The sequence below is a fragment of the Telmatherina bonti genome (genome assembly GCF_933228915.1).
Source record: "Telmatherina bonti genome assembly, chromosome: 12".
NCBI lineage: Eukaryota > Metazoa > Chordata > Actinopteri > Atheriniformes > Telmatherinidae > Telmatherina > Telmatherina bonti.
Window position 1 is genome coordinate 2,356,926 of NC_136610.1, and position 144,179 is coordinate 2,501,104.

The 144,179-nt window shown below is 47.0% G+C and overlaps 2 protein-coding genes across 3 annotated transcripts in view; both read right to left on the bottom strand.

Moving 5' to 3' along the window:
• Positions 1-8,645: 8,645 nt before the first annotated feature.
• Positions 8,646-74,861, bottom strand: uvssa (UV-stimulated scaffold protein A). The gene is made up of 16 exons (XM_079249698.1): positions 74,702-74,861; positions 74,359-74,538; positions 74,025-74,178; positions 70,320-70,496; positions 70,076-70,196; positions 69,584-69,816; positions 69,037-69,238; positions 67,866-67,975; positions 67,618-67,746; positions 46,931-47,042; positions 32,677-32,887; positions 32,470-32,601; positions 29,535-29,718; positions 29,353-29,464; positions 10,163-10,337; positions 8,646-10,080 (listed from the first exon to the last, which is right to left on the bottom strand). Exons 2-16 carry the CDS (start codon positions 74,493-74,495, stop codon positions 9,987-9,989), a joined length of 2,283 nt encoding a protein of 760 aa, XP_079105824.1. The 5' UTR covers positions 74,496-74,538; positions 74,702-74,861; the 3' UTR covers positions 8,646-9,986.
• A 41,029-nt stretch (positions 74,862-115,890) lies between these two features.
• Positions 115,891-144,179, bottom strand: part of sil1 (SIL1 nucleotide exchange factor) — a 29,161-nt gene continuing 872 nt past the window's right edge. The window contains exons 2-12 of one of the 2 annotated variants that reach the window (XM_079249765.1): positions 136,655-136,778; positions 132,828-132,933; positions 126,256-126,343; positions 126,040-126,126; positions 119,746-119,841; positions 119,043-119,164; positions 117,498-117,594; positions 116,975-117,139; positions 116,738-116,902; positions 116,223-116,528; positions 115,891-116,183 (exon numbers count right to left, since the gene is read on the bottom strand). In XM_079249765.1, coding sequence (XP_079105891.1) covers positions 116,163-116,183; positions 116,223-116,528; positions 116,738-116,902; positions 116,975-117,139; positions 117,498-117,594; positions 119,043-119,164; positions 119,746-119,841; positions 126,040-126,126; positions 126,256-126,343; positions 132,828-132,933; positions 136,655-136,778 — 1,377 coding nt within the window. In that variant the 3' untranslated portion in view covers positions 115,891-116,162. Of the gene's footprint in view, positions 116,529-116,737; positions 116,903-116,974; positions 117,140-117,497; positions 117,595-119,042; positions 119,165-119,745; positions 119,842-126,039; positions 126,127-126,255; positions 126,344-132,827; positions 132,934-136,654; positions 136,779-144,179 lie in introns of both variants that reach the window. The other variant, XM_079249764.1, reaches the window with a different exon arrangement.

A 144,179-nucleotide genomic window follows, 5' to 3' on the forward strand; every position in this document is an offset into this window, starting at 1 on the left:
TGACTATATTACTAGGGATACCATGGAGGCAGAAGACATGTTTACCAGGAGCCGAGCTGTCTCAGCAGCTGTGGGGAACCCACGGAGTGCTACAAAGTGTGCAGCCTTCAAAAACCGGTCTGCAATAGAATAGTTTTACCATTGGAGGGGGGTAGCCTGGAGACGAAATCCAAGGCGATGTGGGACCAAGGCCAACCTGGAACGGGGAGTGGCTGAAACTGGCCCAGGAGGTTGGTTGCTCGACTTGCTCGGGCACAGACGGGGCAACGGCTACAAAGTCCTGGGTATCTTTGGCCAGGCTAGGCCACCAGAAGCGACAGCAGAGGAAGGAAGCTGTTCGTCGGATCCCTGGGTGGCAGGTAAGACGGGAAGCATGGACCAATTGAAGGACCTGAGACCGCAAAGCCTGGGGAACAAAGTTTACTTGCTGGTCCACCCCCTGGCCCAGGATTTTGTACCGGAGCTGTCTTCCTCCAGAAGGCGCCAAGAGAGGGCGGCCACCACACTGGAAGGTGGGACAATGGTTGTAGGTACCCTGGAGGTCTCAGCTGCCTCAAATTCCCAGGAAAGGGCGTCTGGTTTACCATTCCTGGAGCCAGGGCGATAGATCCTTCAGGGTATCCTGGTGAGGATAAGTGTCAAGATCACATGAGTTGAAAACAGGGGTGCCTCAAGGGTCGGTGCTTGGCCCTCTTCTCTTCTCACTATACACCTCCTCACTTGGTGCAGTCATAAGTTCTCTTGGCTTCTCCTATCACTGTTATGCTGATGACACTCAGTTTTTCCTCTCCTTTCCTCCGGATGACACAACCGTCTCAATGAGAATATCAGCTTGCCTTGCTGATATCTCTGCATGGAGGAAGGCTCGCCACCTTCTGCTCAATCTGTCTCATTGTCTGCTCAGCCAGTCCTTCCTAACATCCGCAATTAAGTGTGAAGCTTGACTCTGTCACACTTGTTCCTACGTCTGCTGTCTGGAATCTTGGGGTCATGGTGGATGACCAGTTGACCTTTAAGGTCCATGTTGCCCGTACCTGCCGATATGCTCTCTACAACATCAAGAGAATCAGACCGTACTGACATGTGGATGTAAGTGACCCAAAATGAATAACAAAATCTGTTCCTGTTTCATAGGCTAATGCTACGAAGGCTTTGTTTGAGCTAATGCTACCAAGGTTTAGCCTTAGTCACAGATAATTAATTTAAGCCATTCACACGTTAACCCTTGGTCAGGTTATCTCAATAATAGTGATATCAGCTGTATCTATGTTAGATGGAGAACGTTTTTAACAACTTTGCAAACCTGTCTTTAGACAATGAAGAGAAAGTCTTTCAAAGATATTTCATCATACTTTGCTAAGAGCCAAAGTTTCAGGAGATCAAATCAATCAAATCAAATCAAAGAAACTTTATTAATCCCCGAGGGGAAATTCAAAGTTCAAGCCAGCTCGTCCAAGGTTAGACATACAGACACGTAACATAAATGACATAAGAAGAATACAGAACCAAGCTGAAACTATGGCCACACAGCCAGTTTATCACAGGTGCCGCCTTGTAACAGATAAGAACAGAGATACATTAGGATCATGGGAGCTCGAGGGAAAAAAGGTCATGTAACTCCGGGCTGCTCCACAAGATGACATAGTCCGAAGAGACAGAGAAAAAACCCTCATACACTTAAGCACAAACTCAAACAAGACACACATAGTCCAGGGAGGTGGTGAGTCATGTGGGAGGGGAACGGGGGTGGTTGAGGAGGGGGGACAGAGCGTCTATGAACGTGTCTTCTTCTGTTCTCAGGGGGGGTTGCACCGGCCCAAGGCCGCTGGGAAGCCGAATCCAGATATGATTGTTGTTTGGGTTTCAGGTGATGAAAACAATTTGCCCTCAATCTTGAGTCCATAGCAGGTCTCAGTCTGGCAGCTCCAAACAGCCGAATGGGGGGGTCAATTTCCATAGATTCTAGCAGACATCTTATCCATGTTTTTATCGATTCTGCGGACCAGCTCCGGGACCTCAGCAAAATGACCAGTGTGGGCCAGACTGGCATCCTGCTTACGGTCAAGTCCAGTCAGCGCAAGAGTCTGTGCACTGCTAGCCCGGCACATACCGTTACAGAGTTCTGGCAGTCTGCCAGTTGTTGCCAGAATCTCACGGGTCTTCAGGTAGATCAGGACTCCACCAGCGCCAATCAGCAGAATCCCAATCACCAATAATCCAAAGATGTAAACATCCTCCACGTCCTCAGAGGACAGAACCGCCAGACACATCGATCTCAATCTGGCCCATGAGTCCTGTATGTATTCAGCCGGAAGCGTCCGCTCAGGACATGCGGGCTCCTCTCTGCCCGATCTTCGGGTTGAGAAAATTTTATCAATTGCGTTGAGAGACCAGCTGATCAGATCCATGATGTCAGTTCGAGTGAAAAGATGTAAAAGAGGCTCCGAGTCAGACAGGACAGTCACAGGCCAGAGTGGGAGGGAGGGGAGGAAAACAGGAGCAAAAGAGAAAGCGTCCATCTTCGCTGAGAGCAGGAGTGGAACAGGGATAGAGACCGGCACCCAGAGAGAGAGTCTGCTGAAGGGAACTTAAATCAAGCCAATTCCCTAACTTGTAGGGACATCTGTTGTACAGATTTATTTATCCAGATCAATATCAATATCACAGAGTTAATCAATTCTAGACCCTTTTTTTGGAGTGTAATATCAACAGTTCTTGTGTTTCGTCCATAACTGTTAATTGTTTATTTCTCCAGCTTTATCCATAGTTTAATGTTGAGTATGATGCCATGTTGACAAGAACTTCTCATATTAAATATAATTCTTACCTGTATCCACTCAACAGGAGAGGTTCTGACTGCTGAGAAATCGTTTATACCCTGATGTTGTAATGTGGGGCTGTAGTAACACTCAGAACATAAATGATCAATCAAAGTTGTTGATTTATTGACACTTATCTTTTACAGTAGCGGGCTCAGAGTCTGAGGATTCAGACCACTTTAGGAGTTGAACTTCCAATGAACCTGCCCATGGTCTACCAGGTGAGGACGAAGTGTTAATGGTGAAATTATCCCCTCAAATAAAGTATCCAATGCCTGATTTAACTCATTTTCATTCTTTTGTATCCCTCCTACAGGAACGGGATCAGAACAACTGGATCCTGACCAGCTGTGTTTACCTACAGGTTTTGCCGCTTGCGGTGCCGTCTAGCCGGATTACAATCTCCGGGGTTCCCTCCTTTATTCCTAAGGAGACACTAGAGCGGGAGCTACAGCGTTTCGGAAAAATAGCAAGTGTGTTCTGCTTGGTTGGTCTGGGCTAGCACGTCTGGGCTAAGAGCGAAAAACTGAAATATGTTTAGTCAGGATAACCTCTTACCTTTTCTGCTTCATCTCACAGAGAGCTTTGCAACAGGAACGATCTGAGGGGATACGGGGCACTTGGATAAGTGCTATTTCACATACATACATGTATGTGTGTGTTGTTATGGCATCGTAGAGTTTAATTTGTATTATCTTGTGTTCCAGGTTTTGAGCCTAGGGTGGTGGATGGGTGTCCCTGGTGGTGGTTGTGTCCTTTTCATGATTTTTTTATTTTTTATTTGGTTTGTGGGTTCAACTTCACATGTGGTGTTTTCCAGACCTTCCTCTTCCCTTCTATCTGCGACTCCCCTCCCCCCAATACCAGTAGGTCTCAGCCCCAGGTGACTTTTTGCCCTGTCCAAGCATTTCTTTTTAGGGTTTTTAACTGTGTACATTTAAATAAAACTATTGTTCAGTTTGGAACTCTTCTCTGCCTCATCTGTATGTACCTTGGTGTCTAGGGTTGGTTGTAACTACCCTAATACATTCCTGGGTAAATTACCCAGGGTGGCGTTGTCTGGTGTCTCTCTAAGAAAAATCCCTTCTTGCTGGCCACCATGCCACAAATACACAAGGACAACTGCATATGTGTCTAACAAGGATTATTTTCCACTGAAGTTAACGTCAGCTTGACAGGAGAGCTCGTCTAAACCGCCTCCTTGTCATATTGGTCATTTACGCACAAAGTAAAATAAATCTAATTCAAATTACTGGCACCATTTTCTGTCATTTAAATACATATTTTCTTTTTTTTTGTAGAAGAATGGGATCAGTAATTGGATAAACTTGGCATATGTAGTTGCTAGGCAACAGAGGACTGAAGCACTACGGGTAATTCTCGTACACTAGATAGGCCAGTTACATTTTACTGGCAGTAAACTCAGCTGTATGCAGATGACGTAGAACACTTCATTGCCTATGCGGTTTGCTCACTTGGAGGTGTGCAGACCCTGAATTGAAACACACCCTCAGAGTAAGCAGATGACCTGTCTCAGCCTCTCTAATGGCTCCTTGACTACTGACCCGATGATGAGGCAGCACAGTGTGTCCTTCAACAGCACCCTCTACAACCAGGAGGACTGTAAGAGACTGTATGGATGAACTACTGGAGGGGCTTCCTCGCTGAGCTCAAAACAAATCTTGAGGACTACTGCTGTTGGCCAGGTGTCTTCCGGCCGGGCTACAGGGTTGGATGGATTACCTGTAGACATTTATAAATACTTTTGGAGTTTCCTGGGAACAGACTTGTGGGAGGTGCTGAAGTAATATTCAAGGAATGGACTTCTTCCTTCTTCCTGCTACCTGCGACTTGACTTTGATTAAAAACTGGAGACCTGTTGCTTTGCTGTGCACAGACTATAAACTTTTATCCAAAGTTCTTGCTGACAGGCTGAAACACATTTTGGGACAAATCATATGAAATACTGGACAGATCAATTATGAATAATCTTTTCTCTTTTTCTGATAAGTGACTTGTTTGATGTTTGTAAATTGTTTGGCTTGGATGTAGGTCTTGTTTCTCTGGATCCGGAGAAGGCCTTTGATCGAGTCGATTGTGGTTTTCTTTTTTCTACTTTAAGAGCATTTGGTTTTGGGGATGGTTTTGTCTCCTTAGTGACCTTGATGTACCACTATTACATCAGTTACGCTCTCAGTTATCAGGTCACTTGTTACCGGGTTTATCTCATCGCCCTTTGCTGGTTCTCTCCGCCTATGCAGATGACATCACCGTGATGGTCAGGAACCAGAGGGATGTGGATTATTGTAAGAGCAGTCTGGAAAAAGAATTGGGAGGGCATCATGGAGAGAGTGTCTGCTAGGTTGTCCTACTGGAAGTGGTTGCTGCCTCAGCTGTCCTACAGGGGGAGGGTCCTAGTGGCTAATAATCTGGTCGCCTCGACCCTCTGGCACAGACAGATTGTGCTGGCCTCACCGGAAGGTTTGCTGGAGGACACCCAGAGAACTTGTGGACTTCTTTTGGTCGGGGCATCATTGGTTGCGAGCAGCGGTTCTGTACGTCCCGGTCCAGGAGGGGGGACAAGGCCCGATCGACATCATGTCTCGTGTGACAGCTTTCAGACTACAGACAGCCCAGAGACTGCTCTATAGTTTTGGATCACCATGGATGGACACAGCCTTTTTATTGCTCAAGAAAGCAGGAAGCCTCAGCTACGACAATCATTTGTTCCTGCTCCAACCACAGACTCTGGATCTGACGAGTTTGACACCTTTCTACCGGTCGGTGTTGCAGGCCTGCCGGGTCTTCTCCTGCTAGCGGGAACTTGTCTGTTCTTCTGGGTTCTGGTTGTTTGAGGAGCCCCTGTTTTGAAACAAGCTGTTTTCTTCTCGGATTCTCACATCTGTTATTCTACAGTCCCGGATGAAGGAGGCAGGCTGTGTCAAACTGGGCCACCTCCTGAAATCCTCGGTTTCCACTCTAGCTGGTCAGCTGCGGATACACTCGGACAGACTTCTTAACAGACTAGTAAAAGAGGTCTGTACTTCTTTACCAGAACCACTGAGAGCGTTTGCTGAGAACCGTACTCTGTCTGACTAGTGTGATGATGAAGATGAGTATGTCTTCCCCTCTCTAGCTTCTCCTGCGATAGAGCAGTGGCAGGAGAACCAGGAACTTCTATTTCAGACACTAGAGCTGGGGAAGTTTGAGGGAAAAAGGACCTTCTATCTCACCAGCATGAAGGTTTCAGAACTATGCTCTCTGTCAGGGGGTCGAGGTGCACTGAGTTTTTTTGGCCCTGGGACGTCCCTTGGGGCATGCTGGTGGTCCCTGTAAAAGCACCCCATTGATAAACGGTCTGGAGACCTTCAGTGGAGGGTTGTGCACGGTACCATGGCCACTGACAGGTACTTGGCACACCTCAATCCAAACACAAGGCCTGGATGTCCTTTTTGTTTCCAGTCAGAAACGGTTCACCATCTTTTTGTTCAGTGTTCATGGCTGACAGGTTTGTTTGAACTTGTGAGGGGTTTGGTTCAGAGGTTTTGGGAACAGTTTCCTTTCAGTTATTATTTTTGGTCTTCGGTGCTCAGTGTGCAGAAAATCTGTTCACTCACTGTTAAACCTGATCTTTGGTGAAGCTAAGTTGGCCATTTGAAAGACCAGAAGGAACAGGATTCTCCAGGTTACTGGCAGCTCGGCTCAGGGTGGAATTTGATTTTTTTAAACTCACAGAGAATTGTGAGTTTCTCATGTCTATCTTATGCTCTGCCACGTAAATGTTTGTAAAAGACTTCTCTATTTCTTATTTTTCATGCCTGCTACCACACAGTAAGTACAGTATTTATGATGGCTGGTTTGTCATGATGCCGGTGTTTTCTTCCGACCACGTAGTTGTTATCATTTAGTGACCATCATGCTGTCTGATGCTGCCACCATTTCCTCAGGGAGGAGATGTATTCGTATAAAACAAAGTGACATCTTACTGCCCCTTCATTTCCAGCAGCATCAGATTTTATCTCTGAAACAGAATGCAAAATTTTTTATTTCTGACATTTTCACGTAATGTGTGTAAAACGGGAGTTGTGCAGGACGTAACACTGGGCAGAAATGATCCCCCCGGAGGCTGAAGCTGGGGAACTATCTGTGTTCGACAGGCTGTAGAGTGTGTCGTCATTATTTACCTTATTGCTCCTGTAAAGTCTGGTGGTGGAGGGTCCTGCATGTTACTGCTAAAGTGTGGACCCCCACCTGCTTTCGTCTGGGTGGTTGCTATGGCAACGGTCTCTGTAAATATGGGGGTCTGACTACTGACGTGTATCGATCTGAAATATATGTTTCATCACATTGGCATGAAGCCAGATAAATATTACTTTTATTTATGTATTTTTATCTACATGAGGTTTGTGGAGGGCAAAACGTTGTCTGTGTAGTGCAGTGTGTGAAATAAAACTAGTGTTTATAATATTCTATGTTGTATATTTTGGTGTGTGAAAACATGTTTTTTTTTTTTTTTTTTTTTTTTTTTTAAATAAAAAACATTGGCATGAAAGTTCATTATAAAGTTTGATTTCATCTCTTGGTATTTTAATATTTTGGTGACTCATAAGTCTGTGAGTTGTAACCGAAAGAAGGAGATCTCGTATACAGGCGGCTGAAATGAGTTTCCTCCGCAGCGTGGCCGGGCTCTCCCTTAGAGATAGGGTGAGGAGCTCGGTCATCCTGGAGGAGATCAGAGTAGAGCCGCTGCTCCTCCGCATCGAGAGGAACCAGTTGAGGTGGCTCGGGCATCTGGTCAGGATGCCTCCTGGACCTCCCTGGTGAGGTGTTCCAGGCACGTCCCTCTGGGAGGAGACCCCAGGGAAGACCCAGGACACGCTGGAGGGATTATATCTCTCAGCTGGCCTGGGAACGCCTCGGGATCCCCCCCGCAGAGTTGGCAAATGTGGCTGGGGAGAGGGAAGTCTGGGCTTCCCTGCTTAGGCTGCTGCCCCCACGACCCGACCCCAGATAAGCAGCAGAAGATGAAGATGAAGATATTTCTCTGTACAGTAACACACCCGCACGGTGGCTAAACCAACCAGAGATCTGTCATGTGGACATCACCACATTTTCCAGACTCCTGGCTAAAACATCTAAATAGATGAATTATTTAAGATAAACACTGACGGTAGAGAAACCTAAAGCAAACACACTGCTTTGTTTAGTTCCATGTCATTAAAATGTGTGTGTGCTTATCTGGCTGCCAGTAAGTTCGGTTTGGTGTGTGTACGGAAATATGATGCAGCGGTCAACATTACTTCATTTTTTACATTCTAACTTCTGATTTGTTAGAAAATGCATTCATAGTTTAAAAAACGGTCCAACACGGAATAAAACTGAGACGTATTAACATGAACGACCTGCCTCGTTGTCAACATGCTATCTGACTTTACAGCAAGGCAAGCAGACATTAAAAATGAGGACTTTACCATTCAGAGACAGTTTGTTGTAAACATGCTCCTTCCACCATCTCGGTATCTTCTCTCTCAGGCTCAGAGTCCGGTTCAGACATAAATGGTTGAATTCAGAAAGCTGCTGCTGTCGGGTTAGCTGCTATCACTAGCTGTTGTTTTTAGCATCGGACGTACTGGACTCGCCCCCTGTTCCTGCACTGGACTTTCAGTGACCAATCAGCATGCATCTCATTAACATTATTTAACATTATATCGCATGAAATCTCATGAGACAAGTTTTATTAGGAATAAAGGGTCAGAAGAAGCTCATTTTAAACATTTTTTTGTTTAATACGTTTTTAAACAATTATTTAGAAACAGTTAGAGGACAGTGGAGACATGAAAAAACAAGGTTATGACTCCTTTAAGCTGTATGGGGAAGGGGGCTTGATGTGCGGGACCTCCAAACCATCGACACTATCCTGAAAACCAACTGGATACAAAACTGTCAAAACTAAAACGAAATCTGGTTTTCACACCAAACGTGATCTTTGGAAAAGCACGTGGGATTGAGTTCCTGTTGAAGTGGGAGTTTGATGCAAACAAACTTCCTGTTTATCTCTCAGCATTTCACACACAACTTCTCTTCCAGTAACATCTGATCTGGAATAATAAATACAACAATAAAAGCTTTTTTTTTTGACAGCTGGGTCAGAAACAAGATTTAATTTGTTTCCCAGTTGACCGATGAAATGCTTCTATCATTTCCTGCAGAATTCCGGTTCATGAATATTTTATAATCTTTGATAATATTACAATTTCTTCTTCCAAATTACTACAAAGAAGCAACAATACTATTCTCTGTGCAAATATTCGGGGGGGTTCTGCAGAATTCCTCTGAATGGAGCTATTATTAAAGATGAAAAGATAATAAATTGATTCCTCACACCTACCCCCCCTAACTAATTGTGTGTGGCAAAATATTTGACGGCTGTCACATCACACCGCCTGTTGATTTGAGGTGTAAATCAAAATCAAACTAAGAGACGGGACTTAATGCACATCTAGGATGCATGGGTGCACCCACTAACAAAAATAAATAAATAAATACACCGACCGATCATGGAGGACAGGGAGACGACCGCAGCAAAGAAGAAAAGAAAGTATTGTTACAACAAAGACTGGGAAAGCAGATATTCCTGGGTTAAACCTGTTCCAGGAGACTGGGAGAGGGTTTGTCAAAGTAATCTTTCATGTCACACGGTGGGGAATATGACGTGAAATGGCACAAAAATCTGAGTCACACAAAAAACGCGCTACTCAGAGGGAGGCTTTATAATCACAGATTTGTTATGTTTGGTTCATCATTTTATTACCAAAGAGCAGAAAAGAAAGTTGTTTTTAAAACTTTGTCATGACAGATCCACATTTGGTGAGAGAAGATCTGGTCACCCTACTGGTAGGCCGTCTCAATGTCGGCATATTTGGAAATGAGATGTATTTTAATGACAACAAGGAGAGATGGTAGTACATAGATCATAAAAATAAAAAATTAACAAGCTGAGCTAATTTTGCAGACTGATCTAACTTAACTCTGCTAACCGAGTTAAATCTGCTAAGTGAGCTAAACAAGCTAAGTGAGGTAACTGTTTTAAAAACTCAGAAGTCAGGGGAGGTGCAGACCGCTGAAGCTTTGCTGCAGTTCAAGGTGTTGACATTGGCTGGTTGAAGATCAGTTCAGGGCATAGTTGAACTGGTTGGAGAACTTGTCGTGTTTTCTCTTGTCAGCTTTACTCAGGACCTGAGCCACTCTGCGCATAGCGCTCCTGGAAGGACGAGGAAGGACAGACATGAGCTTCAATGGACACTTTCCAGCTGCAGAAATCAGAACAAAGAGGTGGTACGAACTTGTTGAAGACTTTCTTCTGCAGCCTAGAGCGAGATGTGTTGCTGCTTTGTTTTAGATCACTTAGGTTGGGGTATTTCTTCTTCTTCCCTTTCCGTTTTTTACCGACCCGATCAGAACCCAGATCCTGTCCTGTCGCTGCCTCGATGTCTCGCATCAGCTCTGCATCCTGCCAGTCTGCAGCAGACAGAGAACAACTTCCTGTTTATGGGATTCACCTCAGTTCAATGTTAAATATATTTTATGTGCAACAGCAATAAAATAAAGACAGCATGAAAAATGAAGATTTTACCTCCACTGGGTCAGAACTAAGCTTTAATCAGCTTTTATCACTCCCAAACATTTTTCATATTCACATATTTTTTCACATTTCTCCTCTGCCAAGGTGGTATGGGTTCAGTCTGTCTGTCTGTCTCTGATATAAAACCAAGTCCCTTCCTGCATGTGGCGTAGCGTTGCATTGTGGGTAAATCCATAGCGATGGCGTTAAGGGTCCTCTGCCTCGTCTGGTGTTCATACTGCGTCCATTGTTGCAGTGGATTTCTGCAGGATACTTGCATAAGACACAATAAAAACCCAAAACAGCCATAGTTTGGTCTCCATGTTTAACTGGCAGGTGGAGGAAACAGAGTTTTCTTCTTCACGCCGGTCTGGTCCTCTCTTCTGCTAAATACTAGTGCAGCGCCACCTCTGGTGGGAATGGGGAGATATTATTCTACTGGTTTGGCTGGTTTGACCAAAGTGCAGCGTGAACACGGTCCGCATGGATACACCCCCCTACAGCCGGACCCAGTCCCCAACCGGACCGAGTCCCCAACCGGACCGAGTCCCCAACCGGACCCAGTCTCCGACCGGACCGAGTCCCCAACCGGACCGAGCCTAGCAGTCTATCCTGATGTGAATGCACCCCTAATGATAGATTGACAAATTAAAGCTTGAATCTACAGTGTTTGGATTTTCTTTCTCGGAAGCTTCAAAGTGGCCTTCCAGTACCGTTGCTTTGCATTACGCATTAGAGACTCCTTATCAGTTTCTCTTTTTACTTTCTGCTTTGCTGTGCTGGAAATACATTGCTTGATCTGATGTCTGCCTGAAAAAAGGAGTTAGAAACTGGAAAACTAATGATGTCAAGTGTTTTGACATGACAAGAAATCTTTTGGTATTTTGCCAATAAAAAGTAAGTAAAAATATATTTAAAAAAACAAAACAAAACAAACAAACAACAAAAACCAAAATGAAATTATTGGAGTAACTATTACAACTAATCTGACAACTGATGTTCTGCAGAAAACTGAGGAAGCCACAAAAGGAAGAACAAAGGTGACTTGATTAATTGCTGGCCATGAAGAGATCTGCGTAGCAGGCCCATCCAGCACGGCTGTCTTGAAGGCCACATTTTGGTTTGAATGCAGCAATCCTCAGTACACCTGAAGAACGAGTGCTGGACCAACTTGGCAACGAGGAAACTGGCAACTACAAGGAGGTCTTTAAAGCCTAAAAGGTATGGAATAAGAATCCTGCCGTAATCTGAGACCCAAAAAACGTTATGAAACCTTCAAAGTCCATGTTTGAAAAATGAAAACCTGAAATGAAGTTTTAAAACCTTTAAGTATTTTGGAAGTCCCAAAAAAAGATGATCTTTGAAGCACTATGCCCGCCGTCACTTTTTCCACGTCTTCCTGCTACATTCTACCTGCTGTCCTCACTGCTGCACCTCCACCTCAGCTGCATCCCAAACGTCTTCCTGCTACTGTCTACCTGCTGTCCTCACTGCTGCACCTCCACCTCAGCTGCATCCCAAACGTCTTCCTGCTACATTCTACCTGCTGTCCTCACTGCTGCACCTCCACCTCAGCTGCATCCCAAACGTCTTCCTGCTACTGTCTACCTGCTGTCCTCACTGCAGCACCTCCACCTCAGCTGCATCCCAAACGTCTTCCTGCTACTGTCTACCTGCTGTCCTCACTGCTGCACCTCCACCTCAGCTGCATCCCAAACGTCTTCCTGCTACTATCTACCTGCTGTCCTCACTGCAGCACCTCCACCTCAGCTGCATCCCAAACGTCTTCCTGCTACTGTCTACCTGCTGTCCTCACTGCAGCACCTCCACCTCAGCTGCATCCCAAACGTCTTCCTGCTACTATCTACCTGCTGTCCTCACTGCAGCACCTCCACCTCAGCTAAATCCCAAACGTCTTCCTGCTACTATCTACCTGCTGTCCTCACTGCAGCACCTCCACCTCAGCTGCATCCCAAACGTCTTCCTGCTACTGTCTACCTGCTGTCCTCACTGCAGCACCTCCACCTCAGCTGCATCCCAAACGTCTTCCTGCTACTGTCTACCTGCTGTCCTCACTGCAGCACCTCCACCTCAGCTGCATCCCAAACGTCTTCCTGCTACTGTCTACCTGCTGTCCTCACTGCAGCACCTCCACCTCAGCTGCATCCCAAACGTCTTCCTGCTACTATCTACCTGCTCTCCTCACTGCAGCACCTCCACCTCAGCTGCATCCCAAACGTCTTCCTGCTACTATCTACCTGCTCTCCTCACTGCAGCACCTCCACCTCAGCTGCATCCCAAACGTCTTCCTGCTACTATCTACCTGCTGTCCTCACTGCTGCACCTCCACCTCAGCTGCATCCCAAACGTCTTCCTGCTACTATCTACCTGCTGTCCTCACTGCTGCACCTCCACCTCAGCTGCATCCCAAACGTCTTCCTGCTACTATCTACCTGCTGTCCTCACTGCAGCACCTCCACCTCAGCTGCATCCCAAACGTCTTCCTGCTACTATCTACCTGCTGTCCTCACTGCTGCACCTCCACCTCAGCTGCATCCCAAACGTCTTCCTGCTACTATCTACCTGCTGTCCTCACTGCTGCACCTCCACCTCAGCTGCATCCCAAACGTCTTCCTGCTACTATCTACCTGCTGTCCTCACTGCAGCACCTCCACCTCAGCTGCATCCCAAACGTCTTCCTGCTACTATCTACCTGCTGTCCTCACTGCTGCACCTCCACCTCAGCTGCATCCCAAACGTCTTCCTGCTACTATCTACCTGCTGTCCTCACTGCTGCACCTCCACCTCAGCTGCATCCCAAACGTCTTCCTGCTACTATCTACCTGCTGTCCTCACTGCTGCACCTCCACCTCAGCTGCATCCCAAACGTCTTCCTGCTACTGTCTACCTGCTGTCCTCACTGCTGCACCTCCACCTCAGCTGCATCCCAAACGTCTTCCTGCTACTGTCTACCTGCTGTCCTCACTGCAGCACCTCCACCTCAGCTGCATCCCAAACGTCTTCCTGCTACTGTCTACCTGCTGTCCTCACTGCAGCACCTCCACCTCAGCTGCATCCCAAACGTCTTCCTGCTACTATCTACCTGCTGTCCTCACTGCAGCACCTCCACCTCAGCTGCATCCCAAACGTCTTCCTGCTACTATCTACCTGCTGTCCTCACTGCAGCACCTCCACCTCAGCTGCATCCCAAACGTCTTCCTGCTACTGTCTACCTGCTGTCCTCACTGCTGCACCTCCACCTCAGCTGCATCCCAAACGTCTTCCTGCTACTATCTACCTGCTGTCCTCACTGCAGCACCTCCACCTCAGCTGCATCCCAAACGTCTTCCTGCTACTATCTACCTGCTGTCCTCACTGCTGCACCTCCACCTCAGCTGCATCCCAAACGTCTTCCTGCTACTATCTACCTGCTGTCCTCACTGCAGCACCTCCACCTCAGCTGCATCCCAAACGTCTTCCTGCTACTGTCTACCTGCTGTCCTCACTGCTGCACCTCCACCTCAGCTGCATCCCAAACGTCTTCCTGCTACTATCTACCTGCTGTCCTCACTGCAGCACCTCCACCTCAGCTGCATCCCAAACGTCTTCCTGCTACTATCTACCTGCTGTCCTCACTGCAGCACCTCCACCTCAGCTGCATCCCAAACGTCTTCCTGCTACTGTCTACCTGCTGTCCTCACTGCTGCACCTCCACCTCAGCTGCATCCCAAACGTCTTCCTGCTACTATCTACCTGCTGTCCTCACTGCAGCACCTCCACCTCAGCTGCATCCCAAACGTCTTCCTGCTACTGTCTACCTGCTGTCCTCACTGCTGCACCTCCACCTCAGCTGCATCCCAAACGTCTTCCTGCTACTATCTACCTGCTGTCCTCACTGCTGCACCTCCACCTCAGCTGCATCCCAAACGTCTTCCTGCTACTGTCTACCTGCTGTCCTCACTGCAGCACCTCCACCTCAGCTGCATCCCAAACGTCTTCCTGCTACTATCTACCTGCTGTCCTCACTGCTGCACCTCCACCTCAGCTGCATCCCAAACGTCTTCCTGCTACTGTCTACCTGCTGTCCTCACTGCTGCACCTCCACCTCAGCTGCATCCCAAACGTCTTCCTGCTACTATCTACCTGCTGTCCTCACTGCAGCACCTCCACCTCAGCTGCATCCCAAACGTCTTCCTGCTACTATCTACCTGCTGTCCTCACTGCAGCACCTCCACCTCAGCTGCATCCCAAACGTCTTCCTGCTACTGTCTACCTGCTGTCCTCACTGCAGCACCTCCACCTCAGCTGCATCCCAAACGTCTTCCTGCTACTGTCTACCTGCTGTCCTCACTGCAGCACCTCCACCTCAGCTGCATCCCAAACGTCTTCCTGCTACTATCTACCTGCTGTCCTCACTGCAGCACCTCCACCTCAGCTGCATCCCAAACGTCTTCCTGCTACTATCTACCTGCTGTCCTCACTGCAGCACCTCCACCTCAGCTGCATCCCAAACGTCTTCCTGCTACTGTCTACCTGCTGTCCTCACTGCAGCACCTCCACCTCAGCTGCATCCCAAACGTCTTCCTGCTACTGTCTACCTGCTGTCCTCACTGCTGCACCTCCACCTCAGCTGCATCCCAAACGTCTTCCTGCTACTATCTACCTGCTGTCCTCACTGCAGCACCTCCACCTCAGCTGCATCCCAAACGTCTTCCTGCTACTGTCTACCTGCTGTCCTCACTGCTGCACCTCCACCTCAGCTGCATCCCAAACGTCTTCCTGCTACTGTCTACCTGCTGTCTTCACTGCAGCACCTCCACCTCAGCTGCATCCCAAACGTCTTCCTGCTACTGTCTACCTGCTGTCCTCACTGCAGCACCTCCACCTCAGCTGCATCCCAAACGTCTTCCTGCTACTGTCTACCTGCTGTCTTCACTGCAGCACCTCCACCTCAGCTGCATCCCAAACGTCTTCCTGCTACTGTCTACCTGCTGTCCTCACTGCTGCACCTCCACCTCAGCTGCATCCCAAACGTCTTCCCGCTACTATCTACCTGCTGTCCTCACTGCAGCACCTCCACCTCAGCTGCATCCCAAACGTCTTCCTGCTACTATCTACCTGCTGTCCTCACTGCAGCACCTCCACCTCAGCTGCATCCCAAACGTCTTCCTGCTACTGTCTACCTGCTGTCCTCACTGCTGCACCTCCACCTCAGCTGCATCCCAAACGTCTTCCTGCTACTATCTACCTGCTGTCCTCACTGCTGCACCTCCACCTCAGCTGCATCCCAAACGTCTTCCTGCTACTATCTACCTGCTGTCCTCACTGCTGCACCTCCACCTCAGCTGCATCCCAAACGTCTTCCTGCTACTATCTACCTGCTGTCCTCACTGCTGCACCTCCACCTCAGCTGCATCCCAAACGTCTTCCTGCTACTGTCTACCTGCTGTCCTCACTGCAGCACCTCCACCTCAGCTGCATCCCAAACGTCTTCCTGCTACTGTCTACCTGCTGTCCTCACTGCAGCACCTCCACCTCAGCTGCATCCCAAACGTCTTCCTGCTACTGTCTACCTGCTGTCCTCACTGCTGCACCTCCACCTCAGCTGCATCCCAAACGTCTTCCTGCTACTGTCTACCTGCTGTCCTCACTGCTGCACCTCCACCTCAGCTGCATCCCAAACGTCTTCCTGCTACTATCTACCTGCTGTCCTCACTGCTGCACCTCCACCTCAGCTGCATCCCAAACGTCTTCCTGCTACTATCTACCTGCTCTCCTCACTGCAGCACCTCCACCTCAGCTGCATCCCAAACGTCTTCCTGCTACTATCTACCTGCTGTCCTCACTGCTGCACCTCCACCTCAGCTGCATCCCAAACGTCTTCCTGCTACTATCTACCTGCTGTCCTCACTGCTGCACCTCCACCTCAGCTGCATCCCAAACGTCTTCCTGCTACTATCTACCTGCTGTCCTAACTGCTGCACCTCCACCTCAGCTGCATCCCAAACGTCTTCCTGCTACTATCTACCTGCTGTCCTCACTGCTGCACCTCCACCTCAGCTGCATCCCAAACGTCTTCCTGCTACTGTCTACCTGCTGTCCTCACTGCAGCACCTCCACCTCAGCTGCATCCCAAACGTCTTCCTGCTACTGTCTACCTGCTGTCCTCACTGCTGCACCTCCACCTCAGCTGCATCCCAAACGTCTTCCTGCTACTATCTACCTGCTCTCCTCACTGCAGCACCTCCACCTCAGCTGCATCCCAAACGTCTTCCTGCTACTATCTACCTGCTCTCCTCACTGCTGCACCTCCACCTCAGCTGCATCCCAAACGTCTTCCTGCTACTATCTACCTGCTGTCCTCACTGCAGCACCTCCACCTCAGCTGCATCCCAAACGTCTTCCTGCTACTATCTACCTGCTGTCCTCACTGCAGCACCTCCACCTCAGCTGCATCCCAAACGTCTTCCTGCTACTATCTACCTGCTGTCCTCACTGCTGCACCTCCACCTCAGCTGCATCCCAAACGTCTTCCTGCTACTGTCTACCTGCTATCCTCACTGCTGCACCTCCACCTCAGCTGCATCCCAAACGTCTTCCTGCTACTATCTACCTGCTGTCCTCACTGCAGCACCTCCACCTCAGCTGCATCCCAAACGTCTTCCTGCTACTGTCTACCTGCTGTCCTCACTGCAGCACCTCCACCTCAGCTGCATCCCAAACGTCTTCCTGCTACTATCTACCTGCTGTCCTCACTGCAGCACCTCCACCTCAGCTGCATCCCAAACGTCTTCCTGCTACTGTCTACCTGCTGTCCTCACTGCTGCACCTCCACCTCAGCTGCATCCCAAACGTCTTCCTGCTACTGTCTACCTGCTGTCCTCACTGCAGCACCTCCACCTCAGCTGCATCCCAAACGTCTTCCTGCTACTGTCTACCTGCTGTCCTCACTGCAGCACCTCCACCTCAGCTGCATCCCAAACGTCTTCCTGCTACTATCTACCTGCTGTCCTCACTGCAGCACCTCCACCTCAGCTGCATCCCAAACGTCTTCCTGCTACTATCTACCTGCTGTCCTCACTGCAGCACCTCCACCTCAGCTGCATCCCAAACGTCTTCCTGCTACTGTCTACCTGCTGTCCTCACTGCAGCACCTCCACCTCAGCTGCATCCCAAACGTCTTCCTGCTACTATCTACCTGCTGTCCTCACTGCTGCACCTCCACCTCAGCTGCATCCCAAACGTCTTCCTGCTACTATCTACCTGCTGTCCTCACTGCAGCACCTCCACCTCAGCCGCATCCCAAACGTCTTCCTGCTACTATCTACCTGCTGTCCTCACTGCAGCACCTCCACCTCAGCTGCATCCCAAACGTCTTCCTGCTACTATCTACCTGCTGTCCTCACTGCAGCACCTCCACCTCAGCTGCATCCCAAACGTCTTCCTGCTACTGTCTACCTGCTGTCCTCACTGCTGCACCTCCACCTCAGCTGCATCCCAAACGTCTTCCTGCTACTATCTACCTGCTGTCCTCACTGCAGCACCTCCACCTCAGCTGCATCCCAAACGTCTTCCTGCTACTATCTACCTGCTGTCCTCACTGCAGCACCTCCACCTCAGCTGCATCCCAAACGTCTTCCTGCTACTATCTACCTGCTGTCCTCACTGCAGCACCTCCACCTCAGCTGCATCCCAAACGTCTTCCTGCTACTGTCTACCTGCTGTCCTCACTGCTGCACCTCCACCTCAGCTGCATCCCAAACGTCTTCCTGCTACTATCTACCTGCTCTCCTCACTGCAGCACCTCCACCTCAGCTGCATCCCAAACGTCTTCCTGCTACTATCTACCTGCTGTCCTCACTGCAGCACCTCCACCTCAGCTGCATCCCAAACGTCTTCCTGCTACTATCTACCTGCTGTCCTCACTGCTGCACCTCCACCTCAGCTGCATCCCAAACATCTTCCTGCTACTGTCTACCTGCTGTCCTCACTGCAGCACCTCCACCTCAGCTGCATCCCAAACGTCTTCCTGCTACTATCTACCTGCTGTCCTCACTGCTGCACCTCCACCTCAGCTGCATCCCAAACATCTTCCTGCTACTGTCTACCTGCTGTCCTCACTGCTGCACCTCCACCTCAGCTGCATCCCAAACGTCTTCCTGCTACTATCTACCTGCTGTCCTCACTGCTGCACCTCCACCTCAGCTGCATCCCAAACATCTTCCTGCTACTGTCTACCTGCTGTCCTCACTGCTGCACCTCCACCTCAGCTGCATCCCAAACATCTTCCTGCTACTGTCTACCTGCTGTCCTCACTGCTGCACCTCCACCTCAGCTGCATCCCAAACGTCTTCCTGCTACTATCTACCTGCTGTCCTCACTGCTGCACCTCCACCTCAGCTGCATCCCAAACGTCTTCCTGCTACTATCTACCTGCTGTCCTCACTGCTGCACCTCCACCTCAGCTGCATCCCAAACATCTTCCTGCTACTATCTACCTGCTGTCCTCACTGCTGCACCTCCACCTCAGCTGCATCCCAAACATCTTCCTGCTACTGTCTACCTGCTGTCCTCACTGCTGCACCTCCACCTCAGCTGCATCCCAAACATCTTCCTGCTACTGTCTACCTGCTGTCTTCACTGCTGCACCTCCACCTCAGCTGCATCCCAAACGTCTTCCTGCTACTGTCTACCTGCTGTCCTCACTGCTGCACCTCCACCTCAGCTGCATCCCAAACGTCTTCCTGCTACTGTCTACCTGCTGTCCTCACTGCAGCACCTCCACCTCAGCTGCATCCCAAACGTCTTCCTGCTACTATCTACCTGCTGTCCTCACTGCTGCACCTCCACCTCAGCTGCATCCCAAACGTCTTCCTGCTACTGTCTACCTGCTGTCCTCACTGCTGCACCTCCACCTCAGCTGCATCCCAAACGTCTTCCTGCTACTGTCTACCTGCTGTCCTCACTGCAGCACCTCCACCTCAGCTGCATCCCAAACGTCTTCCTGCTACTATCTACCTGCTGTCCTCACTGCTGCACCTCCACCTCAGCTGCATCCCAAACGTCTTCCTGCTACTATCTACCTGCTGTCCTCACTGCTGCACCTCCACCTCAGCTGCATCCCAAACGTCTTCCTGCTACTGTCTACCTGCTGTCCTCACTGCTGCACCTCCACCTCAGCTGCATCCCAAACATCTTCCTGCTACTATCTACCTGCTGTCCTCACTGCAGCACCTCCACCTCAGCTGCATCCCAAACATCTTCCTGCTACTATCTACCTGCTGTCCTCACTGCTGCACCTCCACCTCAGCTGCATCCCAAACGTCTTCCTGCTACTATCTACCTGCTCTCCTCACTGCTGCACCTCCACCTCAGCTGCATCCCAAACGTCTTCCTGCTACTATCTACCTGCTCTCCTCACTGCAGCACCTCCACCTCAGCTGCATCCCAAACGTCTTCCTGCTACTGTCTACCTGCTGTCCTCACTGCAGCACCTCCACCTCAGCTGCATCCCAAACGTCTTCCTGCTACTATCTACCTGCTGTCCTCACTGCAGCACCTCCACCTCAGCTGCATCCCAAACATCTTCCTGCTACTATCTACCTGCTGTCCTCACTGCAGCACCTCCACCTCAGCTGCATCCCAAACGTCTTCCTGCTACTATCTACCTGCTGTCCTCACTGCTGCACCTCCACCTCAGCTGCATCCCAAACGTCTTCCTGCTACTATCTACCTGCTGTCCTCACTGCAGCACCTCCACCTCAGCTGCATCCCAAACGTCTTCCTGCTACTATCTACCTGCTGTCCTCACTGCAGCACCTCCACCTCAGCTGCATCCCAAACGTCTTCCTGCTACTATCTACCTGCTGTCCTCACTGCTGCACCTCCACCTCAGCTGCATCCCAAACGTCTTCCTGCTACTATCTACCTGCTGTCCTCACTGCTGCACCTCCACCTCAGCTGCATCCCAAACGTCTTCCTGCTACTGTCTACCTGCTGTCCTCACTGCTGCACCTCCACCTCAGCTGCATCCCAAACGTCTTCCTGCTACTGTCTACCTGCTATCCTCACTGCAGCACCTCCACCTCAGCTGCATCCCAAACGTCTTCCTGCTACTGTCTACCTGCTGTCCTCACTGCAGCACCTCCACCTCAGCTGCATCCCAAACGTCTTCCTGCTACTGTCTACCTGCTGTCCTCACTGCAGCACCTCCACCTCAGCTGCATCCCAAACGTCTTCCTGCTACTATCTACCTGCTGTCCTCACTGCAGCACCTCCACCTCAGCTGCATCCCAAACGTCTTCCTGCTACTATCTACCTGCTGTCCTCACTGCTGCACCTCCACCTCAGCTGCATCCCAAACGTCTTCCTGCTACTGTCTACCTGCTGTCCTCACTGCTGCACCTCCACCTCAGCTGCATCCCAAACGTCTTCCTGCTACTGTCTACCTGCTGTCCTCACTGCTGCACCTCCACCTCAGCTGCATCCCAAACATCTTCCTGCTACTATCTACCTGCTGTCCTCACTGCAGCACCTCCACCTCAGCTGCATCCCAAACATCTTCCTGCTACTATCTACCTGCTGTCCTCACTGCAGCACCTCCACCTCAGCTGCATCCCAAACATCTTCCTGCTACTATCTACCTGCTGTCCTCACTGCTGCACCTCCACCTCAGCTGCATCCCAAACGTCTTCCTGCTACTGTCTACCTGCTGTCCTCACTGCAGCACCTCCACCTCAGCTGCATCCCAAACGTCTTCCTGCTACTATCTACCTGCTCTCCTCACTGCAGCACCTCCACCTCAGCTGCATCCCAAACATCTTCCTGCTACTATCTACCTGCTGTCCTCACTGCAGCACCTCCACCTCAGCTGCATCCCAAACGTCTTCCTGCTACTGTCTACCTGCTGTCCTCACTGCTGCACCTCCACCTCAGCTGCATCCCAAACGTCTTCCTGCTACTGTCTACCTGCTGTCCTCACTGCAGCACCTCCACCTCAGCTGCATCCCAAACGTCTTCCTGCTACTGTCTACCTGCTGTCCTCACTGCAGCACCTTCACCTCAGCTGCATCCCAAACGTCTTCCTGCTACTGTCTACCTGCTGTCCTCACTGCTGCACCTCCACCTCAGCTGCATCCCAAACGTCTTCCTGCTACTATCTACCTGCTGTCCTCACTGCAGCACCTCCACCTCAGCTGCATCCCAAACATCTTCCTGCTACTATCTACCTGCTGTCCTCACTGCTGCACCTCCACCTCAGCTGCATCCCAAACGTCTTCCTGCTACTATCTACCTGCTCTCCTCACTGCAGCACCTCCACCTCAGCTGCATCCCAAACGTCTTCCTGCTACTATCTACCTGCTGTCCTCACTGCAGCACCTCCACCTCAGCTGCATCCCAAACGTCTTCCTGCTACTGTCTACCTGCTGTCTTCACTGCTGCACCTCCACCTCAGCTGCATCCCAAACGTCTTCCTGCTACTATCTACCTGCTGTCCTCACTGCAGCACCTCCACCTCAGCTGCATCCCAAACGTCTTCCTGCTACTATCTACCTGCTGTCCTCACTGCTGCACCTCCACCTCAGCTGCATCCCAAACGTCTTCCTGCTACTGTCTACCTGCTGTCCTCACTGCAGCACCTCCACCTCAGCTGCATCCCAAACATCTTCCTGCTACTATCTACCTGCTGTCCTCACTGCTGCACCTCCACCTCAGCTGCATCCCAAACGTCTTCCTGCTACTATCTACCTGCTGTCCTCACTGCTGCACCTCCACCTCAGCTGCATCCCAAACGTCTTCCTGCTACTATCTACCTGCTGTCCTCACTGCTGCACCTCCACCTCAGCTGCATCCCAAACGTCTTCCTGCTACTGTCTACCTGCTGTCCTCACTGCAGCACCTCCACCTCAGCTGCATCCCAAACGTCTTCCTGCTACTATCTACCTGCTGTCCTCACTGCTGCACCTCCACCTCAGCTGCATCCCAAACGTCTTCTTGGCTTTATTCCAGCCATAGAGGATCATTATTTTCCTGCTTTTCTCATCACCTGTTGATCTCTGGCTGCTCCTGATTGGACGTTACCGTCAGTTTAAGGTCTCTGATTGGTGGAAAGTCTGACAGGAAGTGTCTTCATCATCATGTCCAGGTGAAAATAGAGGTCTCTTAGCAACATGGTAGTGATGGTGATGAAGATGTGATAAATAATGGTGGATTTACCATCTAGAGTCTCTGAATAAACACTACATGTTGTGTCTGGATTGTAAACCTCCTGGACGGATAGAAACGCTGGAAAACCTCCGTAGACCAGCTGGAGGGTCACATGACCAGCTGGAGGGTCACATGACCACCACATTAAGCCCTTCTTGGAAAATTGCTGATGATGTAAGTGTTAGTGCCTGGGGACATCTAGCAGAGTTTTCAAGGTTAATAACTAACCAGCCCCAGAAATTCTCAACAGCAACAAATGTACCAAGTTTAGGCAGAGTGAGCTGGCTGAGAAGCTGTGGAAGGAGTAAATCTGCCGCCGCCACCACACAGAGTTGTAGAAAAGTCATTTCAGAAGCATAATGAAGTAATGAGAGACGATAACATAAAGAAGTTCAGGTTTATGGAGGATAGATTGTACACAGTGTGTCCTGCCAGCTAGCGTGGATCCAGGTCTGGTGTTAATGGATGTCAGTGGGATGTCAAAATATGGCAGCTAAAATAAAAAAGCATCAGAGAAATGACGATGTCAATAAAGGGAAACACGCTGGTGATGATGGACTGAGAGGGAATTAGTGATAAACCTGCAGTAATTGCACTGTGATTGTGATGGAATTGAAGTCAGGCTCTCTGCTCTGTCAAAACACTGACCCCAGCTATTCATCTGACCCTGGATCTGACTGGACCTCCAAGTGTCCCTCGTTACAGCCAGAGTAGCAGGAACTGGAAAGCAGCTGCTGTATTAAGACTCATTACGGCTAAAAGCGCAGCAGCTGCATTTACATTCTCCATGTCAGTGTTTTCCTAGAGTGTGTGGATGAAACAGCACCATGAGGAGGATGGAGATGAAAGAGAAGAGTAAGGACGGTCGGCAGCAGGGCTCTCGTCTCTGTCAACACCTTTTAGTCCATCCAGCTGGGTCTCAGTGTCTGAGGGGCCAGGGGCCACACACCCATCCTCTGAGCTATCAAGGGTCTTTGGTTGGTTCATCTCTCAGCTGCGCTTCACTAAGCTCAGAGTCCACACCATGAAGCATCAATTTCCCCTCACGCTGTTAGCTAAACACACTCTTCTTTGGCTGCTGCTGGGTGTGTGTGAATGTTTAATACAGGTTACAGACAGAAAAACACTAGCAGCAACCTGCTTCACCATCCTTCTGCCGTAGTCCTTCCTTTATCAACCATCAGTAGGAGCCATCCTAAACGCCGTCGTAACATCCATGTTTATCATGTTCACAGCAAAACAGAGCTTTTTATGGCATGTGGAGATAAATCCTCATGTTCCTTAATATTCCCAGTCTCTTACATCCAGGAGCACCCTCATCGACCACATATGGTACCAACACACCTGGATGCTGCCTGTCTTCTTCCTCAGAATGATGGAGACCAAACAAATAGGAATTACTGCTGGAGTCGGGTTTGGTGAACATCTATCTAAAAGAGGGATTTGAAGCACAAGCAGGAGATAAATAGTGAGACTCATCTGAAATAGCACAGGGGAAGTGAAAACAAAGTAAAACCTCCAGGAGAGTGGCAAATGACTGGGGGTTGAAGAGAGATCTCCATGAGAAAAAACAAAAAGAAAGGATTAGATGTTGTTGTGTTGTGTCATAAAACTGTTTATAAATCAGTTTATAAACACTAAACACTAAACACGTTGATGAAACACTGAATTTCCAGGACTCATAGTTTTTTGCAGCCTCCGGACAAGATAAACCTCAAATCAACAATAGACTCAGAGCACAGGCATCTCTGGATCAGCCGAGATCCCGTCAACCAGACCCGGCGGTTTTTAGCTAGCTGCTAATGTTTACAAGACGCTCAAAATGGCTCCACACACCTCTCCGTCCCCCATTGGTTGTGTCGGTTGTTTGCGCCTGGCCAAAAAAATAGCTGAACTGGAGTCACGGATATCAAATCTGCATCCGAGATCCGAGAAGGTGAGATCATGATGGACACCATTGTCATCCGCAGAAACGGATTACCAGGTTCCTGATGTCCCCGCTCCCAGCTGTGGATGCCGGCATCCCCCAACGAGGCTCATATTAACGGCCAACCGCCGTTGGGACCCTTCCACAGTTCACCGATCCAGAGACCTGGCAGCATCTCGGAGCTAAACCAAAGATCCCCGTCTGTTGGTCGTAGTCAGATGCATTCCAGGTTCCAGAGCAGGCCACATTGAATCTTACTTAAACATAAATACAAGAAGATTATTATTCATGTTGGGGTAAATGACACCCGGTTACACCAATCAGAGATCACCAAAGTAAACGTTGCCTCAGTGTGTGACTTTGCTAAAACCATGTCAGACTCCGTAGTTTTCTCCGGACCCCTGCCAGACCTGACCAGTGATGACATGTTTAGCCGTTTGTCATCCTTTAACTGCTGGCTGTCCAGGTGGTGCCCAGAACAAAATGTGGGCTTTATAGATAACTGGAAAAGCTTCTGGGGAAAACCTGGTCTTATTAGGAGAGACGGGATTCATCCCACAGTGGATGGAGCAGAATGATGGTATCTGCAAGTTTCTAGTTTCATATTTAACGAGGAACTTCGTCCGAGGCAGGGCGGGTTGTGCACGCGGCAGGGCGGGTCGTGCACGCGGCAGGGCGGGTCGTGCACGCGGCAGGGCGGGTCGTGCACGCGGCAGGGCGGGTCGTGCACGCGGCTGGGCGGGTCGTGCACGCGGCAGGGCGGGTCGTGCACGCGGCAGGGCGGGTCGTGCACGCGGCAGGGCGGGTCGTGCACGCGGCTGGGCGGGTCGTGCACGCGGCTGGGCGGGTCGTGCACGCGGCAGGGCGGGTCGTGCACCCGGCAGGGCGGGTCGTGCACGCGGCTGGGCGGGTCGTGCACCCGGCTGGGCGGGTCGTGCACGCGGCTGGGCGGGTCGTGCACGCGGCAGGGCGGGTCGTGCACGCGGCAGGGCGGGTCGTGCACGCGGCAGGGCGGGTCGTGCACGCGGCAGGGCGGGTCGTGCACGCGGCAGGGCGGGTCGTGCACGCGGCAGGGCGGGTCGTGCACGCGGCTGGGCGGGTCGTGCACGCGGCAGGGCGGGTCGTGCACGCGGCAGGGCGGGTCGTGCACGCGGCAGGGCGGGTCGTGCACGCGGCTGGGCGGGTCGTGCACCCGGCTGGGCGGGTCGTGCACGCGGCAGGGCGGGTCGTGCACGCGGCAGGGCGGGTCGTGCACGCGGCAGGGCGGGTCATGCACCCGGCTGGGCGGGTCGTGCACGCGGCTGGGCGGGTCGTGCACCCGGCTGGGCGGGTCGTGCACGCGGCTGGGTCCGAGTGTTTTATTGCCACATGTAAAAATGTTGGTACTTTCTCACCACCTTGATCAGCTGTTTTATCAAAACAATCCGTTTTGCCGGCAACAGCAAACACACGGAAGCAGCAACTCCGCTTCTCTGTGTTAACCACGCCCACCTCACATGTCCGACCAATCACACGATACTTCTCGCAGCCCCGCAAGAAAAAAAGTTCTGCCAGCCCGGTGTGTCAAGAACTGTCTTCAAACACGTCCGCGAGAAGGAAATGACGTCATTTTCTTCTCGGAGCCTCGAGAACAAGAAAAAAGTTCTGGCTTCTCGTGGAGGATGTGACAGGCTTAAGAAACGTCTTTAGAAGCTGATTGTCATTTGGACCGTTTCTTGCCTGTACAGCTCTCCGAGTTAACCAACATAATCGCTTCATCTAAACCTTCAACCTGTGTTTTAGACCCCATCCCAACCAGATTATTCAAGGAAATATGTTTCCTAATCAATACATCTGTACTGGACCTGATCAATACATCTCTATTAATAGGATATGTACCTCAATATTTTAAGACAGTAATTAAACCGTTGCTTAAAAAACCAACTCTGGATCCAGGAGTTTTAGCTAATTATAGACCAATATCTAATCTCCCCTTCTGGTCTAAAATTCTTGAGAAAACAGTTTCAACCCAACTATGTTCCTATCTGAGCAGAAACAATCTGAAGAGTTTCAGTCAGGATTTAGAGCTCATCATAGCACAGAAACAGCGCTGGTGAAAGTCTAATGATCTTCTCATGGCCTCAGATAAAGGACTTCTGTCTGGACTCATTCTTTTAGATCTCAGTGCTGCATTCGACACTATTGATCACAATATTCTGCTACAGAGGCTGGAACATGTTATTGGGATTAAAGGGACCGCATTAGACTGGTTCCAGTCATATTTATCTGATATATTTCAGTTTGTAAATGTAAATGATGAGTCTTCCTCACACACCAGGGTAAGTCATGGAGTTCCTCAGGGTTCTGTACTTGGACCAATACTTTTCACATTATACATGCTTCCCTTAGGAAATATCACCAGGCAGCATGGTATAAATTTTCATTGCTATGCGGATGACACTCAGATCTACCTCTCCATGAAGCCAGATGAAACCAATCAGTTTCTTAGATTACAAAGACGTCTTACAAACATCAAGACCTGGATGACTCTGAATTTTCTCCTTTTAAACTCAGACAAGACAGAGGTCGTTATCTTCGGGCTGAAAAACTTAGAACAAAATTATCCAGTTATGTAATTAATCTGGATGGCATTAATCTGGCCTCCAGTACCACTGTGAGGAATCTTGGAGTCATTATTGACCAGGACTTGTCTTTTAGCTCACATGTAAAACAGGTTTCTAGAACCGCCTTCTTCCACCTGCGTAATATTGCAAAAATTAGGAGCATCTTGTCTCAGAAAGATGCAGAAAAATGAGTCCATGCCTTTATTACTTCCAGGCTGGATTACTGCAATTCCTTATTAATGGTTTGTCCCAAATATGCCCTGAAAAGTCTCCATCTGATCCAAAATACTGCAGCGAGGGTTCTGATGAGGACTAGCAGGAGAGATCATATTTCACCAGTTTTAGCCTCTCTACACTGGCTCCCTGTTAAATCCAGGATAAAGTTTAAAATTCTTCTCCTCACATACAAAGCTCTCCATGACCAAGCTCCATTGTACATAAAAGATCTTATAGTTCCATATATTCCAAATAGAGCACTTGGCTCTCAGACTGCAGGTTTACTGGTGGTTCCCAGAGTCTCACAGAGTACTATGGGAGGAAGGGCCTTTAGCTATCAGGCTCCTCTCTTATGGAACCAGCTCCCACCGTGGGTTCGGGAGGCAGACTCCCTCCACACCTTTAAGATGGAGCTGAAAACCTTCCTTTTCCATGATTCTTATAGTTAGGATATGAGCATCTCCTGAGTTGGAGTCTGCATGTACGGGACCCAACTGTCCAGGTTCTGCTCATTGCTCTTATAGTTATGGGTAGTCTAGCCATCCATTACTTATGTAGCAATGGGGATGTTACCCATAGATGTTACCCATGTTAAAAAAGCCTTCATGACAACTGTGGGGGGAGTGAATTTTTTTCTAATTCGCCCGTTTAAAAGTAAATTAATCTCGAAGTTCAGCATATTTAGGGGCGTGTCCTTTTGATTGACAGGGACCCGACCTCCCGCTTCAAGTAAGAAGAACGTAGAACAACCGACGTTTTTAGCCAGTTAACAACGTGACTTAGCTTTAGCCCGCTTCCCTCTGTTAGCTGGTTAGCTCCTGTTATCTCCAGGTTAGCTCCGGGCGAGACGACACGCATGCCCCTGCCAAGATGGTGATGGTAGGAACCGCCCACCGAGCTTCAATTCAGAAACCTGCGGGTGACGTCACGGAGGCTCCACCCATCTCTATATACAGTCTCTCCTTAACTCCTTCCACCATCCAACTCCAACAGACACAGAATGTTTCCAAGAGATCTGATTGGTCAGGAGAAGGTGCTTTTATACTGGCTGACCTCCTATCCAGAGCATAAACCTGCTCTGGAGCAGGCTAGCTATTCGGCATATGTTACCATGGGAACCATCACTGGTTTATCACAATCCAGCTCTGGCCTGTGATGTCCTGGTTTCAGGTGTTTGGAGTTTATACAGCAAACTAAACCGACCTGAACCTGACCAAAGACTGCAGGTGGGCTAAATGATCACCTGCAGCCTTCTCCATGGAACAGAATGTTGAGGTTTTCTCTTTTCTGTATTGATAAGTAATCAGACCGTCAGAAACATGTATCAGGGTTTAAGCTTTCACATTTATAAAGCGAGCCACATTAGCTGCAGAGCTGCTGTGTGTGTGTGTGTGTGTGTGTATGAGAGAGAGAGAGAGAGTGTGTGGTAAAATAGGTAGAGGATCTGAAGCCAATGGTCCATAAACACTGTCAGGCCTCTGTCCTCCTACTGGCAGATTGATGTGTGTGTGTGTGTGTGTGTGTGTGTGTGTGTGTGTGTGTGTGTGTGTGTGTGTGTGTGTGTGTGTGTGTGTGTGTGTGAGTGTGTGAGAGAGAGAGAGAGAGAGAGAGATTGACTCATGGATCAATAGTGTAGTTGGTAACAAAAGATGCTATTTCACAAGTCACTGGACTGCACACCCCCACAGAGGGCTGGTGGTTAACAAGACGCCATGGGAGATCCTGCAGATTGGAGACCCTCTCTGCTGAACACACACCGATACGGCGGCAAATACACACAGCTGCTCTGCTCGCCACATCCGCCGTAGCGACCCGTCCCACATGGGCGTGAACGTTTCTCCAGGTCGCTGACACCACATAGTTTTATCGGGGCGTTTTCGGGGCAACGGCGGGACAGCAGGGCGCTGTCGGAGTTTCAGTTTTTAAGGGAAACAAAGTTGGAGGTGACAGCGGTCTCACCTGGCTGCTGCTCCCTCCTCTTCATCACCTCCTGCTCCTCCCTCCGCCGGTCCTCCTTCCTGCATGGCCGGCCCTCCTCATCCCGCGGAACAATCTCCCCGTGGAAAGGACACTGAGGAGAAGCAGATGCTGTGGCGGGGCGTTTGGCAAGCAGAGATTCCAGCAGCAGGACGGGGCGTTACCTTGAGGCGGTCCTGGCGCTGACACAGCCTCCCGTTTCCAAGCGGCGCTCCGCAGTGATGGCTGATGGGAACAAAGCTGCCAGGGAAGGAGATGCATCTGCTCCTGCTCTCTGCAAGCAGCTCCTGGTTCTCCACCTCCTCCTCCGTCTGGATGGGAACCCAGAACTGATGCTGAGAGGCAGACCTGCAGGAGGAAAAGATTCACGTCTGTTATCATCAGTGATCACAGACAGCCGCCTGTCAGCTGTAGGACGCGCCTGTAGCACCGGCTGCATGCGTGTAGGCTGCTCCACACTGACTGGAAGTAGACACTGGAAACAGAACTCTTCTTCCCAGTTTAACAGCATCATCTGGATGAGCTGCAGATGTTTAATATTCCTCTTAAGAAGTCCTGTTAAATACCATTCCAGTAAGTCTACTGGGTTTACTGGAAAGTCCTGTTAAAAGACCATTCCAGTAAGTCTACTGGGTTTACTGGAAAGTCCTGTTAAAAGACCATTCCAGTAAGTCTACTGGGTTTACTGGAAAGTCCTGTTAAAAGACCATTCCAGTAAGTCTACTGGGTTTACTGGAAAGTCCTGTTAAAAGACCATTCCAGTAAGTCTACTGGGTTTACTGGAAAGTCCTGTTAAAAGACCATTCCAGTAAGTCTACTGGGTTTACTGGAAAGTCCTGTTAAAAGACCATTCCAGTAAGTCTACTGGGTTTACTGGAAAGTCCTGTTAAAAGACCAAACCGGTAATCCAGTCTACTGGAGATGAATGATGGATGAGTTTCTACTGGTCTTACTGGGAGACAAAACTTTTCATCGTGTTGATGTTTCTGAAAGAAAAAGCTCTTTCAACACTCTGAGGTTTCAGACTGGGTTGGTGGTTTTCAGAGCTTGAGTCTCAAGGTGTTTACCAACGCTGAACCTTTGCTACCAAACAGAATCATCTCAGTTTTTTCTTCATGTAATTATAGAAAATCCTCCCATCCAGGTTTACTTGCTCCAAACACAGTATGTCGATTGGACTGCAGTCATCTGGTGACAAAGACACATAAAGCTGCGTGTGGTCTGCATAACTGCGATAATTGATGTTAAAGTTCTGTATTATTTGACCAAAGGGAGCATATACAAGTTGAACAGAAGAGGTCCAAGGACTGACCCCTGAGGTACTTCACAAGTCATGGCCACTCGTTCAGAGTCAAAGTGATAAAATAACACCAGACCTGAACCAATTAAGGGCCAAACCCAGTTTTCCGGTCTGCGCAACAGAATTCTGTGATCCACAGTATCAAACACTGATCTGCAGTCTGTTAGAGACAGGTTTTTAGGGGGAGTTGGGTGTTGTTCGCCTCTCCTCCTTTGCTCTTATCTGAGCTCATGTTTGGGTTTACCGTCCCAACAGAATGACGCAGATGTGCACTGAGTAATCTGCCTCCAGTTAGATCTGGGTGCACCTCATCAGGTCTGAAACGTTCCTTACAGTTCCAAAAGTTATCAATGAGCTTCATCCCCTGGGCCATACATGCATGGATAGCCATGTGTTCACACCCAGAATTCTGCTGAAAACTCTGATTCCTTTCCCCGTTGCAGGAACAGGGTCTGAAATGAAAACATGGCGTCTCCAGAGTGACATATTCCCTCCAACAGCTGACAAAAGTCTTTCTGGATCTCAGAGCCAGTTTTCCTCCTCAGAATACCACAAGACCCCGTGTGGACGATGATCTTTTTTCTGATGGATGTATCAGAAAAAGTTGGATTTTCTGTCTTTGCTGTTCTCACATGCTGCAACATGGAGTCTCCAATCAGCGTTGGATCTCTTCTAGTGGAGTTGGTGATGGTGTCTCTCGTCCTCATGGTCATGGAGGTTTGCTCTTCTCATGGTTTGATTTGCCTTCGGCTGAGTTTTAGGACCACTTCTCACTTTCTTTGCATCGGATTCATCATCCATTTTATTTGGAGTCAACAGATCATATTTATTAAGCAGTGAGACTTCAGGGGGGAGAGAGACTGCTGAAACTTTAGGTTTTACCTTTCCTATAAACACAACCAGACCAGGTTCTGGCCACGGAAACCGTCAGACCGGGTTCTGGCCACGGAAACCGTCAGACCGGGTTCTGGCCACGGAAACCGTCAGACCGGATTCTAGGGTTGATGACTTCAGTCCGGTACCAACACTGTTCCAGTAGGACATGACATTCTGTCATGCTCTACCATGGCTCCCAGTCTACCTGCTTGGCCATTTTCTCAACCATCTCCACCTGCTGGTGCCACCTACCAATCGCCAATCAGAGTCCCTAAATAACTTCTCCTGTTTCACTCCATAGTTACCAGACTGTCTTTGCACCCATGCCTGACCGTCCAGATTGATCCTCTGTTGCCAGTTCTGCTTCTCCTGACAGCTGCCTTTCTGCTCAGCCCTGTCTAGGATCCGTCTGAAGCAGTCTCTGAATTACCAGTACTGACCGCCTTTTGTCTCAGCCCTCTTCTCAACCTGAATCACGTCTGGAAGGACGAGCATTCGCAGTGAGTCTGTGAGTGAATACATCTTGTTGTCCCCTCCTGGGCTTCTGTTCTGTCCTGTCATTCCTCAGTCAGTCCAGTTGGCCCAAAGGAGAACCTGCTTACCTGGCAAGCGGGAGACCAGTTTGATTCCAACCTGTTTCATCAACAGTTGCCGATCAAGCCACCTGAGCTTATATGGAGGAAATAAAGCTTGTTCTTTTATTCCTACCTCACTGTGCTACCCCCCTTTCACATTATTCTACTAGTCCGCTGAAGCCTAACAGCAAAATCTATCAAAAAATGTCTGTTTCTTTTATTCCAATCAGGATGAATTTGCATGTTTACAAGTCTGCAAAAGAAGCAAACTTTCTAGGCAAATGAACTAAGATTCAAACAAAAAGGCTGGTGTTTACGAGATCTAAAAACTCAGGTGTGTGTTGTTACTTGATGATCTTGCCAGCGTTGGGCTGCTCCTGGCCCCAGTAGTACAGGTCCAAACCGAATGGTACCACCGGAGCGTCAACACATTTCTGGTCTGAGGAGGACTGAGATGTAGGCGGGTCAGAGGAGCAGCTCCTGGAGGAGACACATGAAGGGATGAGGCGATGAGTGAGGACTGGCGGGACAGAAAGATAGAAATGGACTGCTCACCTGGACTCTGTGGGAAAAGGGATCTTCTGTCTGAGGAGGCGCAGAGTGGCAGCAGCTGAAGTCGGATCCTGCTCCTCCTCCAACAGCCTCTTCAGACGCCTGGAGGATGAAGAGGAGCTGGATGGAGAAGGAAGAGGAGCTGCATATCTTCTTGTAGGAGGCTGTTTCTTTGTGACGGATGCTGTGGAGGTGGAAGGTGAGGCATCCAGACCTGGAAACAGAACGGTGGTTCAACACATCCTCATGGAAAACCAGCTCCACAGATGATCTGCATGTAGTGAGAAGTCAGCTGACTGGCCTGTAATCTCTAGCGTATTCATGTTTTCTGTTTAAACATTTCCACTGCAGGAGGATAACTTATTCCATCTTTTCTGACTTGACTCCCAGGCCCGAGTTAGTGCTGTGCAGACCTTTGCGACCGTCACCAATTCTCCTCTGTTCTCCAATAAACCGGCACTTTGGATGTGGCCAGGTTTACCCCTTGGTGCCAGAGTTTAGATAGGCTAAGGTGGACAGCTATTTCACTGGTCTTGAGCGTATTGCTCAAGCTTTAAAGTTGCCTCCTGATATACGGCCCCTTCTCATGCAATGTAAAATTCATGGAAAAGCACAAGAAGTTGTTACTCCCCTTTCCCTGAGTGACAGCTTAAAGTATATTGTGACACCTGCTATCTTATGATAGATATATAGCCAGAAGTTCATGGCTTATAGAAGCCCTGTATCAGACCTACATGGAGTTTGCCACAAAGTATGTAACATTTCAGACTAGGAAATGGTCCTATTGGAGGAGTTTAAGGATTGTTTGCTAGTGTATAGTTCACTGAATGAACAAAAGGTAACTGTCTGCTGCAGCGCCATCAGCTGATGAATATGTTCTTACCCCAAGATCATTTATCACTTATGTAAAAAAAAAAACAAAAAAAAACATTCTGTTGTACCTGACACTCTGCAAGAACAGTGTTTTTACTGCCATAAAACTGGGCATGTCCTGGCCAACTCACCCAGACTGCCCAGCTGAGAAGGAGGAGGGCTGTTAATCGGGAGATCAGATCAGAGTCTGATGACTGCAGGACTTGATTGAACACTTTATCCTTGCTATGAATTGTTTGTGCTGGACGGACTGGTTTCCCTTGGTGGAAATGCCACCAACCAGGAGGAAGAGCACGTGACACTGCAGGTTGTTATACTGGCTGATGTCCGCTTCATCCTCAGCTGGTTACAGTATGATTCTCCAGGGGGTAGAATTGGGCTGCACACCCGACCAGTTCATTTTCTGCACCTGACAACATCGTTGCATGCCCGGCGCTACTGGTAAAGGTTGTTGTCATTTTCTTAAGTAACACTGAAGGTGGTAAAGTTAGACCCATCGGCCCAGATGTGTTCCAGGGCCAGGAAATCAGACCTACACTGTTTGTGTGTAGACAGGTGCTCAGAAAGAAAAGGCTATGATGGTGGTTTCTCCGACACCTTTATAGCGTCAGTCCTTGTTGACAGGATCAGAAGATTAAAGCCGAGAACACTGTTGCCGTAAACGTTCATCCAATGATTGCTGGGATAGACTCCAGTTTCCCCGACACCCTGAACTGGACAAGCAGTGAAGAAAGGACTGACTATGAAACGTAAGTGTGACCACAGATTTCCGTCAGATCAAGGTAGGGGACCGTGTTCTAGTACTACTGCCGGTTCCAGGTTTGTCACTAGCCACGTTTCTCCGGTTCTTACACCATCCAAGAATGTCTGCGTGACAAAGCTTGTGTTTTGTTTACTCCTGAGAGGAGCAGAAAAGCCTGTTTACCATGTTATTCTGTTACAGCCGTACGTCACGCACTCTTCTGCTTTAAATGTGTTGAATCCTCTTTTGCTCAATGTTACAGCTAGTTCCACTCTCGCTGTTGCTAGCGCTCCTGACGATGGGTTTTCCACTCGTATTACCGCTCAGGTGACTCTGCGCTTATTGAACTCTGTATCACAGAATCTGACCACAATGACTCACCCAACGGAGGTGCAGAGACGTGGCATTGTCTTGCTTGATGCCCAGTTTTATTTTATGACGTCCTGACAGACCACCATTATCGCACACGACATCGATGTCAGAGACGCAACATAGAAATCGAGAAGAGCCAAACCCTTTTTCACACCACTGTATATGTATATATTTTTTCTGACACCGCTGCTTTTATTTAAGGCTGAATAAGACATTCGTTTCCAGCGCTGGCAGGAATGATGACAGACCTGCAGTCCAGGATGAAGCATCTGTGTGTGGTCGGCTTACATGGACCAGGTCTCTGGGGACGGAGCAGGACTTCAGCACACACCCAGACCAGCAGAGATCAGAGGCAAGTGGTAAGCCAACATGCTGATCCCACACGTTATTAGGACTGACCTGAGTGTTTTGGGTCAGACTGACAGATCACTCCCACAGTGGACAAAGTTCATGGCTGAAAAGCACAGTCTACTTACTACACGTCTATATTCTACTGAACAAGAAGATGTGAAGGAATAATTTCCCATGGATTACCCAGCGCACAAATCTGAACTCTGCCGTCCTGTGATAAAACTGATCAATTGCAAATAGACATCTCTGTGATTTGGTATTTGTTTCCTGGACGCATTTTATTGCTGGTTTTGGTTCTGATGGGGGTTTTCCTTCCCGGTTCCGGTTCTGCAGGGAGTTTTGCGACCTGGTTTTGGTTTTGGAGGTTTTCCTGCCTGGTTCTGGCTCTGAAGGAGGTTATGTGACCCGAAGCAGCGCTTTCAGCAGCTACACAACGTCCTGACACCAAAGAAGCGTTTTGATGTCGACCAGTCAGGTTTCGGCCACAACACAGCACTGAGACTGCTCCAGTTAACGTCCTTATGGCATCTGCTCGGATAGCAGCGACATTTCCGTCCTTGTACAGCTGGATCTCAGAGCTGCGTCTGACACAGTCGGCCACGGCATCTCACTAGACCGGCTGAGGAACTGGGTCGGACTCTTCAGAACCCCAGCTAATGGGTTTAAATCCAGCTTAAAGCACGAGGAGTACTTGTGTCTATCTGTGGCAATAAATCTGATTGAACTGAAAAGACCTGTGGTGGTCCACAGACTACTGTAACGCTGTCCTTACAGGTCTCCAAACAAAGTCCAGGAGACAGCTGCAGTTAGTCCAGCATGCTGCCGCTCCAGTCCTCACTAATACCAGGAACCTGGATCATAGAACTGCAGTCCTCAGATCTGCCGAAGAAGTGACAGAATCCTGCTGATATCTTATAAAACCCTGAATGGTTTCTGACCAGAATACGTTCAGGGCCTTGTGGTTTGTTGTGAACCTTGCAGATCCCTCAGGCCGTCAGGACCAGGTCTACGTTCTGTTCCAGAGTCAGAACCAAACATGGAGGCAGCGCTGGGTTTTTCTGCTCCTGATGTGTGGAACAAACTCCCAGAAAGCAGGTCTGCTGAGACTCCCAGCTGTTCCACATCTGGGTTAAAAACTGCTCTATTTGCTGCTTTTTCTCCCACACTGCAACTTTCATCTCTGCATTTCATCTACTTTAGTGTTTCACCTTTAATTTATCTGGTTTCATGTTGAAAAGAGTTTTGATGCTTCCTGCAGGGCACTGTTACAGCTTTAATACTTTTATATATTTATATTTTAATATGTGGAGGTGAAGCACTGTGATTGGTCCGGTACATGAAGCGTGTTGTACAGATGAAGCTGCCTCGCTCTTCAAAGGAGAAGGCTTGTTGGGATGACGTGCACGGCATGGATCAATGTAGGAAGCGTGGACAGTGTGTGTGTGGGGTGTGAGAGTTGTTTGCAAGGCTGCAGAGGGAGACAGTGGGGAGAAGTATTGATTTTCCAGGGTTAAGCAGGGCCTGTAATTAAAATGTTAATTTGAGAAAGAGAGAGATAGTGTCCTGACAGCAAAGAGGGGGATAAGAGGAGAGATAACTGGACGGTCGGGGGGAGAAGAGAGGAAATGTGGGAAAATGATGAATGTGATTCCCTGCAGAGAAGAGAAGTGGGAGATCCAAAAGTCTAATAATCACAGAAATTAGAGGAGAAGAGAGCAGCTGATATGATGAGGAGCAGCAGCACTCCTCGTCTGTCCAGCTCTTCTCGCACCGCAGATTCATCACTTTCATCCGTCACATTCTGTTCCTAAGCCAGAGGTGAACCAACGTCACCATGGAGGGAGAGGAGAACCAACGTCGCCATGGAGAGGGAGAGGAGAACCAACGTCGCCATGGAGAGGGAGAGGAGAACCATCGTCGCCATGGAGAGGGAGAGGAGAACCATCGTCGCCATGGAGAGGGAGAGGAGAACCATCGTCGCCATGGAGAGGGAGAGGAGAACCATCGTCGCCATGGAGAGTGAGAGGAGAACCATCGTCGCCATGGAGAGTGAGAGGAGAACCATCGTCGCCATGGACGGAGAGGAGAACCATCGTCGCCATGGACGGAGAGGAGAACCATCGTCACCATGGAGAGTGAGAGGAGAACCATCGTCACCATGGACGGAGAGGAGAACCATCGTCGCCATGGAGAGTGAGAGGAGAACCATCGTCGCCATGGACGGAGAGGAGAACCATCGTCGCCATGGACGGAGAGGAGAACCATCGTCACCATGGAGAGTGAGAGGAGAACCATTGTCGCCATGGACGGAGAGGAGAACCATCGTCACCATGGAGAGTGAGAGGAGAACCATCGTCGCCATGGACGGAGAGGAGAACCATCGTCGCCATGGACAGAGAGGAGAACCATCGTCGCCATGGAGAGTGAGAGGAGAACCATCGTCGCCATGGACGGAGAGGAGAACCATCGTCGCCATGGAGAGTGAGAGGAGAACCATCGTCGCCATGGACGGAGAGGAGAACCATCGTCACCATGGAGAGTGAGAGGAGAACCATCGTCGCCATGGAGAGTGAGAGGAGAACCATCGTCACCATGGACGGAGAGGAGAACCATCGTCGCCATGGACGGAGAGGAGAACCATCGTCGCCATGGACGGAGAGGAGAACCATCGTTGCCATGGAGAGTGAGAGGAGAACCATCGTCGCCATGGATGGAGAGGAGAACCATCGTCGCCATGGACGGAGAGGAGAACCATCGTCACCATGGAGAGTGAGAGGAGAACCATCGTCACCATGGACGGAGAGGAGAACCATCGTCGCCATGGAGAGTGAGAGGAGAACCATCGTCGCCATGGACGGAAAGGAGAACCATCGTCGCCATGGACAGAGAGGAGAACCATCGTCGCCATGGACGGAGAGGAGAACCATCGTCACCATGGAGAGTGAGAGGAGAACCATCGTCACCATGGACGGAGAGGAGAACCATCGTCACCATGGAGAGTGAGAGGAGAACCATCGTCGCCATGGACGGAGAGGAGAACCATCGTCGCCATGGACAGAGGGGAGAACCATCGTCGCCATGGAGAGTGAGAGGAGAACCATCGTCGCCATGGAGAGTGAGAGGAGAACCATCGTCACCATGGAGAGTGAGAGGAGAACCATCGTCACCATGGACGGAGAGGAGAACCATCGTCGCCATGGACGGAGAGGAGAACCATCGTCGCCATGGAGAGTGAGAGGAGAACCATCGTCGCCATGGAGAGTGAGAGGAGAACCATCGTCACCATGGAGAGTGAGAGGAGAACCATCGTCGCCATGGAGAGTGAGAGGAGAACCATCGGCGCCATGGACGGAGAGGAGAACCATCGTCGCCATGGAGAGTGAGAGGAGAACCATCGTCGCCATGGAGAGTGAGAGGAGAACCATCGTCGCCATGGAGAGTGAGAGGAGAACCATCGTCGCCATGGAGAGTGAGAGGAGAACCATCGTCGCCATGGACGGAGAGGAGAACCATCGTCGCCATGGAGAGTGAGAGGAGAACCATCGTCGCCATGGAGAGTGAGAGGAGAACCATCGTCGCCATGGAGAGTGAGAGGAGAACCATCGTCGCCATGGACGGAGAGGAGAACCATCGTCGCCATGGAGAGTGAGAGGAGAACCATCGTCGCCATGGAGAGTGAGAGGAGAACCATCGTCACCATGGAGAGTGAGAGGAGAACTGTCGTCGCCATGGAGAGTGAGAGGAGAACCATAGTCGCCATGGACGGAGAGGAGAACCATAGTCGCCATGGACGGAGAGGAGAACCATCGTCACCATGGACGGAGAGGAGAACCATCGTCACCATGGACGGAGAGGAGAACCATCGTCGCCATGGACGGAGAGGAGAACCATCGTCGCCATGGACGGAGAGGAGAACCATCGTCGCCATGGACGGAGAGGAGAACCATCGTCGCCATGGACGGAGAGGAGAACCATCATCGCCATGGACGGAGAGGAGAACCATCGTCGCCATGGAGAGTGAGAGGAGAACCATCGTCGCCATGGTGAGATTAACAGACATGTCCTAACCCTAACCTGTTCATGAGAGGTGAAGCCAGGGTGGCAGAAAGAGTCCTGTGTGTGAGGCTGCAGTACGTCTACATACAGAGACTCCTTTATAAAATGCAGCCCTGTGAATGTGTGCGCGCGAGAAAAGATTTGCGTCTGTGTTCCAATGTGAACACCTAGAGACGGTACATGTGTCCTGTCTCTCTGAACCTACTGACACGTTGTATCCATAAATAACCACAATGACAAAAATAAATCAATCATTTAAGGTGTTTGTCCAATGATACATCTACTCCATGAAGGCATTTTTGTTTATTCATACACGCGTATTAACATATTTAATTCACCAGATAATTCATGCATTTATTCTTGATTTAGGTGCACTTCACATTATTGAGCTCCTCTTCTTTATATATTATTTATATATTATTATTATTATTTATATATTATATATATATTTTTTTTTTAAATTATTATTATTATTATTATTATTATTAATAATAATAATAATAATAATAATAATAATAATAATAATAATAATAATAATAATAATAATAATAATAATGTAAATGCCCATGGGGGCATTCACATTATTGAGATCCTGTTCTGCCATTTTTATTATTATTCCACCAAACTTTGCCGTGCTACTCCTCCTGCGCCGTTCAGGTAACTTCAATCATTCACATCTCAAACCCTGCAGCTCCTTTGGGAGATGTGTGCTATGACTTTTGTCATTTCAAATCGTGTAGTTTTTGAGATATATAACATTTTGTAAAAAATTAATTCAGCCTGGAAAGTCTTTCAAACCCACTGTGCATTGGACGTTGCAAAAATTCAGCTCTGCGATTGGTTTCAGGGGTTTAAGAGCTCTGCACCAGTTTGCAGTGTCCGGTTCACCAAGTTCCCGTTCCCATCGTCTTTCCTGCAAAATGTTTCCCACGCTACTCCTCCGACACGTTTGTCTCACTTCAACCATTCAAGTATCAAACTGTTCTGCCCGTTCTGGAGATATGTTCTACAACTTTTTGTCTTTGTAAGATTTTAAACTTTTTAAGTTATTCAAGTTTTTGTCTATGTATTGAAATCCGTTCCTGTGATTGGACGTGTAGCAACCTCCCAAGGCTGAACTAACCCCCGAATCAGATAAGAACTCATGACTTTCTACTTCAAAAGAAGTCCATCCACACATCTCCAAAACAAAGCTCAATGAAAGCCCTAAAATTCAGATCCATCTCAATACTGCAGACAGACCTCCATGTTAAACCAGGAACCCATGCTGGTTTTATCTTGTTCCTGGTTTAAAATGTCTACACAGACAGACTGTGGCACCCTTTTGAAGTTGGACCCTGGTAAGAGCCTGTTGTCCATCACCCCAGGAGGTCCCTTTGTATCCACAGCACACAAAGACCAGATTCCAGAGCAGGACCTTTAAGCTCTGAACTCTAAAACTGTATAAGATACTGGATGTATCCTCAGCACACCTGGATAAATGGACTCTTCTTCCTTTCTAAATTAATCCAAGACTTTGGTTTATTGTTCAGATTTGAAATCCACAGAAGTTAGCAAGTTAGTTCATTTCTGTGATTCCTTGGATGGAGCAATGGTGCCATCTAGCAGACACCCTCGAACAGGTTGAGATACGCATTTCAGGCTGATTAAATACACCGGGATAAACATTATATGCTGTTGTTATTAACGACTGACTCAAAGTAACAACTTGTTGTGTGGAAATGATTTCTTGACCCACCAGGTCCGTGGAAAGTAAAAAATCCTCGATAAAATGTATTTGAAATGTCTTGTACATGTTAACAAACCTTTTCCCCGTTTGACAGCAGCAAAACTGTTCTAAGGTTCATGTTTATAAGGATCATTCATACTTCTTCTCATCTATAAATGGATTTTATAGACATGTTTTGAGGTTGGAAAAATGTTAAGTTTAATTCCCCAAGAACTTAGTATTTTGACCAAACCTTCAGACTCCATGTTCCTGACCCCTGTGCTCTGATTGGATAATCTAAAGTCCGCCCCAGAGCGCCGGCAAATTTAACTGCGGGTCTTCCCCGAACTCTCTCGTTTTTTTGCTTTTCTCGTCTTACTTTTTCTCTCGTTTTGTTTTCTTCTTGTTTGTCTTGTTCTCTTTTTGGTTTTTTCTCTTTGTTTTTGTTTGGTGTGTGCTTTTGTCGTGTTTTTGTCTGTCTGGCGCCGCGTTCGTTTTTTTATTACAGTAAGCTCGCTCGACTGCTTAACACCAGAAAACCCTATTCAATTCTGGCTGAACAATTTTTGCTTCTGACATCAAGTCACACTCCGGCCTCCCCAAGACTGTGATCAATAACGTAAGGACGACCCGCACGTTACTTGTCCAACGATCCCAGGACTTTGCCGCTACCCGTGACCCGTGGATTCTTATCGGAGTGGGGTCCAGTTTCAGACGTCGAACCAGGCGGTTCCAGGCGAGCTCCTGACATCTGCGGAGGCCCCCTTTGGACAAGTATCAGGACGACCACTGAATCCTTGCCCACTGGACCCAAGGTTCAGGTTCTCGACCACCGACGCTGAATAAGGTAGACCCATTATTCCACTGTCTCAGATCACCAGCTGGTGTCTTAGTAAGCAGAATCTGCCCTTTTTAAATCCATTCCCCCGGTATCCGCCTGATAGTCTACCCTGACATAGTTAACTTCATTAGACTTGCCATCTTTCCAACCTTCCTTGTTGTGTAAGTTATGTAAGCTGCCTACATAACTTTACCTTTAATAATTTTATTTTACATTTTTGTTGTTGGCTCAGCTCAAGCTTCCATTCTCTCTCTCACTCTCTCTCTCTCTCTCTCTCCTTGGCTAATTCATTATTTGATGCTTGCTGATGCTATTTCTGGTTTACATTTTTAATTTAATTTGTGCCTGATTATCAAAAACCACACCGGTTAAAATCAAGTGTGTTATATTTCAAGAAGTCGTGGTAGCGTGATCAATCTTTGAGAAGTGATTTGTTCCATCTGACAAGAACTTACAGTAAGCGTATTTTGAGACTGATGGTTATCTGTTATTAGACAAATATCATTGTCATATTACGGTATTCCCTGCCTGACCGTATAACAAATTCTGGGTGGTGCCCCGAGATCGTCCGCTTGCCTAAGGACACAGCGATTTAATAATTAAAAACACCCACTGTCGCTCCGACATTAGATCCCAGGTTAATGTTAATGATAATACGCTACATATTCTGGTGCCCCGTGTGAGGCGTCTGAAAACAAATCCTTCCAAAGTGAGTCTTGTTTCTGCTGTTTTGTTGTTGAGTGCTGGGTTAAGCGGAGCATGAGCATACTTCTCTGTTTATGAGTTTATATGTGAAAAGCGTGTTTTTGAGCTGGGTCGGCAAGAAACTGTAAACCCCAGAGTTTGTCTGATCAGAGTGCATGCCAGTAGTGTTCAAACACTTAATTTGTGAAGGAAAATTTAAGTGTTCCAGCATAGATTTGATCCACTCTGAGTGAAGATTAATTAAATTGCGTGTTCCAGGTAATTTTATTTGGCTCAGAACCTCCACCTCACGCCGGAGTAGCTACCCGGATCGACTGAGGAAGTTGTTTTGTCCGCCGTGAACACAGCTGGAGGCGTATAAGATCCATGCAGCGAGTTCCTGCATGTAGATCATTTTTAAATCCCTTAGGAAAAGGGACTGTTGCTCAGAAGTGAAGCTGAGTTCAATGCTTTTGTGCTGCAGACTGATAGCTGCCGTGTCGCTGAATACCGTAAGAGGAAAGTTTTGCGAGGCAAGAGCTTGCTTTGATTGCCACGACAGAAGCTATGTGGATAAAACATTTTTGTGGCCACTGTGCCCTGCTGTGCTGTAAACTGTTGAAGAAGTGAATATAACTGAATTATCTAAGGTACTAACAGTAATTCTCCGTTACAGCAGGGGACACTCGGGGGGTGGAGCTAAAACGTCACAGCTGAAGTCAGCTTGCTCGCCTTCAGTCACGGGGAATCCCCCTCTTGAGTCATAGAAATCCGACGCCATTTAGTGGCGACTTACTTCAATTACACGTGAAACCGTGTTCAGGCAGCTCTGCCTCCATCGTGTGGGGGATTAGTGTACTTACACCTTGAACCGTGCTCAGGTACCACGCGCCACCTCTGGCCACTGGGTGTAATTACAAAAATAGTGATTTGACTTGGTGTGCAACCAGTAATGCAAAGTTGTTTAACAATAATTGACTAGTTTCACCCACTTTTGAATTAAAATAAAGCTTTTGTATTTTAATTAAGGTTACTCATTTAACTTTAATCAATTTTTTTTTATTATTTTTCTTTATTCATTTAACTTATCTAATTCTTAGGGTCATTCACTAAGTTAAGCAACAAATACTTAACAAATAGTGACTTTGAATTTGTTTACCCTCATTTGTTTCACTTGGATTTATTTAGGCTTTAACAAAATTAGCTTGACACTGCTCATAATTGTGTACCTGGCTCCAGTGGTGCTTGGTAAATAGATCCAACTTGCTGTTACTTTTGTTGTGCTTGGTACCATTTATTCCCACTAACATGACGTCTGCTCAGGCTGCACTCTCCCCTCAGGGAGATGCTTTTGAGGCTGAAGAGCAGATAATCCGGGACTTAACTTTTGAAATTTTACCAGGTTACGTGGATAACGTTTTAGGCACCGATCCAAATCACCTGCAATCTATCATGGATGATTTGTTAGCTCAGGTGGAGGCTAAGGCCCCCAAAGATAAGGCTCTAACTAAAATGTTAGGCAGCCTCTCCACAGTTCTGTTCGCCCAGTTAAGACAAGCACATCAAGTAGTCGAACAGACTGCTACAAAACTTAAGAGTCAATGGCAGAAACTCACACAGGTTACTGAAGAAAATAAATTTCTTCAACACCAACTTGAAGTAGCTGCGCAAAATAAAGCTCACAAGGTGGGTTCTCTGACAGAAGAGAACAATTAACTCAGGGCACAGAATGACACCCTGGAACAGGAGTTGCAGAACACTAAACGAACATTAGTGGCAACTGAGACACAGCTGGATGAAGTGAGTCAAGCCCAAGAGACTTCGATTCGAGTCTTGAAGTTAACGCCTATGAAAGGCATTTAGATGCAAAACAGCAACAGATTGCATCTTTGCAGGAGCAGCTTAACACTGCTAGGGATGAGGCCCGCTCTGCAGATAAGCAGAATAACCGCTTAGCAACCAAACTCATAGAGCTTCGTTGTAAGGTACATCAGGCCACCAAGGCATCCTCACAGGAGGAAAGAGGGCTTCTCATTGACTCAGGTGCTTCTGGTGGACCTCCTTTCACTTCACTCACTCCTTTCAAGTATGAAAAGACATCTCCAGGTCCCGCCATACTGGATCCACCTGCTCACCCACCTGTACCGCACTTCCAACAGGGTCCATCCAACAGAGACCTGGATAAGATCTCTCGGAACATCCTGCGGTTTGAACCCAAACCGGGTGGGTCACATGACACCAAGTCTTACTTGAATGACAATGAGTTTTATCTGAGAGGATACCCACATGCTTCTATTCATGATCGTATCTACTTGATCAAACTGACAGCTAGCCGCGAGGTTAGCAAGTTCATAGAGAGACAGACCGGACGTGTTTGCACCGACTATGCTGCTCTCTGCCACGTATTAGAAAAAGAGTTTTCTAATGACTTCCCCCACTCGGGTCTGTCAGTCGCCATCGCTGTAAAGCAGGGCAGACACAAAGTCCCACAGGAATACTACCATCGCCTTCTGAACGCCTTCTTCGGTTCAAAGAAGAGCCTCGTGTGGAAGAGGATGAGAACTTTAAATCCCTCTTTGTGCAGAATTTCCATCCTGCCACTAGCCATCATCTCGGAGTTCTGGCTAATCTGCACACCACAACCATCCTACAACTTCGGGAGTGGGCGGCGCTGGCGTTCCAAAGACAACAGCAACGGCCTATACTCACAGAACCTGTCACGGTTCTAACTGTTAACACTGACTCGGCACACATGGAGTTAGAAGGAGCCCAGTCTCACTTTGTTCATGGTGCTACCACTTATGGGTCTCAATCACCAAATGCTGGTGAGAGACGCCCAGCTCCATGGCCCAGACGAAATGGAATTCAGCTCAGCGATTGGTCCATTTTTTGCACCGGTACAAAGGTACACATACAAGGCACTGGTTCAAATGCAGCATTTAACATACAGCTCTGTTGTTGTTTGTTGGCTGTTGCTTGTGTGATGGCGTGCAGTTCTGCAGGCTGCTCAATGTGAACTTTTGGTCTCAGCTGCACACTTCTAGGAGCAAAGGAATTTATTTGCAAATGTCTCAAAATATGTCACTTTTGATATTTTTTCCAATTTCATTTCAATCATTCAGCATAGTTCAACAAATGGGCATTCACATTTATTATTTCAGTAATAGCTGGTTCTAGCCTTACTTTGGTATTTAAACATTTCTTTAGCATGTATTATTTGTTCAATTATTGACACTTTTATTCCATGATGACAGTTTTACTGAATTATGTCTTGTTTAATATATTTCAAAATGCAAGTGTTTTCATAGTCAAAGCTTGTTTTTTTTATGAGCACATAAGCTTCAAATTCAGATGTCAAATTAAGCAATGTATCAATGTAAAAACATATTTTAAAATAAATTATTTAATTAAATATGTTTCTGAGAATCTTTAAAGTGTTTCAACAATAAAAGCACATAAAAGCAGCCTGCATAAGTTATTTTGAAAATTAATAATTTCCTGTGCTTCTCATCATAAAACAAAGAGCATCGCAGCAAAAAGAGTTAAAAATGTCAAAAATCATCAACTTTCTGCATGTGTCGTCGGGACGGTGTCTACTTTCTGCATGTGTCGTCGGGACGGTGTCTACTTTCTGCATGTGTCGTCGGGACGGTGTGTTCATGAAGGAATGTTCTTAAGCAGGTCTGGATGGGTCATCGAGGAGGACAAACATCTCCGCTCAAAGAAAGCAGCAGAATGTGTGTGTGTGTGTGTGGTAAGAGCTAGGTGCATGGGCTAATAGGAGCTCATTAAAGAGGTTGCATTGTTAATTTGGTACGGCCCCTTAGATCATTACCTAGCCCACTAATCACCATGACACACACACACACACACACACACACACACACACACACACACACACACACACACACACACACACACACACACACACACACACACAAACTAGATAACATCTAATTACTGCAGCCTCTAATTGATTAGTGATGGAGGGAGGTGGAGAGGAGACAGACTGACTCAGGTTTGGATGGAGGAAGATGGCGATGGGCTCACCGGGTTCAGAGATCAACTGGCCCCTCCCACAACGACGAGGCTGAGCCAGCAGTCAGAGCAGTGTCAACACGTGTTGGGGTGTGATTAACTCGACACACACACCCATGTAGCTGAATGGGGATGACTGAGCAGGACTGTGTTCACTGCTGCCTGCCTGAAGACGTGGACATGTGGCGTCTCTGCCACGCCGTCTCCTGTCTGTCCACACGCTTCGGCTGCAAACAGAGGCTGCATCCCAACAGAAGGGTGTACAACACACAGGCACACATACACACCTGACCGGCTGCTAATACTAGCTCTAGATATACTAGAACAGTTATCCTGTTGGACCAAACCCAACCTTATGAAAAAGATCCCGCATAGATCACAGTTAATGTGGACTTCAGGGCGATGATGCGTCATGTTTCTGTCTATCATCTCCAGCAGGACACACCTCTCCACAACCACACAAGCATGCTTTAAGCTGCTGCCTGCTGGTATGATCATAAAACCCCCGAAGAAGAGCTTCCCCTGAACTCTACCACTGCTTTGATCCACACTGTATGCGTGTGTGTGTGTGTGTGTGTACACGCTAACTGACCGTACTCGGCACGTAGATGATCAGGAATGTGAGGCTCGTATCCTTCTTTCTCTGGAACCTCATCAAAATCATCTTCCTCCTCCTCCTCCTCTTCATTTGACGTTGCCTTCATCTGAAACAGAAGAGCAAAATTTGGCTTCTGTATGTGAAAACTTCCACTGAAGACCTCCTCCTGGACCTCCTCCTAGACTTCCTCCTGAACCTCCTCCTGGACCTCCTCCTGGACTTCCTCCTGAACCTCCTCCTGGACTTCCTCCTAGACTTCCTCCTAGACTTCCTACTAGACCTCCTCCTGGACCTCCTCCTGGACCTCCTACTAGACGTCCTCCTGGACCTCCTCCTGGACCTCCTCCTGGACGTCCTCCTGGACGTCCTCCTGGACGTCCTCCTGGACGTCCTCCTAGACTTCCTCCTAGACTTCCTCCTAGACTTCCTCCTGAACCTCCTTCTAGACCTCCTCCTGAACCTCCTACTAGAACTCCTCCTGGACGTCCTCCTGGACGTCCTCCTGGACGTCCTACTAGACCTCCTCCTGACCCTCCTACTAGACCTCCTCCTGACCCTCCTACTAGACCTCCTCCTGAACCTCCTACTAGACCTCCTCCTGAACCTCCTACTAGACCTCCTCCTGAACCTCCTACTAGACCTCCTCCTGGACTTCCTCCTGGACCTCCTGCTGGACCTCCTCCTGAACCTCCTACTAGACCTCCTCCTGAACCTCCTACTAGACCTCCTCCTGGACCTCCTCCTGGACTTCCTCCTGGACCTCCTCCTGAACCTCCTCCTAGACTTCCTCCTGGACTTCCTCCTGGACCTCCTCCTGGACCTCCTCCTGGACCCCACCCAAGGAATATTATCATTGATACCCAAACCTAAGAATGACTTAGCTATTGAAAACTCGTGCCTTATCTGTGTCCTAAAAACTGATTACGTAATGTTTCATCAGTATTTGCAAAAAGACTCAAATCTATTCTAGACCCACTAAATAAAGAATCGCAATCTGGATACATGCAGAAAAGGCAGATTTTATAGACTGGACTCCTCCTGCCTGATGAGTTTTTGATGATGTTTAGAAAATTCTTATTTGGCTTTCATTATGTTTTTATTCTGTCTGTAAAGCGTCTTGAGATGGCATTGCCGTGATTTGATGCTATATAAATAAAGTTGAATTGATTAGTGCAATGAAAACCTTAGATAATAATACCAACTGTTAAATCAAACTTTTAAAAAAATCCTCCTGCTAATGAAAGACTGTCCTTCTGCAATCATCTGTAACGCTCCAGTTAAAAACAATGTCACACCTTTGCACTATGAATACAACTCCACACAACCTTCCACCGACCCACAACATCCAGAGTTGAGGTCAGCAGCTCCCCACCTCCACTGTACACAGTGTTGATGGAGCACTGCTTCCCCCTCCTGAGCCGCCGGATGGTGGACCAGAATCTCCTCGAAGCCGTCCGGAAGTCTTTCTCCATGGCCTCGCCGAACTCCTCCCATGCCCGAGTTTTTGCCTCGGCGACAGCCGAAGCCGCATGCCACTTAGCCTGCCGGTACCCATCAGCTGCCTCCAATAACAAAACACCATTTGGGTTCAGAGGGGGGGGACCATGCCTCCCAATCACTCCCCTCCAGGTCTCACTGTCATTGCCCACGTGAGCATTGAAGTCCCCCAGCAGAACAATGGAGTCCCCAGAAGGAGCACCCTCCAGCACTCCCTCCAAGGACCCCAGAAAGGGTGGGTACTCTGAACTGCTGTTCGGTGCATAAGCACAGATAACAGTCAGGACCCGTCCCCCCACCCGGAGGCGGAGGGAAACTACCCTTTCATCCACCGGGGTAAACCCCAACTATAATTTCTGAAACTCCAATTAATATTTATGAATTAAAAGATGTAATGTAACAGTAACCAACGTGCAGGATCTGACAGGCTGTTAGGTACATTTCAGATGATTCAGGTGTGTTGAAGAACTACAGGGAATACCTATTCTTTCAAAACTGGTTTGATAATCATGTACTGTTAGTAGATCAGCTCTTCAATAATGATAATTATAATAATAATGATGATAATTGTGGAACTAATTTGCCCTTTTATTAGCAAAATTCAAGTATCACTTTCATAAATACATATTTTACAAAGTCTAATTACAATCCCATTCAAGTGAAAGCATCTCAAAGCTTAGAATGACATTCATAAATACGTAGGTCATATTCATAAATACATAAGTGACAAGACAGGTATGAAAAACATGGAAGAGAAAAGGCAATGATAAATAGGGAAAAAGACTGCACACGATCCTCAGTTGACGAACGAGTTCCGTTTCTACTTCTGTGACGTAACCTGAAATTTCACGTTAGTTAGATTTTTATTCTTAAACACTCCATATTGTCCCCTTGACCACTAAATAACTATCTAAGTATATATATTATACATCATATTAATAGAAATACAGTACAGGTGATTAAAACAGGCACTGAGGTGTTGTCTAAGCCTCTGTGTAATGCGTCGTAGGAACTTTGTAACTTTGAAGCTTGCTCTGATTTTGTTTTATTTACATTTATTGAATGAGCGTCATAAAGTCGAAATGATTTAAGTCGAGAACAGCGTAACCCGAGGACCGCCTGTATACACGGGGATAGCGTTTACCAGACGGAGACAGTTACTGAGGGAAAGGGACTTCAGAACTGAGGTGGGGGGGTTGCAGCTTTTTGCTGAACACATAAGCTCATTCAGTAAGCTAACAGTAAAGTTTATTTTGGGCTTATGTTAGAAACAGGGCAGATAGTCCAGCAGCTAGTTTATCCTTCCGTTTGAGTCGCATCATTTCCTGTTACTAGCTGTATGTAACGGCAGAGACATTAATTTGTTAAATAGCTTGCAGTGGAGAAGCCCCGCTGTAACAGTTGCAGTTACTCTTCATAGAAGTCGTTCCAGCAGGTATTGTAGTTGCCTGTTCTGGTGTGTGGCTGTGGTGGGCGTGCCTAATTTCCCTGGCGTCTGGGTCTTCACCTGCACCTCATCTGCTAATCAAGTGGAAGTATATAAGACCAGCTCAGCCTTCCAGTCATTGACAGTCACAAGGGGTTGGGGTGGATGTCCTCCCTCTATTCACACCATTTCACCATGACATTAGCTGTTAGCAGTAGCTTAGTACCAAATATATGGAGGACATGCTTGTAACTAATCAGCATCAATAACAAGACAGAGTTATGTATTGTGCTGTGCCTCATCACCTGACAGGACACTGACTTGTGCATTGTTGACCTTTTCACATTTATGACTCTACACGGCTTCGGTAGTGGTAATAACATGCTTAAAGAAAGTTTAATAGTGTATAAAAAGCCTTGCATGTGGCTAGAACAGCTTATTATTCATCATTGATAGAGGAGAAGAAGAACAACCCCAGGTTTCTCTTCAGCACTGGAACCAGACTGACTAAGAGCCATAGTGCTGTTGAGCCATCTATTCCTTTCAACCTCAGCTGTGACGACTTTGAGTTTCTTTGTAAACAAAATAGTTTCTGTCAGGAAGGAAATCAGTAATAACCTGAACACTACTAATGCTATTTCATCTGCAGCAGCCTTAAGCCTGTTCCATCCTCCATGAGAAGCAAGAACTGAGTTCTTGTTCTCGAGGCTGCAAGAACAAGGAACAACGTCTTGTTCGGCAGGTCCATACATACTCCACGAGAAGCAGGTCTGCAGCGGGGAGGGATCACTGCGGGGGGCGATATCTGCTTTCTGTGCAATGAACCCGGTTGTTACCTCCGCCGAGGAGGTTGTTTTCACCGGCGTCTTTTTGCTCAAGATAACTTAAAAGGTTACGGAGGGATTTTATAAATATTTCAAGAGTTGTTGCAAATGTAAAAATGAAGAACTGGTGGTGATCAGGATCACCGTTTGGATCCAGGAATGTTTTAAATGGATTCTTAAACATTGTGCTTGGCGGAGGTTTCCGCTCTCAGAGTTTCTAGTTTCATATATTCAACGAGCAGCTTCGTCCGCGGCAGGGCGGGTCGTGCACGCGGCGGGTCGGGTTGTGCACGCGGTGGGGCGGGTTGTACATGCGGCTGGGTCCGAGTGTTTTAACACCACATGTAAAAATGTTGGTACTTTCTCACCACCTCGATCAGCTGTTTTATCAAAAGAATCCGTTCAACCTGTGTTTTAGACCCCATCCCAACCAGATTATTCAAGGAAATATGTTTCCTAATCAATACATCTGTACTGGACCTGATCAATACGTCTCTATTAATAGGATATGTACCTCAATATTTTAAGACAGTAATTAAACCGTTGCTTAAAAAACCAACTCTGGATCCAGGAGTTTTAGCTAATTATAGACCAATATCTAATCTCCCCTTCTGGTCTAAAATTCTTGAGAAAACAGTTTCAACCCAACTATGTTCCTATCTGAGCAGAAACAATCTGAAGAGTTTCAGTCAGGATTTAGAGCTCATCATAGCACAGAGACAGCACTGGTGAAAGTCTAATGATCTTCTCATGGCCTCAGATAAAGGACTTCTGTCTGGACTCATTCTTTTAGATCTCAGTGCTGCATTCGACACTATTGATCACAATATTCTGGGGATGTCACCTGATGCACTGAGAAGTACCTCGCTCTATTTCTCCAATATATTAATGTATAAATATATGCCAATATTGCCGTCTCTAACTTATTTCTCCTTTTTTCCGCAGGTCTTCCTGAATAAGTGCAGTTGTACATGTTGATCTGTCTTTCCTGTCCTCTCCACCCCAACCAGTCGAGGCAGATGGCTGCCCTCCCTGAGCCGGGTTCTGCGGGAGTTTTTTCCTTCCCACTGTCGCCTCGTGCAGCTCAGGATGGGGGATTGGATCCAAGTCATGACTCGATGCTATCAGTTGGTTTCTGTTATAGGATATGTATGAATCGGCTCGAAATGATGTGGATGTAAAGTGTCCTGAAGTGGCACTATACAAATAAAGCTGAATTGAATTAAACAGTGATGCACCAAAGAGTGCTACTTGGTTGTTTGCATTCAATTAACGCACCGCTGAGTAAATCTCACATACTGGCTTTAAGGGTGCATTCTCATCAGGAGAGTCCGCTAGACTCGGCCCGGTTGGAGATTCGGCCCGGTTGGGGACTCGGTCCAGCTGTAGGGGGGTGTATCCATGCGGACCGTGTTCACGCTGCACTTTGGTGAAACCAGCCAAACCAGTAGAATAATATCTCCCCATTCCCACCAGAGGTGGCGCTGCACTAGTATTTAGCAGAAGAGAGGACAAGACCGGCGTGAAGAAGAAAACTCTGTTTCCTCCACCTGCCAGTTAAACATGGAGACCAAACTATGGCTGTTTTGGGTTTTTATTGTGTCTTATGCAAGTATCCTGCAGAAATCCACTGCAACAATGGACGCAGTATGAACACCAGACGAGGCAGAGGACCCTTAACGCCATCGCTATGGATTTACCCACAATGCAACGCTACGCCACATGCAGGAAGGGACTTGGTTGGGATTCCGCTTCCTGTATTTGGTCCACTTGAAACAGACCGAGACCTGCGTTTGTAGGTGGACTGAGTACGCTTCTTTGGTCTGAATCAGAATTCTTTTGGCCTGTTCACATTTCCTTAAACAAAGCCTTAAACAAAGCGCTAATGTGATGTGATGTAAAAAGGCTGATGTGAAAGTGTCCTAAGACTAATTTAACACAAAGTTTAATCTCGTCGTCTCTCCAAAACATTTTCTACTTTTTCTTCTACCTGTTGACCATTTGCCAAAAGAAAAGCCCCCCAGCTATTAGATGCTTTCATGCAGTCATAAACTGCAATGTCTCCTCCTGAGCAGTAGCTGTATTCTTCCCTGCTATGATTGCTCTGGTTGGGTTTTTTTGTGTTTATTTGCTTACCTTTCAAGTTTAATATGTAATATACATTATATATATTCTTTGGACATCTGCTCTACATTATATCAATATGGTTTTACAAAATCCATCTCCAAGTTTTATGAATTTTATATCTTTCTAAATTGATTAAACTGATGAGATTAAATTACAGGTTTAAAAAACCCATGAACAAATGCTTGTTTTAGGAAACAAAATTAACGTGTTTGCTTCACGAAAATGCTTTCTCCCAAAATGCACATTTGTTTCTTAAAATGGGTTTTCATGTTTGCAAATGTGTTAAATAAAATATAAATTTGTTCTCAATATGCAAATTTGTTTCTAAATGTAATTTTGTTTGCAAATGTATGTGTCATTTTTTTTCTAAATGTGTTTTGCACTTCTCAGCCACTGTAGTTTATTATGCTGTAGTTTTACTGGTGCGGACCACTGGAGCCTAATTTATTGAAGTAAAATGAGTTTGGTCTGGTCTTTATGTTGGAGGAAACACTGACTGTTGGTCTGACTCAGATTTTCTATTCGTTTCTGAAGGATGTGATTGAAGGAGACGGAGTGTAATGATGCTGTGTGAGTCTGTGTGTGATGAGCTTCTATCAGTGCTAAGCTAAATTTATGGTTTTCAATTTCCTGGCAAGGTTGTTAGCCATTGGCTGAGCTACAATCCAGAACACAACACATACACAGGGAGATCATTTCCATTTCACAAATCAGTGTGTGTGTGTTATCTGCTACACATCCACAGCTGGGACACTGAGTATAATAATCACAGTGATTAGCATTATGAGGAGCAGTAAAACCAAACGTTAAACTAGCCTCCTATTCCCAGAGGCCTCATTTCCATTCATTTACTTCATCTGTGTGTGTGTTGCTGCTGATAATGCCCATTAAAATGTGAGAAATGGTTAACAAATGATGACTCTGAATGATTACGGAAACACGCACGTTTACCTCTGAAGGACAGAGTCGCTTAACTATGCTAACACACAGCTTCTGTAGCAGTGTTAGACCAATTAAAGTTCTTCATTTGAACGATCCTCAGCATCCAGTTAACAAGCGACTAAACAATTAAACCTAATTATCTGTCATTAATGCGGCCGTCCCAAAGACACCAGGCTTTTCATGTTAAATGAACACACACCTGCTGGCATCAAACTATGTCATCTGTGTAGTTGAAGCTACGCACAGAGAAGAATGAATATAGGTGGTAACAGAGGTAGGTCAATGCTAGCAAGGAGCCACACAAGAGAGGACAGAGTAGCGACCAGAGCTGTCATTCCAAACATTCCAAACCCAATACCCACACTAACAGATCAATATTCAATACCATCGCCGATGCAATGAGATATAATCAACAGATATCAGAGGAGAGAGACACTAACGGACACACGGATGGATGATGGATGGACGAATAGGTGGATGGATGGACGGATGGATGATGCAAGGACGGATGGATTAATGGATGGATAGATGGAAGGCCAAATGGATGGATAGACGGATGGTTTGATGATGGATGGATGATGGACAGACGGATGGATGGATGGATAGATGGATGGACGGACGGAGGGACAGATGGATGCACCTTTGGAGAATCCTTACTCCTGAACTCAACGGAGCCGAATGGAGCCAACCTGAACCACACAGAATCACGCCCAACCAGTTTCATTCCAACTTGGTGAATGTGACGGCTTGGTCAAGAAAGACACTTTTTAGCAGTTCCATGTAAGGCTGTGCAGCAACCATCTACCCTCTCCGTCTAGTAAATCATCTACTGCATATAGAAATATAACATTTATTTGTGCTCCCATAAAAACCACAAGTTCCAGAGGTTTTAGGTTCAATGGAGTGATTGTAGAAGAGTAGCGGAGTTTGGAAAACGTCCCATTTATATTTCCTCACTGTTGTCGACATATTGCTATATCCCATCAGGACACATCCTGCTGATTTGTCAGCTGCCACCTCCTTCCATCTTTAATCTAGTTTCTCTGCCTGCAGGCTCACCTGGTATCTGCTGCTCACATTTCAAGCTATGTTTGGATTGTCTGAAAGCCGTGAGGCTTCCCAATCCCAGGCGAGGCCGTATTTATTCCTCTACAGGAAATGGACAGAATGCAGTTAAACACAAAACAAACTTTCTCCATTTCTCCATGCTGCTGTAATTATTCATCCTCTCAGATGGATTCACACACAGATATAGTCTCTATGGGTTTTGTGCTGTCTGTTTTAGTCCAGGTTGGTTTATTCTGTTCTGATCAATGACCTAAGACTAAGAAGTGATCACCCAACTGGAGGAAAATCCTGCCCTAACATCATCATTTTTACCCTTCTTTCTGCCTTTTTGTCTCTAATTCAACCTAATTTAATCGTGATAGCATCGAGTGCTGTCACCCAGCCTGGCAGAGCTGTAAGTCTCACCGCAGGATTAGCTTTCCTCTATAAACATTTTGCTGACGGCCAGTGCGGCTAAAATATGGCCTCCATTCCACCACATGGCTGCAAGAGGGGCTGCTTTGCATTTTAACAGAGCTTTGGTTTATTCCCCTGGACACACAGAGAGAAAATCACACAGGAGATAAAAACAGCTTCTTTAAGTGCAACTCAAGCCTGTGCAGACAAATTAGTTGTGATGGTTTCAGTAAAGTAGAGCCATGTGTCAGAGTAATAGGAAAAGGACAGAACATATATTGGTTATTTTAACATTAAAAACTGACCCAGATCGAAATAAAAATACTCCCAGAGCATAGCTAAATAAATAAAAAAGCTAAAGGAGGACTGTGTGTTACTGTAATGGCAATGTTAACTCAAAAGACGGCGTGTCCAGAGAAGAAATCTGTCAGATTCAGTAACTCAATAATAAAGCTGATCATCGATAGGAACCAGAAAATGGTTTAAAAAATATATATATCAGAAAATCTGTTATTTTTTTTAGTCTCAATCCACCAACTCTCTTATTAAAAGTTACTTTAATGAACTGCAAAACCATATAAGTAAAGAATGTATCCTTCATTCAAACTTGACACAGTTTTGGCATTCCTCAGGGTTCTGGACTTGAACCATTTTGGTTTTTATTCCAAGCTTCTGTAGGACAGCATCATCAGAAAAACTCATATTTCTCCAGTTATGATACCAAACTTTATTTATTAATGAAACCAGAAGAAACATTTTGTCTTACAGAAATTACCTCTTAAAATTCCAGTCTCTCTCCTGTGCCAGTCTATCACTTCAAAACAATCCACCATAATGAGCCTTCATCATATTTACATGATAAGCGACACACTCGGTTGCTGACAAAGGAGGGCAAAGGGGGGCGGCTGTGGGAGTGTTGGGGACAAACGCCACCAAAGGCAGACTAACGGGCTGGTAGACAGGAAGACACACCTTGGACATGTCCAGCATGGAAGTCACATTTTACACACACACACACACACACACACACACACAACTATTTGTGAACTGTTGCAGTTTACTAAGACCAGCTGGTTTGTCACAGCTCAGGTGAAAAATGGAAAAATGGAAACTGCGAAAAATGAGGATCTATGAGGGGGTGTCAAACGAGGGCCCCTATCCTGCAGGTGTGTTGGAGCACAGGAACAACAAGCAGCTTGGTCTGGTGAGGAGCTGACCTGAATGGTGACCACGACTCAGGTCATAGGTCAGCATCCTTCTGACACCTCCACAGGTGTCTCCTCAGCTCCTGCAGCATCTCTATCCTCGTTGCCTCCCTTACGTAAGACTCTTATCCTTTATAAAAATGATGTGAGGGCGCTGCTCCGGACAACTGCTCCCCTGACTTCATTTGTCTCTTGGCAAGTTTGATGGCACTGTATTTAAAAACCCATTCAATCTTATAAACCAAAAATTAAATGTAGTCGACTGTGATGGGCACTCAGTGCATCTGCTATTTATATGCTAATGTACACTCAGCCTGCCAAGGTCTGGCAAATTATTACTGCACGGCTATAAGTCAGGTGTACGGCATGGGGGGGGGGGCGCGCTCACACACCGAGGATGAGGTGAAGGAAATGGGGAAATGAGAGTAGAAGGAGGTGAAAAAACCTTTGGAGATGTCTCCATTGTCTCCCCAGACAAGCTAATATAGCTCTCCACCTGACTACACACACAGTGGCAACATGATTTCAGCGTACATTTAAAGCTGGAAGAGAAAATGTATGTTGGGAAAACTGAGTGTCTCTGATGTCTCTGCTACAGCTGGACATTTCCTCTCAGTGTGCACTGAGAAACACTTTAATGAGCACTTTACACACACACATCCAGTCCACACCATCTTTATCCGATTATAACACTAAAACCACACACACACACACACACACACACACACACACACACACACACACACACACACACACACACACACAGGTAAATATCGGTGTGTCCACAGAGATCTGGTGGTTGAGTCTTCCTACTGGGAAAGTTCCAGTGTTTGGTCTCGAACTCAGTATGTGTGCAGCTAAAAGCAGGAAAGTAGTGGCCAGTATGCCAGTTCATACCAAGACAAAAAGGAACAGTTTATGGCCTAAAGAACAATGGGAGTGTGTAGCAGCAGGAAACATTTTACACTGCTGCACCACAAACCTGCAGCAGAGCAGTTCTGCTGAATTTGTTCCCAACAAAGTCATCTCAGGGTCCTTTTACCACCAAGCCAATCCACTGTGATCCAATTTAAATCCACTTAGACCAGTTTATGGCAGCTGTGTTCAAACACTCCAACCATAAAATAATCATCAAGCTCAGGAAAGCAATGATTTAATCAGAATTCGCCTTTCATTCAGTCCTCCGTGCTGACCACATGCATGGCGGCGGCGGCGGAGAAGACAAACCTCGGGCAGAAACCAGCACAACCGCTTGGAGGTGGGAATGAAAACACTGAAAAAGTTGTGTCAACAGAGCCAATAAGTGCTCCAAAGTTTTATCTTTATTCCACAGGAAGTTCCCAAATGTAAAAAACCAGGACAAGAAGTAGCCCATCTGATTCCAGTGGCATTTAGAGAAACACCAAATGAAGGAGAGAAGGAAGGAAAGCAGACTTTCATTTGTCTCCTTGTCTATAGGTGAGGAGGTGATGCAGATGCTGAGCAGTGAAAATGAAAAGAGATGGTTCAGAAAGTGAAGATACTGCAGACGAAGTTAAATACGATGAGAAACTTTGCTTTTAAAAGGTTGGACCCGATCACCGGCGATGGCAACACGATCCCACTGCTGCACCACCTGAGCTGCTGGAGAAGCAAAATGTCTGAAGATCTCCAGATCCTCAGGGAAAACTGGGAAAGATGGACGAGTCTGGAGCCAGATTTCCCTGGCAGACGCTACCTACAGGTACTAGGGCAAGAAAAGGCCAGAAAACCTGCCTGATGAACAAAAGTGTGAAATGAATCCAGTCACTTCTGGTGGCCTTTTGTCTGAGGAAAGAGCGACATCAGAGTGGTACTTCCTAAACTAACAGCTTTAAACACCACACAACCTTTTCCCTCCGTGGTCGGAGGAAGCTGCTCATCTAGAGGTGAGATATTCTATCAGGTTCCTGCTCAGACTGAACCCATTTATCTAGAAAACACTCCGTTGTGATTTCTTCCAGGCTAGTTCTGGATCAATTTTTAACCCACTGGTGAGGAGACAGGAAGTCTGATTTGAACACATCTTCAGACTAATTAGGCCGAAGCTTCCAGCGGAGTCTGACCTATTCAAAGCTTCATTTGCCACAACATCCCACATCTCTATTACCACCTTGCACTTCTATTCATTATTACCTAGAAAAGATCCCATGGGACCCCCCCTCTAATGAGAAAAAGCTTTCCCTACCCCCTCCCTGTGCAGCCTCTCCCTATTACAACCCCGCCACCCCCTCTCAGGCCCCGCTGCAGCCCGTCTCTGGGGAGCAGTCAGCTCATATGATGTATAAGGTGACATCTTTATTCTGCTAACCTAGCCTGGCAGGTCTATTTGTCGGCCCGTAGCATTTCAAACCTTTCCCAGTGACAGAGCTTATTCCCAACTGTCTGACCCCCCCGCCCCCTCTCCCACTTCCCAGCCTGTCTCAATCTATGATTAAAGCAGTCGTTATTATACCTCCCACCCGCTGCCAAGCTGAGATTACAGCGTCTCATCTCAGTCTCTTATTCCAGGTTACTGAAGGACTCCTGCAGGCTCTGAGATGACATCCCAAACCTCCAGCGGTCACCACCGTGAGACCAGTTACGCAACGCTGGGACCACCAGCAAACAGCCCGGCCCAATCCACAGCCGTCCCAGACCGTACATCACTTCCTGGTTCCAAGCCATTCCTCTCTCCCGTTTCAGACCTCTGATGGAACCAGACGGCCATCAGCAGCAGGAGAGGTCCCACTCTGGGCCCCCCACCTCCCACTCTGGGCCCCCCACCTCCCACTCTGGGCCCCCCACCTCCCACTCTGGGCCCCCCACCTCCCACTCTGGGCCCCCCACCTCCCACTCTGGTCCCACTTCCCTCCATTTTTATTTCCCAACGCCACACGTCTTCTAAACATTCTTCTATCCAGCAGCAGAACAGTAGAGCAACACTAGAAAGCGTTAGTATCCGAGGCAGAATGGATGTGGGGAGGACCGACCACCAGAGGAAAGAAACAGAGGAATGGTCTTTGTTTATCTGCAGAAAGAAACAGTGCTGTGATAAGATGGGTTATCAGGAGGAAACAAGGCTTCGGCCTGTATGAATGGAGCCCAGAGTGGCTGATTTCACTCTTAAAAACAGAGGTGTTTGAATAAACCCAGAGGGCCTGTCCCCTCCTCAGCACAGCTCTATGCTTTCAGCCAGAAGTCCTCAGTACATGCATAAGGAAGCCCCATGCTTCACTTCTTTCATTTCCATTCAGCTTTCTAAAGACTGATGTTTGGGGATGGCATCCGAGAACAGAATCATCCACCACATCAGGAGGGAGATTTGTCTGACTGAAATTAAAGGATGAAAACATCAAATGTTGCTTTTCTTTCAGTTCAGTAAGGAGTCTGTATGTTCTTCAGACCATCAGAGGAAATCAACCCAAGGATCCAGCAGAGGGCACTCTGCTCCTGGTCATGTCTCAGAGGAAGCTCAACATGACAACGTTGCTTCAAAACAGGAGGAAATCAGCAACAAAGTCCACCAAAGTAAAAAAGTCACAGCACCAGTCGGTCTGAAAAGTGATCTTGGGAATATTTAGGATTTTTTTAAACGGTAAAATAAACTTAAACTTCACAGAGCTATATGTCTTCATCATTTTCATCCCCAGCAGTTTGCATCAACTCCAGAGAGAGGATTCCAAATGCTGACTACAAACTTTATCAGAAAAACAACGAAAGAATAACAACAAAAATATCAATGATAAAACTGTCCAGAGCACCTTCTAACACTGAGTTTTTCTCCAACACAAAGCAGAGGTTATTATATTTTGGATTCAGCTTTTTCTACTACAAAGATAAGCTAAGCTAAAGCTAAAGCTAACTAGCCAACCAGACAGACAAAATAATTAAATAATGAAATAATTATAAATGTTTTATATCAATTTAATAAATGACAAATGACTCAATTTGGCGGAGTTTTGTTGACTTAAAACACATTCAATTCATTGTTCATAAAATAAATTATGTGTTTAAGTCTTTTTAGTACCTACTAAGATGTTCAATGCATTATATATTTGATTCACTAATCATGAAATTACTTCCAAAATTATTAAAAACTTTATAAAAAGATGATAATTATTCTTTCAGGTTTATTTCCTATATCAATCACTAGATGATACCTTTTCATTCTTCCGTCCATCATGGAGAGGTGTTCAGAAACGTGGCCCATCGTAAACCTTCCAACATGCAGAGTTTAAACAGGAGAAGAGTCCTACCGCTCCATGCCGACACCTCCACGCGTCTCCTCAGTAAACAAACCTCTCTATAAGCCTCCATGGAGCCGTCCTCCCTACTGAGAGGCCCGCTGAGAGAGAAAGCAATCGTGTGACGTGTCAGCAGTCCGACGGAGAAGACCCGGTAATAGAAGGCCTTTTAAGGCTAAAAAGGAAAAGCTAATTATGATAAAGGGGCTGTAAGTTGTGTGGTTATCACAGTGCTGATGCTGCAGACTGGTCCCTGACAGTGATAACCAGGCAGAGCCAGAGGCCCGCCACTCTATCACTGTCACGCTACTGCTCTGCTCAGCCAAAGATGGATTCACACGCTACAACTTTTATACCTTTTCCCACAAACACATTAAACTGATTCCATCCTTTGTCTCTGTATTTACCAGCAGACTGCAGACATTTTTACAGCTCTTTTTTTTTTTTTTTTTTTTTTTTTACACAAGCAGAAAGCTCCTCATCGCAGTAGGATGACTTGACATGTACAACATTAACTCAATGATCACCCATTTGGATCCATTTTGGAAGAAGCTGTATAAGGATGCAGTAAGATTGGCCAATAACAGGGTACATCAGATGTAGTCCCATTGAGACATGGTAACATTGATGAGATCTGTTAAACCACTCTCAGTCTCTGGAGCATTAAAAAAAAAACACTTCACCACCATCTCACTACTACCAAACATCTCCAGAATGGGTTTATCAATCTCTCCATCCCCATCAAGACACCTCACTGCCCCTCACTGTACCAAACTGCACCTCACTGCCCCTCACTGCCCCTCACTGTACCAAACTGCACCTCACTGCCCCTCACTGCCCCTCACTGTACCAAACTGCACCTCACTGTACCTCACTGCACCTCACTGTACCAAACTGCACCTCACTGTACCAAACTGTACCAAACTGCACCTCACTGCCCCTCACTGTACCAAACTGCACCTCACTGTACCTCACTGCACCTCACTGTACCAAACTGCACCTCACTGTACCAAACTGTACCAAACTGCACCTCACTGCCCCTCACTGTACCAAACTGCACCTCACTGCCCCTCACTGCACCAAACTGCCCCTCACTGCCCCTCACTGCCCCTCACTGCCCCTCACTGCACCAAACTGCCCCTCACTGCCCCTCACTGTACCAAACTGCCCCTCACTGCCCCTCACTGTAACAAACTGCACCTCACTGCCCCTCACTGTAACAAACTGCACCTCACTGTAACAAACTGCACCTCACTGTACCAAACTGCACCTCACTGCCCTTCACTGTACCAAACTGCACCTCACTGCACCTCACTGCACCTCACTGTACCAAACTGCACCTCACTGCACCAAACTGCACCTCACTGCCCCTCACTGCACCTCACTGCACCTCACTGCACCAAACTGCACCTCACTGCACCTCACTGCACCTCACTGTACCTCACTGCACCTCACTGTACCTCACTGTACCTCACTGTACCAAACTGCACCTCACTGTACCAAACTGCACCTCACTGCACCAAACTGCACCTCACTGTACCAAACTGCACCTCACTGCACCAAACTGCACCTCACTGCCCCTCACTGCACCTCACTGCACCTCACTGTACCAAACTGCACCTCACTGCACCAAACTGCACCTCACTGCACCTCACTGTACCAAACTGCACCTCACTGTACCAAACTGCACCTCACTGTACCAAACTGCACCTCACTGCACCTCACTGTACCAAACTGCACCAAACTGCACCTCACTGCCCCTCACTACCCCACACTGCACCACACTGCACCTCACTGCCCCTCACTGCCCCTCACTGCCCCTCACTGCCCCTCACTGCACCTCACTGCACCTCACTGCACCAAACTGCACCTCACTGCCCCTCACTGCCCCTCACTATACCAAACTGCACCTCACTGCACCTCACTGTACCAAACTGCACCTCACTGTACCAAACTGCACCTCACTGTACCAAACTGCACCCCACTGCACCTCACTGTACCTCACTGCACCAAACTGCACCTCACTGTACCAAACTGCACCTCACTGTACCAAACTGCACCTCACTGCACCTCACTGTACCAAACTGCCCCTCACTGCACCTCACTGTACCAAACTGCACCTCACTGCAGTACTCCTGAATAGCCAGAACTGATGTTTATAAAGATACACAAATACATTACAAAATCCCCTGCCAGAGTCCTGCAAGGCTCCTCTTCAGTATCTTAGCTGTTCCTAGGACTGGATCTGAATGGAGATGTCTGATGTTTCTCCAGGTATCTGTTGGAGCCACTTTGTCTTTGGATCTGGGATCCTGCCTGGTCTGGTGGATCTGGGATCCTGCCTGGTATGGTAGACCTGGGATCCTGCCTGGTATGGTAGACCTGGGATCCTGCCTGGTCTGGTAGACCTGGACCTGCTCCTGTGCTGCCATGATTAGTGCCTCTGTGCTGTCCTTCAGTCCAGTCCTCTCCAGCCATTGATAAGACTTGTTTATATCGGCCACTTCGGTGATCTGCCGGTGGTACATCCCATGCAGGAGCTTTTCCTCCCATGATGGTTCTTCCATCTCGTGTTCCTCCAGACTCCATTGTCTGAGACATTCACTAAGTGCTTCATCCCTCGGTGCCCTCTTCCTGATGTATCATAGAGCTTGGATGTTTCATCTTGGATAGTGGCCTTGATGCTCACCAGTCCCCGGCCCCCTTCTTTATGCTTAGTGTGTAGTCGCTGGACACTGGACTTGGGGTGGAACCCTCCATGCATGGTGAGCAGCTTCTGTGTTCTGACATCCGTGTTCTGAGCTTCCTCCTTTGGCCAGCTTATTATCCCAGCAGGGTATCGGATCACTGGCAGGGCGTAGCTGTTAATTGCCCGGATCTTGTTCTTGCCATTGAGTGGACTTCTCAGTACTTGCCTCAGTCGCTGCAGGTATGTAGCTGTGGCAGCTTTCCTTGTGGCTTCTTCATGGTTACCATTCGCCTGTGGTATGCCCAGGTACTTGTAGCTTTCCTCTACATCTGTTATCCTGCCCTCTGGGAGTACAATGTCCTCCGTATGGATTACCTTCCCTCTCTTTGTTATCATCCGCCCACATTTCTCCAGTCCGAATGACATTCCGATGTCCCTGCTGTAGATCCTGGTGGTGTGGATAAGTGAGTGGATGTCCCGCTCACTCTTAGCGTACAGCTTGATGACATCCATGTACAGGAGGTGGCTGATGGTGGTTCCATTCCTGGGTCGGTGTCCATAGCCAGTCTTGTTGATTAGTTGGCTGAGGGGGTCCAGGCCTCTACAGAACAGCAGCAGGGACAGGGTATCTCCTTGGAATATGAAACATTTGATGTATTCATTCATTCATTCATTCATTTTCTAAACCGCTTAATCCAATTCAGGGTCGCGGGGAAGCTGGAGCCTATCCCAGCTGGCTTTGGGCGACAGGCAGGGTACACCCTGGACAGCTCGCCAGTCCATCGCAGGGCACATTTGATGTAGACTTGTGCTATTAACTTGAAGTTGGCCTCCAGGGTGGTCTGCCACAGCCTCATTGAGTTTGCAATGAAGGCTCTTATACTGCCGTTGATCTTGTACAGCTTCAGACATTCCAGCATCCATATGTGGCATCGAGTTGTAGGCTTTCCAGTAGTCCATCCAAACGGTGCACAGGTTTGTCTGTCTGGTTTTGCAGTCTTGGGCGACGGTTCTGTCATCCAGCAGCTGGTGTTTGGCTCCTCTGGTTCCTCTGCCAATGCCTTTCTGTGTCTCTGCCATGTGTTGATACATGTTCCCACTTATTTTAGCCACTATGATGCCCGACAAGAGCTTCCATGTCATGGAGAAGCAGGTTATTGGCCAATAGTTGGATCAGACTATTCCCTTTTAGGTATCAGGACTGTCCGTCCCTTGGTCAGCCATTCAGGGTGAGTACAATCCCCGCTAATTAATGGAGTGAAGTCAGCTTCTTTAACGAGTAGGCATGGATCATGTCCAGGCCAGGTGCTGACCAGATTTTCATACCTGAGAATCACCTTAGCTGGGTTAGTGGAGAACAGCTGGTTTATTTGCCCAGCCTCAATTTCTCTTGTATATCTCCTCAGTCACACAGCCAATCATTTGAGTCTTTGGTAGCTTCCAAACAAAGACTGGCTGTACCTCTTGGGAACCCCTTTCATTGTTGTACCCCTCTGGAGTTCTTACAGATGACTAACTTTCTATTGAGTTGCGTTGATTTTGGCTTCCATCGAGCCTCCTTCTTGCCCTTCACATTGATGTTTTGTTGGCCAGACATCTCCAGGATCTCTGTTGCTATAGTGTATATCAGGTCATTGGTTTCAGTGATGGTCGCAGCGTGGATTCAAACTTATTGCTGCATTCACAAAGGCTACAAGGCTTTCTGACGGTGCATCACTTATTCTTGCCAGTCTCATAATCTGACAACTGATGTTGTCCTGAAGGCGTTACGTCAGTTAAAAGTTAAAAAACAAGACACCAGAAGATGTTCCTGATCTCTACCAGTAAAATTCCTCTGCAGTCCACTGGGCTCCATTTATCAGGTGAGTTGTTTCTGGCCTTGCTGACAGGGTCGGTTGCTGATGTTAGCAAACCTTTTCTTCAGATGATAAACATTATATTCTGAGGCAATATTTCAGGCTGGGTATATATAGATAGAGTGTATATGCTTGGTTGTCTTATTTGCCTCTGTACTGGACTATGGAGGCCCTGTAGCCACATCTGATCTCATTCAGGCTGAAATGCTGTCTTTTCACAAAGATAAGTCCAAATTAGCCTTTTAAGACAAGTGAATTTCTGCAGAAGGATGAAAAAAAGTACAAAGGAAAGGTGACTGAAACAAAACCTGGACCGACTCACTGGATGGAAACACTACAAGTGAAAACATGAAAAACAGAGTCAAGAAAAAGTTCAATCTCTGCTTTCACAGGGTGTAACATCAGGTCTGGTACAAAGATTCTGCAGTATCATGATGACTTCCATCTTCAGAATTCTGTCTGGCTTCCAGAATGTCTATCCTTCAGGATAAAATTACATTTACTGGAACCTGCATTTCCCAGAGTCCTTTGAAAGCACTTTCTCTCCAAAATCACTATTTTCTTCCCAATTACATGAATGTGATTGGATGAAGACAAGTGTCAGTCATTCTCCATCACAGATCTTTCCCTTTTTACCATGGATGATAAGTGAGATGGCTGTAACCATGGTGACATAGTGGTAATTCTACTGCCTCACATGATGAAACTCAATCATGGAAATGTGCATGTTAAATCCAGAGTTAGGAGATTTACTCTGTAGTCTCGGTTAGCATTTTGCACAGATTCACCCTTTTTCAGTGTTTTTCTCCACTTTTTATCTACTTCTGCACAAAATTACATGCCAAAAGAAGCACTCCACCACAGAACAAGAGCTGCCAATGAGTTTAAAGACAGTAGGACAGAGCTCTATTTCCCAGAGACCTCACTGAAACCCACCGAGCTACCTTCTCATGAAAACCTCCTTGCCTTGTTTCATTTCAGTTCCATGAACTTTTGACCAGATAACATCAACATCTTGATTCAAGCCTTTCTGGAGGGTTTTGTCTCCTGCAGCAGCTTTTTAAAGTGGCTATTTATAATATACTGAAGGAATTCAGGTGGAGAGAAGATTCCTCAGTTATATACGTTCCATCCTCGGTTACTTTCACACAGCAGCATCTGCTGTGATGCATCCATCTCCACTTAAGTCTTGCCACTGGTAGCTTTAATTTCAAACCAAGATGCTTTGCATAGAGTTTGTAGTTCCAGAGAAGAAAATTGATTATTTTTCGGTCAGACATTTTTGAGCAGAAGAGGTCTGATTTTTCAGACCAAACAGGCAGTAAGATGCTGCTATCTGCTGGTCATACTCCATACTACACCCATCCAATCAATCCAAATGCAATCAAATATCAATAACCATCAAATATTCATTTACTCCTTGTTTTGGACAAACCTAGCAGGGACATTGATGCAGTTTGGATGGTTGGATGTGGAAGCTCTTTCACAGCAGATACTTCTGAGGACTTTAGCTGCATCCAAGTCAGACCCGACCAGCACCTCTGTGGTGTGATCAGGAGCAGCTCGGGGGGCCAGATGTCACGCGTTGTGCGGATCGTCCCGCATTTCTATTACTTTTCACACGTCCCACAAAACGGGGCGCTATCCCGCATCGTTACGACAAACAAAACAGGCTTTTACTAACTGTGTGTGGCAAAATATGTGACGGCTGTCACATCACACCGTCTGCTGATTTGATTGACACAAGTGTCAATCAAACTAGGAGGCGGGACTTAATGCACATCTAGGATGCACCGGTGCAGCCACTAACGAAGAGAAATAGAGAAACAACTGATTGATCATGGAGGACAGGGAGACGACCACAGCGAGGAAGAAAAGGAAGTTTTGTTACAACAAAGACTGGGAAAGCAGATATTCCTGGTTAAACCTGTTCCAGGAGACTGGGATGTACTTTGTGATGTTTGTCAGAGTAATTTTTCCGTGTCACACGGCGGGGAATATGACGTGAAACGGCACCAAAAATCCGAGAGTCACATAAAAGACGCTACTCAGAGGGAGGCTTCCCAGTCAGTGGACATGTTCCTGATGAAGCCTCCACTGCTAATTCTGTTTCATTCTAGATAAGGGGAAAGGAACAAGGAAATAGTATGCAAGCTTTTACTGTTTCCATTTGTTAGAGAACTCAAATGTCACTAAAAAAAAATATATAGTAGTAGGTTGGTTATGTTTGGATTGTAATTTTATTACCAAAGAGCAGAATATAAAGGTTTTTTTTAACTTTGTCATGACAGAGCGGAGTCACACATTGTCCCACATTGTCATGGTTTTTGTCCCACATTTGGTGCGAGCAGATCTGGTCGCCCAAGCAGCGGCTTCCCCACCACCCCTACTCCTGACAGTCACTCACCACTTCGCAGACTCTGGGCTTGCAGTCGATCTGCAGCTCTTTGTGCTTCCGAAGGGCAGCTTCTAAAGACTTCTTCAGATCCAGCGCTCTCCTCAGCAGCTGCTCTTCAGCTCCAGACTTGGTAAAGACCTGAACAGACATCAGGAGAGCCGCTTGTCAATAAACAAACAAATACAACTGCCAAAGATGCCTCCATTTTACAGGAGAAGCGCCGACATTTGGTCTGCTAGGTATCTGTAGAGGCTCACCTGAACCCAGCCCTGCACAGCTGGGAGGTGTTTGGTTCTTATGACTTTGTAGAGCTCCATCGCCATGGAAACCACCGCCTCATTATCCTCCGTCTCCGTAATATGAAGACCTGAGAGTCAGAGGAAAACACAGGAACAGAATTATCACGTCTTTATTTCAGATTCATGTCAAAGTTCATGATTTCACACGGATGCTGTGATTACTGAGGAACAGGAGGAGCTCTGAAGCCGCAGACACACAGAAACGTTTGGTTCCAGACGTCCCGTCAACACAACGTGCCAACCAACTACGCATTTTCCTCATTACCGACATGCTCTACACCAATGACAGCTAAGATTCCTAAGATGTGATGATGTTTACTTTTCCAGGCTATGATCAGAACTGTATATCTGAGCAGTTTATCTGTGAAGGCATCCTGTCCCTCAGTGGCAGGCAATGCTCCACACTCCTCTTTCATCAGCAAGGGTCCAGTAGAAGACCTCCTCCACGCGTCTTTCAGCCAGAAAAACCTCTTTTAGCTGAAAGTCAGTGGTTAGTTTACAGAACTAATTGTTGGTGAATTCCTCCATCATATAAAAGCTTTAAAACTTCTTCTGCAGACAAAACCACCCAGAACACCACGCCTCAACATGTGAAGCAAAGCACAACAAAGTTACAGGGATTTTCTTAGAGGTGGCCCAGTAACATGTTCCTTCAGTCATACATCCCAGTCGCTGTGGAGGAGGCCTCGCTGTCGATGTGGAATCTTACACGATCCAACGGTCTGACAAATCATTTGCAGGACTTCTCTACAGAGCAGCTTCTGGAGTCCCACACACGTCTATTCTGTTATTACTCACACCCAGTCACACCTGTATCACCCTGATGTTTACTCCTGCTGCCCCCAGAACCGGGGGCTTGGCCTGAAAGAGGTTAAAACATATTTCACCCTCCGTCACAGCAAGAAAACCCAGAGGTCTGGGGGGGGGGGGGGGGAGAACCAGGTCCCAGAGGTCTGGGGGGGGGACCAGGTCCCAGAGGTCTGGGGGGGGGACCAGGTCCCAGAGGTCTGGGGGGGGGGACCAGGTCCCAGAGGTCTGGGGGGGGGGGGGGGGACCAGGTCCCAGAGGTCTGGGGGGGGGACCAGGTCCCAGAGGTCTGGGGGGGGGACCAGGTCCCAGAGGTACGTACCAGGACTGAGATGCAGGTCCAGACTGTAGGAATGAGAAATGAGTCCAGAGTTCCTGATAAACATTTTGTCTTCATCCTCCTGCTCCTCTTCTTTACTGCTTCCTTCAGCTTCCTCCTGCTGCTCCTCTTCCTCCTCCTCCTCCTGCTGCTCCTCTTCCTCCTCCTCCTCCTGCTGCTCCTCTTCCTCCTCCTCCTCCTGCTGCTCCTCTTCCTCCTCATCCTCCTCCTGCTGCTGCTGCTGCTGCTCCTCTTCCTCCTCCTCCTCCTCCTGCTGCTCCTCTTCCTCATCCTCCTCCTGCTGCTGCTGCTGCTCCTCCTCCTCCTCCTCCTCCTGCTGCTGCTCCTCTTCCTCCTCCTCCTGCTGCTGCTCCTCTTCCTCCTCCTCCTGCTGCTGCTCCTCTTCCTCCTCCTCCTGCTGCTCCTCTTCCTCCTCCTCCTGCTGCTGCTCCTCCTCCTCCTCCTCCTGCTGCTGCTCCTCTTCCTCCTCCTCCTGCTGCTCCTCTTCCTCCTCCTCCTGCTGCTCCTCTTCCTCCTCCTCCTGCTGCTCCTCTTCCTCCTCCTCCTCCTCCTGCTGCTCCTCCTGCTGCTGCTCCTGCTCCCCCCCCTCCCCTCCCTCTGTCTGGCGGCCCAGCAGCTGCCTGCTGCAGCAGGGTTCTCCATCATGTGAGGGCGGAGGGGAGCGCCTGCCGGTCTGGAAGTCTGAGGGGATGAAGTCGGGGAGAAGCAGCTTGATGCAGGACTCCATCTCCGTCAGCGTCGCCTCCATCTCTTGGTACGACTCTGATGAAGAAACAAGACTTGGTTCATGTTGACGTTGGGGGAATTCGTCATGACCACGTCAGGAACGCCACGGCAACGGAACTAGGTCACTGCTCGTCCACTTAGAAACCAGGGAAAACAAACATTAAATATTTAGAATAAAAATATTGATTATAGCCTCAAAATAATAAAATTAAAAAATGCAAATAGGACAAAAATCAAGCGACATCAAAATAAAAACCAAAAATATGTGAAAGAAAATCCTGGAAAGAAACCCGACCTTCCATGTGTTTGGCTGCGGCCTCCACTCTGGCCTTGTAGATCCTCTCCATCTTCCTCCGCCTCTCCTCCTCCCGCCTCCTCTCTGCAACCGTTCTGGCCTCCGCATCCTGGAAGTCCACCTGGACACATGATCCAGTCAATCCTCCGCCATGACTTCACGTTACATCTGTACCATCTGGGGCTTCCTGCCGTTCCCATAGAAACGACAAGCAGACAGGCGGGAACACCTGAGGTCTCCTCACCTTTTTCACCTGTTTGAGGAAGTGGTAGCCCAGAGCCAGTTTCTTATAAGCAGTGCCGTAGGAGGCCTGCCAGGACTGGACGGTCTGAATAGCCGAGGAGCGCAGCTTCCTGGCCACTTCCTGAGGAGGGGGAAGCGGCTGTTCAGAGTCCGTCTCCACCGTCAGCTCCAGGAACTCCTGTTGGAGCAGGACACGCCATCAAACAGCATCATTTCAAATCTAACAGGATAAAAATGCATCAATGGACGTATCAATCTAGAAATCAGGTGTCATTTTAAACTCTGAGATCAATTTCACCATCCAGCAACCAAATCGACCATCTGAAGATCAGATCTAGAGTAACAGGACTGATGACTCAGCATGATGAGCTTTCAACAGGTTTCAGTGGTTCTGATGACTGCAGTGAAGATTACAGGACTGGCAGAAATCACAGAGACGTGCAGCCAATCCAGAAGCTGCTGCGCGTCCTTCCACAGGCAGAACCACGTCACTGGTGGAGCTCCGTGGAAACACAGCGGCTCCATGGAAACACAGCGGCTCCATGGAAACACAGCGGCTCCATGGAAACACAGCGGCTCCATGGAAACACAGCGGCTCCATGGAAACACAACTGCTGTTGTTTTTGTGTTGCCCTCAATAACTCCCTGTCTCCATCCCTGAAGGCTTTCTTTTTGATGTTCAGCAGCTTTTTCAGGTCACTGGTGATCCAGGGTTTGTTATTGGGGAAGCACCTCACTGTTCTTGTTGGGACGATGCTGTCCACACAGAAGTTTATGTAATCTGTCACACACTCAGTCATGGCGTTGATGTCGACTCCATGAGGTTCACAGAGGACGTTCCAGTCTGTAGCCTCAAAGCCTCCTCTAAGAGCATCTTCAGCTTCAGCAGACCAGATTTTGATAGTCTTTGTGATGACTGGTTGCTGCTGAATGATGGGCTTGTAGGTGGAGGTGAGAAGAACCAGATTATGGTCAGATCTTCCTAAAGGAGGCAGGGCAGAACAACTGGATCCATTATTCATATTTGCATAAAATAAGTCCAACATCTTATTTTCTCTGGTGGAGCAGCTGACAAACTGCTGGAATGTTGGTAGAGTTGCAGAGAGGGAGACGTTGTTGAAGTCTCCGGAGATCGCCATGAATGAGTTTGGATGCTGTGTTTGTAGCCGAGCAACGACGGCGCTGATGACGTCACAGGCTGTGTCTGGTGCGGTACCAGGTATAATATAAACCGCTACCAGAATAACACAGGTAAACTCTCTGGGTAAATAATATGGACGGAAGCTCACAGCTAACAGTTCCATGTCCCTTGTGCATATCTTCTCCTTGACAGTAACATGTCCAGGATGACACCAACGCTGGTTAACCAGCACTGCAATTCCACCACCCTTTAGCTTTCCGCTGTGTTGTCTACTGCGGTCTGCACGGACCGTTTTAAAGCCCGGTACAGACACATTACAGTCAGGGATGTGTTCATGCAGCCATGTCTCGGTGAAGCACGTAATACTGCACTCTCTGTATTCTTTCTGAGACCTTGTTAGCATCTCCAGCTCGTCCGTTTTGTTAGCAAGCGATCTCACATTACCCATGATGACGGTCGGGAGAAATGGTTTAAAGCCTGTCACATACTCCACGAGAAGCGAGAACTTTTTTCTTGTTCTCGAGGCTCCGAGAAGAAAATGACGTCATTTTGTTCTCGCGGACGTGTTTGAGGACACTTCTTGACACACCGGGCTGGCAGAACTTTTTTTCTTGCGGGGCTGCGAGAAGTATCGTGTGATTGGTCGGACATGTGAGGTGGGCGTGGTTAACACAGAGAAGCGGAGTTGCTGCTTCCGTGTGTTTGCTGTTGCCGGCAAAACGGATTGTTTTGATAAAACAGCTGATCAAGGTGGTGAGAAAGTACCAACATTTTTACATGTGGCAATAAAACACTCGGACCCAGCCGCGTGCACGACCCGCCCTGCCGCGGACGAAGCTGCTGGTTAAGTATGAAACTAGAAACTCGGACAGCGGAAACCTCCACCAAGCACAATGTTTAAGAATCCATTTAAAACATTCCTGGATCCAAACGGTGATCCTGATCACCACCAGAATTTAATCAGTTCTTCATTTTTACATTTGCAACAACTCTTGAAATATTTATAAAAATCCGTCCGTAACCTTTTAAGTTATCTTGAGCAAAAAGACGCCGGGGGAAACAACCTCCTCGGCGGAGGTAACAACCGGGTTCATTGCACAGAAAGCAGATATCGCCCCCCGCAGTGATCCCTCCCCGCTGCAGACCTGCTTCTCGTGGAGTATGTATGGACCTGCCGAACAAGACGTTTTTCCTTGTTCTTGCAGCCTCGAGAACAAGAACTCAGTTCTTGCTTCTCGTGGAGTATTAACAGGCTTAAATCTCCATCGCTTTCTCCTCTGTCTCACTCCCGCTCTGCATCTTCTTCTCTTTCTTTTCAACTTCATCTGGATTTGATGTGTTGTTTCGCTGATAATCCTGATTTGGGAGAGTTTAGATTGTAAATCAAGTCTTTCGTTGCCATGGAGACTCATAACAAGTCTTGAAAGAGCTAAAAATATGCAGAAAAATCTTCCTTGAAGCACACCCTCTGAACCGGCATGAAATCCTCAGGAAAAAAAACCTAATTTGAGGTAACATCTATATGAGAAAAGTTTTTACTTTAAAAAAAAAAAAAAATGAAGATAGCAAGTCAGAGCTACTACAGTTTGCTGCCATCAGACAGCGCAATCTAGAATGGAATAATACAACCCCTCCCGTAGGCTGTGAGACCACAGGAGGGGGGACCCATGTTACCCTTTTGGGCTGAGCATGACCAGGCCGTATGGGCAGAGGACTGGCCACCAGGCATTTGTGTCCGTGCCCCACCCCCAGGCCTGGCTCTAGAGGGGGGTCCTGGTGACCCACATCCCGGCAAAGGAAACCTTCTCCCAATGTTTTTATTCATAATCGAGGTCTTTGAGCCGCACTCAGTCTGGTCCCTCCCCTAGACACCTGTTTGCCATGGGTGACCCTACCATGGACATAAAGCCCCCGACAACATAACTGCTAGGATCTTCAGGACACACAAACCTCTCCACCACGATAAGGTGGCGGCTCAGGGATGATCACTAGAACTACCAGACTACCGGGTCGGGATAACACATGATCATCTGCCTGTTCTGATGCTACATGCATGTTACATGATTACATGCATACTGCTTGCTGAGCCATCCTGAAGGACCCTCTCATCCAGTTTTTTACCTTTCAGATCAGGTGTCTGTTGATCCACTGAGTGCACTGAAGGAATTATATATGTAATAAATAAATAAACATATCTACATCATCAGATCATTAGACCGGTAAATGTCACTGACAGGTGACAAAGTGGGATAAATCCAAATTCTGCAACAAAAAGGATAAATTTAACACATTTAAAGCCAATATCCCTCAATAAATAACACTTGAAAGCGTATCATGTTGCAAAGCTCAGCTCCCTTTTAAGACGAGCTTTTTGTATCTTTACTTATGATAAAATCTAATCTGGCTAATCTTACAGAGGACCAGACCTGACGAGAAGCTTAAATAAAAAGCCATTTTAGGGAGACTCCTCTACGAGGCTGTTGGCTCATCCCCATGTTGCCAGGTCCAGGAAGTGTCCCTGGCTGGGAGCCTCCACACCATGGATTAAACCAAGCTTAGCTTCACCTGGAAGTTGTCCACTAACAGAGTCCTGAAGTGGTGGGATCTGGAGAAGAGCTCACTGGCTATCTGGAAAGCAGACAATCGGATCTCAGCGTGCTCCTGGTTTAACTGGGACATCACTGAGCGGTACACATGGTCGATGCAGCCATTAGAAATCCTAAAAACAAACAGATGAGAGTAAACATATGGATAATATCCATTACTGGTTTCAGTAGCAGGAACAGTGAAGATAAAATGGTTTTATGCAGAGGTGGAGATGTCAGAGATCCATCAGGACATTCTGGCTGTCAGCATAACACACTGAGAAGTCAACTCTGCCTCCATTCATGTGTCATACCTGCAGATCTTCTTTAGTGCCTTCATTTTGTCCTGGTCAAGCTGAGGTTGTCCAGATGTGGTCAGCTCCTCCACCAGCACCGACAGCTGCTCCCTGTGGGACTCCATCTCCACCGGCTGCTGTCTGTGGGACTCCATCTCCACCGTCCAGACCCTGAACGTCCAGCTTCCCTGGTGGAAGCTGCATATATAGACAACAGTTTGGGCTAAAAGCAGCTGATCTGAGGCAAACATTACACAAGTATATTTAAATTATTACATGGTTTATTCTAGTAATATCTCTGGTGGTAACTGTCTCGTCAATTCCACATTAAAAAAAAACAAGAAGAAGAAGAAAAAAACACCTGTCAGTTCCAGATTTCCTGGTTTCACCAGAATGCTAACTGTTAGCCTCTCACCACGTGTTAGCTTCTCTTAAAATGTGTTAGAAAGTTCCGAGCGTTACTTCCTGTTTGCAGCTTGATGTCCATTCAGGACAACAACCAGAAGACGAGGATGAGAGCAGTTTGGTCCCGTTTAACAAAACAACGTCCATTTATCATGACGACATCGAGCTTCACTTCCGGTACAGACTACCGTTTCCGGTTCGTATTTTCAGAAGAAAAGCTCCTTTTCTCATAAAAACATGGTGTCTCACGGAGCGTGCGCGTGCTTGCTGGCGGGGATTGGATCACTCCGACTACATTTGAAATGCTGAAAGATGGGTTAGAGTTTATTTTAAAGTTTATTAATATTACGCTTTCTGGTTAATCTTACAAAGTGTTAAACAGCAGCAGAGAAAAAAAAATCAGACAACAGCAAAAATGTAAAAGATTGAAAAACAACATTCATTTATACCAATTAAAAATGTCAGAACTTTAACAAGGCATCGAATGAAGGGAACAGTAAAAATATCCACAGTATGGATGGAGAGATTGACTGACAGAACAACCAAGCAGAAGAGATTACATGAGCGCCAGAAAGACGCACGCGTAGACCTCTGCAAATTTTTAGGGCCCTCGCACAGACTCCCTCTGCACATTTTTAGGGCCCTCACGTACACCCCCTCTGCAAATTTTTAGGGCCCTCGGGGGGCCCTGCAAGGGCACCCAAGAGACTACAGAGCTCCTTCCAAAACACAGAGGAAAACTGGGGCCCTCTGTCTGAAACTATCCACTGTAAGGCCATGGAGGCAGAAAACATGATGCAAAACCAGTTGTGCAGTCTCTTTGGCAGAAGAGAGTTTAGGCAGAGGCGCAAAATGGGCCATTTTACTGAAACGGTCGAAAACCATCAGGACTACAGTGTGGCCGTTGGAAGGAGCTAGACCTGTGACAAAGTCTAAAGATATGTGCAACCATGGGCAGTGAGGTACAGGAAGGGGTTGAAGCAAGCCAGCTGGGGATTGGTGGGTGGTCTTTTGTTGGTTGCAGGTGGGATATGCTTTGACAAATTCCTGGACATCCTGCTGCAATATAGGCCCCCAAAACCGTTGGAGGAGGGCATGTCGTATGCGAAAAACTCCTGGGTGACAGGAGAGTTTGGAAGGGTGGGCCCATTGCAGCACATCAGATCTTAAGACTGGGGAAACAAAGAGACAGTTGGTGGGGCAAGACCTGGGACCAGGTTGACCATCGGTGGCATCCTTAACTCTCTCCTTGATGTCCAGGGTTAGAGAGGCCACCAGGCAAGATGTAGGGAGGATGATTGCCGGTCCTGCAGTCATTGATATAAGTCTCCATGGCTCTTTGTTCAGGTTCTGACAGGGAGTACAGGTGTCCCTTGGATGGTGAAGGCAGAAGATCTATGGCACAGTCATAGAGGCGTTGGGGTGATGAGACATGGCCCTTGCCTTACTGAACACCTGGCGGAAGTCATGATATTCAGGAGGCCCCCTGGTGAGGTCAGCCAAAGAACAGGAACTGGAGGAGTGAAGTTGGGATGAGGCTTTGTGGAGGTGCCTCTTATGAAAGGAAGGACTCCACCCCAAAACGGCCCCAGTAGTCCAGTCGATGTGAGGGTTGTGGAGACAAAATCATGGATACCCAAGGATGAGTGGCATGCAGGCAGAGCTCAGGATGTGGAACTGGATGGGTTTCTGATGGTGTCCAGATATCAGCAGACGAACAGGAGAGATCTGATGTGTGAGTGTACCCATAATGTGGCCATCTAGTTCTCTGGCAGGAACTGGATGGGGCAAGGGAACACGTTCAAGTCCCAGCCGACGGGCCATCCATTCGTCAATGATATAGGCATCAGCACCTGAGTCAATGAAAATAGAAAAGGTGTGAGGGCCATCGGGCAGGAGGAGACGACCCTTGGAACAGCGATGTCTGGCTTTGAGGAGTTGACAAGGCTGTTGACCTCACCAGTGCCTCCTCTTACTGGTGTGCTCTGGCTTTTACTGGACAGCCAATGGCGTAGTGTCCAGCAGCCCCACAATATAGACAGAGATTGGATTTACGGTAATGGTCCTTTTTTTCCAGAGGGAGGGAGATGAGTCCCAACTGTATAGGTTCCGGATCCCCAGTCTGCTGGACCAATGGGGCGGTATCGCCTGAAATCCATAGGCAGGAGTGAGGAAGAAGAGATCTCTGGGTTTTCTCTTGCCTCTTTTTCCATTGACGAGTTTGGATACAATTGTCTATATGTATCGCCAGTTCAATCACCCCGTCCAAGGTGTTTGGAGCGTCTTGAGACACAAGCTTGTCTTTGATGTTGTCAGACAGACCATGAAGGAAGGCATCACAAAGGGCTGAACAGTTCCAACTACTTTGGCTCTGATGCTGAAATCAATCGCGTAGTCTGCCACTGTCCTTGTGTTTTGTCTTAGACCCAGTAGTCCCCTTGCAGAACCTGAAGCACTTTATTTATATATCGTCAAATTACGGCAATGCCATCTCAAGACGCTTTACAGACACAAGAAAACATAATGAAAGCCAATTCATAACAGCCTATATAAGGAAACCAACATGTTGGAGGTCCAGCTCAATCTCCCATCCTGAGCAAGCACACTGGCGACAGTGGGAAGGAAAAAACTCCCTTTTAACAGGAAGGAAACCTCCGGCAGAACCCGGCTCAAGGACAGGCAGCCATCTGCCTCTGCTGTGTGGGGGGAAGAGGACAGAAAGACAACAGGAACTGCTACTCCCAGCCAGGGAGACCTGCTGAGACAGGAGACATGCATGTTAATGATGCAACACTGTTATATATCAATGAGGTCTTTGATATATAGTGGTGCCTGGCTGTGGAGGGCTTTATATGTAAGGAGAAGGATTTTAAATTCTATTCTAGATTCAACAGGCAGCCAATGAAGAGAGGCTAAAACTGGAGAAATATGATCTCTCCTGCTGGTTCTGGTCAGGACTCTGGCTGCAGAATTCTGGATCAGCTGAAGGCTTTTCAGGGCATATTTAGGACAGCCCAGTAATAGAGAGTTACAGTAATCTAGTCTCGAAGTAACAAAAGCATGAACCAGTTTTTCTGCATCACTCTGAGACAGAATGTCCCTAATTTTGGCTATATTGCTTAAATGAAAGAAGGCTGTTTTAGTAACCTGCTTAATATGTGGGCCAAGGGACAGGTCCGAGTCAAATATTGCTCCAAGGTTTCTCACTGTAGCACTGGAAGCTAAAGTAATGCCGTTCAGGTTCATTACAAAACTGGAAAAATTAGCTCTGAGTTTTTCAGATCCAAAGAGAATTACTTCATTCTTATCTAAGTTTAAAAGGAGAACATTTCTAGACATCCAAGTCTTTATGTCTATGAGACAATTTTGTAGCCTATCGGGCTGATTTGTTTCATCTGGTTTAAAGGATAAGTATATCTGAGTATCATCTGCATAACAATGAAAGTTTATTCCACGTCTAATAATTTTGTCTAAAGGGAGCATATATAGCGTGAAGAGTACTGGTCCAAGTACAGAACCTTGAGGAATTCCATGACTTACTGTAGTTTGGGAGGAGGACTTGTCATTTACATGAACAAACTGAAGTCTATCAGATAAATATGATTTAAACCAGCTTAACGCTGTACCTGTAATTCCAATCACCTGTTCTAGTCTCTGTAACAGAATGTTATGATCGACTGTTCTTTTCAATCCAAAGACCTTGCGAAGCTCAGCAGCAAACAGGTCAAAAGAGGAACAAACCACTGTTCTCCTTTCCCACTCTGCTGTTAAGCGAGCTCTGCCTGACAGGTGGTTGATGACAAATGCAACTTTCACCGATTTTGATGCGAAGTGTCGGGGCTGCAGGGTGAACAGAAGAGAGCAGTTGGTGAGAAAGGGGCCCCAATCTCCCTGGAGTCCCCACCCAGGGCTCAAGATCATCGTTTGGCAAAGATACAGAGGCAGGAGCCGATACTTCAGAGGAGGGAACCGGCAGGGGAGAAGAAGCGAGCTGTGAGAGTTGAGCCGTCAGCTGTTGCATCTGTGCTGTAAATGCCGCCAGACAGCGGCCTTGGATCTCAGCTACTTGCTGACTTCCGTAGCTGATGCAGTTAGTATGGCTTCATGTTGCTGCAGAACACCCTCTATTGTTTCCAGGCAGCTGAGTGGTGTGGGATTATGCGGAGTCCATCTTGTGGCCAGATAGTACTGAAATGAACAGAAAAGGACCCAAAAGCACCACAAGAGGTCCAGGCAGGTTAACAGTCTTTATTGAACCACTTGGTAGAAAATGTTCAGTGTTTGGATTGAATTCTGGTTCCCAACATTCCAAGCAGAGTAAATTTCCTCTGGGCCAAGAGAGCAGGCATATAGCACAACGTGATGACACAAAATCCACTAACTACCTGGTGGTGGTCCTCCAGGACAGAAACCCAGTAACCACTGGGGACCAGGCTCCAAGGGCAAGACAAGAAGCAGTAGTCAGGTGCAGATCAGGTTGGTAGCAGGCAGGCAATTCAGATAGGAGTGCTGGAAGGTCAGGCATGAGAGCAATGACAATCTGGCAGTGAGTGAATGGTGGAAGCTGCATATATACACAAGTTGAACTGATGGGGGATGATGAACAGGTGGCAGTGGCAGGTGAGGGCAGTAAATTGATTAGGGGTGTGGCAAGCAGCAATGTAGGACGAAGCAGGGTTGATTGTGACAGTCGGTCTCTCTTGCACTGTCCAAAACTGATTCAAAACATACTTAGAGAACAGAAATTACTTTGTGTCAACAGGTAACTTCACATCTGGGCAGACAAGAATTATATGTGGTCCTCCACAAGGTTCCATCTTGGGGCCTCTTTTGTTTAACATCTACATGCTCCCACTGGCACAGGTTATACAGAATAACAACATGAGTTACCATAGATGACACATGGGTTTATATTACAATGCCACCATGAGACCAAGGACCTAATAAGGATTTTGGTAAATACATCAAGTAGATTAATGATTGGATGTGTCTAAACTTTCTTTAGTTAAACAAAAACAAAACTGAGGTGATTGTCTTTGGAGCCAATGAGAAACAACTAAAGATCGGTGCAAAGCTTCATTCTGTACACCTGAAAACCACCAACCAGGCCAGATATCTGGGTTTACGGTGTGTTCAGACCAAACGAGTTTTGAGCGTCAAAAGCGGCAGGTTTCCATGTAAAGTCTATGTGGAGGTGCGTCAAGGAGGAGTTTTCTCACGTCACGTTTTGAGTGTCAGCGTGATGCACGTTCCACGTGGAACTCATGTAGTCAAAAGCCAGAGCTGGAAAATCTGAACTTTGGCCGCTTGATGCAGGGTATCAGCCAATCAGAGTGATCAGTAAGCAGCTCCTGGAGTACGCCTATGATTTATCTGGTGAACCCAGACACGAGACGCCCTACGACAGCGTTCCTCATGCGGCTCACTGACTCTTGCCTTGCGGCTCGTGAAGCAGCCGCTGGCTTTCTGAAAATGCATCTAAACAAGTCAAAATGATCCTCAACGCTGCAGTTCTCTCCACTAACAAGAGCTGCAGGCTGCTTGCAGAAACTTTGCTGTCCTAACGGCCCTAACTGACCCTGTCAGAGTTGCCAGTTCTGGCTGATTTCAGCTGCACCGAACTCCACCAAAGAGCTGCTCCGTCGGTAGCTCCGTATATATAATGAAAAAGAAACACCCACATTCTGGAGGCATTATTGTATTTTCACCATATACTGTTGCATAATGCCATTACTCCGTGCAATATTTAGGATAACCATTCCTTGCTAAAAAAAAAAAAAAAAAGAATGTTACTGATTTGGCAACGTAGCGGGATACGTAGCGTGGCAACGCTTTGTTTGCGGGGTGGCGGCTCTCTGCTGAGTTTGGCTCTTGTTGCATTAACAGTGACTATCACTGCCCTACAACGACATTCTCTAGCTTTATTCATTAAATAAAAGACAAGCCAGACAAGCGGCAAACGCGGCAGGAGAATTCAGCCAGAGACAGGTGGAAGGGCTTGCTATGGATAACGCCAGCCTCAGATAGTTGGTAAAAAACCCTCACCGAGGGAATGACTTGACTCTCGGAAGAAAACAAAAACATTAAAGAAACGGTGAAAAACATCTCCTTCCACAGAGTCCATCGTCTGGGAGGGAAAAAACCCGGTGCCAGCAGACCAAGACTCATCGTGGCAAAGTTTGTTAATTACAAACAGAAAGAGCAGGTGAAGAGTCAATGTCGTGAACTTCGTGGTCTTCCGTACAGAGTTAATGACCAGTTTCCTAAAGAAATCTTGGATCGGCGAAGAGTCCTGTTCCCCATCAGGAAGAAATCCATCGCTGAAGGAGCTCGCGCTGAAGGAGCTCGCGCTGAAGGAGCTCGCGCTGTCATCTCGGTGGACAAACTATTTATCAATGGACAGCTGTACCGCGACCCCAACATCACTATTTGGCTCTACTAACCTGTTGGTAAGTGCTACGTTTCACTTAATCATGCCATATCGATAAAATTGTGGTTTAAAAAAAAAAAAAAAAAAAAAAAAAGAATAGTTTCAATGCCCGTCTCCACTATACCGCTCCTGGCACGAATATGTTTTATAGATTCTTTTCTTTCTCTCGCATAGTCACACTTTTCACTTTTCTTTTATTCAACCATTTCACCCCTATCAGTAATTTCACCTGTTATTTTATAAATATGACTCGCGGCTCATGCACACAATTGAACATCAGACCCAGCATTTGGCACGATTCACAAATACACACACAGAAGGATGAGGAAAGCACACATGGAGACACTTTACGTGCAGATCCAGGTCCCGCACACAGTTAGCAGGTGCACAAGCAGTGGGTTGCACACGCTATAGTAATATGCAAATAGCCTTCATCTTTGTTAGTTTATGAACACACTGAGGTTTGTCACTTGGAATGTGCGTTGAGCTGGTACAAGGGAAAAGAGCTTAAAAATCTTTAATCAGTCGCAGGAAATGAAGGCAGACATTGTTCTCTTGCAGGAGACTCATTTATGTAATTCAGCAATAAATCTTTCAACAGACCAGTTTCCACATGTTTACTCAGCTTGCTATAATTGCAGACAAAGAGGAGTAGCCACTCTTATTAATAAAAGGTTAGAATTTGACATTGATCAAACAATCACAGATCCAGAAGGCAGATTTGTAATAGTTACATTATCTATTCAAAATGTTAAGTTAACTATTGCAAATGTTTATGGCCCAAATGTTGATGACTCCTCCTTTTTTCACTCCCTCTTTACTTCGCTCTATGATCACTTAGATAACACAATCATTGTAGCAGGGGGCTTAAATGTTATTCTAGACAAATACGGTTCATCAGGGAAGTATCGAGGTTGGAAATCAGCTGAAACGGTTAAACAGTACATGAAGGATTTTGGTCTTTGCGATGCATGGCGTTCTCATCACCCGACACTGAGAGAATACACTTTCTTCTCTTCAGTTCACCATACCTATTCTAGACTAGACTACTTCCTAATCAGCACTTCACTCATGAGTGACATATCAGAGATAAAGATCCATCCCATAATCATCAGTGATCATGCACCTGTATCATTAACCCTTAGAAGTAAAAACTGTAAGCCAGCCACTAGAAACTGGAGATTTAATACATCATTACTTACAGATTCTGAGTTTATCAGCTACTTTAAAAGAGAATGGTCCTCATATCTAGAAAACAATAACAGACCAGAAACTTCAGCGTGTGTTCTGTGGGAAGCAGGAAAAGCAGTAATGAGAGGGAAAATAATATCCTTCTCTTCCCATAAGAAAAAGAAGGAAACTTTGAGAGCATCAGGATTAGAACTCAGAATTAAATCACTAGAGGAAGCTTACCATGTCTCCCCAGAAGAACACACACTGAATGGTATTAGAAAAGCCAAATTAGAACTTAATGAAATAATAGATAAAAGAACACAATTCATGGTGCAAAGACTTCGATTGGACAATTTTGAACATGGTAACAAATCTGGAAAGTTCCTGGCTAACCAACTAAAGGCAAATAAGGAGAAAACAACAATTTCCTCTATAAAAGATTCAGAAGGAAATATCAGCCATGATCCTGACATGATAAACAATACTTTCAAAGAATTTTACAAAACCCAACCAAGGAGAATATTGATCAGTTTCTTAGTGATGTTAATCTCCCAAAATTAAAACATGAAAATAAAATGGGTCTAGATTCAGCCATTTCAGTTCATGAGCTCCATGAAGCTCTCCACCGTATGCCAAACAATAAAACACCAGGTCCAGATGGTTATCCAGCTGAATTCTACAAAGAATTCTGGACAACACTGGCTCCAACCTTTTACAGCATGGTTTCAGAAATAAAAGAAAAACAAAGAATACCCCCGAATATAAATTTAGCTAATATTACAGTACTATTAAAAGCTGGAAAAGACCCTGCACTTCCATCCAGTTATCGTCCAATTTCATTAATAGATGCAGATCTCAAAATAATCAGCAAAGCTCTAGCCAGAAGGATAGAAAAAATAACCCCTTTCATTATTCAAGCTGATCAAACAGGCTTTATAAAAGGTAGACATTCCTATACTAACATGCGCAGATTAATTAACATAATACATTATTCAACTCTACACAATCTGAAGTCCACCGTTATTTCTTTAGATGCAGAAAAACATTTTGACCATGTGAACTGGAAATTATTATTTGCAACTCTAAACTTTGGGTTTGGGCCACTGGATTAAAATATTATACAGCAGCCCAAATGCATGTGTAAAGACTAATGCTCACATCTCTCCAAACTTCTGCTTACAGAGAGGCACCAGACAGGGCTGCCCACTTTCTCCATCACTCTGCCATTTTTATCGAACCCCTGGCAGCTGCCATAAGACAGAATAAAGAAATCAAAAGAATTTGTCCTAAAAATATAGAACATAAAATAAGTCTTTATGCTGATGACATTTTACTTTTCCTTCAGAACTCGCAAACAACACTTTCTCAGACAATCACACTCATTAATAAATTCTCATCAATATCAGACTATTCTATTAACTGGTTAAAGACTACAGCAATGCCCATTAACTGTGACTTTAAAAACATATCTAACACCACTATACAGTCAGGAAATATTAGTTATTTGGGTATAATAATCTCTCCCAGACTAACCGAATTAATAAAGTTAAATCATGATCAGCTAATAAAAACAGTAGAGGATGACCTCTCAAGGTGGAACCGCTTGCCCATATCACTTATGGGGAGGGTTTCCACTGTTAAAATGATGGTTCTACCTAAAGTTAATTATTTCTTTTTAATGATCCCCACTAAACCATCCTCCACGTGGTTTAAATCACTAGACTCCAACATATCCAAATTTCTCTGGAGAAACAAGCCATCCCGCATTAGTCTAAAATCTTTACAACAGACCAAAGACAGAGGTGGATTGGACCTGCCAAATTTTAATCAATATTTCTCATGTAACAGGCTGCAATACATCTCCAAGTGGCTCAAACCGTGTTCTCTAGAAGAGCCATGGCTGGATGTAGAGCAAGCATTATGTGAAGACTTAGTCATCTCTGATTTACCATTCATCAGCTCAACTGTCCAGTCATATAAGTGAACATCAGCTCCTCTCTAAGGCTCGGCTTGATGGGAATTCATGAAAGTAACCAGTCTGCACTTATTCCATGTAAGCTCACACCCATCTGGAACAATCCCGACTTCCTGCAAAACAGAAAGATGATAAACTTCCCTCAGTGGAAGAATAAAGGAGTAAATCAGTTAGAACATATAATAGAAAATGGAAACATTCTGCCTTTTGCTGTAATTACTTTACGATATGAAATCAGGTCAGAAATACACCACTGACCAACTAAACTTACAGTTACCTATCAGGGTTGCAGAATTCTTAAATCTTAAGGCCCCGAAGCTACTATCCAAAATATACAGATTACTATTGAAGCTAGAAGATTCCATCTGTCTCCCAACTTCTAAATGGGAAGCAGACTTATCCAGTAACTTCAATCAAAATGAATGGTCACAAATCTGCTCAAACACATTCAGAATGACTAAGAATTCAAACATGCAATTAATACAATTCAAAATTCTCCACAGAACTCATTATACAGGACACAGGATGTTCAGGATGGGTCTGTTACACTCACATATCTGTTCACACTGTACTGACAACATGATTGACAGCTACTACCATGCCTTATGGTCTTGTCCACCTGTCCAGAGATTCTGGCTCCAGGTATGTAAAGATCTGTCAGACTGGTTTAAATGTAATATCCCTGCAAACCCCACACTGTGCCTACTGGGTCACTTGGGTGAAAATAACATCGGGTTTAAGTTAGCAAAACCAATCCTCAGCAGCCTGTGCATCACGAAGAAAACTATCCTTGTGAACTGGAAAAGCAAACAGAATCTGTGTATACAGCAGTTTAGAAATCTGTTATTAGATTACATCCGTATAGAGAGGATGTCTGCCTCCTCAAAGGATCAATCAGCTGAATTTCATTCCCTCTGGTCCCCTGTGATCAGCTCCATCACTTAGTGTGGGGGGGAGAGTGTGACCTTGATGCACTGGGGGTTGGGGGCGGGTTGGAGGTCTCTGAGGGCTGTGGGTCGGTGGTGGGCCCCTGAGTGGGGATCTTGCCTGCCTCACCACTGGGGATGCTGGGTTCCCGGCCCTGGGGGGGGGGGGGGGGGGGGGAGGGCTGGGCGGGGGCCCTGGCCCGTCCCCTGTCTCTTGGGGGTGGGGGGCATTGGCCTCCACCGTGGGGGGCTGGGCTGACCTGGATCTGCTGCTGCGTTGGGGGGCAGGTCCGTGCCCTGGTGCCTGGTTGTGGACCCTGGACCAAGACGGTTGGGGATCGGTTTGTGTGTGCGCGTGTATGTGTGCGTGCATTGTGTGTGTGTGTGTGTGTGTGTGTGTGTGTGTGTGTGTGTGTGTGTGTGTGTGTGTGTGTGTGCACGTGTGCGTGCATGTGTGTGAGTGTGTTTGTATATGTATACATGTGTGTATGGGGTATGTATGGAGGAGAGTTGTGGTGCATGTGAGTAGGGGAGTGTGGTGGTAGGGTAGGGTACTAGGGTAGAAGTGTGTGTATGAGGGAGTGTGGTGCTGCAAGTGGATGGGGGTAGGGGTGTGTGTATGGGGGAGTGTGTTGGTGCATGTGGATGAGGGGTAAGGGGGATGTATGGGGGATTGTAGTGATACACGGTGATGGGGGTAGGCGTGTGTGTTGGGGTGCAAGTATATGGGTGCATAGTGGTACATGTGTATGGGGGATGGGAGGATAGGGGTGCATATAGAGAAGTGTGGGGGTGCATGTGGGTGGAGGGATAGTGGTATGTGTGTGGGGGGGTGGAGGGGCAGTGGTTATCAAGTGGGTAGGATATAGGTCAGAAAGGTGTTTGTGTGACAGGTGTGTGTGTGGTAACTTATTGGGGTGTAGGCAAAGAGGAACTCCAGCATGTCTCTGGTTGGGGAGTGTTCTGGGTGGGTGAAAACGGTGGACCTTTGGTCTGGGCTCCCCTTTTGCCACCCCTCCTCCTCCTTGCCTTCCTGCTGCCCTTTGCATGTGGCGGGTTGGTGCCTCCTGGGGCCGGCGGTCGCTCCTTGGTTGGCGTTGGTGAGGGCTCTGGCCGTTGGGGCGGCTGCTCCTGCTTGTCCTGGCCTCGGGGGCCCTGGGAATGGGGGCGTGCCAAGTGCCGAAGACAGCTCACCTTTTAGAGGGAGTCATTCCCTCTGGTCCTAAATCCCCTTCCCCTTCCCCGCTCTCCACCACACAGAGGGAGGGTGTTGGGAGGTGTGCACGATGTGCTGGGTGATGAGAGAGGCTATGAAGCTGGTCTTGATCACTGCACCCAGTACTGGCCCACCTCCCAATTTTAATTACACTTAGTCACCACTTAGTCACCATATCACGATAGCTGTGGGGGCCTTACTGGTTTGTGCTCCCCCAGGGGCGTCCCACATGTTGGGAAGGAATGATGACGGCGTGCGGGAGTGTGGGGGGAGGTTTGTATGTGTAGAGTGGAAGTGGGGTGGGGGACTGTGCAATGGGGTGTGTGTGAATAAAGGGGGAGTATGTAAGTGGGGTGTAGAGGGGGAGGGACGTGATTGGAGGTGTGGGCACGTACAGGAGGTAGGGTATGAATGGAGTTGGAAAGGTGAGTTGGGGAGCGTGTGTGTAGGGAGGAGTGGATGATTTGAGGTGTGGTGGGGGGGTGTGTGTGCTGATAAAGAAGGGAGTGAGTGAACTGGGGGTGAGAAGGGGTGTGTGTGTTGAGGTGTGTAGAGAGGGAGCTCGTGAGGGGAGTTGTGTTATGTGGTGTATGTGTGCATCGGGGAGTATGTGAGTGGGGGAAGGGGGGTAGGGGGGTGTGACATGGAGCATGTGTAATGGATGGGGCGGGTAGGGTGTGTGTTAGGAGGTAGTATGTGAGTCAGTTGGTGTGCGTGTGTGTGTGTGTGTGTGTGTGTGTGTGTGTGTGTGTGTGTGTGTTGGGGGGGGGGGGGGGGGGGGGGGGGGTGTCTTGTGCCCCCGGAGTGCGGCTGGTGTACTGGGGTGCAGCCTGGCCTCCACTCGGCGGCTGTCTGGGGATCCTGGCTCTCCATTGGTGTGGGCTGAACCCTCTGCCCGCGGGGGGTTGGGGGTTGCCTTCGGGCTCTTGGGGCTCTGTCTGCCCTTGGCGGTTGGTGCCTGGCAGGGCCGGTTCTTGGCGGTCTGGGCCCGCTGGGGCCTGTTCCCCCTCCGACTGGAGCTCCCCTCTGCTGCCTCCCGGGTGGGTCCATAATGGCTGGCCCCCGGGGGGGGGGGGGGGGGGGGGGGGGGGGGTTGGATCCTGTGCTTGGGGGTGGCAGGAGTGTTTTGGGCGTTGGACACAAAAGTGGCAGTTTAGTGACTAGTGTCGAGCGTTCAGCATTTTTGACGCTCAAAACGTGTTTGGTCTGAACACATCATTAGTGATGAACTCAGACCTAAAAACCAGCAACCAGGCTAGAAATCTGGGTCTTGTGATGAACACGGACCTGAAAACCACCAACCAGGGCACACATCTGGGAGGAGGGATGGACTTGAACCTGAAAACCACCAACCAGACCGGAAATCTTGGTGTAGCAATGGACTTTGACCAAAATTTTGAAAACCACATTAAGGGAATAACAAAGTCAGCTTACTATCAATTTAAGATTATATCAAGAACAAAATTTTTATGTCAGAATCTGGAAAAACTGGTCCATGGTTTTATCTATAGTCGGCTTGGTTACTGTTACAGTGTTTTTACTTCCTAAAAAATCTATTAGACACTAGTTATAGTTGACACATGGCTTGGGCTCTGGAACCAGAACCCTCGAGAGGGGCTGGACCTTCTTCCACTTTGGAGTTGCTCATGGTGAGAGGCGCCGAGCAGGTGTGGGCATGCCCATTAGCACCTGGCTTGGTGTCTGTATGTTGTCAGTACTCATTCACTGAACAGCAGTTCAGAGTAAAGCCTGTCACATCCTCCACAAGAAGCGAGAACTTTTTTCTTGTTCTCGAGGCTCCGAGAAGAAAATGACGTCATTTTGTTCTCGCAGACGTGTTTGAAGACAGTTACTGACACCGGGCTGCAGAACTTTTTTTTTTTGCGGGGCTGCGAGAAGTATCGTGTGATTGGTCGGACATGTGAGGTGGGCGTGGTTAACGCGGAGAAAGCAGGAAGCGGAGTTGCTGCTTCCGTGTTTTTACTGTTGCCGGCAAAATGGATTGTTTTGATAAAACAGCTGATCGAGGTGGTGAGAAAGTACCAACATTTTTACATGTGGCGTTAAAATACTCGGACCCAGCCACGTGCATGACCCGCCCTGCCACGTGCACGACCCGCCCTGCCCGGTGCACAACCCGACCCGCCGCGTACACGACCCGCCCTGCCGCGGACGAAGCTGCTGGTTAAGTATGAAACTAGAAACTCGGAGAGCGGAAACCTCCGCCAAGCACAATGTTTAAGAATCCTTTTAAAAAGTTCCTGGATCCAAACGGTGATCCTGATCACCACCAGAATTTAATCAGTTCTTCATTTTTACATTTGCAACAACTCTTGAAATATTTATAAAATCGGTCCGTAACCTTTTAAGTTATCTTGAGCAAAAAGACGCCGGGGAAACAACCTCCTCGGCGGAGGTAACAACCGGGTTCATTGCACAGAAAGCAGATATCGCCCCCCGCAGTGATCCCTCCCCGCTGCAGACCTGCTTCTCGTGGAGTATGTATGGACCTGCCGAACAAGACGTTTTTCCTTGTTCTTGCAGCCTCGAGAACAAGAACTCAGTTCTTGCTTCTCGTGGAGTATGTAACAAGCTTAACCCACCCTTCTTGAAGTCCTTGGAGGGAGTGTTGGAGGGTCCTCCCTGTGGGGACTCCCTTGTTCCACTAGTTGTGGAATTGTGCTGTATAAATAAACTCGCGTTGCCTTACTACTTGGGAACAAGTTATTTCTCATAACAGACTCACAAAGCCTTTGGTTTTTTGACTGGAGTTTGAAACAACGGCTGTGTCTCAATTCAGAGTCTGCACACTTCCAAATGACTTGCCAGTAAAATGAAACGCCTATTTAGTGTACGAGAATTACCCATAGTGCTCCAGTCCTCCGTTGCCTAGCAACTACATATTCCAAGTTCATTTCATTACTGACCCCATTCTTCCACATTAAACACAAAAATATTTTTAAAATGACATAAAACGGTGCCAGTAATTTAAGTTAGATTTATTTTCCTTTTCCTTTGTGATTGACGACAAACATGAGGAGGAGGCAGTTCAGACAAGCTCTCCTCTGGCTGACAGCTCATCCTGTCAAGCTGACGTTAAGTTCAGTGGAAAATAATCCTTGTTAAACACATATACAGTCGTCCTCATATGTATTCATACCCTCCCATTAAAGAAGGAGAAAACTGCAGCCTGGGAAATAAGATGACACTGACTAAAGTCATAATAAATAAAAGTTTGATGAAAATTATTTTCTAATTCTGGTTGAACAGAAAGATTTTTTAAAAAGCAAACAAATATGATAAAATAATAAATGTTCCATCAGTCATAAACTAATATTCAGTAGAACAATCCTGTGATGTTTCCAGTCCAGTCAGGTGTTTTCTGTTCCTCCCAGTCAGACTTCTGCACCTGTTCATCAGAAAAATGCTCTAATTTGTCCAGGACACATTTGTTTGTTTTTTCTTTAACTGAATTAAATGAGTGTCTTATATGACTGGATTATAATTTAGCACATGTTTAATTATTGTTCTTTATTCCAATCTCCAGCTATCTAAGTGACTGTAATAAATTCAGATTTTTCTTTAATGAAAGGAGACGAAGACATCCGAGGACGACTGGAATGAAATCCATTGTGGTTATTGGACACAATGTCCTCCCAGCTTGTCTGTTGGGACAGATATGTGTGTTTATACATAAAAATAAATAAACGGTCTGTAGATTAGCTTAAAACAAAGGCGACAAGAGATGCATCCTATACGTCCTCTCTTATCCCAGAATTCATTGCGCTCCTGATAGAAAAGAATGAGCAGCAGAGCGCCACCGATACGGTTAGATTTATCCTTCCATCTCACTGGAGACGAATCCGACTTACTGCCGGCAATACAGACCAAGCTCTGACAATTGTCGTACAGGGACTGGACAGCTCGTACGAGGGCGACTGGTACTCCATACTTCCAGAGTACTCCCCACAGGAGTCCCTGGGGGTCAGACTCACCGACTGACCCTCCTCTCCAGGACCCCTGATTAAACCTTACCAGTGAGGCTGAGGAGTGTGATCCCCTTTAGTTTGAGCACACCCTCTGGTCCCCCTTCTTAAAAAGGGGGACCACCAACCCAGTCTGCCAGTCCAGCGGTACTGCCCCCGATGTCCACGCAATGCTGCAGAGGCGTGTCAGCCAGGACAGCCCCACAGCATCCAGAGCCTTAAGGAACTCCGGGCGGATCTCATCCACCCCCGGGGCCTTGCCACCAAGGAGCTTTTTAACCACCTCACCTCAGGCAGAACAGAATCGCCTCGAAGTCATCTGGAAGTTTTTCTCCACAGCTCGCCGAACTCCTCCCATGCCCGAGTTTTCGCCTTGGCGACAGCCGAAGCCGCATGCCGCTTAGCCCGCCGGTACCCATCAGCTGCCTCCAGAGTCCCACAGGCCAAGAAGGCCCGATAGGACTCCTTCTTCAGCTTGACGGCATCCCTCACTGCTGGTGTCCACCAACGAGTCCTGGGATTACCGCCACGACAGGCACCAAAGACCTTACAGCCACAGCTCCGGCCGGCCGCCTCAGCAATAGAGGCACGGAACACAGCCCATTCGGACTCAATGTCCCCCACCTCACTCGGGACATGGTTGAAGCTCTGCTGAAGGTGGGAGTTGAAGCTCGCTCTGACGGGGGACTCAGCCAGACGTTCCCAGCAGACCCTCACAACACGTTTGGGCCTGCCAGATCTGACCGGCCTCCTCCCCCACCATCTGAGCCAACTCACCACCAGGTGGTGATCAGTTGACAGCTCCGCCCCCCTCTTCACCCGAGTGTCCAAGGCATGTGGCCGCAGGTCCGACGATACGACTACAAAATCGATCATCGAACTGCGGCCCAGGGAGTCCTGATGCCAGGTGTACATATGGACACTCTTATGTTGGAACATGGTGTTCGTTATGGACAATCCATGACGAGCACAGAAGTCCAATAACAAAACACCATTTGGGTTCAGAGGGGGGGGACCATGCCTCCCAATCACTCCCCTCCAGGTCTCACTGTCATTGCCCACGTGAGCATTGAAGTCCCCCAGCAGAACAATGGAGTCCCCAGAAGGAGCACCCTCCAGCACTCCCTCCAAGGACTCCAGAAAGGGTGGGTACTCTGAACTGCTGTTCGGTGCATAAGCACAGACAACAGTCAGGACCCGTCCCCCCACCCGGAGGCAGAGGGAAACTACCCTTTCATCCACCGGGGTAAACCCCAACGTGCAGGCACCAAGCTGGGGGCTGATGAGAATGCCCACACCTGCTTGGCGCCTCTCACCATGAGCAACTCCAGAGTGGAAGAAGGTCCAGCCCCTCTCGAGGGTTCTGGTTCCAGAGCCCAAGCCATGCGTCGAGGTGAGTCCAACTATATCTAGCCGGAACCGCTCAACCCCGCGCACAAGCTCAGGCTCCTTCCCCACCAGAGAGGTGACGTTCCACGTCCCTAGAGCCAGCTTCTGCAGCCAGGGATCGGACCGCCAGGGTCCCCGCCCCTTGCTGCCGCCCAGCTCACACTGCACCCGACCCCTACGGCTCCTCCCGCAGATGGTGAGCCCACGGGAGGTGGGGCCCATGTAACCCTTTCGGGCTGAGCCCGACTGGGCCCCATGGGCGAAGGCCCGGCCACCAGACGCTTCCTCTCATGCGTCTGGTGGCCTCGTGCATGCAGAGGAAGCATGGTCTCAGCACAGAGCCTGTAGCTCTTGAATCAAAGAGAAAGTTAATCTTCTGTTTTCTGTTGTCATTGTTGGTTCTGGTTTTTGTTCATAGGAAAGCAAAATTTTATGTCATTGTAGAGGAAAAGTCTCTATTTTTAGATGTGTGATTATTGTCAGGCTCAGTTTGGTCCGGTTCTAGGACCAGTCTGCTGTTGGTGGTCATTTCCCTTCTTCTAGCCCAATGGCCATATCTTCTACATAAACTACTTTTTTCACTTTCTAATCTTCCTCTTCCTCATCCCGTCTCTGTCCTCGTGCAGAACATACAACACTAGGACTAGGTGATATGACCAAAATCTCATATCCTGATATCGCTCATTTTATATCCCATAACAATATACATAACCATATAAACTGTGTAATGTTGTGTCAGCCTTCAGTTATGTATCAGATGTTGCTAGGCAACAGCAGCAGTGATCTCCATCCATCTGGGGGAACTATGGCCGTTCCACAGGTAAATACCTGCTGCAGCGTCTGGAGTTTATTCTGAGCTTTCTCCTCCACTAGACGCTGCTTTTATTGACTCTTTTCTTTATTCTGGATTCTTTATCCTGATTCCTGCAGGTGATGAAATGAGTTAGTTGTGTCGGAGTCCGTTGTTGGGACTGTGAGCTAGTCTGTTGTCGGTTCCACATCGGTCTTTTTATATCCAAACTGCATCCAGACAGAAATTTCCATCTTTTAGGAACAAACTCATCAGTTTGGGTTGGTTGCTCATCTTTTAGTGAATTATCCTCTGAAACACGTCTGCTACCGTCTTCCTCCATGTTTATGTATTGCAGCGTGCCGTAAAGCACATCTTGATGTAAAATACTGCAGTAAAGCAGCTTATGGTGGCGTAAACAATAGAGCCTCATACAGGGCCGGAGTGGGACTCATTTTCAGTCCTGGAGTTTTATGCCTCAGACCAGCCCACTTTACATCATGACCTAGTATTTTCAAAATCAAGGAAATATAACCTGAAGTGTTAAGTCTATACTTGCGCACTGCCCTGACTCCTTTTAATCCAGTCTATTTTTCTAAAATATCTCCAATTTAGTGCAAGTAAGGATTGTTTCATTATTCAGATTTATTTCAACTCAACATCTCCAACACATTTTTTAGAACAAAATCAGAATCTACATTTTTGGAGGATATGGAAATAAATGTAACATGGATATGAAAATAAATATTTATTAATGTCCAAACCTTAAAGATAAAGTAATACATTAAATAATAAACATTAAATAAAACATAATAAAAAATAGTTGCACTTTCTAATAACACAAACTATTTTTCACAATAAGTAAACAGTTTCATCACAACATAAATTAGATAAAAATAAAAACATGAGTTAAAGGGGAAATCTCCAACTTTACATCAGAATATCCTTTCTGCAATGTCAAATATCAAATGTCCAATTAGTGCCCATAGATATCTAATCATTATGAATAAAGAAAAAAAAACTGCCCTGCTCTCTGCATGTTAGGTTGACGTTAAGTGCGTGGCATTCACATGCGGACTCGGCTCGGAGTTCCAAACAATACTTTATTTGCGTCCTTCTGATTTTGGGTTCTTTCCAAGGTGGATGCGGAAGATAGGTTAGTCGGCAGGCAGACAAGCGGGGAGGTAAACCTGGCGGACAGAGAGGCGGGCAGGCAGGCGGGCAGGCAGGCAGGCAGGCAAGCGGTAGGGCAGCAATCGGGCATGCAGGCAGGATCTCTGACGGGAAAAAACACACAGGTTATCGATCAGTGATTCACACAGGGAAGAATCTTTCAGGCCGAGAGTTGTACCGCAGGGCGTTCAACAATCTGGCGATGAACAGCAGGCTGGGCAGGTCTTAAATAGTGCTGTTGCTGATTGCCAAGATGAAGATCAGGTGCTGATCCAGGTGCCAGGATGCCAGACACGCCCACCAGGGAACAGGATCACAACAGTACCCCCCCCTCAACGGGAGCCACCAGGCGACCGAAACCGGTCAGGATGAGCCCGGCGAAAGTCACGAACCAGGGAGGCATCCAAAATGAAAGAGCGAGGGACCCAGACACGCTCCTCAGGACCATACCCCTCCCAGTCAACCAGGAATTGAAAACCCCGACGGCGCACATCCAGGAGACGTCGGACCGTGTAGGCCGGGCGACCAGCCACAAGCTGGGCGGGAGGAGGGGGCCTGGAAGGAGGGACCAGAGGATTGGATGAAACAGGTTTAAGTTGGGAGACGTGGAAGGAGGGATGAACCCGCATGGAACGGGGGAGCTTAAGTCGAACCACAGTAGGATTGATGAGCCGTTGGATTTCAAAGGGGCCCAAGTAACGAGGAGTCAGCTTCTTGGCATCGGTCCGCAAAGGAATGTTCCTGGACGAAAGCCAAACCTTCTGACCAGGGGAATAACCGGGCGCAGGAGTCCGGTGACGATCCGCCTGGCGCCGATTCCGTTCCCCAGTTTGGAGAAGCACAGCCCGAGCCTTCTGCCAAACCCGTCGACAGCGGCGGATGTGAAGCTGGACAGATGGCACAGAAACCTCACCCTCCTGGGCGGGGAATAGTGGTGGCTGGTACCCTAGGGAGCACTCAAAAGGGGACAATCCAGAGGCTGAGGAGGTGAGAGAATTGTGCGCATACTCAACCCAGTCCAGATGTTCACTCCAAGAGGATGGGTTAGCTTCTGCCACACACCGGAGGGCAGTCTCCAAGTCCTGATTAGTCCTTTCAGCCTGACCATTGGTTTGGGGGTGAAATCCTGACGACAGACTCAGTGTGGCTCCAATAGACTGACAAAAGGCTCGCCATACCTGTGACGTGAATTGGGGCCCCCTGTCAGACACGATGTCCGCGGGCAGTCCGTGGAGCCGAAAAACGTGATGAACCAGTAGGTCAGCCGTCTCCTTGGCCGAGGGGAGTTTGGGGAGTGCAACAAAATGCACGGCCTTGGAAAAGCGGTCAACAATGGTTAAGATAGTATCTTTACCTTTGGAGACGGGTAGGCCGGTGACGAAGTCCAGGGCAATGTGGGACCATGGCCGGCTGGGAACAGGCAAGGGTCGTAGAAGACCGGCTGGCGGTCTGTGTGAGGCCTTACTCCGGGCACAGGTGGTGCAGGCCGCTACATACTCCCGAGCATCCTTCTCCATTGTGGGCCACCAAAACCTACGCCTAATGAGGGATAGGGTGCGTGTGGATCCAGGGTGGCAAGCCAGACGAGACGAGTGACCCCACTGGAGGACCAAGGAACAGACGACATCTGGAACAAATAGGCGGTTAGGAGGACCTGTGCCTGGGTCAGGTTGTTGTTGCTGGGCTGCGAGGACCCTATCCTCTACTTCCCAGGTAACTGCTGCAACAATGCAGGTAGCAGGCAGGATTGTGTCCGTGGAGGAAGTGGATCCTGAAGTGAACTAGCGGGAAAGGGAGTCTGGCGTCTGGTTCTTGGACCCAGGCCGGTACGACAAAGTGAAGTTGAAGCGGTTCAAGAAAAGGGACCAACGGGCTTGACGGGGATTTAGCTGTTTGGCTGACTGCAGGTATTCCAAGTTCTTATGGTCTGTCCAAATGAGGAATGGCTCCCTAGAGCCCTCCAGCCAGTGACGCCACTGTTCGAGAGCCAATTTAATGGCTAGGAGCTCGCGATCTCCGACGTGGTAATTTTGTTCAGCTGGGGTGAGGCGTCGAGAGAAATAAGCACAGGGATGGAGTTTCTGAGTCCTAGATGATCGCTGAGACAGCACAGCTCCAACTCCCTTGTCTGAGGCATCGACCTCAACCACAAATTGACGACTGGGATCAGGGTGGAGGAGAACAGGGGCTGTGGTGAATAGATCCTTCAGTCTACGGAAAGCCTGATCTGCAGTTTCAGACCAGGTAAAGGGAATTGATGGAGAGGTAAGACGAGTGAGAGGGGCTGCAATCTGGCTATAGTTACGGATGAAACGGCGGTAAAAATTAGCAAATCCCAGGAAGCGTTGCAGTTCTTTCACAGAGGTGGGAGTAGGCCAATCTACCACCGCCTTGACCTTCTCCGGGTCTGCTCGGACTTGCCCAGTCTCAAAGATGTAGCCGAGGAACGATACAGTACTCTTATGAAACTCACACTTCTCAGCCTTGACAAATAAGCGGTTCTCCAAAAGTCTCTGTAGGACCAGTCGGACGTGTTGGATGTGCTCAGACTCGTTCTGGGAGAAAATGAGGATGTCGTCTAGATAGACAAAAACGAAGCGGTTAAGGAGATCTCGTAATACGTCATTAACCAGGGCCTGAAACACGGCAGGAGCATTACATAGGCCGAACGGCATAACTCGGTACTCAAAATGGCCCAAGGGTGTCCTAAACGCTGTTTTCCATTCATCTCCCTCTTTTATCCTGACCAAGTGGTATGCGTTGCGAAGGTCGAGCTTCGTGAAGATTGTGGAGCCATGAAGGGAATTGAAAACTGACTCCAGTAGGGGTAAAGGGTACTTGTTTTTAACGGTGATTGCATTTAAGCCCCGGTAGTCAATGCAGGGTCTAAGTGAGCCATCCTTCTTGGAGACAAAGAAGAAACCAGCTCCTAGGGGTGAAGATGAGGGCCTAATTAATCCAGCCGCTAGGGAATCTGAGATGTACCCCTCCAAGGCCTCCATCTCAGGTCGGGATATGTTGTATAGTCGGCTGGTAGGTAGCGGGGCACCTGGGAGCAAATCAATGGCGCAATCATAAGGTCGATGAGGTGGCAGTGCTAAAGCCTTGTCCTTGCTGAAAACCTCCATTAGGTCGTGATATACTGTAGGTACTGCAGACAGGTCTGGGGCAACGGGTTGAAGACCAGAAACGGATGAGGTCGAGGGAATAGCCGACTGAAGACAGGTGGCATGACAAAAGGAGCTCCAATTGATAATTCTCCCAGTCCGCCAATCTAGGTGCGGGTTATGTAATGACAGCCAGGGGTGACCCAAGACCAGTGGAGACTTAGGTGAGTCAACAATGAAGAAAGGTATGTATTCTTGGTGGTTACCAGAGACTATCAGTCTAACGGGGATGGACTGTCGGGTTATGGAATAAAGATGGCTCCCATCCAGAGCCTGTGCTGATACAGGGGAAGAAAGAGCCTCCAGACATAACCCAAGAGTGGTGGCCAAAGTCTCGTCCAGAAAATTGGCCTCAGCTCCGGAATCCACTAAGGCCTCAACAGAATGGGGGGTCTTATCTACGAACAGGGTTGCAGGGATAAGTGTCTTGGTGTGGGGGATCTCATTGGAAGATGTGGTCATCAGTACTCCCACCGCTACTGACGACCCTGGTCTTTTGCCCGGTTGGGACATAGAGATATCCGGTGTCCAGATCTTCCGCAGTAATAGCAATCTCCAGAGTCCCTTCTCCTCTGCCGCTCCTCTGGGGAGAGGTGAGCCCTGCCCAGTTGCATGGGCTCCTCCGTAGGTGGGGTTGTGTGAGGCAGAGGGGAAGAGGTCGATCCCGAGAGAGTCCCAGAGTCTTGGCTGGATCTGGATCACCGTTCCCTGTCCCTCTCCCGTAGCCGGTTATCTATTCGTATGGCAAGGGAAATTAGTTCGTCCAGAGAGCCCGGTGTGTCTCGGGTTGCCAACTCATCCTTTAGCCGACTGCTTAACCTGTTGGCGAAGATGTCTCGGAGAGCCTCGTTGTTCCAGCCTGAATCAGCAGCTGCTGTCCTGAAATCAATCGCAAAGTCCGCTACACACCGATCTCCCTGAGAGAGATTAAGGAGACGTTTGACTGATTCTCCGCCCCTTACTGGGTGATCAAAAACTTTCTTCATCTCCTCGACAAATGAGGAATAGGATGAGTGTCTAAAACCCTGCTGTTCATATGCCGCTTCCACCCACGCCAGTGCCTTTCCTTCCAGAAGTCCAATTACATATGAAACCTTGGATCTATCATTAGCATAGGTGAGTGGCTTCTGGTCAAAAACAATGGAGCATTGGAGGAGGAATCCCCTACATTCTCCCAAATCCCCAGGGTAAGGCTTAGGATCTGGGATGTGTGTCTCTCTTACTGTGACTGCGGGACCGTGCTGAAGTGCGGGTGCGTCGGGAACCGGATGCTGGAGAGGAGCAGGAGGGGTTAATCCAGCGATATGCGTGGTTAGTTGAGCCAGCTGAGAGAGTATGGTGTGGTAATTTTGATCCAGAGTCAACATCATCTGCTCATGTCGAGCGAGGCGAGCATTCTGACCTGAGAGGGCTTGTTGTAGTGGGTCCGAGGCGACTTCCGGGTTTGAGTCCGCTGAATCCATTTGTGGCCAGATAGTTCTGTTAGGTTGACGTCAAGTGCGTGGCATTCACATGCGGACTCGGCTCGGAGTTCGAAACAATACTTTATTTGCTTCCTTCAGATTTCGGGTTCTTTCCAAGGTGGATGCGGAAGATAGGTTAGTCGGCAGGCAGACAAGCGGGGAGGTAAACCTGGCGGACAGAGAGGTGGGCAGGCAGGCGGGCAGGCAGGCAGGCAGGCAAGCGGTAGGGCAGCAATCGGGCATGCAGGCAGGATCTCTGACGGGAAAAAACACACAGGTTATCGATCAGTGATTCACACAGGGAAGAATCTTTCAGGCCGAGAGTTGTACCGCAGGGCGTTCAACAATCTGGCGATGAACAGCAGGCTGGGCAGGTCTTAAATAGTGCTGCTGCTGATTGCCAAGATGAAGATCAGGTGCTGATCCAGGTGCCAGGATGCCAGACACGCCCACCAGGGAACAGGATCACAACACTGCATGTTTGTTATTAACAGTGTAACATAACTTTCTAATGATGCATCATCCCTTTTTCCTCTGTATGAGGGTTGTTTCAAATGATGGCCAACCCTAAAACATTAATAACCGCCTGAGAAGTGCGCTGGTCTCTGACACTTTGTTTATTACAGTATCATTGTCCAAAGACATGAGAATTTCTTTCTCAGTGCACATGAGCAGGAATGCCTCCAGTTTCTTCTGAGTCTGTTGCTGATGTATTTTACAGTGGAGAAACTTCTCTTACAGGCTACCTGTGTGATGGAAAGGGTTAATAGCAACTTGTAGGCTGGTCCAATCACATGTTCGGCATCAGTTAGCAGGTTGTACTGAGAGAGGAGGACATGAACACAACTGACACAGTTTTTACAGGAGGAACACATTTAGCTTTCTAGTTCAGCATCCTGCTGTTCCATGGAAGGATCCTCCTCTCCTCCATGTGGCGTTTCCCTTGCTGTCCTGACAGTGGAACTATCCAGAGGGGACATCTTCAGTCTGTCCCACTGACATGCAAGGCTGTAGAGTTCACTACATAATGTGACAACTGTAGCTCTACTGTCAAACTTAAGCAGACATTTGCTTATTTCTTCCAGAGCTGAGCTGGGGAGTCTGTTTTCTCCCACACAAGCAAAGTTTCGTGGATCTAAGCTGCAAAATCAGAGCAAAGCATTGGCAGAAAACCTCCTATGGATACTGTCTGTTACTCTGTCCACACTGACATTATAAACTTTCATCTTGAAATCAGTATCGGCTGATGCTAGCTGCTCATCTTCTGCAGGTTCTCCTGGCATTCTTTTCTTTTTTCTGAACCTTTTCTCAGGAAGGGCCGTCTGCACTACCACCCCACATTCTCCTTCCTCTTCCAACTTTACAGTCGCCCACCTCACAAACTCATCAGCTGCTCTCTTAACTCCTTCCCAGTCCCTCACACTCCCTGAGACCCTCCTCTGTTCCCTCAACCAGACTTTGTGCTGTGATGATGTCCATTCCCTTTGTTTGCAAGTATTTTGATAGAGGGGATGTCTGCTCAAAAATGCGAAGGAAAGTTTAAGCAGTGAGGACTGTCTCATACCTCAAAAGCCCTTCTATGAATCCTTTAGCTTTGGCTCGCACAGTTGGCTGTTGTGTGTTGTCATGTACAATGTTCTGTAAAGTCATAAGCACTTTGGGAAACAAGGCTCCATGAGGTTTCCCAAAGCACCCAAACACCTTACTTAGTGCCTGATCCTTAGACCACCAGCTTGTTGGCCCAACTGGGTGCAGTCGTCTGTGAGGCTTGCAGCTCTTTGCTGCTGACATCTTGGGTGGTGTCAGTTTGGACTGAAAACGTGCCAGCTTGTCTTACTTCTCCAGCTGTAATCACCTTTATCAGTTGGCTGATGACGTCCACAGCTTTACTGAACATGTCTTTTGACAGCAGTGTGACTAGGGAGCCTTTCGCACCAGTTTCATGCTTCTTGCTGTTTTCTATGCAAGTTTTCACATGTTGTTGTAGGCAGATGTCATATCTACTCAAAAGTAGAATCAACTCTAAGACGTTGCCATGGTTACCAGCAATGTTGTCTAGGCTGTAACCTGCCTCTTCTTTTTCGCTCCTGTAGCTAAGGCCACATTTGCCGATAACTTTAATTATATCCACTATCTGTTCCATCACCTGGAGTTTCTTCTTCACTTGCTCAGTGTGCATCAACATTTGGTTGCAAGTCAACAGGATTTTCACATCTGCTTTTTGTATATTCAGAAAGTAAACATCTGCGCTCTCTTTGTGTGCTTTACTTTTTTCATGTTCCACTCTTCTTTGGTGGAAGTGTTTCCAGTCTTTCATGCCTCCTTTTATGAAAAGGCCATCACTAAACACAGGTGAAAATGCCAAATAAACAGAACAGTACAGAGACGGATGTTTTTCACAGTATGTCATCTCTCCTGATAAAAACTATTAGAGGTTTGATGAGGATGATAAGAAAAAAATGTGTGCATATCCTGTGACAGAGGGCGAGCAAATTAATCAAAACTAACAACAGACTCATCTTAATCTGTCTCATTCCTAACAGGTTCGGGGTTGTGCTGCTGAGATGGCGTCTCTGAGTCGACGCTTCTTTCCCTTTCACACTTCCTCCAGTTTCCCTAGCTTCACCTGCACCTGGATTACTATAAAACATCATTATTTGTGAAGCTTTAGCACTTTGATAAAGAAAACACTTTTTTTCCAAACTTATTGAGATATTTTTAATGTTAAAATATGCAGGCCTCATTTATATATATATATATATATATATATATATATATATATATATATATATATATATATATTTTTTTTTTTTTTTTTTTTTTTTTTTTTTTTTTTTTTTTCAAATAATACATTTCCTTTCAAATAATGAGTAAATAATAAATAATGAGTCACTACTATTGTTTGGGCAGAGAGAGTAACTACTCTCTCCGAGTTGTTACTCAGAGAGTAGTTATGACTGAGTAATTATGACTCCAATATAACTATATTGGAACTAATGCTTGCTTGTTCACACTGTTCAAACAGCTCACCTGTTCCTTCTATACGGACAGGACCAATCTCCTCCTCCCTCCTGGCATCTGGCTCTGCGTCTGACACTAAAGCACATTTTAAAAAGGGTCATAATTCTCAGCACAAAACTCTCCTGACTAACCTTCCTGATCAGTTCAGTTTCATTAATATGCTGCTGAATCATCTAGCATCACTTCATATAGAGCAAGTCTACACCACAGACTGCTCTTCATTATATTCTAACAATAATCACACAAAGAGTGATCCCACCTGCCCTCTCTGGACTTCACATGGCTGCTGTTTGGTGCTGTTTCTCCCTCTGAGGAGCTACATAGACAGTTATATGACGTCGTAGCATCATACTATTATTTAAATTAGACTATAACTAATATATTGTAGCGTCCGACAGGGCGCTTTAAAGAATTGACGGCGGCTTTTTTTTTTTTTTTTAACCTTTAATGGTTACACTCCCGTAACCTTACCAACCAAAACGACTCTTTCTGGAACTCTCAGCTGCTCGCGCATCTCACGCCTTCCAGCCATTAACTTATAACATTAACAGTCAGTTGACAAGAAGGTTTATGAAGTTTTACTACAGTATGTTACATCCCCCAACGCCACATTGTTGTGTGTGTGTGTGTGTGTGTGTGTGTGTGTGTGAATGTCCTGATAATAAATTAGGTTAAACGGTGGTTTGCGGACAAAGTTTAACATCTTGCCTTACCCTTACTGATCGTCTTCATTTCATATTGCAAACTGCAAACTTGTTTTGGTGAAAAAGTTGCCAATTTTTGCACATTTAGCATCATCTGTTTCCAGAGCTGTCCTCTTTTTAAATCTGACCTTCTCCGCACCACCCTTGCTCCTTCTACTTCCCATCTTTCAAACCACCCGCCTAGTGAGATCGGATGTGTTGCATCCTTGCGTCCACAAACGGTCTATGGTTGCGTCTGAAAAATAGGAGGAGAAGAAGAAAAGCAAGTGCGATCTTTGTTTTTTTTAATTTAATTTAATTTTTTTATTAATACACAATTGGACAAAAATTACAGAACATAAACTGATAAGTCAGGGGGTCAAGAATTAAATGAAAATATGTAAGAGAAGAAAAAAAATATATTCAGACCATGGACAATAAATAGAAACAAAAAATAACAAAATATACAAAAATAGAAATTTCTTCACCTGTGTATACCTCGATACATACATATACAAAATGTCAGTGAGACTTGATCAGTGAAATAAGAATTTGTCCTATATGCTCATAGTTTTTAAGGCCTTAGGATATTCAAGATCTTTAATGATGGTTCTGTATTGAAAAAGTTCTTGGAGAAACATTGCAAAGCTCGGCTTGCCGACAGCCCATTTCCTTTTATGAATATGAAACTTTCCCATGAGTCTAACAAGTTGTACAAAAAATGTCAAGTCCTTTTCCACTTTTTTATCTTCAAAGTAAAAGAAAAAGTCCTTCTCTTTTAAATGTATACAATGTTCTGTTTTCTTTTGAATAAAACTTTGTGCATTTGCTGAACAAACAGTGGTAAAACCAATGATCAATAGTTTCTACCTGCAGGCTGCAAAAGGTACAAGACTAATCCATCTCCAAATGAAATCTCCTTAAAGTGTTTTTCGCTGGATGAACTTTGTGTATAACTTTGTAAGAAACCTCTTTAATTTTATTGTTAAGAAGAAATTTCTCATTCAACAACCACACCTTTTTCCAGTCAATATCATTAAAGAGAGATGTCCAAACACATTTACCAGAAGGAACTGTTACATCTACCAAAAGATTTCTAATGTATTTGTTCCAACATTTGTCCTTGGTAATATCTATGTTTCCAAGAAAAATATTCCTGACAGGAACCGTTATATAACACTCAGATCCAGATCCTATGAGTAGCTGTAAAACGTTTCTTGGGATAGCAGTAAAAACAACATCATATTCCTTTAGCGAGACTGTTGTGTCAAATTTAGAAGTAAGTTCTTCATAAAGTAACAGTTTACCATCTGCTTTCATAAGTTGTGAGACCAAGACTATTCCATTATTTACCCAGTTTTTGTTATATAAAGATTTATTTTTATTAAGAATGCAGCTGTTATTCCAAATGTAATAGTTTGTAGGTGAGAAATGATGTTTGTACAGTAACTTCCATGCTAGCAGAGCTTGCTTGTGGAAACTGGCTAATTTTATAGGCAGTTTATCAGGATTATAATCACATTTTAACAAGAAATTGAGTCCTCCAACTGAATTAAAACTGAATTTAGGGAAAGCATTCCACATGTCATCTTCCTCTTGAATCAATTTAGTCAGACATTTAACTTTAAATGTATTATTTAGGGTTTGGAAACTTCAGACCTCCGTTTTGTCTTGTGTTACATAATATCTCTTTTTTTAGATAATGATATTTATTTCTCCAGATGAAGTTGAATAGAATCTTATCTAGTTTCTTATACGTAGTAGTCGGCATTCCTAGAGCCAGAGACACATAAACAGTTCGTGATATTCCTTCAGACTTGGACAATAAGACTGCCATTTGAGGAAAGATCCCTCATTAACCACATGTTACATTTTTTTGTTATTTGTTCAACTATTGGGTCATAATTTAAATTGTTGCGGGAGTTTTCATTTTTGTTAATAACAATACCTAGATATGTGAAGGTATTCTTAACAGGAATACCATTTATCTCCAACATGTCACCTTCCTTTAGTGGCAACAACACCGATTTGTTTCAGTTCATTTTCAGTCCTGATACTTTGGAAAATATCTCCACACACTGGACCAGGCTGGCAACCTGATCGTGCCTCATCAATAATTTTGTCTAAACCTAATTTTAATCTTTTGGCAAAAATCATGGCGAATATCTTTGCATCACTATTTAGTAACTAATTGGTCTCCAATTTTCAATACTCAGTTTGTATTTTTTTGGTTTGGGGATCAATTTAATCAGGCCTTGTGGAAGGGTGGGTGGTAATTCTCCATTGTCTATGGCTTCTTGAAAAACCGCCACAAAGAACGGGGCGAAATGTTTTCCCAATGTCTGATAAAATTCATTTATGAAACCATCACTACCAGGCGGCTTGTTGTCTTTAAGGGAGACAATACACTTTTGAACCTCTGTTAAACTGATTTTCTGATCACAAACTAATTTAAATCCTTCATCAATACCTCTAATATTCGTTTTGATACCTTTAATAAATGCATCAATGCTTTCGTCACTTTCGGAATCAGCGGCATATAGCTTCTTATAGAAGTCAGTAACATGCTGGGATATGAATGTTTGATCTTCACATAAATGGTCATCAATCTTGAGTTTAGAGGGAAGATAATTCATAATTCCTTTTTCCCAAATTAAAAGAGTAATTTGTCCATTTTTCTCCTTGTTCCAACCATTTCCTTCTGGACCTGATAAAGGCCCCTCTGGCTTTTTCTTCATAACTTCTGTCTAATTCAAGTTGTGATGCTGTCAGTTCTCTAAGTTCCTCTTCAGAAAAATGTATTTTATCAGACAGTTCTAATATTTTGGTCATTATTTGAGATTCCTTTTCTCTTTTAGTTTTGGAAATTCTTTTTCCAGTTAAAATAGCTAACTTCCTGATTTAGAATTTCATTAGCTCCCAATGAGTTCCATAATCATTCATTGCTTTAGCTTGTTGCCAATATTTTTCAATGATAACCTGGGTTTCCTTCTTAAATTGTTTATTTTGTAACAGCATTTTATTTAACTTCCAATAATCTCTACTGACATTGTTTTTACGTTGAGCCATGTTGATTTTGATCGTAACGGCTTGGTGGTCAGTAAAAACTGCAGGCTCTATTAGAACTGAGTCAGACTATTCTCAGTGTCTGAGGAGAGGAACCAGAAGTCTATCCCAGGTTTGACTTATCCTTGTTTGACCAGGTGTATGAATTTTCATTTGGGTTTTTGTGTCTCCAGATATCAATGAGGTCCATTCTACTACAGATATTATTCAGTCACACATTGATTTGGGCTTAGGCCCACGAATCATCCAAAACTGTGTTAAAATCCCCGCCGCATAAAATCTTTGCAGTCGGAAATGATAATAACAGCTGATTTATTTTATCTTCAAGTGTAGAAAATAGAATTTTGTTGTTTAGTTTAATATTGGAGGCATAAATATTAATGATGATAAATTGGGATTGATCAATATAAGAATTATCCACCTTTCATTATCATCTGAGAGATGCTTAATGATATTACCTTTAAATTTCCCTTGTAATATAGCTACCACTGCCGATCTGTTACTCCCAAATGAGAACCATACGTTCTTCCCCGCTGACTTCTCCAAAATGGAACATCTTCTTCTGAAGCACGGCTTTCCTGGATAAAATAGAAATCAGCACCTTTGTTTTGACAATACAAAAAAAGACATTTTCTCTTTAACAGGTTTTTCACACCCCTGACATTAACAGTAAGAACGGAAACTGACATTATGAACACAAACAACCAAAAACAATCCTCTCTTTCATCAAATATAAGTTTCTGTACTCCAATGTTAATTGAACTGTATTAATGTGCTTCCCATGCCAGAATACTGTGTGCTATATAACCTGAACATAAACTCCAGAGTTTAACAGGACACTAACAGTTCCCATTACACTTCATCTCATTTTTCATTTGACTTCTTCACAAAAGCCCTATTTTCCACAAAGGAAGCCTTATCAGCCTTCTTCCTGGCTGCTTCCACCGCTGGCCACAGGCGAATGCGAGACGCTCGCTCTGCTGCGGTTTGATCCTCTGCAAAGTGGAGCCGGTTGTTCTTCAGGTAGATGTTTGCCTTGGATGCTTCCCACAGTACATCCCTTGCCTATTGAGACAAACCTGATGATCACTGGTCTCTAGGGTCACTGGGGGCTGATCCTGGCCTCCTTCCTTGGGCCTCCCGGTTCTGTGACCTGTATCCACTGCAGAAACAACCGACTCAGCCTCCCCGACAGGAAGCACAGCTCCACAGATATCCTTGACTTGTGATCTGATGTTATCGTCACCTTTTCCAGGGACACCGTGCAGACGCAGGTTTTCCCGTTTCATTTACCTTCTGCTCCATCTCGTCTACTTTCTTCTGAAGCACTTCACACGTCTTTTTAAGAGCTACGTTTTGGGTTTTTAAATCAACGATTTCCTGGTGGCAGAAGTCCAGAGACTTTTTCAGACGGTGTTGTAATGAACGGCTTTGTCTATTTTATCTGCCCTCTCATGTATCTTCTCAGTGACGGCTGAAATGATTGTTTTGGAGCTCGTATAGAAAAAGCTCAGTTTGTGAGTCAGTTTCCCCACCTTTCGACTCTTTTTAGCTAGCTGTGTTTGGCCAGGAAATACAGTCCACCAGAGTTCATCTGACAGGCATAAGAATGCATATCTTGGATGTGACGCTTTTCCTTGAGGGTTGGAGTTTCCATTTGTGACGACTCATTTTTGTCTGAGTTTTCCATCGTTAGCTTGTTGCTAAATATTTATCCACGAGTGTTTTTCTTCTATTTGTCTTATTACAGTTACTTTAGTCTTTCAGAAGTGTTATGTCACCTTGGAAGGCTGTAAAAGATTATCGAAAATTAAATTGGTGCAGCAATTCCTACAATATTCGACAGATACTTTAACGTACGTCTGAACCTGTCGCCGTCTTGAATCGACCCCCAGGTGCGATGGTTGCGTCTGAAAAATAAGAGGAGAAGAAGAAGAAAAGCGAGCGCGAGAGAGGCTGAGTTCCCAGTGGGAGGCGAGTCGCGACTTTTTATATACAGTCAATGGAGGCGACCCAGGGAGAGCGGTAGCAGCGTACATGATCAGTTCAGCCAGTGCCATAAGTGAATACCGGCCGGGCCCAAAATTTAAATTATAGGAAAAAAAAAAAAAAAAAAAGGAAAATCACCGACAGTTGCGGCCCAAACATAGGCACAGCCCACCGGGAATTATCCCGATTAGCCACTCCGGGCTTGGCCTCAGATGAAACGACATTTTCTATCATCCAGATGATACATATCTTCATATCACCCAGCCCTACATAGCTGGGTCATCTGGGGTTGGGGAACGTGTAGTCCCTCTCACGTCATGTCATACATGTCTGCGCTGTTGTTTTTCTTGTCTTTTTTCTTTCGTAGCTTTCAGAAAATGTTCCGCATGTTTTTGCATTTTCCAGCACGTCATCTGGACCTGCTGTACGGTCTGTCTGGGCTCAGTGCACCTGATGTAAAAGCATTCTTTATCTGCTGACCATCGGAGCCTCTTGGCCCTGGTGGGTTTGGTCTGATCAGTCCAGTGTTCATATCAAACACGTCTCAGTCCTCCTGGAAGGGCAGCCAATCATGTCTCTTTAGAAAACCAGAGAAAGGAAAAGGCCTCCTTCAGGCAGATCCATTATGACTGGTGTTCTGGTTGGACACACTTCTTGCTCCGCCCCTAAAACTTTCAGTAAGGCGTCATCCCCTGATCAGTCGTAGAGAAAGGTCAGTCTTTTTTACCCCAACAAGGCAGACGTACACACACACACACTTAAACAACTCTAATTGTTCACGCTTCAACCAAATGCCTTCTCATTACTTTTTATTTTATTCTAAATAATATATTTATTCAGTCATTTTACTTCATCTCTCCAGGAACACTCAGAAACTTGCCCGACTTTAGGGTTTATTCATTTATCTTCCTTTAAAAGCACTTTCAAAATAAAATCATAATCCCCCCTCATTATATAGCATACTTTATAAACCCCCATATGAAAGTACTTTTTGAGGCTCATTTGATCCCATATGTTTGTTTAGTCAGTATAAGTCACGTTGTCTAACAAACCACATCCCCAAAAGAAAAAATATTCATAGGATATTCACCTAAAGGTTCACACAAGAGTTCAGATTTCTTTCAGCTCTAAAAGATGCAACATGCCACACACCTTACACACACACTCCAAACCTACACATACACACACTGTGCTGCACATCTGATTCACTAAACTTCTGCACGCATACACACAGATGACCATCATCTCACCAGACACACCAGGGTTCCCCGAACCTCCTTGCAGCCCGTCGACCGTGGAAAGTTGTTTTAACAGAGGAGGCCGCAACGTGGAAGCAGAGCCGGGTCCAAAGTAAAGATGAAAGGTGAGAAATAGAGGTTCTTATGTTGACTGTATTTCACACAAACATGATGAACTAGAGGCGCATGAACAGGAAGTTCAGTTTGATCTGTGTATTGGAGTCCTGGCTGAATAACAACACACCTGGCTGCACAGCTGTACGAGTGGACAGAGATCCGAAGAGAGGAGGGAGGTGGAAAGGTGGGGGGGTTATGTCCCGGTATGTAACTGTTTTTTTTTTTGTTTTTTTTTTTTATGTATGATTTATTTATCATTTTTTCCAAGTACAAATATGAAACATTGAAAGACAATGACAGTATCAGAAGAAGTCATGGGGCGCATAGCTGCACATACTAAGTATTATCATACACATCTGATACATACACCAGGACAACAAAAGAGAAAGAAAAAAGATTTTAAAAAATAAATAAATAAATAAATTAATTAATTAAAAAAAAAAAATTGAGTGAAAGAGAGAAACCAGAAATAAAACAACCAGACAAAAAAAAAAGGGACCACAACAACAAAGAAATATGTGCTACTACCAAAATTACAGTGTATGGGTTTAAGTAAGAGTAAGAGACATAACATGGTCTGCGAATGGTGAGCAGACTTTAGAGAATTTAGCATCAGAGTAAGCGAGTGCTTAATTTTTTTCCAGTTTCGTAAAAGAAATGGCATCTCTAATCCATTGAGAGTGGGTGGGTGGGTGAGGGTCTTTCCAGCGCATCAAAATATTTCTTCTCGCCAACAAAGTAAGAAAAGCTACAAGTTCAGCAAAATGAGGTGGCATGGAATGGCCACTAGGGAGAATCCCAAACAGAGCAGTCAGTGGGGATCGTGGGATTACGACAGATGAGACAAGCGAAAGGGAGTCAAAAACGAGATCCCAGAATGTGGACAAAGCAGGGCAAGTTAAAAACATGTGAGTAAGATTAGCTGGACTTAAGTTACATTTCACACAGTTGGGATCAGTACCTGGGAAAATTCATGCCAGCTTACTCCGTGACCAGTGCACCCTATGAACAACTTTACACTGGAGGATGCAATGTCTAGCACAGACAGAAGAGGAATGAATACGCTTTAATACAGATTGCCATTGTTCACCACTAATTTCCACGTTAAATTCTTCAGACCAGGCAGCACGGAGGTGGTCAGATGTTACTGAGGTACTAGAAAATAAAAGATTGTATATTTTTGATATTGTACCCCTCATGGAGGGCTTGATTTCCAATACCGTATCGATCAAAGACATATCAGGGATATTGGGGGAGCCAGGGAAATGTTTATTAATAAAGTCTCTTGCTTGTAAATACCTAAAGAAGTGTGGATTGGGTAGATTAAAACTAGCAGACAACTGAGCAAACAAGGCCAGGATGCCATTAAAATAAAAGTCTTTCACAGAGACAAGTCCGTGGCTCTTCCACAGTGCGAAGGTTCGGTCAATGAGTGATGGAGGGAATAGAGGATTCCGTTCAAGGGGTGAATAAAGAGGTGTTCCCTGAAGTTCAAAATGTCGCTTCACTTGAGCCCAGATTTTAAGACAGTTTTTAACAATAACATTGCTAGAATATGATGTCGAAGTGGATTTTAAAGGAAGTTGTTCCACTAAAGGATTAAAGTTAGTTTTGAAAAGCTTTGAAAATTCCTTTGTAATATGAATTCCCAAATATTTGAAACTTTGCGAAGCAACTTTAAAAGGAAAGTCAGCGAATGAATAAGCTTCAGCAGAGGAATTAACAGGAAAAATTTCACTTTTATTGAAATTCACTTTATGACCCGATATCTGCCCAAACTCCTTTAGCAAGGACAAAACTGGTGGGATAGAGGATCCGGGTCTGAAATAAAAAGCAAAAGATCATCTGCATATACGGATGTCTTATGGACAGAACCCCCCCTTGAGATACCACGCATATCGCTGGACCTGAGAGCTGCTGCTAGAGGCTCAATAGCTATCGCAAACAAAAGGGGAGAAAGGGGGCACCCATGCCGGGTTCCGCGGCCGAAGAGGAAATATTTAGAGTAATCGTTGTTTGTACAGACACGGGCAAGAGGCGAGGAATATAACAACTTAACCCAGGATATAAAAGCAGAGCCGAAACCAAAACGTTTTAGGGTATAGAATAAATAGGGCCACTCTACCCGATCAAAAGCCTTTTCGGCGTCGACACAGAGGATCATTGCTGGAGTGTCTGATGACGAGGGTGCATGTAGAATATTCAACAAGCGCCTGACATTGTGATACGAGTGCCTGGTTTTAATAAAGCCTGTCTGATCAGGGTAAATTATTGTACACATAATGGGCTCTAAAAGTTTTGCTAACATTTTAGCCATGACTTTTACATCTGTACACAGCAGCGAAACAGGGCGGTAGTTGCTGCAAAGCCGAGGATCCTTATCTTTTTTTTTAATAAATGAAATTGTGGCTTGTTGTAAAGTAAGTGGTAGGAGACCAGATTCAGATGCCTCTTTAAACATGTTGAGCATAAGTGGAGCCAGTTTATCAATAAAGACTTTAAAAAATTCAGACGGAAAACCATCCGGCCCAGGACTCTTTCCACTCTGCATAGACATCACTGCATTTTTAATTTTGCTGAGAGTAAATGGTTTATCCAATTCAGTACCAATGTCCGGTTCAATAATAGGAATTGTAAATCCTTTAAAGAAATTTTCAAAACATCCTTCCTCAACCACAGTTTCAGTTCTATACAGAGAGGAGTAGAAGTCCATAAAGTGACTTTGAAGGTTAATGGAGAGTGAGTTAGAAATTAAAATTTTAGTGACATGTTGGGCTGAAGTTGATTGACGAATCTGGTGGGCAAGAACTTTGCTTGGCTTATCGCCAAACTTGTAATAGCTATATCTTGTCTTGGTGATTGTTTGAACAGTCACATCCGCAGCCATAGCATCAAATTCAGACTTTTTTAAGTGGAGCTCTTTGGTCAGATCAACAGAAGGGGATTCTGCACACACAGCTTGAAGTTCAGATATATCATTGTAGAGAGCCTGGCTTTCTTGAAAAGCAATCTTGCTTTTGTAGGCTGAATAAGATATAATCTCACCCCGCAAAAAGGTTTTACAGGCTTCCCCAATTGTGGAAGCCGTTACATCAGGTGTTACATTAGTAGAGATATAAAGATCAATACGTTCATTAATGACTTTGACAAAGTCTGCGTCATTTAGTAAGAGTGAGTTAAATCGCCATGGAGACGGAAATGAGATGTCTAAAGTAACGGGCGCATGATCAGAGATGACTGTGGATGTATAACCGCAGGAGCTGACTGAAGAGAGTAATTTATTGTCAAGTAAAAGAAAGTCAATTCGGGAAAATGTACCATGCACAGGGGAAAAGAAGGAAAAATGCTTGGCGCTAGGATTAAAATAACACCAAACATCAGCCACTCCATATTGCTGCATAAATAGTTGTATAATTTTGACAGATTTAGAAAGTGGTTGCGGTTTGCTTGAGGAGCGATCAAGCAGTGGATTGAGGCAACAGTTGAAATCACCACCGAGGATAAGATGGCTATCGTTCAAATTAGGAAGTGAAAAAAATAATTTTTTAAAGTCTTCGTTATCCCAATTCGGCCCATATACATTTACAAGAGCAACCTTGTTACTACCAATCTTACCCAGAACAATAATGTAACGCCCGTTGGGGTCCGATATTACATCCGTAGCTGACAATGGAACATTTTTGTGTACAAGGATCGCTACACCCCGCGCCTTGCCATTAAATGATGAATGATAGGTCTGCCCCACCCAACTAAATCGGAGTTTGCGGTGATCTGACATTTTTAGATGAGTTTCTTGTATGAAAGCGATTCTGGTATTTAATTGTTTTAAATGATTGATTACCTTCCTGCGTTTTATGGGAGAGTTTACCCCTTTAACATTCCAACTGACCAATCTTAGTGCACCACCTGGTGTCAATTGAATATTAGGACTTAGCATGCCAGTTTGTAGTAAATACATAGTCCCCATAAATGTGTGAAAAAAAAAAAGGTTTGTAGCACCTGGTTTTAAACAGAAAGTAACAAACAAAAGAAAAACAAAACAAAAAAGACAACAGCAAGCAGACACAAACACGACAATAATGTAAAGAAAACAACTGTTGCAAAAGGCAACAACCACCTCTCTGATTATAAATAATCAGCACACTGTAAAACTTCCTTCCAGGAACTCCCTGCAACAGCATTAGGCAATAGAACAACACTGAACCAAATTTTAAGTCAATCGTCTTTAACCTCATATAGAACATTCAGCAACTCGTTAAGAATGCCGAGTAGTATGCTAAGTACATTGAGTTCTACACCTCCCTACATTTTGCGTAAACAAAGTAATATGCTGTAGTCCATAATCAAAAATGAAACCGGGAAAGCACATAATGTCTGAGAAAAAGGGAGAGCATTCATAAGGCAAAACAACGAGTTTGGTTACCGCTCTGGATTATGAGGCCATGTCCAAGTCCTCTACAAACTTTTTCGCCGCAGAAGCAGACGGGAGCCACTTCTTATCCTCGCTCGGCAGTGTGATGTGCAGCTTGGCTGGGTAGAGTAGCGCTGGGTGGCATCCTCGCTTGTACAGGTCCGCCATGGAATCCCGGTACTCGCTGCGTAGCTTCATCACGTCCGGGCTGTAGTCCTCATAAATCTGGATCGGGGGGCCTCTGTAGGACAGGTCTCCCCTTTTACGTGATTCGCGGACAATCAGGTCCTTAATTTGGAACCGATGAACACAGAGGAGAACAGGGTGGGGTTTCGCCCCCGGAGCACTCATGGGGGCGAGGGTCCGATGGGCTTGGTCTATTTCAGGAGGCGAGGACAGCATGTCTTGTCCAAACACTTCCACCAGATAGAAGACGGTAGGGCGGGGACCACCAAAATTTTCAGATAAACCCACAATGCGGACGTTATGGCGCCCACTTCTTCCCTTCAAATCAGCCACTGTCAGCCAGTTATTCTCTTTCTGCAGAGCAGCATGCTTGTCCTCTAGCTTCGCAAGGCGTTGATCAGTTGTAGTTGCGCTTTCCTCCAGTGATGTGATACGAACACCGTGATCACAGATCGTCGCATTAATGAGGTCGGGCTTTGGGGTCAGCGACTCACATGATGACTTAAATAGAGACTGTGCAGCGGTCCTGGGGTAGTTCTAGATCAGAAGCTGGGCTTCCACACAGCATGCAGGAAGAGTCTTCCACAGCTGGCTCAGTCTGCAACGTCATGGGGACCTGGTGCAGATGTTCTATCCCACCTCTGAAGCGCGACGGACAGGGACTGTAGACGATGGACAAACTGGTGAAAAGGCCGGTTCTGTACCGGGTAGAACCCAGCTGTGCTGGAACATTAGAAAATGAAATGAAATGAAATGAAAAATACTTTATTAATCCCCAAAGGGAATTCCAATATTGTAGTATATAATAATACTAATAACTAGAGGAGGTCTTGTTCCGGAGGCTGATGGCTGCTGGCAGGAATGATCTTCTGTATCTTCCATCGGACCTGAAGAAGCCTCTCACTGAACACACTTTGTTGTTTCATCACTGTGTTGTGGAGAGGGTGTGAAGAATCCTCCATCATCTTCATCAGCTTGTGCAGCATTCTTCTTTGGACAATCAGCTCCAGCGGCTCCAGAGTTACTCCAAGCACAGAAGCAGCTTTCTGGATCAGTTTGTTGATTCTCTTCAAGTCTCTGGTTCTGATGCTACTACCCCAGCAGATGCTGCAAAGCTGACTGCACTCTCCACAACAGACTTCTAGAAGATATGCAACATCTTGGTGCAGACGTTAAACCATCTCAGCTTCCTTAAGAAGTACAGTCTGCTCTGACCTTTCTTGTAGATGTAGTCAGTGTTGCATTTCCAGTCCAGTTTGTTGTCCAGCTGAACTCCAAGATACTTGTATTCCTCCACCACCTCCACCTCCTCTCCCAGGATGGAAACAGTGCTTTGTTTATTCTTCTTCCTCCTGAAGTCAACAATCATCTCTTTTGTTTTGCTGCTATTTAATATGAGATGATTGTCACCGCACCATTTAACAAAGTGACTGACCAGTTCTCTGTACTCTGCTTCTTGTCCATCCCTGATACACCCCACAACTGCAGAGTCATCAGAGTATTTCTGCAGATGACAGGACTCAGAGTTGGACTGAAAGTCTGAGGTGTACAGAGTGAAGAGGAATGGCCAGAGTACAGTTCCTTGTGGTGCACCAGTGCTGCTGACCTCCATCTCAGACACACAACCTTTCAGTCTCACAAACTGGGGTCTGTTTGTGAGGTAGTCATAGATCCAGGTGGTTGTGGAGGTTTCCACCTGGAATTTATGGAGCTTCTCACATAACAAAGCAGGCTGAATGGTATTAAAAGCACTGAGAAATGAAAGAACATGACCCTCAGAGTGCTGCCTGAATGGTCCAGATGAGTGTGCTCTCTGGAGCAGGTATATGATGGCATCTTCAACCCCAAGTCCATTACGATATGCAAACTGGAATGGGTCCTGAAAGGTGTTTACTTGCTTGTTGAGGTGAGCCAGTAAGAGTCTCTCCAGGACTTTCATGATGGGAGATGTCAGGGCAGCTGGTCTGTAGTCACTTGGTTCAGCTGGTTGTGTTTTTTTAGGCACTGGAACAAGGCAGGAGGTTTTCCACAGCACTGGGACTCTATTTTGTCTCAGACTGGTGTTGAAAAGGTGCTGGAGGCGGACGATGGATAATGGTTATTGGTTCTATTTGAGGAATTACTTCAACAATTATAAATGTCCCTAATGAGGACGATCCAAGGTTTTTTAAAAATATAGCACAAATTATAGCGGGAAATTCAAATAATGGGAGGTGACTTCAACTGTGCATTAAATAACTGTTTAGACAAATTTCCATTTGAACAAAAGCCCTAATCCTCCAAATCAAAGGTACTGAGTAGTATGATGGATAAAATGTGGCTTGTGGATATATGGAGTCTAAAAAATCCAAGAGTGAGGAATTACACACATTTTTCAAACGTCAGCTGATCAGCTCCACCGAGGTCCAGGTGGGCGGAGCCTTTGTGGTCGCTGCTCATCATTAAACGCCATCTTATGAGCCGGCCTTCCACACAGCATGAGACTGCTGTCTTCTCTTTTCTAGTGTTTTTATTGTTTTTATTCTAAATTATTTGATCATTTTTCCAGCTATTACTTTCATTTTCACTGCACTTGAAAAGTTTTTACTTCGTTCAGGAGCGTTAACGAGCTTCATGACTCAAGTAGAAGACAGAAAGCAGAATAAATGCAGAGAAAATGTAAAGATTAAAGATTTATTTATTTGCTGATGGATGTGTGTGTGTGTGTGTGTGTGTGTGTGTGTGTGTGTGTGTGTGTGTGTGTGTGTGTGTGTGTGTGTGTGTGGTGGTTCTGAGCCTCCGGAGGGTCAGTTTGGCTTTTGGAAGCTGCAGAAAAAAGGCGTTTCTGTGAAAAGCTGAGCAGTGGGATGAAGATGAAACATGAGGAGCCTCATGAGACGGGATGCTGATGAAGATGATGAAGATGAAGATGAATATGATGATGATGATGATGATGATCCACAACAGAGCTGCATTTTCCAAGAACCTAAGTAAACAGATGTTCGTGTGGAGCTGCCCTCCCTGTAAGGACCACCTGGGTCAGCTCAGTCCTGCTCGGACCTTCATGGTTCTGGGTCCCGGGTCAGGGTCTGCTTGGACCTTCATGGTTCTGGGTCCCGGGTCAGGGTCTGCTTGGACCTTCATGGTTCTGGGTCCCGGGTCAGGGTCTGCTTGGACCTTCATGGTTCTGGGTCCCGGGTCAGGGTCTCCTCTCAGCTCGGTCTGCAGCGCTTCGATCAGCTCCAGCATCTCTGTGAAGTAGCTGGTCTCCTCTCCCAGGTCAAGCTCAGACTGGACCTTCTCCTGGTACTGGACCCTGAGGGACAGCAGAGAGCTCAGCAGAGAGTCGTCGGAGCGGTACTGATCCAAACACACTGGAGCCATGGCCAGCAGAGCCTGCAGAGCCTGGGAGACAAACAAGCTCTCGTTAACCCCGTTGACCAACTGGACCCGGTTCAGTCCCTGCGGTCTTGGACCCGGGTTCAGGGCCCTGCGGTCCTGGACCTGCGGTCCTGGACCCGGTTCAGGGCCCTGCGGTCCTGGACCCGGTTCAGGGCCCGCGGTCCTGGACCCGGTTTAGGGCCCGCGGTTCTGGACCCAGTGGTTCTGACCACCTTCTCTCGGTGGTCGTGCTCGGCGGACTGCAGCAGCGTGGGAACCCGGCGGCACCAGCCGTCCTCCAGCAGCGCCGCCTGCAGGGACACCTCCGAGTACTGCCGAAGCCCCTCCTGCTGGACCGGGTCCTGAACGCCGTCCCGGCCCGCTTGCAGCATGAGCACCTGACACAGAAGAAGAAGCCGGTCAGACGCTGGGAGGACCAACATCAGGTGGACGCGCCGCTGCAACCCGACCTTCTCTGAGATCATGTCGTACAGCATGGTGACGACGCGGCTTCGCAGGACTCCACCTCCATCCGCCCTGAACAGGTCCGCCAGGACCTGCAGACCGCCGCGGGACACGAAGTGTCTCTGAGCAAACGGGAAGTGGCGAAGAAGGGACGCCATGGCGAACAGGACCTGAACGGGAACAGCACAGGTGGAGGACAGGAACTGGAAGTGTGTGTGTGTGTACAGTGTGTGTGTGTGTACAGTGTGTGTGTGTGTACAGTGTGTGTGTGTGTGTGTGTACAGTGTGTGTGTGTGTGTGTGTACAGTGTGTGTGTACAGTGTGTGTGTGTGTACAGTGTGTGTGTGTGTACAGTGTGTGTGTGTGTGTGTGTACAGTGTGTGTGTACAGTGTGTGTGTGTGTACAGTGTGTGTGTACAGTGTGTGTGTGTGTGTGTGTGTGTGTGTGTGTGTGTGTGTGTGTGTGTGTGTGTGTGTGTGTGTGTGTGTATACAGTGTGTGTGGACAGGAAGTGGAAGCAGGTCTGACCTTCTTCTTGACACCTAGCTGTGGAGACGTGGCCAGAGAGGTGAGCAGCGTCTGCAGAGCGCCGTTCTCCACGGCTCGAACCTGGACCGCCGGGTTGCTGAGGAGGAGCAGAGCAGCGAGACGGCGTGTGGACAGGTGGACAGGCGTGTGGACAGGTGGACAGGTGGATAGGGGTGTGGACAGGTGGATAGGGGTGTGGACAGGTGGACAGGTGGATAGGGGTGTGGACAGGTGGATAGGGGTGTGGACAGGTGGACAGGTGGATAGGTGGATAGGGGTGTGGACAGGTGGACAGGCGTGTGGACAGGTGGACAGGTGGATAGGGGTGTGGACAGGTGGACAGGTGGACAGGCGTGTGGACAGGTGGACAGGTGGATAGGGGTGTGGACAGGTGGACAGGTGGACAGGCGTGTGGACAGGTGGACAGGCGTGTGGACAGGTGGACAGGCGTGTGGACAGGTGGACAGGTGGATAGGGGTGTGGACAGGTGGATAGGGGTGTGGACAGGTGGATAGGGGTGTGGACAGGTGGACAGGTGGATAGGTGGATAGGGGTGTGGACAGGTGGACAGGTGGACAGGCGTGTGGACAGGTGGATAGGGGTGTGGACAGGTGGATAGGGGTGTGGACAGTTGGACAGGCGTGTGGACAGGTGGACAGGTGGATAGGGGTGTGGACAGGTGGATAGGGGTGTGGACAGGTGGATAGGTGGATAGGGGTGTGGACAGGTGGACAGGGGTGTGGACAGGTGGACAGGTGGATAGGGGTGTGGACAGGTGGACAGGTGGACAGGCGTGTGGACAGGTGGACAGGGGTGTGGACAGGTGGACAGGCGTGTGGACAGGTGGATAGGGGTGTGGACAGGTGGACAGGTGGATAGGGGTGTGGACAGGTGGACAGGGGTGTGGACAGGTGGACAGGTGGATAGGGGTGTGGACAGGTGGACAGGTGGATAGGGGTGTGGACAGGTGGACAGGGGTGTGGACAGGTGGACAGGTGGATAGGGGTGTGGACAGGTGGACAGGTGGACAGGCGTGTGGACAGGTGGATAGGGGTGTGGACAGGTGGACAGGTGGACAGGTGGATAGGGGTGTGGACAGGTGGACAGGTGGACAGGTGGACAGGCGTGTGGACAGGTGGACAGGCGTGTGGACAGGTGGACAGGGGTGTGGACAGGTGGACAGGTGGATAGGTGGACAGGCGTGTGGACAGGTGGACAGGCGTGTGGACAGGTGGACAGGGGTGTGGACAGGTGGACAGGTGGATAGGTGGACAGGCGTGTGGACAGGTGGACAGGCGTGTGGACATGCTTGCGGTGTCAGGATGAGTGGTGAGCTGGACCTAAAAGCAGGATCTGGAGGCAGGAAGCCTGAATCGTTATGAACATGACACAGGAACGCAGGAAGACAACAAAATGCAGCAGGAATGTGGAACAGAAACCAGGAGGTAGAAATCCACAGGAACTAAACGAGACCAGGTGGACGAATGAACAGGAAACTAGAAGATGCTGGACACACATCATGACAAGCGGACAGACAGGTTGTACCTGGACAGAGCAGACCCCAGAACGAAGGCAGAGACCTCCTGTAACCTGCTGTCCGAGCTGTTCAGACCACCCAGGATGAGCTGCAGACCACCCATGGAGCACAGCGTCTGGGCATTGTCCACCTGGCAACGGAAACCATGGCAACGGTCACTCCGCAGGTCTTAACGCTCCGATGAAAGTTTGACTGAAGTCAGATATTCTGTGGTCGTTCATGTCATCTTTTCATGACGTCGAGGTGTGGACGTCACAACGCCACGCTGCTTCGCATGACGGGTGGAAACAAGGAGGATTCATGTGTGTCGAGTCAGTCTGCAGTCCGCGCACACGCCAACAGACGTCGGCATCACCGATGAAGAAAAACAGATTATAGGTCTGCACACGCCCCCACCTGTTTTCTGTGGACCTCTCCCCTCCTCACCCCACCCTTCCACTGTTCTTTAATCGTTCATCTTGTCGCCACGGTTTTTATTTACAAAACAATCAGGAAAGACACCGTCCGGGAGAAAACGGGAAGGTTTGTTTGTCTGATTTCTGCCGTCGCTCAGTCTTAGTGGGTCCACTCAGGCCGGATGTGTAACCCGGTACACGGAGCCGGAATCTGATACAGGCCATATACGGGTAACTAAATCTGATCTGCAGCGTGGGGGGAGGCAGTGTGACACCTCCGCCCACCTGAGAACGTCCAGATGACACCATGAGTTACCTGGTGGACCAAGTACTCCAGCTCCACCAGAATGCTCAGTCTCTGCTCGGCAGTCGTGTTGCTGCTGTTCAGCTGCTCCAACAGGCGCTTCATGATCTGGAAACAACAAGAAACTCAGGTAAAAACACAACTTTGCTTCTTGTCTTCACAATAAAAACAGCCGGGCACGGTTTTCTGGACTGGATCTGGTACCACACGGGAGCAGGATGGAAGCGGGCTGAAGACCTGAAGTCAGCAGGTTCCAGCTAGCCGATGGAGAGCGAGCCGGATGATGCAGCGGCGAAGCATGTCGGACATGTTGGACACACCGCTGCAGCATGCAAGCGGCGACCACGCGTGTTCTGACACCTGTAGCGACGACACGCTGCGACGCGTGTCAAAAGGACTGATCTACAGGCGTGTGCAGCGTTTCAAGAACCAGTGATGGGAGCAGAAAACAGTGAAACGACATATTAATAGCAAAGCTGACCATGATTCATATGGATCCAACAGAACTTCAGCACATTGGCTTATTATTTTCAGTCAGGTGTGTTGGAGCAGGGATACACAGAAAACCTGCAGGAGGACCGGATCTGGACGATCCTGGTCTGGTCTTAGGAGATAGGGTGGTCCAGAAAGATCTGGAGAGCACCAGATCTGGACCAGAACAGATTCCCAGTTTGACCCGGCAGGACAGCCCAGTAAGCTCCGGGATGAGATAGAACCAGTTTAACTGGGAACGGGTCGGCAGGACGACCGGTTTAACTGGGAACAGGTCGGCAGGACGACCGGTTTAACTGGGAACAGGTCGGCAGGACGACCGGTTTAACTGGGAACGGGTCGGCAGGACGACCGGTTTAACTGGGAACGGGTCGGCAGGACGACCGGTTTAACTGGGAACAGGTCGGCAGGACGACCGGTTTAACTGGGAACGGGTCGGCAGGACGACCGGTTTAACTGGGAACGGGTCGGCAGGACGACCGGTTTAACTGGGAACGGGTCGGCAACACAACCGGTTTAACTGGGAACAGGTCGGCAGGACGACCGGTTTAACTGGGAACGGGTCGGCAGGACGACCGGTTTAACTGGGAACGGGTCGGCAGGACGACCGGTTTAACTGGGAACAGGTCGGCAACACGACCGGTTTAACTGGGAACAGGTCGGCAACACGACCGGTTTAACTGGGAACAGGTCGGCAACACGACCGGTTTAACTGGGAACAGGTCGGCAGGACGACCGGTATGACTGGGAACGGGTCGGCAGGACGACCGGTTTAACTGGGAACGGGTCGGCAGGACGACCGGTTTAACTGGGAACGGGTCGGCAGGACGACCGGTTTAACTGGGAACGGGTCGGCAGGACGACCGGTTTAACTGGGAACGGGTCGGCAGGACGACCGGTTTAACTGGGAACAGGTCGGCAGGACGACCGGTTTAACTGGGAACAGGTCGGCAGGACGACCGGTTTAACTGGGAACGGGTCGGCAGGACGACCGGTTTAACTGGGAACGGGTCGGCAGGACGACCGGTTTAACTGGGAACAGGTCGGCAGGACGACCGGTTTAACTGGGAACGGGTCGGCAGGACGACCGGTTTAACTGGGAACGGGTCGGCAGGACGACCGGTTTAACTGGGAACTGGTCGGCAGGACGACCGGTTTAACTGGGAACAGGTCGGCAGGACGACCGGTTTAACTGGGAACTGGTCGGCAGGACGACCGGTTTAACTGGGAACAGGTCGGCAACACGACCGGTTTAACTGGGAACAGGTCGGCAACACGACCGGTTTAACTGGGAACAGGTCGGCAACACGACCGGTTTAACTGGGAACAGGTCGGCAGGACGACCGGTTTAACTGGGAACAGGTCGGCAGGACGACCGGTTTAACTGGGAACAGGTCGGCAACACGACCGGTTTAACTGGGAACAGGTCGGCAACACGACCGGTTTAACTGGGAACAGGTCGGCAGGACGACCGGTATGACTGGGAACGGGTCGGCAGGACGACCGGTTTAACTGGGAACGGGTCGGCAGGACGACCGGTTTAACTGGGAGCAGCTCGGCAACACGACCGGTTTAACTGGGAACAAGTCGGTAACACGACCGGTTTAACTGGGAACGGGTCGGCAGGACGACCGGTTTAACTGGGAACGGGTCGGCAGGACGACCGGTTTAACTGGGAGCAGCTCGGCAACACGACCGGTTTAACTGGGAACAAGTCGGTAACACGACCGGTTTAACTGGGAACGGGTCGGCAGGACGACCGGTTTAACTGGGAACAGGTCGGCAACACGACCGGTTTAACTGGGAACAGGTCGGCAGGACGACCGGTTTAACTGGGAACAGGTCGGCAGGACGACCGGTTTAACTGGGAACAGGTCGGCAACACGACCGGTTTAACTGGGAACAGGTCGGCAACACGACCGGTTTAACTGGGAACAGGTCGGCAGGACGACCGGTATGACTGGGAACGGGTCGGCAGGACGACCGGTTTAACTGGGAACGGGTCGGCAGGACGACCGGTTTAACTGGGAGCAGCTCGGCAACACGACCGGTTTAACTGGGAACAAGTCGGTAACACGACCGGTTTAACTGGGAACGGGTCGGCAGGACGACCGGTTTAACTGGGAACGGGTCGGCAGGACGACCGGTTTAACTGGGAACGGGTCGGCAGGACGACCGGTTTAACTGGGAACGGGTCGGCAGGACGACCGGTTTAACTGGGAACGGGTCGGCAGGACGACCGGTTTAACTGGGAACGGGTCGGCAGGACGACCGGTTTAACTGGGAACGGGTCGGCAGGACGACCGGTTTAACTGGGAACGGGTCGGCAGGACGACCGGTTTAACTGGGAACGGGTCGGCAGGACGACCGGTTTAACTGGGAACAGGTCGGCAGGACGACCGGTTTAACTGGGAACAGGTCGGCAGGACGACCGGTTTAACTGGGAACGGGTCGGCAACACGACCGGTTTAAGTGGGAACAGGTCGGCAGGACGACCGGTTTAACTGGGAACAGGTCGGCAGGACGACCGGTTTAACTGGGAACTGGTCGGCAGGACGACCGGTTTAACTGGGAACAGGTCGGCAGGACGACCGGTTTAACTGGGAACAGGTCGGCAGGACGACCGGTTTAACTGGGAACGGGTCGGCAGGACGACCGGTTTAACTGGGAACGGGTCGGCAGGACGACCGGTTTAACTGGGAACGGGTCGGCAACACAACCGGTTTAACTGGGAACAGGTCGGCAGGACGACCGGTTTAACTGGGAACGGGTCGGCAGGACGACCGGTTTAACTGGGAACGGGTCGGCAGGACGACCGGTTTAACTGGGAACAGGTCGGCAGGACGACCGGTTTAACTGGGAACAGGTCGGCAACACGACCGGTTTAACTGGGAACAGGTCGGCAACACGACCGGTTTAACTGGGAACAGGTCGGCAGGACGACCGGTATGACTGGGAACGGGTCGGCAGGACGACCGGTTTAACTGGGAACGGGTCGGCAGGACGACCGGTTTAACTGGGAACGGGTCGGCAGGACGACCGGTTTAACTGGGAACGGGTCGGCAGGACGACCGGTTTAACTGGGAACAGGTCGGCAGGACGACCGGTTTAACTGGGAACAGGTCGGCAGGACGACCGGTTTAACTGGGAACAGGTCGGCAGGACGACCGGTTTAACTGGGAACGGGTCGGCAGGACGACCGGTTTAACTGGGAACGGGTCGGCAGGACGACCGGTTTAACTGGGAACGGGTCGGCAGGACGACCGGTTTAACTGGGAACGGGTCGGCAGGACGACCGGTTTAACTGGGAACTGGTCGGCAGGACGACCGGTTTAACTGGGAACAGGTCGGCAGGACGACCGGTTTAACTGGGAACTGGTCGGCAGGACGACCGGTTTAACTGGGAACAGGTCGGCAACACGACCGGTTTAACTGGGAACAGGTCGGCAACACGACCGGTTTAACTGGGAACAGGTCGGCAACACGACCGGTTTAACTGGGAACAGGTCGGCAGGACGACCGGTTTAACTGGGAACAGGTCGGCAGGACGACCGGTTTAACTGGGAACAGGTCGGCAACACGACCGGTTTAACTGGGAACAGGTCGGCAACACGACCGGTTTAACTGGGAACAGGTCGGCAACACGACCGGTTTAACTGGGAACAGGTCGGCAGGACGACCGGTATGACTGGGAACGGGTCGGCAGGACGACCGGTTTAACTGGGAACGGGTCGGCAGGACGACCGGTTTAACTGGGAGCAGCTCGGCAACACGACCGGTTTAACTGGGAACAAGTCGGTAACACGACCGGTTTAACTGGGAACGGGTCGGCAGGACGACCGGTTTAACTGGGAACGGGTCGGCAGGACGACCGGTTTAACTGGGAACGGGTCGGCAGGACGACCGGTTTAACTGGGAACGGGTCGGCAGGACGACCGGTTTAACTGGGAACGGGTCGGCAGGACGACCGGTTTAACTGGGAACGGGTCGGCAGGACGACCGGTTTAACTGGGAACAGGTCGGCAACACGACCGGTTTAACTGGGAACGGGTCGGCAGGACGACCGGTTTAACTGGGAACGGGTCGGCAGGACGACCGGTTTAACTGGGAACGGGTCGGCAGGACGACCGGTTTAACTGGGAACGGGTCGGCAGGACGACCGGTTTAACTGGGAACGGGTCGGCAGGACGACCGGTTTAACTGGGAACGGGTCGGCAGGACGACCGGTTTAACTGGGAACGGGTCGGCAGGACGACCGGTTTAACTGGGAACGGGTCGGCAGGACGACCGGTTTAACTGGGAACAGGTCGGCAGGACGACCGGTTTAACTGGGAACAGGTCGGCAGGACGACCGGTTTAACTGGGAACGGGTCGGCAACACGACCGGTTTAAGTGGGAACGGGTCGGCAGGACGACCGGTTTAACTGGGAACTGGTCGGCAGGACGACCGGTTTAACTGGGAACAGGTCGGCAGGACGACCGGTTTAACTGGGAACGGGTCGGCAGGACGACCGGTTTTACTGGGAACAAGTCGGCAACACGACCGGTCGGCTGTAGCTCAGGAGGAAGAGCAGTTGTCCTTCAGCTGGTAAGTTGGGGGATCGATTCCAGGCTTCCCTGAAATGCCGAAGTGTCCTAGGGCAAGACACTGAACCCCAAACTGCCCCCCGATGTGCCTATCGGGGTATGAGTGTGTTGAGTGAGTGTGTGTGTGAATGGGTGAATGTGACAAGTAGTGTAAAGCGCTTTGAGTGGTCTGTATGACTAGAAAAACGCTATAGAAGTACAAGTCCATTTACCATTTAACTGGGAACGGGTCGGCAGGACGACCGGTTTAACTGGGAACGGGTCGGCAGGACGACCGGTTTAACTGGGAACGGGTCGGCAGGACGACCGGTTTAACTGGGAACGGGTCGGCAGGACGACCGGTTTAACTGGGAACGGGTCGGCAACACGACTGGTTTAACTGGGAACAGGTCGGCAACATAACTGGGTATTAAAAGGAGCATCTTACAGAGTGTCAGATGGACACCAATCTGATCCAGACTGGATCTAAACGTGGTGTAAAAACATCAGAAACTACGTGAAACTGTGAGGACTTGGAAGATCCCGCCTTCTTGGGCGGAGAACATCTGTTGGAGCCATCTGTTGTTGTTTGTTATTATTTTGTGACGGGCGGTGCCAGTGGAAAGGTGCATCAGTCGTTCTAAATGGCAGCCGAAGGTGATGCAGTTTTTATCATTATCTTGGGTTCTGCAGGACTACGCAGTTTTTATCTTTTTTTCTGCTTTCATCTCTTTATTTTTGCACTTTTTTCCCGGATATTCCCCAGGACATGGACAACTGAGAATAAATGGGAACCACATGAGCAGTGGCCTTTCGATTGATTTTGAAGTGTGTGATAAACTAATCCCTTCCCTCACCCAGCCGAGTGGCTAAATGCTGGAGTTATTATTGACAGGTCCAGAGAGAAGGAATCTCTGTATGCATGGGACAAGAAGCCAAGAAGGTCAAACTGAGATCTTGGGGTCCTCACCAGGACTGCATTACAAACATACATGACTGCTGGCAATTAACCAAAAAATCCTCCAGTTGTTTCTGTTTGTACTGGTTCATTTCCAGCCACTCTGCTCCCTTTTCAACTTGTGCTGCATCAGATTCACAATCAGCTTTTATTTATCAGCTATTGATCAGTTACATCCTTTTAGAGAGAAATCTCCAACAAAACGTCTGTAATTGTCCACAGAGTGGTGAACTATTTCTGTCCAGAATCTGTCCTTATCACATCCTGACTTACAGCGGAGATTGGCGTACCTGAAAGTCCGTCTCCACCAGGAGGTCCTGCTGGGCCATGTCTCTCTTTAACTCCTCTAGATTACGAAATCTGGACGCCACAGACTCCTGTAGACAGACAGTAGCTGGTTCTGAGATCAGGAAAGAAAGTTTTGTCAAAGTTTATTCTCTCTGCTGCGACATTCTATCCTCCAGTTCAATTAAAACTGGTTTCTGATATCTGTACTGGTCCTCTACCTGATGTCCGCCAGGGTCCAGGTCCTCCTTCAGCTTTTTCATGGCTTGTTTCAGCTCATCGGGACTGAAGGAGGTTTTGGTCTCCTCCCTGAAAAGAATGACAGTCAACCTTGTTCCATCCTGCACAAGAAGCAAGAACCTCCTTCTTACTCTCGAGGCCACAAGAACAAAGTTGTTTGTTGTCTGCTCCCTTCAACCCCCATGAAGGGGGGGGGGGGGGGGGGGGGGGGGGGTCCTTTAAATGAGGGGTACACCACTGTTTATGCGTGTGTTGAAATTTGGTTTTGTAACACTGTCCAGTTGCAATAAAAAGTTAATTACAAAAAGCCAGCACTGAGATAATGCCCTTGCTCACATCAAGGGCCGTTGGTTGACACACGGAGGGAAGCTGGAGCAGTAGAGGTGGCTGCAATCGAGTCTGAGCATCCAGCTCAGGCCGACCCAGCTTCACAGCCTTTTTCTAATCCATCATCCAACCCTTTAGGTCACGCCTAGTTAGCTGCTTTAGAACGTGCAATCCGAAGTGAACCACAATCTGCAGCACATCACACTAACGACAGCTGTCAAGTAGCTCAAGAGAGGAAGCAACAACAGAACGCTACCCAGCAAAGGAAGAAACCATGATTACATCGTAAAAACTCACTCAAGACACAGGGACCCCAAGTAAAGGATATCCCGGATGAGCCCCCGCTTCCCTTACAAGCCGGCTCGTTAGGGAAAAACATAAAATAAAAAGGAGCCAAACAGAATTAGGAGTTTCGGGAATTTATTTTCACAGGACAGTAGGGCAGGTTGTGTAGCTCAAACCAATGAAATAAAGCAAAACAAACTACAACAAAGACACAAGCAGAAGCAGCACCACTCACTACATAGAAAGCAGAAAAGCAATACTAAGCCCAATCTCCACACAAAAACCCACAATACACAGTTACAGCCAGTAAATGGCTCCAGATCAGCAACAACCCAGTCCCTGAATGGGCAAGCCGTCTTCAGAAAACAGCTGTCACTAAATGCGAAGTTGCAGCTGAGGTGGAGATGTGTGTAACAGCCAATCAACGAAGAAGGTGTGGTGAGGTGGAGCCGATCCCCGCCAGGTGATGCAACAGAGGGATTTGCATACAGAATGGTGAGATGGAATAGGTGACAGCTGTAACATTAAGTCATTGCAATACCCACTGGTAGAGAATTTTCTATGGCTTATTTCTATATTTTAGGGGATTTCGGGAGCTTGTTGGCAAGACTCCAGCTCTCCTGCCAGCGGGACGCTCTTAAATATTTTGTAGGCTGGTGTAGTGGCCACACAAAATGCTGGACACTACTAGAAGGTCGAAGGATTCCTTTTCCGTTTCTGAATGTGAACATATCCAGAAACAAGGGAAGGTTATCGCTAAATTAAAAAAAGGTCACGGATTAGGTTTTTTACAGGAAATACATTTATCAAACCAGGAACACGAACATCTAGAAACTTAGATTTAAAAACACTACATATTTCACATACTAAAGAGTAAACAGGAGGTCATGATCTCAATGGCAAATGAGACTAAATTTGAGAAACTTAGGAAGACAAAAGATAAAGAAGGGAGATTTATTCTTGTTAAAAATGGAGTCAACTTGTTACTCTAATTAATATTTATGCACCTCCAGACGAGGAAAGGTTCTTTCTAGAAATCTATCTGAAATTATTGCAGAAGAAACTGAGGAGATTTTGATCTCTGTGTCTGTGTGTTGGAGGGATGTTCAGAGATGGCTTCAGGGGACCAAGAAAAACAGCACGCCTGTCATTTGGGATTATTGTGGGCTTGAGGCTGCAGATGTGCACCAAAAGCAGGTACTGTGCAAAACCTGCCGTGTTAAAATTGCATTTACATTTACTGGAGTACTCACTAATTACAAAGCTACAACAAGATGGGGCTCAAGGCAAAAAAACTATCGGGAGGGTGTTAAAACAAAGCAAAGCTTTGTCTCAAGTTCTGTCTGAAGACAAGAAGACACATCTTCTAGTTTCCACATGGCAGGACACAGATGTCCCTGAATCAATAAAAGATGCCATTTCTTTCTTCCAGAATTCACAGACGGTGAAGTGAATGCGTCGTACCTGAAGCCAGTCTCCATCTCCTGAAAACACCAACCCTGACTGAAAGTGACAAGGACAAAGATCTGACCAAGGAAGTAAAGCCCAGAGCTCTTGGCTACATTGAAGATAAACACAGCAACCCAGCCACACGGGAGCTACTGGACATTGCTTTGTTCCTTCATCCGAGATTCAAGACCGGCTGCATCAGGGCAGACAATGGGCCAGAGATCAAGGAAAGAACTGGAGGAGGTGCCACAAAAGCTAAATTGTCCTGTTTCTTTGAGTAGCTTTAGAAAAATACAAAATGCCTCATCCAGGGATATTATTACACTGATAGGTATCAAATCAGACTATGGAGCTTCGACAGGTCTTATTGCTATGTTGTGCTTAGATCATTGTGCAGCTTATTAAACGCACCCTGTTGTGCGCTCCCTCCATACTCAGTCTGTCTTTAGTAGGTCTCTGGGAGATTGTGTGAGGTCTGCACTGCATGGTGAGAGCTTTCCACCATAGTTCACCTTTCCCACAAATCTTTTGGCATCTGCTGCATCCTTGGGCACTGGCATCTCTGTTTGCCCTGGCTTTCTCTGGATCTGCTTCAATACCCTGAACACTAACAATGTGGCCCAGGAACTTGACTCTGTCAAGAGCAAACTGACATCTGTCACTGTTGAGTGTTCGGCCCTCTTTCTGGAGTCACTGCAACACTTTGTGTAGCCTGTAGTCATACTGTCCGCGAGTTGCCTCAAAGACAAGGATGTGATCTGCATGACACATAGTTCCTTCCAGTCCCGACAGCATCTGTGTTAGCCTCCTTTTAAAGTTCAGGTGCAGAGGAAATGCCAAATGGCAGCCTCTTGTAACTCCATCTCCAGGAGGGATGATCTGATGGCAGGGGCATCTGCCATAGGCCAGAAGTAACATCCACTTGTGTAAAGGTGGTTGCACTTCTGAGTTTTGCCGGAATTTCATCTACCGCTGGCAGAATGAGTCTTTCACGGTAGATTAACTCATTTAGATTGGTCATATCAGAGCATATTTAGATTTTTCCACTTGGTTTTGGTGCCAACACCATTCCTGCGCACCAATCCATTGGCTTCTCTATCGGCATAATTACCCCTATGTTCACAATTCTATCAAGTTCCGCTTTTACTTTGTCATGAAATGGCAGAAAGTACCCGGCTAGGTAGCAACAATGCACAGGGTTTGGTCTTCCCTCTCAGTTTGATTTCGTATTCTACTTTCGTATTCTAGATTTTTCTTACATTTTGTAGTATCTCTAACTTGCTATCTTGATTTTTTAAAAGTACAAACTCTTCTCAAATAGACATTACCTCAAATCAGGTCTTTTTTTCTCTGAAGATTTCATGCCAGTTCGGAGGGTGTGCTGCAAGGAAGATTTTTCTGCATTTTTTTGGCTCTTTCAAGGCTTGTTATAATGAGTCTCCATGGCAACGAAAGACTTGTTTACAATCGGGATCAACTGATTAACCTCTCCTAAAATAAGGATTATCAGCGAAACAACACATCAAATCCCGTTGGAGTTGAAAAGAAAGAGAAGAGGATGCAGAGCGGGAGTGAGACAGAGGAGAAAGCGATGGAGATTTAAACCATTTCTCCCGACCGTCGTCATGGGTAATGTGAGATTGCTAGCTAACAAAACGGACGAGCTGGAGATGCTAACAAGGTCTCAGAAAGAATACAGAGAGTGCAGTATTATGTGCTTCACCGAGACATGGCTCCATGAACACATCCCTGACTGTAATGTGTCTGTACCGGGCTTTAAAACGGTCCGTGCAGACCGCAGTAGACAACACAGCGGAAAGCTAAAGGGTGGTGGAATTGCAGTGCTGGTTAACCAGCGTTGGTGTCATCCTGGACATGTTACTGTCAAGGAGAAGATATGCACAAGGGACATGGAACTGTTAGCTGTGAGCTTCCGTCCATATTATTTACCCAGAGAGTTTACCTGTGTTATTCTGGTAGCGGTTTATATAATACCTGGTACCGCACCGGACACAGCCTGTGACGTCATCAGCTCCGTCGTTGCTCGGCTACAAACACAGCATCCAAACTCATTCATGGCGATCTCCGGAGACTTCAACAACGTCTCCCTCTCTGCAACTCTACCAACATTCCAGCAGTTTGTCAGCTGCTCCACCAGAGAAAATAAGATGTTGGACTTATTTTATGCAAATATGAATAATGGATCCAGTTGTTCTGCCCTGCCTCCTTTAGGAAGATCTGACCATAATCTGGTTCTTCTCACCTCCACCTACAAGCCCATCGTTCAGCAGCAACCAGTCATCACAAAGACTATCAAAATCTGTTCTGCTGAAGCTGAAGATGCTCTTAGAGGAGGCTTTGAGGCTACAGACTGGAACGTCCTCTGTGAACCTCATGGAGACGACATCAACGCCATGACTGAGTGTGTGACAGATTACATAAACTTCTGTGTGGACAGCATCGTCCCAACAAGAACAGTTCAGAATATCCTGGCTAGGAGAAGTGTCCAGATCACATGAGTTGAAAACAGGGGCGCCTCAAGGGTCGTTGCTCGGCCCTCTTCTCTTCTCACTATACACCTCCTCACTTGGTGCAGTCATAAGTTCTCATGGCTTGTCCTATCACTGTTATGCTGATGACACTCAGCTTTTCGTTTCCTTTCCTCCGGATGACACAACCGTCTCAATGAGAATATCAGCTTGTTTTGCTGATATCTCTGCATGGATGAAGGATCGCCACCTTCAGCTCAATCTGTCCAAGACAGAGCTCATTGTCTCTCCAGCCAATCCTTCCTTACCTCCGTAACTAAATGTGAAGCTTGACTCTGTCACACTTGTTCGTACGTCTGCTGCCAGGAATCTGCGTGTCATGGTGGATGACCAGTTGACCTTTAAGGTCCATGTTGCCTCGGTTGCCCGTACCTGCCGATATGCTCTCTACAACATCAAGAGAATCAGACGTACCTGACAGAACATACGACTCAGCTTCTGGTTCAGGCTCGGGTCATCTTACGCATCGATTACTGCAGTTCCCTACTGGTAGGTCTGCCTGCATGCTGGTTAAACCTCTGCAGATGATCCAGAACCAGCAGCGTGTCTGGTTTTCAACCAACCCAAACGAGCTCATGTCACTCCGCTGCTAATCGCTCTTCACTGGCTTCCAGTTGCAGCACGCATAAAATTTAAAGCTTTGCTTCTGGCTTACAAAACAATAACTCAAACGGCTCCCGTCTACCTTCACTCCCTAATCCAGACCTACACTCCCTCTCCACAGCTACGTTCCACCAGTGAAAGACGCCTCGTGTTACCACCACAACGTGGGACTAAATCACCAGCCAGACTCTTTTCCTCTGTTGTTCCACGATGGTGGAATGATCTCCCAAACTCTGTCCGCTCTGCAGAGTCCCTGTCTACTTTTAAGAGCAAGCTGAAGACTCAGCTCTTCAAGGAGCACTTCAACACTTAGTATAGCTATATTTGTTGGAAATCTGGAGAACTTAGCCCAGTTCTTTGTAACAATTTTTACATTAATTCTTTGTATTATAACATAGGTGGTATTATATGGTGGGAAGGGGGTAAACAAAACAAAAAAACAAAAAAAAACCTGAAGCACTTCATGCAAGGACCTGCATCCAACTGGACAGTCCACCAGCATCTTCCTACGATGTCCTCTACTGTTTAATTTTGTGCTTGTGTTGTTCTCACTCATATGTAAGTCGCTTTGGATAAAAGCGTCTGCTAAATGACTGTAGAATAGAATAGAATAGAATAGAATAAAAGATACATTAGCAGCAGATCTGCAGTTACTAGAAGCCCCAGCAGGGGGGCTCCCAGTTTCTGTACCACATGCAGAGGTTGTATTCTAGTCTTGCCCCTATATTTCATAACCCCTTCAAACTGACTTTTCACCTTTTGGGGTTTGCTGCTGGGTTGACACAATGGTATTGTTGCTTTGGTGAGTGGGCCGTACTGTTCTTAGTAGATTTAGTAGAGCGCTAGTAATAACAATAGAATAACAATAGAGTTAAATAACAAAACTGAAACTTGTTCAAATGTTTGATGTTTGTCAATGTGAGGACACTCAGATTGATTGCTAATATAATTAGAAACACACATGGAGCTCATAATGATCCGATAGCTTGTATCCACTGATGTGGAGAGCATTAATGTGCAGGGACAAGACGACACACTGGGATGCATCGCTGAATCGAAGACAAGATGATGGTAACCTAAATGAATTGTGAGACCAGTGAAGATACACAGCCCCAGTATGCAATAGCATAAAATGGGCTGCACTGAAAACATATTTTTAAATGTTTTGACAATTATCAATATCTATCAATATGAATTTTTTTTAATTGATATGGTTTTTTCTATCTCATCCAGCCCTTATGAACCACCAATCCTGCTTCTCACCTACTGACTCCTGGTCCAATCTACCGGTCCCTCCTCCACCACAGGTGTAGAACGAGCGATATACAGGAGAAACACACCTGTGCTTCTGGGTCCAATACTTCAGCTGCTCTTCTCCCAACCTCACCTCCCTCTGGCCCGTCTGCAGATTCAGCCTCACATGGGAACCGGCTGGTACTGCCTGACCTGCACAGGCAAATGCATACGGAGAGAAACAGCAGTGAGCACAAAGAGGAAAGCATGATTTGTTTTTTCTTCTTCCTCTGCTTGTGTCAGTAGTTTCAACCAGGACAGGGCAATCCACCCTATTCCGGCTGAGGACCATGATCTCAGATTTGGAGGTGCTGATTCTCATCCCAGCCGCTTCACACTCGGCCGCAAATCGCTCAAGTGAGAGCTGGAGATCACGACCAGATGAAGCCAACAGGACCACGTCATCTGCAAAAAGCAGGGACCCAATCCTGAGGCCGCCAAGCCGGATCCCCTCAACACCTCGGCTTCACCTAGAAATTCTGTCCATATAAGTTATGAACCTCTCGTACAGGGACTGGACAGCTCGTACAAGGGGGTCTGGTACCCCATACTCCCGGAGTACCCCCCACAAGAGCCCCCCCAGAGATAGGAGAGTCCACCCCTGAGTCCCCCAGCTCTGCTTCCTCATCGGAAGACGTGTTGGTAGGATTGAGGAGGTCTTCGAAGTATTCCCTCCACCGACCCATAACGTCCCGGGTTGAGGTCAGCAGCTCCCCACCTCCACTGTACACAGTATTGATGGAGCACTGCTTCCCCCTCCTGAGCCGCCGGATGGTGGACCAGAATCACCTCGAAGCCGTCCGGAAGTCTTTCTCCATGGCCTCGCCGAACTCCTCCCATGCCCGAGTTTTTGCCTCGGCAACAGCCGAAGCCGCATGCCGCTTAGCCCGCCGGTACCCATCAGCTGCCTCCCTCTCCCTTTATATTTTCCATTCAGCTCTGAGGCTCCACAGCCCTTGTGACGCGGTTTGTGTTGGAATATTAATTCGTCACCCTGACAACACCAGTTGTTATGGTTCCATAAATTCCTGGTTCTGCAGGTGTGAACATTATTTCGATGCAATCTAATCAAACTAATCAGTTTTCCAGTGGGTTGGACCACCTCTAAATCGCTATCATCGTCATCGCCGTCATCAATGGCTTCCTCTCCTCCGGTGTTCTCCACTGCAGTTAAAGCTGTCTCAGACTGCAAACAGAATCCAGGAAAGATAGGGAATAATGGCTTCTTCTGGATCAGGATTTTTTGGTTTGGTTTCATTTTATATTTTTTTATATCATTCTGCTTCCTGCTCTCGGAGAGGACGGACGCTTTTTCTCTCCCTCCCATTCCCACTCTGACCTGCTGCTTCTTTGTATTGTCATCTATCTATCTGAGCCTCTTGCTTCATTTCCTTCCCAATTTAAATCATGGATCTGGTCAGCTGGTCTCTCAATGCAACTAATCAAATCAAATCAATCCTGGTGCATACCTGTCAAGGTTTGGATTTTGAAATTAGGAAAATTCTCTGGAATCCGCCAGGAAGTTTGCAGTGGTAGAAAGAGAGGTGTCAGTCACCAGTTCCTGTCCTCCGTCGATTGTCAGGGGCAGGAGGAGTGTTTGTTGTGTGTCTGGGTGATGTAAGTTGTAAGTTATATGGTTGCTGCATGTTTTCATATCGGTTTATTTTCTGCCCATAATCCGGGAGATTATGGGCAGAAAATGTCAGTTTTCCAGCCAATACGGGATACTTGACAGATACTTGCCCTGGTGGAGTAAAACGGGAGCAAGTCCAGAACAAGAACAGAAGCAGTGACAAGGATTTATTTCTTCATCTGGATGAATCGCTTCGTGTCCTACGGTCCTCCCACCATCCACCACCAACATGGACGGTATGTTCTCAGAATGGGCGTCCATTTTCCCAAGATATTGGACTGGTCAGGAGGTTATCTCTTTTCCAGAACGTAACGTGCTCCAGAGCAGGTTAGCTAATCAGCATAAGTTACCATGATGATTTACCCCAGTAACCATGGAAATACGCACCAGCAACCACAGTGATTAACCTGGTAAGAAATGAACCAGCGTTGCAGGATGGAAAACCCTGAAGTTACTTCCATAACAGAGAATTCAGCTTCCTGGTTTAGGTCTCAGAACTGATGTTTATGGATGAAATATATATGTTGCTATTCAGGAACAAATAAAAATATGAAGAAAATTGATCAGTAAAAAGAATTATCAACCAGAATGTAAAACAAAATACAATAAAAAATATGAAATGATTAAAAGGAAAAAATTTCAAATAAATAAAATGCATTTCATTCATTTATAAAAAAAAAAAAAAAAATTTGTGGAGAAATTTAAAGCTACAGTGTCAAACTGGCTTAAAACACTCTTTTCATAAATACAAATTTTACCACAGTCCAATCACAATCACATCCACAAAGAAAAGCGTCTCATAGCCTAAAATGATTTCTTTATAAATACATAGATGGTGGCGCACCCAACAGAAGAGGTCTATTTGCTACCAGGATATGGTCCGACAGTCCCACAGTGATATGACCGCAGAGGTCATGTGGTGCGGACATTCGTGCACTTCACATGTTCATGCAAAGTTGTGCAGCTACAGTTTGTTTTCTGTTAAACATCTGGCAATGCAGCCGACGGCAAAGAACTTACCAGCTTTATAGTCAAAATCAGCGAGACATCGTGCATTTTATAATCTACATTTTATAATCTACAATCTAGGTTTTTCCTATTAGCTTGAAACAAGGCCTAAAATGCTGAATTGAGGTTGGTGGTGACCCTAAATTCAGCATTTAAGGCCTTGTTACAAGCTAATAGGAAAAACCTAGACTGTGAATAATAATAATAAAACTCTGAAAGTGACTGTCGTGGAATTTATCTGATGAAAAATAAATCCAGAAATCAACTGCATTCTGTCCAGTTTATTGACAATGCACAGTTTTTGCAAGCGAGAGGTTTCGAGAGCTCTGCCTGCAGCTTAAGCTTTTACAGCGTTCTTTAGGCAGACACAAACAGCCCTCGGCCGGCAGCACTACATAAAAGAACTTATAATAAATGAGTAACATTAAAACAGTAAAAATATACTATGCGTCTAATTTCCACTACAGTGACTGATTCCAGAATACCAAAAAACTGAAGGGAAAAATCGAAAAGAACAATTTCATGTACTAGGCCGTGTATGTGCTCTCTGAAAGAAAGGCCCTGAAGGCCTTGTCCATCAAGTGAAAAAAAATAAAATCAAATGGTTTTTGATAATACATCACTGGAAAAGTCTTCATGTGGAGAATTACATTTGTCAGTGGAAACATGCTACATGTCACTCTTTGAAAAACTGACCACTGAACCTCAATTTCAGTAGCCTCTTTGAAGGCTCATAGTTTCACAACAAAAGGGTCTGAAGACAAATACTTAAAAAATGACTCCTACAATTATTTATTTAATCTGATTTAGCAGCTGATTTAGCAGATATCAGCTGTAGCTTGGTACCATTTACATGGAGGACATGCTTGTAAGTAAGCATCAATAACAAGACAGAGTTATGTATTGTTCTGTACCTCATCATCTGACAGGACACTGTGACTTGTGAAATGTTGACCTTTTCACATTCATGACTCTCTGTGGCGTCGGTAATGGTAATAACCCGCTTAATTAGCAAGGCTCCAAAGAGCAATACTCAGTTGTTTGCAGTCCATTTCTGACCACTAGATGAGGTTAATTTTTTTACACACTGAGGCTTAAAAAAATGATTCTCAATGTAAAGTTTTAATTTATGTTATAAATTGTGTACATGTTTTTGTACACAAAATGAAAAAATCATATTGTATTAGAATTTTCCAGTTTTTATTAAATAATAATGGAAAAAGAATTCTGTACCTGGTTTGAGAGACTGCCACTGCTCAGTGGGTTGGACCACCTCTAAATCGCCATCATCGTCATCGCCGTCATCAATGGCTTCCTCTCCTCCGGTGTTCTCCACTGCAGTTAAAGCTGTCTCAGACTGCAAACAGAATCCAGGAAAGATAGGGAATAATGGCTTCTTCTGGATCAGGATTTTTTGGTTTAGTTTCATTTTATATTTTTTTATATCATTCTGCTTCCTGCTCTCGGAGAGGACGGACGCTTTTTCTCTCCCTCCCGTTCCCACTCTGACCTGCTGCTTCTTTGTATTGTCAATCTGTCTATCTGAGCCTCTTGCTTCATTTCCTTCCCAATTTAAATCATGGATCTGGTCAGCTGGTCTCTCAATGCAACTAATCAAATCTTTTTTCCCCAAAGAATAGGCGAAGGGGAGCCCACAGGTCCCGACGGAATGCATGCTGCTGGATACGTGATGAAGGTCATGTGTCTGCTGCTTCTTTCTGTGAAGGATTTCTACACAACTTGATTTATGATAACTGGGTTTCTGTTGTTTGGTGTGTGCGGTTTCCTGGTGTCTTGCAAATTTTGGAAGATCTGTAATGGACTTTGCCAATGTACTAGCACTCAAACTCATGCATGACAGCACTAGACCGCGACTAGATGCCGGTCTTGCCTGACCTGGTGGGCTGGTTGTGGTTCTGAAGCTCATCCATAAGTCGGAAACATCTTGGAGAAGCGGTTGCTTGGTTTTGGTGGAAACTGACCCCCAATTCAGCTGTTTTGGAGTCCGACTGAGACCACTAAGGACTCAAAGCTGAGCCAAGCAAAGCTTAGCTTGACCCAAAGCAAAGCCGTTATCTGGATCTGGCTCCCTGACTGGCCTTGGACAGGCTGGTTATCACGTCTCCTGGAATGTAATTCTGTCTGATGCTCAGTCCCCCACCTAACCCCCCTCCCTTTCTCAGGCTGTGGAACTTAAACGGAACTCAGCAACTGATCTGGTTCTGTCAGACATCTCTGCAGACTGCGACCAGGTCAACCACCTGTTTGGCATGATGGCTGGTTGTGGTAAAACTAATCCACACTCGTCCTCCTTAACAGCAGCTCCTGTTTCCTCTTTGTTTAGAGCACAGACTGCATGTAAAAAGATGGATGGAGCCTCCATGACATCACCTGTAGGTTTCTGAAGAGCTGAGAGGGGTGCTGTGAGCGTGGTGGTGGATGACACCCATTAAACTTTAAATTGCCTCTAGCTAAGTGCTACCCAAGCTAACAGAAGATAACCAGCTAACGGGGGTAGGTGGCTAAAGTTAAGTCATGCTGTTAGCCAGCTAAAAACTGCAGTTATGCTACTACCTGCCTGATATGTGCTGTACCTGTCAATCAAAATGACACACCCCAAATCATACCAAATTTTGAGCGGAAATTACTTCTACATGACTCCTGGTAGAGTGGACGCTGGTGCGGATTGCTGCCGCTGCTCACTGTTTTTTTGGGATTTTAAGATCATTGGACTGTGCATTGCACTCTAGTGAGAATTAAGTTCTACCATCTTCAATGCCGGCTGTCAGTGCTCTCTGTTACTGCGGTGGTTCCCAAACTTTTCTGCAGGGTCCCCTTTTCATCGACAACACTATGTCCCGTGATAATATACCACGCAAAGTTGACGGTTCCAGTGTCCGCCCCTCTCCTCAGCTCCATGATATCTCTTGCTTGCAGTCTGTCCAGACACACTTCCACCAGTATCGCTATGGTTAACCGTCCCCCCCCCAAACCAAATGCTGACTTTTTAAATGACTTTTCCCTTCTGCTTACACATCCACGCTCTCACCAAATTTAATTCTGCTGGGTGATTTCAACATACAAATTACATACAGTAATCTCCCTCTTACTACAGACTTTTTATTGCCTCGATAGTTTTGATTTCCATCATTTCACAGAGTTTCCCTCTCATACAAAATATCATAGTCTGGACTTAAATTTGCTCCTCTGGCCTCATACCCTCCAACTGTACAGCTGATGAACTCACCATTACTGATAATTTCCTTCTCTCAGTTAACCTACTACTCTAGCTTTTCATAAACAAGACACTACGCATCATTTCCTTCCAGAATATCAAGGACATCAACATGGCCACCCTCTCCTGTTCTATTAAGGACATCCTGATCCCTCATTTTCTTTCTACTCCTAACTAACTGGTTGCTCACCAACTTGAAAAACATTCTAGACCACCTGAAAACTTGTTGCGTTTCCTTTTCTTGTACTGCCTCCTGGTTTACTCCCGAACTCGAGTCTTTCAAAGCCAAAAATTTACACCTTGAACCTGCCTCACCATTCCCATACACGCCACTACAGGGACTTAATTACAAAAACCAAAGCCAATTTATTTTGGTATGATTGTGTTACCTTAATTTGAACCAAAGACACTATTTTCCTTCGTCAACAAAACTCTTCAAACCCCCCCCCCCCCCCCCCCAGTTCACCAGCTTCTTAATCCTGCTTCCTCTCCTGTCTCCTATTTCACTCCCTGTGAGTCATTTTTTTGTTTCCAACTCCCAGATGTGCAAGAAATCTTAGACCTCATTAGTAAGTCCAAGCTTTCCACCTGTCAGCTCGATCCCGTCCCAACAGTTTCTGTTAAATTCTGCCTCTTTTCTCTGCTCCCCCCTTATGCTGCTCCCATTCTCATGAAAACTGCAGCTGACACCCCGTTACTGAAAAGACCTGCTTTAGATCTCACTACCTACAATAACCTTCACTTCATTTCTAATGTTCCTTTCATTTCCAAAGTCATTGTAAACATTGCTTAATTTCCTCAGATATCCAGACCCTGGATTATTCATTTAACTGTTCAACAATCAATCATCAGCATTTCTCACACCCCACTCCACTGGTTTCATTCTTGTCTCTCAGGCAACACACAGTTCACCCAGCTCGAGTCCCTCAGACCCACCCTTCCCCCATTACATCAGGTATACCCCAGGGTTGAGTTGTGGGGCCGCTTCTTCATCATTTATCTCCTTCCTCTCTGTAATATATTCCGTATATTTAATATCCATTTTCACTGCTTCACAGATGACACCCAGCTCCACTTCTCCAGCAAACCAACCCCCTCTCTTCGGCCTGCCCCAGAAATATCTTCATAAACTTCAGATGGTCCAAAATTCAGCCGCACGCATCATCACCACCTTTCACATCACCCCGATTCTACAGCAGCTGCACTGGCTACCGGTTAAATCAAGAACTTAGAACCCTTTTGCACACGTTCAAGGCCATCTACAACCTCACCCCCCATATCTGTTGGATCTTTGTTACCCCCACCCGCTCCCTCAGGTCATCCTCCTCCATCCAGCCATCTCAGCTCCATGAAGAGGAGAGCATTCAGTTGCTCAGCTTGTCATCTCTCACCAGACATCTGTAACATTGAGTGCTTACCTGTTAAAATCCAACCTCAAGACACATGTTCCAGGTGGCAACCCAACACCGAATCTGCACCAAACTGACAATGAGTCAGTCTAGTACAATGCTGACCATCCACGTGGTCATATGACATCACTACCATAGCCCCGCCCCCTGGCAACAGCAAGTCCCTTGGTTTAAAGCCTAAATGACCTGATATGGAGTTTGGCTGCAAGTGAGGGCAAGAGGAGCATGGGAGGAGGTCACCAGGGAAGACGGTACCAATTGGCGCCATTGGTACTCGGGCCTTTACAGCTGTTTGCAGCTTTCTCGTTATTATTATTAAATGGATTAGTTATGTCATCATCATTGTCATCAGTGAAACTGAATCTTTTTTTTATTTTTTATTATTCTTTTGTATTATTGTATTTGACATGTTTACCGTTTGAACAGAGCTTTTGGCAGCTGTAAACATGCAGACGTGTTTACATGCAGGAGTGTGTGATACCAGCAGATCTCGTCCGACATACTGACAGAGTTTTATTTTCCAACATGTGTCCTCATTCTCATCAAGGTTAAAGTTTAACCTCAGCTTCAGGTGTGTTTCTCAACTGTTACATCACACCTGTAGTGCTGATGAAAGCCAGATCCTCCAGACACTTCTTCATCTTCAGAGAGCTGAACACCAGGGTGTGATTAACCTCACTATTAACTAATAATAAAGATAATCAGTATCCTGACTTTCTATGTATAAACCATGTGATCAGATCAGGAGGACAAACAATGTTGCTATGTTTCCTGTGTTTTTGTGGAAAAAGATGGCAGAGGAAAAGTTGTTCCCTCCAAACTAATGGTTTAAATCATCGTTCTGGGATGCGTCTACTTTCATGGTGTGATGGTGGAGGACATCTCACCTGCATGTCAAGCAGGGCTAAAAGAACATCCACCCAATATGTCTCACCCCAGGAGAACCAGGAGTTTTGTAGCACAAAGAAATTTTGGGTATCTGCTGCATCATGCTGATGTCTAATAAGCATAACCCTGACAAGTAAAACTGTCTTCCAGCAATGTTCCACTTCATTTCCTTAAGGTTAAAATCTATGGATACTGGATGTTTTCTCTGTTCCGGCCGTGAGGTCGAAGCCCGCTTGGTGGTCTGTAGCAGAAACCTTGTTTATGTCCACAAACGTGCTCTGGTCTCTTTATTACAACCATGTCGAGCAGTAGCTGGAAGCCCAAAACTACACAGATGTCTTCCTGCTTCTTAAAGAAATGTCCAGACAGTTTTATGGTGCAGTTTACAGAAAGAAAGCATCCAAGTTCAGGTCCAGGTAAAGGACCAGGTGGAGAACCAGCTGGAGCCAACTATAAGCACAGTGGACTGGTTTTACAAATCCCAGAAGTGGACTGGTTTTACAAATCCCAGAAGTGGACTGGTTTTACAAATCCCAGAAGTGGACTGGTTTTACAAATCCCAGAAGTGGACTGGTTTTACAAATCCCAGAAGTGGACTGGTTTTATAAATCCCAGAAGTGGACTGGTTTTATAAATCCCAGAAGTGGACTGGTTTTACAAATCCCAGAAGTGGACTGGTTTTACAAATCCCAGAAGTGGACTGGTTTTATAAATCCCAGAAGTGGACTGGTTTTATAAATCCCAGAAGTGGACTGGTTTTATAAATCCCAGAAGTGGACTGGTTTTATAAATCCCAGAAGTGGACTGGTTTTATAAATCCCAGAAGTGGACTGGTTTTACAAATCCCAGAAGTGGACTGGTTTTATAAATCCCAGAAGTGGACTGGTTTTATAAATCCCAGAAGTGGACTGGTTTTATAAATCCCAGAAGTGGACTGGTTTTATAAATCCCAGAAGTGGACTGGTTTTATAAATCCCAGAAGTGGACTGGTTTTATAAATCCCAGAAGTGGACTGGTTTTATAAATCCCAGAAGTGGACTGGTTTTATAAATCCCAGAAGTGGACTGGTTTTATAAATCCCAGAAGTGGACTGGTTTTACAAATCCCAGAAGTGGACTGGTTTTATAAATCCCAGAAGTGGACTGGTTTTATAAATCCCAGAAGTGGACTGGTTTTATAAATCCCAGAAGTGGACTGGTTTTATAAATCCCAGAAGTGGACTGGTTTTACAAATCCCAGAAGTGGACTGGTTTTACAAATCCCAGAAGTGGACTGGTTTTATAAATCCCAGAAGTGGACTGGTTTTATAAATCCCAGAAGTGGACTGGTTTTATAAATCCCAGAAGTGGACTGGTTTTATAAATCCCAGAAGTGGACTGGTTTTATAAATCCCAGAAGTGGACTGGTTTTATAAATCCCAGAAGTGGACTGGTTTTATAAATCCCAGAAGTGGACTGGTTTTATAAACCCCAGTGGACTGGTTTTATAAACCCCAGTGGACTGGTTTTATAAATCCCAGAAGTGGACTGGTTTTATAAATCCCAGAAGTGGACTGGTTTTATAAACCCCAGTGGACTGGTTTTATAAACCCCAGTGGACTGGTTTTATAAATCCCAGAAGTGGACTGGTTTTATAAATCCCAGAAGTGGACTGGTTTTATAAATCCCAGAAGTGGACTGGTTTTATAAATCCCAGAAGTGGACTGGTTTTATAAATCCCAGAAGTGGACTGGTTTTATAAATCCCAGAAGTGGACTGGTTTTATAAATCCCAGAAGTGGACTGGTTTTATAAATCCCAGAAGTGGACTGGTTTTATAAATCCCAGAAGTGGACTGGTTTTATAAATCCCAGAAGTGGACTGGTTTTATAAACCCCAGAAGTGGACTGGTTTTATAAACCCCAGAAGTGGACTGGTTTTATAAACCCCAGAAGTGGACTGGTTTTATAAACCCCAGAAGTGGACTGGTTTTATAAACCCCAGAAGTGGACTGGTTTTATAAACCCCAGTGGACTGGTTTTATAAATCCCAGAAGTGGACTGGTTTTATAAATCCCAGAAGTGGACTGGTTTTATAAACCCCAGTGGACTGGTTTTATAAATCCCAGAAGTGGACTGGTTTTATAAACCCCAGTGGACTGGTTTTATAAATCCCAGAAGTGGACTGGTTTCATAAATCCCAGAAGTGGACTGGTTTTATAAATCCCAGAAGTGGACTGGTTTTATAAATCCCAGAAGTGGACTGGTTTTATAAACCCCAGTGGACTGGTTTTATAAATCCCAGAAGTGGACTGGTTTCATAAATCCCAGAAGTGGACTGGTTTTATAAATCCCAGAAGTGGACTGGTTTTATAAATCCCAGAAGTGGACTGGTTTTATAAATCCCAGAAGTGGACTGGTTTTATAAACCCCAGTGGACTGGTTTTATAAACCCCAGTGGACTGGTTTTATAAATCCCAGAAGTGGACTGGTTTTATAAATCCCAGAAGTGGACTGGTTTTATAAACCCCAGTGGACTGGTTTTATAAACCCCAGTGGACTGGTTTTATAAATCCCAGAAGTGGACTGGTTTTATAAATCCCAGAAGTGGACTGGTTTTATAAATCCCAGAAGTGGACTGGTTTTATAAATCCCAGAAGTGGACTGGTTTTATAAATCCCAGAAGTGGACTGGTTTTATAAATCCCAGAAGTGGACTGGTTTTATAAATCCCAGAAGTGGACTGGTTTTATAAATCCCAGAAGTGGACTGGTTTTATAAATCCCAGAAGTGGACTGGTTTTATAAATCCCAGAAGTGGACTGGTTTTATAAATCCCAGAAGTGGACTGGTTTTATAAATCCCAGAAGTGGACTGGTTTTATAAACCCCAGAAGTGGACTGGTTTTATAAACCCCAGAAGTGGACTGGTTTTATAAACCCCAGAAGTGGACTGGTTTTATAAACCCCAGAAGTGGACTGGTTTTATAAACCCCAGTGGACTGGTTTTATAAATCCCAGAAGTGGACTGGTTTTATAAATCCCAGAAGTGGACTGGTTTTATAAACCCCAGTGGACTGGTTTTATAAATCCCAGAAGTGGACTGGTTTTATAAACCCCAGTGGACTGGTTTTATAAATCCCAGAAGTGGACTGGTTTCATAAATCCCAGAAGTGGACTGGTTTTATAAATCCCAGAAGTGGACTGGTTTTATAAATCCCAGAAGTGGACTGGTTTTATAAACCCCAGTGGA

Excerpts from the sequence above, each read along its gene's own strand:
- uvssa (XM_079249698.1), bottom strand. The coding sequence starts at position 74,495 with ATGGAGTCCCACAGACAGCAGCCGGTGGAGATGGAGTCCCACAGGGAG. Across the intron at positions 69,239-69,583 it reads AGGAGGAGGAGGAGGAAGAG|CAGCAGGAGGAGGAGGAGGA; the intron begins GAGCAGCAGGAG and ends GAGGAAGAGGAG. Across the intron at positions 10,081-10,162 it reads CAGAAGAAAGTCTTCAACAA|GAGCGCTATGCGCAGAGTGG; the intron begins GTTCGTACCACC and ends TCGTCCTTCCAG.